The following is a 125,022-nucleotide window of genomic DNA, read 5'->3' on the forward strand; positions in this document are numbered from 1 at the left end:
ACTCTACCACAAAAGTGTATTTTGAACACTAAAATATCTGGGCACAGCAGAGCTTCAGAGTAGGTGACTACAGTGACTATCATACTCATGGGAAACTATACTGAACACAAATATAAATGCAACATGCAACAATTTCAACAATTTTACTGAGTTACAGTTCATATAAGGAAATCTGTCACTTTAAATACATTCATTAGGCCCTAATCTGTGGATTTCACATGAATTGGCAGGGGCGCATCCATGGGTGGGCCTGGGAGGGCATAGGCCCACCCACTTGGGGGCCAAGCCCACCCACTGGGGAGCCAGGCCCAGCCAGTCAGAATCAGTTTTTCCCCACAAAAGGGCTTTATTACAGACAGAAATACTCCTCAGTTTCATAAGCTGTCCGGGGGGCTGGTTTCAGATGATCCCGCATGTGAAGAAGCCGGATGTGGAGGTCCTGGGCTGGCATGGTTACACATGGCTTGTGGTTGTGAGGCCGGTGGGACGTACTGCCAAATTCTCTAAAACGACATTGGAGGTGGCTTATGGTAGAAATTAGCATTAAATTCTCTGGCAACAGCTCTGGTGGACATTCCTGCAGTCAGCATGCCAACTGCACACTCCCTTACAACTTGCGACATCTGTGGCATTGTGTTGTGTGACAAAACTGCACATTTTAGACTGGTCTTTTATTGTCCCCGGCACAAGGTGCACCTCTAATGATTATGCTGTTTAATCATCTTCTTGATATGCCACACCTTACAGATGTATGGATTATCTTGGCAAAGGAGAAATGCTCACTAACAGGGATGTAAACAAATTTGTGCTCAATTTGAGATAAGCTTAATGTGCGTATAGAGAATTTCTGGGATCTTTTATTTCAGCTCATGAAAACATGGGACCAACACTTTACATGTTGCGTTTATATTTTTGTTCAGTATTCATCCCAGACGAGCCCCCATTTTGTTACGTTCCCCAGCAAGAAAACCAAAAATGTCGCTCAAACAGAAGGAACTAATAAAGAGTCACTGACCAACAACCAAAACGAAACAGGTGGGGTTTTAGGAGGGGTTCTGAAAGACACTCATGGGGGTGTCCACTGAAAGTTGACTAGCAACAACAACTGGAACCTGAAGAGGCAAACAAAAGAAAAACCCACACCAAACTTAAAGACAGGAAGCAAACCAAAAAGGTGGAGCAAAACGAAATCAGGGAAATCCAATAAAGGATTGTTTGTCTAGAAATCAAACGAGGTGACACCAATCGGTGCAGCATACATGCTAATGAGCTATACGTGCTAACCTCAAAAAGTCCAACCTCAAAACATAAATGGAAAAACCAAAGCCTGTAACATCACCAATGTATACATGGTGTCTACTGTCTACTAACCCAGATGTAGAAAAGGCATAATGGTGAGGATAAAACAGCAATTGCTACGACAATTAGCCTACTTTTCTGAATGTATACCTACCAACTTTCAGGGAGAAAGTCTGATATTACTTCATTACTGATTCCCCCCACACTCTCTCTCATTCACACATTCCAGTCACTGAGCCCTATCCAGACCCTCTCAGGCCCCATGTAGCTCAGTTGGTAGAGCATGGCGATTTGCAACGCCAGGGTTGTGGGTTCGATTCCCACGGGGGGCCTGTCTGAAAAATGTATGCACTCACTAACTGTAAGTCGCTCTGGATAAGAGTGTCTGCTAAATGACTAAAATGTAAGGTCCTACACTACTCCCTCCTACAACACCCTGATGAGAAGCAAAAGTCCTGTCCCCATGACTGTAAGTTTGCATATCTCTCTAACCCTGCTGTACCCTACAGTGCTGAGACAATCTGACTCTAGAACAGTATTACAGTATTTTTTAATGGAATGTTCAACAGTGATTATTGTTCTCTCTCTCTCTCTCTCTCTCTCTCTCTCTCTCTCTCTCTCGCTCTCGCTCTCGCTCTCGCTCTCGCTCTCGCTCTCGCTCTCGCTCTCGCTCTCTCTGTCTCTCTCTCTCTGCCATCCTCACAGGTCACTCACTCAGATGGTATGTAGGGTGGTTGATGGCACCTACAGGTCTGTTTGAGGGACAACTGGACAGAACATATCAGAATTCTCGGACCTCAGCTGAGACCCTCGTCTCCTTCCCTGTCTTTCAAAGAAAGCCCTTTTTTACACTTCCTGTTAGGCATGATGCTCTAAAGGTGTGTCTCTTTCATGTTGTGTGGTATTACCTATAGATGACTCCTACACACTTTCACATAGTTTGCCTCTGAATTGGTGTCCACATCAGGCTATTTACTTGTTACCTGTTTGTTAGAATACTGCGTCCCTTTCAAATAATTTCAATGTTCCCTCCACTGCCACATGCGCTCTCTCTTTCTCTCCAGAATACATTAGGGGAAGTTGCACCAATCCGCTGCCAGGCAACATCAACGACTTTATCCCCCTCATCCTAAACTTTGCTAACTCTTGTTCAACTGCTCTTTTGATTAAATCGGTTTAATTAAAGGTTTAAATTAGCTTCAAGTGTGATTTTTTTACTGAAAGTTGACAGATGACACTTGTATAGAGTTTGACATTTCAAAGGGTAACTTGAAGCATAAAGCCCATTTTCCAGTTGGTTTTTGCTCAGTAAAACAAAGTAAAACACACCAATCTCTGTCCTAATTTCAACAATGTGTACCAATATATTATTTTTTGTAGTAAATCTTGCTAATTTGTGCCCCTTGTCTGGAAACACAGTCATATTTTTTGTCATAACTTCAGTATCCAAAATGTTCTGGCTGCTCCCATAGGATATAATTTAGTCATTACAAAAGTGTACAACGCTGAAAGTAGGGCTTAGGTATAAAAGCTCTTGTATGGTGTTTGTCATTAGAACTTTGGTGGGCACTATGCTGGCCCAAGGGTTCCAAGGCCACAATAAAGCTAGATTATGAATCAGAATGTAACGGAAATATTGTACCACAATTAATTTCACCAGGATAACAGAGGACTTACTGCCTGATGCCTCTGGATCTGCAGATAGATACAGAGAAGATATTGGCTAAACACTCACCTTCCAATCGGTGTTGGCAACTTGATAGCATTGGAAATGACACCCTTCAAGTACTGAGCAAATGTCCAAATTAATGAAATGCCCTTCATTTGCATTGGGAATGTTGTTTTGATGGTTGTGATCAACAGTACGAATGTAAGAGTGGTAATGAAATGATTTACAGCTGCAGTATTTTTATGATCCAGCAGATGTCTGGATCATATACTGAGCAGCCCAAATGAGTATGGGCAGAGAGCAGGGTGCATCAGGTTTAGGCTTGAGATCCAAAGGCCTTGAATTTTCACAAAATGCCTATATTCCAGGGTTTCTCAAACTCTGTCCTCTGGACTACAAGGGATGCATGTTTTGGTTTTTGCCCTAGCACTACACAACTGATTAAAATGATCAACTAATCATCAAGCTTTGATAGTTTGAATCAGCTGTGTAGTGTTAGGGCAAAAACCAAAAACGTGCACCCCTTGGGGTCCCGAGGACCGAGTTCGGGAAACGCTGCTATAATCCAAATCGAGCAAATGAGTGCCATTACTAGGTGGTGAAGTCATTAAACCCACACTTCTGAAACGTTTTACCTGCTGTGCTCTGATCAAATAAAATGTATTTATAAAGCCCTTTTTACATCAGCAGATGTCACAAAGTGCTTGTACAGAAACCCAGCCTAAAACCCCAAACAGCAAACAATGCAGATGTAGAAGAACGGTGCCTAGGAAAAACTCCCTAGAAATGCAGGAACCTAGGAAGAAACCTAGAGAGGAACCAGACTTGGAGGGGTAGCCAGTCCTCTTCTGGCTGTGCCGGGTGGAGATTATAAGAGTACATGGCCATTAAGGCCAGATTGTTCTTCAAGATGTTCAAATGTTCATAGATGACCAGCAGGGTCAAATAATAATCACAGTGGTTGTAGACGGTGCAACAAGTCAGTACTTCAGGAGTAAATGTCAGTTGGCTTTTCATAGCCAAGCATTCAGAGGACAAGACAGCAGGTGCGGTAGAGAGATAGGGAGAGTCGGAAACAGCAGCTCTGGGACAAGGTAGCACGTCCGGTGAACAGGTCAGGGTTCCATAGCTGCAGGCAGAACAGTTGAAACTGGAGCAGGAGCACGACCAGGTGGACTGGGGACAGCCAGGAGTCATCAGGCTAGGTAGTCCTGAGGCATGGCCCTAGGGCTCAGGTCCTCCGGGAGGGGAGGGAGAGAGAGGACACCAGATATAACAGACTGACCCTAGCCCCCCAGCACATAGACTATTGCAGCATAGAGGCTGAGATGGGAGGGTCGGGGTACACTGTGGCCCCGTCCGATGATACCCCCAGACAGGGCCAACCAGGCAGGATATAACCCCACCCACTTTGCCAATGCACAGCCCCCACACCACTAGAGGGATATCAACAGACCACCAACTTACTACCCTGAGACAAGGCTGAGTATAGCCCACGAAGATCTCCACCGCATGAGCCCGAGGGGGCACAAAACCGGACAGGAAGATCATGTCAGTGGCTCAACCCACTCAAGTGACGCACCCCTCCTAGGGACTGGCATGGAAGAGCACGAGTAAGCCAGTGACTCAGCCCCCGTAATAGGGTCAGAGGTAGAGAATCCCAGTGGTGAGAGGGGATCTACTGAAGAGATGAGTCTTCAGTAAAGACTTAAAGGTATGAGACAGAGTCTGCGTCTCTCACAAGGATAGGCAGACCATTCCATATAAATTGAGCGCTATAGGAGAAAGCCCTGCCTCCAGCTGTTTGCTTAGAAATTCTAGGGACAATAAGGATGCCTGCGTCTTGTGACCATAGCATACGTGTAGGTATGTACGGCAGGACCAAATCGGAGAGATAGTTAGGAGCAAGTCCATGTAGTGCTTTGTAGGTTAGCAGTAAAACCTTGAAATCAGCCCTAGCCTTAACAGGAAGCACTGGAGTAATATAATCACATTTCTGGGTTCTAGTCATGATTCTAGCAGCTGTGTTTAACACTAACTTAAGTTAATTTAGTGCTTTATCTGGGTAGCTGCAAAGTAGAGAATTGCAGTAGTCTAATCTAGAAGTGACAAAAGCATGGATTAGCTTTTCTGCATAATTTGTCGACAAAAGGTTTCTGATTTTTGCAATGTTACATAGATGGAAAAAAGCTGCTCTTGAAATATTCTTGATATGTTCGTCATCAGGGTCCAGAGTAACGCTGAGGTCCTTCACAGTTTTATTTGAGACGACTGTACAACCATCAAGATGAATTGTCAGATCCAACAGCAGATCTCTTTGTTTTTTGGGACCTAGAACTAGCATCTCCTTTGTCTGAGTTAAAAAGTAAAACTTTGCTGCCATCCACTTCCTTATGTGTGAAACACAGGCTTCCAGGGTAGGACATTTTGGGGCATCACCATGTTTCATCGAAATGTACAGATGTGTGTCGTCCGCATAAGTGTGGAAGTTGACATTGTGTTTCCGAATGACATCAAGAGGTAGAGTATATAGTGAAAACAATAGTGGTCCTAAAAACTTGGTGAACACAGAAACGTACAATTTGTTTGTCAGAGTACAAACCATCCACAGAGAAAAACTGATATCTTTCCAACAAATAAGATCTACAGTGCCTTCGGAAAGTATTCAGACCCCTTGACTTTTTCCACATTTTGTTAGGTTACAGCCTTATTCTAAAATGGATTTGTTTTTTTCCCTCATCAATCTACACACAATACCCCATAATGACAACGCAAAAACAGGTTATATATTTTTTGCTAATTTTAAAAGAATAATAAACTGAAATATCACATTTACATAAGTATTCAGACCCTTTACTCAGTATTTTTGGCAGCGATTACAGCCTCAAGTCTTCTTGGGTATGACGATACAAGTTTGGCACACCTGAATTTGGGGAGTTTCTCCCATTCCTCTCTGCAGATCCTCTCAAGCTCTGTCAGGTTGGATGGGGAGCGTTGCTGCACAGCTATTTTCAGGTCTCTCCAGAGATGTTAGATCGGGTTCAAGTCCGGGCTCTGGCTGGGCCACTCAAGGACATTGAGACTTGTCCTGAAGCCACTCCTGCGTTGTCTTGGCTGTGTGCTTAGGGTCATTGTCCTGTTGGAAGGTTAACCTTCACCGCAGTCTTGAGGTCCTGAGCACTCTGGAGCAGGTTTTCATCAAGGATCTCTCTGTACTTTGCTCCGTTGAACTTTGCCTCAACCCGGACTAGTCTCCCAGTCCTTGCTGTTGAAAAACATCCCCACAGCATGCTTCCACCACCATGCTTCACCGTAGGGATGGTGCCAGGTTTCTTCAAGACGTGATGCTTGGCATTCAGGCCAGAGTTCAATCTTGGTTTCATCAGATTAGAGAATCAGGTTTCTCATGGTCTGAGTCCTTTAGGTGTCTTATGGCAAACTCCAAGCGGGCTGTCTTGTGCCTTTTACTGAGGAGTGGCTTCCGTCTGGCCACTATCATAAAGACCTGATTGGTGGTGCTGCAGAGATGGTTGTCCTTCTGGAAGGTTCTCCCATCTCCACAGAGGAACTCTGGAGCTCTGTCAGAGTGACAATCGGGTTCTTGGTCACTTCCCTGACCAAGGCCCTTCTCCCTAATTGCTCAGTTTGGCCGGGCAGCCAGCTCTAGGAAGAGTCTTAGTGGTTCCAAACTTCTTCCATTTAAGAATTATAGAGACCAATGTGTTCTTGGGGACCTTCAATGCTGCAGAAATGTTTTGTTAAATTTCCCCAGATCTGTGCCTCGACACAATCCTGTCTCGGAGCTCTACGGACAATCCTGTCTCGGAGCTCTACGGACAATTCCTTCGACCTCATGGCTTGGTTTTTGCTCTGACATGCACTGTCAACTGTGGGACCTTATATAGAAAGGTGTGTGCCTTTCCAAATCATGTCTAATCAACTGAATTTACCACAGGTGGACTCCAATCAAGTTGTAGAAACATCTGAAGGATGATAAATAGAAACAGGATGCACCTGATCTCAATTTCAAGTCTCATAGCAAAGGGTCTGAATACTTACAATGAGGGAAAAAAGTATTTGATCCCCTGCTGATTTTGTACGTTTGCCCACTGACAAAGAAATCATCAGTCTATAATTTTAATGGTAGGTTTATTTGAACAGTGAGAGACAGAATACCAACAAAGAAATCCAGAAAAACACACGTCAAAAATGTTATAAATTGATTTGCATTTTAATGAGGGAAATAAGTATTTGACCCCCTCTCAATCAGAAAGATTTCTGGCTCCCAGGTGTCTTTTATACAGGTAACGAGCTGAGATTAGGAGCACACTCTTAAAGGGAGTGCTCCTAATCTCAGTTTGTTACCTGTATAAAAGACACCTGTCCACTGAAGCAATCAATCAGATTCCAAACTCTCCACCATGGCCAAGACCAAAGAGCTCTCCAAGGATGTCAGGGACAAGTTTGTAGACCTACACAAGGCTGGAATGGGCTACAAGACCATCGCCAAGCAGCTTGGTGAGAAGGTGACAACATTTGGTGCGATTATTCGCAAATGGAAGAAACACAAAAGAACTGTCAATCTCCCTCAGCCTGGGGCTCTATGCAAGATCTCACCTCGTGGAGTTCCAATGATCATGAGAACGGTGAGGAATCAGCCCAGAACTACACGGGAGGATCTTGTCAATGATCTCAAGGCAGCTGGGACCATAGTCACCAAGAAAACAATTGGTAACACACTACGCCGTGAAGGACTGAAATCCTGCAGCGCCCGCAAGGTCCCCCTGCTCAAGAAAGCACATATACAGGCCCGTCTTAAGTTTGCCAATGAACATCTGAATGATTCAGAGACTGATCATGTCTTTGTCAGTGGGCAAACGTACAAAATCAGCAGGGGATCAAATACTTTTATCCCTCACTGTAGACTTCATTGCAAGTTCACACGATGTTGAAGAGGCTTACTTTGTGACAACAACTACAAGGTGAATGCTGTCGACTGCAGGCATGGACCTCTGCAAGTGGATGACCAACTCTCCTGAACGGAAAACAAAATGGGAGGAGAGTACGACACCTGCCAACACGTTGGCGCTAGAAACACAAGGAGTAGTGCTGAATGTTTTAGGTTTAGTGTGGAGACCAGCAACAGATGACTGTGTTTGACCTCAGGCCGCTACTTACCATTCTAAAGCAAAAGGAAAACATGAAGAGAAGAGTTCTGCAGTCGTCTGCACACATCTTCGACCCTCTTGGCTTTCTGACAAAGAGGTACCACCTGATCTGACACGAATACGGCAACAGTGGTGCTCAGAACTACCCCAGCTACACCAGCTCGCCATATCAAGGTGGTAGAGAACAGACATGCAGCCGCAGAACAGCCACATACTGAAACTACATGTGTTCTGTGATGCAAGTGAAAGGTCCTACAGTGCAGTAGCTTACGTGCAAGGTGAAACACAAGACGGGGAAACAACGACAAGTCTAGTCGCCTCCAAGTCCAGGGTAGCCCCACTCAAGAAAATGGCGCTGCCACGCCAGGATCTCATGGGAGCTGTGAAGGGAGCGAGCTGTTTAAAACTTGACAAAGAGCAAGCTATGGTGGAGCGGACCCAGCATTCTGACATCACACAGTCAGTCGGAGGAGACTGATGAAGACAAGGTTCCAGAAGAAGTGAATACAGAACTCAAATCCAGTCGCCAGGTCACTGTACAGCTCACAGCAAACAGCACAGACATCACTGTACCCGTGTTGGAGCTTGAAAGGTACAGCAAACTGAAAAGGGTGTTCAGAGTGACCGCATGGATAAAGAGATTCATAGCCAATGCTCGCACAAACATAAAGATGCAAGGTGAACTGACTGCTGACGAACTGTTCGAGGCAGAAAAGTACTGGTTCAAGGTAACACAACAACAGAGTTTCAGTCAGGAGATCAAACTACCAAAGGCAGGAAAAAGCCTAAACAATGACTGTAAAATCAGATAACTGAAAACGTTCCTGGACGAACACGAACTACTCAGTGTAGAAGGAAGACTGCAACAGTCTTCACATTCAGAGAGCCAGCACCCATGGGTTCTGCCCAACAAGCACAGATACTCAGAAATGCTGATACAGTACCATCATGAGAAGGTGATGCATTCTGGAGTTCAAATCAGAGAGAGATACTGGATCTTACGTGCTAGTCAAGAGCACAGTGGCAAGATGTATAGTCTGCAAGAGATTCAAGTCAAGGACCGGACAGAATAACAGAATAACTGAATCCCCACCATCACAAAATAACTGAATCCCCACCATTCGAAGTCACAGGTGTGGATTTCGCAGGACCGCTCTACGTGAAAGAAAATAGTTCTGTGAAGAAGTCATAAGTTGCGCTGTTCACTTGTGCTGTTACCAGAGTAGTGCATTTGGAACTGGTTTCAAATCAGTCAGAGATATTCCTGTTAGTTCTGAAGAGATTCATCTCAAGGAGAGGATTATGCAAGGTAATGTATTCGGACAATGCAAAAACATTCAAGAGAGCTGATCAGGAAGGAAGGCTGTGGAAGGCAATCAAAGAGAAAACTCTTGGCATTCTTCTCAGAAAAGGGCATCACCTGCAGGTTCATCGCCGAGCGAGCAGCCTGGTGGGTCGGATTCTGGGAAAGACTCGTCAGGTCAATAAAAACATTCCTGAGAAAGGTTCTCGGGAGAGCTTCGCTCAACTTTGAAGAGATGTGCACAGTCCTGACAGAGGTTGAAGCTATCCTAAATTATAGGCCTCTGACCTTCATGCACAATGAAGTGGATGAACCCCAACCCCTGACACCAGCACACTTCCTGGTGGGTAAAACACTAACCTCTTTGCCACCAAAGCCATTTCCAGCTGACACTCAGCACCCAACGCTCAACAAGGAGGAAATGACAAGCAGATGGAAGTACAGGCAGAGCCTTGTGACCAGCTTCTGGAACAGCTGGGGAAGAGACTACTTGCTGGATCTAAAGTCAGCAAACCGCTGTGACACACCACAGCCCACCCCACTTCAAGTGGGTGACGTTGCACTCATCGGACAAGATAACACACCCAGACAAACCTGGAAACTAAGGAAGATTGAGGAACTGTTTCCAGGCTGAGATGGCCTAGTTAGGTCATGTTCAGTTTGTACTACCTCAGGGACTTTGTTGAGGAGACCTGGTCAGTTGATTCACTGTTTAGAGATTTAGATGAACACAGTTGTTCATCAGGGGGAGGATGTTGTAACTTGAATGGGTTAAAGAGTTAATGTTTACAGTTCATTCATTGAGATGTATCTAAAGATATTTTTCTTTTACAGTTATTTACATATGTACAAGAGTAATTGTATTATAATTCATGTGATGGAGATTGAGAGAACTATGTACATATTTCTGTTGTATTGGTTAGTATTGGATTACGCTATTGACTGCAGTATCAGAATGCCTTGCGACAGGAAGTAAGAAAAAACTGTGCCTTGCAAAAGTATTCATCCCCCTTGCAGTTTTCCCTATTTTATTGCATTACAACCTGTAATTTAAATGGACTTTTATTTGGATTTCATGTAATGGACATACACAAAATAGTCCAAATTGGTGAAGTGAAATAAATTCTAAAAAATAAATAACGGAAAAGTGGTGCGTGCATATGTATTCACCCCCTTTGCTATGAAGCCCCTAAATAAGATCTGGTGCAACCAATTACCTTCAGAAGTAACATAATTAGTTAAATAAAGTCCACCTGTGTGCAATCTAAGTGTCACATGATCTGTCACATGATCTCAGTACATATATACACCTGTTCTGAAAGGACCCAGAGTCTGCAACACCACTAACCAAGGGGCACCACCAAGCAAGCGGCACCATGAAGATCAAGGAGCTCTCCAAACAGGTCAGGGACAAAGTTGTGGAGAAGTACAGATCAGGGTTGGGTTATACAAAAATATCCTAAACTTTGAACATCCCACGGAGCACCATTAAATCCAATATTTAAAAAAATGAAAGAATATGGCACCACAACAAACCTGCCAAGAGAGGGCCGCCCACCAGAACTCACGGACCAGGCAAGGAGGGCATTAATCAGAGAGGCAACAAAGAGACCAAAGATAACCCTGAAGGAGCTGCAAAGCTCCACAGCGGAGATTGGAGTATCTGTCCATAGGACCACTTTAAGCCGTACACTCCACAGAGCTGGGCTTTACGGAAGAGTGGCCAGAAAAAAGCCATTGCTTAAAGAAAAAAATAGCTCAAGTTTTGTCTTATTTCTTGTTTGTTTCACAATAAAAAATATTTGCATCCTCAAAGTGGTAGGCATGTTGTGTAAATCAAATGATATAACCCCCCAAAAATCAATTTTCCATTCCAGGTTGTAAGGCAACAAAATAGGAAAAATGCCAAGGGGGGTGAATACTTTCTCAAGCCACTGTACAAGTGATTATCCTGGCTTTCGCTAGCAACTTTTAAAAATTGTTTTGTAGAATCTAAAGTGGCCAAATGTAACGTGAATAAGTATTATTACTAAAAATATGCTTTCATCTTATAACCCACGTCCCTAGTCATTACTGTTCAATATAATTATTCTATATTCAGTAAGCAGTAAAGGAGGTTTGTGAATTATGCCCACACCAATAAAAATGCTGATTTTAACTTACTGTGTTGGCTGATGTAACTGGATGAAGTTCATGATCATATGCTCAGATGCCATACTGCGGGCGCATTCTGAACCCACACACACAATATCAGCATTGACTGTCGCTTAACTGGATATTGTTGTATGGAATGTGTAAGAAATAGCTACGCAAAGGGACAGGTAGGTAACCATTTTCAGTAACATTATTAGCCTACTCAGTCAATAAACACAAACCAGACAGAAGATCTAGCTAAATTAGCTACAGAAAGTACTGTTGAAATCTCACATTTCTGCAGCAGGTACCTCTGGCCGGGCCACTTCATTTTGTAACAGTTTGAGGGACTAACGTTAACTTACTTCCACTAGCTAGCTACTACAAGCTAGCATGAGGGACTAATTTACTTCCACTAGCTAGTATGACTATAGCCAGTAGCCAGGTAGGGCTAGCTAGCCAGCCTGCTAGCTAGTCAGCAGTAACATTAGCCGGCTAATGCTAACTAGCCAGGTAGTGCAAGCCAACTTTGTTCAGTTGTTTTTGAGTTCGTACTATTGGCATACTACCTTCATGATAAGTAAAGCATCTTAGCTAACATTACTATTTTTATCTTCCTGTCACACAAATGTCTAATCCGTTCTCCGTGCTGCCGACACTGCAGCTAAACCCAAACTGTAAACACACCCACTATGCACCGGGAATATTAAATCAGGGTGTTTGTACTTCCAGGTATGAACAAAAAGAAAAATTGCATACATTTGTCGTTATTTGTTTTCTGTTACTCAATGCCCAATTTGGAAACCATAAACGAGAAAACTAGTTGATATGCAATTTTCTTTTTGTTTTCAACAAGGAAAATGATAAAACGATTAATTTCCTCATGTTTCGCCTTGCCGAGATGAAAGTGTGGGGTTCTATTTTCTTATAACTAGATGTGATGCCTAGTTTAGAAAGAAAGCATTAATGATTCAACATAAAAGGTTTGTGCTGTACTGATATAAATTGTTTAACATAACAAGCTGTGATTCATGTGAGGAATGTTAGGGAGTAGGGTGAGACAGACTTGTATTTCCCACAGACACATACACACTGCCTCTTTGTTAAACCGCGCTCAAGGACATGTGTTCTGCTACAGTGGAGAGGAACAGACTATGTCTGAAGTTGCAAAACAACTAAACACCTGGCAACAGTGAAGCGCCAAGGGGCTGGGACCAGCCTGTGCGCCAACGATAGGCTGAGTAAGTCTAAACCACGCTCAGTCTCTACTCTGATTGGCCAGCAGGGAGCGGGAACTATCTCTGTCAGAGTATTTGGAGAAGAACTTCGATCAGTTCTTTGAGTGCCCTGCGTGGTATTTCAGTGGACCTGTATATACGAACATCACATTTACCATTGAAGTGGTTTGCATTAATTAAAATACTAGTCTATTTTAGAAGACGTGTATTGACCTCTTTTGTTCCCAATACCAGATTTGAATTGACGCAACTTAACAAAAGGAAATACGAATTATCCTCAAGAACACGGACCCTTGTCCATACTCTGCGTGGTTTGATTTGCTGTCAAAATTAAAATGATCAATCAAATTCGATAAATCAATCGCAATGCTTCATTTTGCTATTTCCTTTTCATTATGTGTTAGACCTGTCAATCAAGGTAACATAAGGCGGAAGAGGTTGCCTGGGCTCGCTGGCTATGCTCAGACAGAAACACCCGTAACTTCATTTCTGGATCGGAGAGAAAGGCGAAACTACGATATACTGAATAACTGAGATAGATCATATTTGCTTGCTACTAGCAATGATGGCTACCCATCACATTGGCTACTGTCAAAGATTTGTATAACTAAACCAAGATAGACCACAGCCTGTCATTTCAAATATGAACAAATGAGTAATAGGCAGAACAAACAAGGAGGTGGGCAGAGCCAAGCTCGAGCTAGCGAGATCCTATTGGCGCGTTCTATTACATCTGCATATTTCCTTTAGGGAACGCCTCCTTTGAAGTGCGCGTGTGCAGTAACTAAACACTCCTTTCAAAACATCGCGATTTAAAATTTTTTTTTGCAAAGGGTACAGTCTACAAAATTTAGCCCACTCTGTTCATAACAGATTATAGTTTTGGGAACACACAACTGTATTGAGATCAAATGTTTCATCGATGAGAACATTTGCAGAATGTTAGCCAAAATCCATCTCGTTCCATCTTCTCCCACAGCCGGCCAGTGGGCTTCCTCTTACTACCATATTTGATAGTGAGTGGGTGACATACGTCTCATTGTTCCATCTGTGCTACTGGTCTGCTTCTTCTTCTGTGGGTGTCATACTGGCAGTTGTTACCGGGACAGTTTAAAAACACGCCACATCGATACAGCTACTACCGAACGAGACTTGCTGCCATCCGTTCCTATACCTCAGTGTTGCCAGTACACCAGGCAACCTCTTCTGCGTCACGTTACCCCCAGCTGAATGCTTCCATAGGGCTGTAAAGTATGTTCTTAACTAAATGAGCCACTGTGTTAGATTTTATTTTTCCAAACCAATGTTTTTATTAACAATTACAGTGAGACTAAATTAAGGAATACTCTCAGCCATTGATATTACTGTTAAAACATTTGGAGTCATATAAAAAATAATATAGTAAAGATATTGTTCCATGCAGTTGATTTTCAAAAAAAATATTCAGTTACATTGTCACGATCGCCTATGAAATACGACCAAAGCGCAGCGTTGGGAGTGAACATGATGACTTTAATGTAGAAACACGACAAAACAAAACACGATCCGTGAAGTTCTTAGTACACCGACTGAACATAGAACAAAAACCCACAACCACAAGGTGAACACAGACAGTTTAAATATGGCTCCCAATCAGAGATAACGAGCCGACAGCTGACACTCGTTACCTCCGATTGGGAGTCACTTGACCAAACATAGAACGAGAACACCTAGACACTAAACACAGTACAAAACACACGGAAATCTACACACCCTGACTCAACATAAACAGTCCCGGAGCCAGAGTGTGACATACATAAAAAAAGAACCTACAGTCATTCAGTTTCTTCATAAGAACATCCAAATCCATTCCCACACCTTGCATATATTGTACTTAGTTTACTAAGACAAAAACATTGATATTGGCTCTTAACTGCTGTTCCACTGTTGGAGATCAAGACTGTATCATATTTGTCATCTTAGTTATATTCATAATCATCTTCTTCGTCTTCAGAATTATCTTCGGGTTCTGAATATTCATCTTCTTCGTCCTCAGATTCATCAGAGTCCTCATGACTATCATTGTATAAATCATAGTCACTATAAAGACCATAGTTGGTGTTCACTGTTAAGCCTCCGACACTTGTGTCCTGTAAAAAGGTCTCATTGTGCTTTTCCACTGTCACACAGGCCTTCACTGGTAAGATCCTCACAGGGTGGAGTTTACAGCCATTAAGGCAAAAAGGAAAGACTTTCTCAGTGAAAGTGTGTGTGAATGTGTATAGAACTGTCTTATTATCAGGGTCAGAGAATGACAGCTTACCTCCATCCCAGTCCAGCTGCACTCTGATCTTCAGAGGGTTCTGTCTCACAGCATGGAGAGATTCTGACCCTGATGGAGAATGTGTATCATATTTACCACCAGTGAATCGGAATTGCCAGTATCCATTCTGTACTTCTCCTTTCCTCTGGACAGACTCTGTCATCACACCCAGTGACCAGTGAGTATTGTTCCCAACCTCAATGTCCCAGTTGTGTGTCCCTGAGTTAAAGCCCTCGGAGCCCAGGACCATTCTAAAGGTATCAAACCTCTCTGCGTTGTCAGGAAGCTGCAGTGTTTCATCACTGTCATCAATGCTGTCTTCATCACTGTGTCTCACACTGGTCAAATCATCAGACAGGATGAGATGTGGTTGGGAAGTATTGGGGTTCAGAATGACAGGAGTGTATTGCACAATCTCATGCATCTTCTCCCAGACTCTAAATTGCAGGTTGCCCAAGTATTTGGCCACGTCAATCAGCACTCCTGAGACCAGCATTGGATCTTTCCATTGTGGACTCATAGTTCTGCTGAAATGAGATGTCTTCAGCTTTCAGCTCCTCCTCTAGGGCTGTGATTGTGTTCGCAAGTGATGATATCTCTCTGCTCACCTCTTCAATCTTCTCTTTCATCACTCAACTCTTCTGCTCTTCTTCCTCCTTTAGTTCAGCTATCATGGCTGCCTCTTTCTCTCGTAGAAACAGGTGACGCTTTTCAAACTCACCCTTAATTTGACCCTCTGTGTGCTGGGCCTGGCTCAAGATGTGTTCAGCACAGGTTTGGTTAATTTTTACTAACGACCCCAAGCTTCTCCTTTAAGGAATTCAGTGCAGTCTGGAGTTCTTCCTTCTGATCCTGTGCAGCTTCATCTATGGGGCTACAGTTATGTTTTTTAGTGTTTTTTAGAAGTCTGACATACCACACAGATTAGCTTTTTATCCTCCAGGCAGAAGAGTTTGTATTTCTCACTGTGCAGACTGCAGAGCACCTCAGACCTTGCTGTATCCATTGAGAAACTCTTCTTGCACACGGGGCATTCCAGAGAACCTTTCTGGTTCCAGCATTCATGTATACAGGCTGTGCAGACTGTGTGACGGCATGACAGTATAAGAGGATCCCTGAGGATGTCATGGCACATAGGACAGGATGTTTGGCTGTCTCTCTGTAGTTTCTCAGCAAGATTGTTGTGGTTCATCTTCCTCAGGATCTCTAGTGACACCTTCACAGCTCCCTGATGGCTGGAGGTCTTGATCATCTTATCCACAGTGGCTTGCCTGTCCGTGTTCTCCAGCTTGCTCTTAGGGAAGGGAGGAAAAGCATCCAGTACGTCCTGAGTCAGGTACCACTGAAATATCTTAAGGTCTTCATTGATTAGGTCTTCCAAAATGGCCCGCAGCAGCTCAGGAACGGGAATGGGTGTCGCCATCATCGAGCTGCAGATACAGGACTACAGAATGATTTACGTGCCTTTTTAATAACCTTCCCTTCTAACAGTCCGTTATTGGTGTTTACAATTTTCTATCTGTTATTACTAAAAATTTAAATCGCAGTCTTGTGTTGTGTGTCAGATGGAGTGAGAGAGTAAACCCCGGAAATGAAACCTGACGCTTGAGAGAGATGAGCTTGTCTTCCTGTATTCTGATATCAAGTCAAGGGGTGGAGCTTAGAGAAACTAGGTCACATAAAAGTGGTGTACAGTTTCCCTCCCCATTCTGAATGACAGATAAATAAGGGGTGGGGCATTGGCATGCCAGGGCTGCAATCAGCAGGGCACACATTGGTGAATGTTGACAAATAAATAATTGTGTAGTATTCAGACCCCTTGACTTTTTCCACATTTTGTTAGGTTACAGACAGATTCTAAAATTGATTGAATTGTTTTTTCCCTCATCAATCTACACACAATACCCAATAATGACAAAGCAAAAACAGGTTGCAGAATTTTTTTCAAATTAATAAAAAATTAAAACGGAAAAATCACATTTACATACAGTACAAGTCAAAAGTTTGGACCCACCTACTCATTCAAGGGTTATTCTTTAGTTTGACTATTTTGTACATTGTAGAATAATAGTGAATACATCAAACTATGAAATAACACATATGGAATCATGTACAGTGGCTTGCGAAAGTATTCACCCTCCTTGGAATTTTTCCTATTTTGTTGCGTTACAACCTGGAATTAAAGTGGATTTTTGGGGGGTTTGTATCATTTGATTTACACAACATTCCTACCACTTTGAAGATGCAAAATATTTTTTATTGTGAAACAAACAAGAAATAAGACAAAAAAACTGAGAACTTGAGCGTGCATAACTATTCACCCCCAACGTCAATACTTTGTAGAGCCACCTTTTGCAGCAATTACAGCTGCAAGTCTCTTGGGGTATGTCTCTATAAGCTTGGCACATCTAGCCACTGGGATTTTTGACCATTCTTCAAGGCAAAACTGCTCCAGCTCCTTCAAGTTGAATGGGTTCCGCTGGTGTACAGCAATCTTTAAGTCATACCACAGATTCTCAATTGGATTGAGGTCTGGGCTTTGACTAGGCCATTCCAAGACATTTAAATGTTTCCCCTTAAACCACTCAAGTGTTGCTTTAGCAGTATGCTTAGGGTCATTGTCCTGCAGGATGGTGAACCTACGACCCAGTCTCAAATCTCTGTAAGACTGAAACAGGTTTCCCTCAAGAATTTCCCTGTATTTAGTACCTTCTTCCATATGTTTGGGGAGTCTCCCACATGCCTTTTGGCGAACACCAAACGAGTTTGCTTATTTTTTCTTTAAGCAATGGCTTTTTTCTGGCCACTCTTCCGTAAAGCCCAGCTCTGTGGAGTGTACGGCTTAAAGTGGTCCTATGGACAGATACTCCAATCTCCGCTGTGGAGCTTTTCAGCTCCTTCATGGTTACAGTTGAAGTCAGAAGTTTACATACACTTAGGTTGGAGTCATTAAAACTCGTTTTTCAACCCCTCCACACATTTCTTGTTAACAAACTATAGTTTTGGTAAGTCGGTTAGGACATCTACTTTGTGCATGACACAAGTAATTTTTCCAACAATTGTTTACAGACAGATTATTTCACTTATAATTCACTGTATCACAATTCCAGTGGGTCAGAAGTTTACATACACTATGTTGACTGTGCCTTTAATCAGCTTGGAAAATTCCAGACAATGATGTCATGGCTTTAGAAGCATCTGATAGGCTATTTGACATCATTTGAGTGAATTGGAGGTGTACCTGTGGATGTATTTCAAGGCTTACTTTCAAACTCAGTGCCTCTTTGCTTGACATCATGGGAAAATCAAAAGAAATAGCCAAGACCTCAGAAATAAAATGGTAGACCTCCACAAGTCTGGTTCATCCTTGGGAGCAATTTCCAAATGCCTGAAGGTACCACGTTCATCTGTACAAACAATAGTACGCAAGTATAAACACCATGGGACCATGCAGCCGTCATACCACTGAGGAAGGAGACGCGTTCTGTCACCTAGAGATGAACGTACTTTGGTGCGAAAAGTGCAAATCAATCCCAGAACAACAGCAAAGGACCTTGTGAAGATGCTGGAGGAAACAGGTACAAAAGTATCTATATCCACAGTAAAACGAGTCCTATATCGACATAACCTGAAAGGCTGCTCAGCAAGGACGAAGCCACTGCTCAAAAACTGCCATAAAAAAGCCAGAGTACGGTTTGCAACTGCACATGGGGACAAAGATCGTACTTTTTGGAGAAATGTCCTCTGGTCTGATGAAACAAAAATAGAACTGTTTGGCCATAATGACCATCGTTATGTTTGGAGGAAAAAGGGTGCTGCTTGCAAGCCGAAGAACACAATCCCAACCGTGAAACACGGGGGTGGCAGCATCATGCTGTGGGGGTGCTTTGCTGCACGAGGGACTGGTGCACTTCACAAAATAGATGGCATCATGAGGAAGGTAAATTATGTGGATATATTGAAGCAACATCTCAAGACATCAGTCAGGAAGTTAAAGCTTGGTCGCAAATGGGTCTTCCAAATGGACAATGACCCCAAGCATACTTCCAAAGTTGTGGCAAAATGGCTTAAGGACAACAAAGTCAAGGTATTGGAGTGGCCATCACAAAGCCCTGACCTCAATCCTATAGAACATTTGTGGGCAGAACTGAGAAAGCGTGTGCGAGCAAGGAGGCCTACAAACCTGACTCAGTTACACCAGCTCTGTCATGAGGAATGGGCCAAAATTCACCCAACTTATTGTGGGAAGCTTGTGGAAGGCTATCCGAAACGTTTGACCCAAGTTAAACAATTTAAAGGCAATGCTACCAAATACTAATTGAGTGTATGTAAACTTCTGACCCACTGGGAATGTGATGAAATAAATAAAAGCTTAAATAAATAATTATCCCTACTATTATTCTGACATTTCACATTCTTAAAATAAAGTGGTGATCCTAACTGACCTAAGACAGGGAATTTTTACTAGGATTAAATGTCAGGAATTGTGAAAAACGTAGTTTAAATGTATTTCGCTAAGGTATATGTAAACTTCCAACTGTATCTTTGGTCTCTTTGTTGCCTCTCTGATTAATGCCCTTCTTGCTTGGTCCGTGAGTTTAAGTGGGCGGCCCTCTCTTGGCAGGTTTGTTGTGGTGCCATATTCTTTCAATTTTTTAATAATGGATTTAATGGTGCTCTGTGGGATGTTCAAAGTTTCAGATATTTTTTCATATCCCAACTGATCTGTACTTCTCCACAACTTTGTCCCTGACCTGTTTGGAGAGCTCCTTGGTCTTCATGGTGCCACTTGCTTGGTTGTGCCCCTTGCTTAGTGGTGTTGCAGACTTGCTTGGTCCAAGAAACACGAACAATTGACATTAGACCGTTGAAAATCTGTCCTTTGTTCTGGAGTCCAAATTTGAGATTTTTCGTTCCAACCGCCGTGGCTTTGTGACACACAGTGTGGGTGAATGGATGATCTCCGCATGTGTATTTCCCACCGTAAAGCATGGAGGAGGAGGTGTTATGGTGTGGGGATGCCATATCTCAGACTGCCCATCTTAACCTTTAGCAGCGATTACAGATACAAGCTTGGCACACCTGTATTTGGGGAGTTTCTCCCATTCTTCTCTGTAGATCTTCTCAAGCTCTGTCAGGTTGGATGGGGAGTGTTGCTACGCAGCTATTTTCAAATCTCTACAGAGATGTTCGATCGGGTTCAAGTCTGGGCTCCGATTGGGCCACTCAAGGACATTCAGAGACTTGTCCCGAAGCCACTCCTGCGTTGTCTTGGCTGTGTGCTTAGGGTCGTTGTCCTGTTGGAAGGTGAATCTTTGCTCCCAGTCTGAGGTCCTGAGTGCTCTGGAGTAGGTTTTCATCAAGGATCTCTCTGTACTTTGCTCCGTTCATCTTTGCCTCAATCCTGACTAGTCTCCTAGTCCCTGCCGCTGAAAAACATCCCCACAGCATGATGCTGCCACCACCACCATGCTTCACCGTAGGGATGGTGCCAGGTTTCCTCCAGACGTGACGATTGGCATTCAGGCCAAACAGTTCAATCTTGATTACATCAGACCAGAGAATGTTTCTCATGGTCTGATAGTCTTTAGGTGTCTTTTGGCAACTCCAAGAGGGCGGTCATGTGCCTTTTACTGAGGAGTGGCTTCCGTCTGGCCACTCTACCATAAAGGCCTGATTGGTGGAGTTCTGCAGAGATGGTTGTCCTTCTGGAAGGTTCTCCCATCTCCACAGAGGAACTCTAGAGCTCTGTCAGAGAGACCATCGTGGTCTTGGTCAGCTCCCTGACCAAGACCCTTCCCCCCCTCTAGGAAGAGTCTTGGTGGTTCCAAACTTCTTCCATTTAAGAATGATGGAGGTCACTGTGTTCTTGGGGACCTTCAATACTGCAGAAATGTTTTGGTACCCTTCCCCAGATCTGTGCCTCGACACAATCCTGTCTCGGAGCTCTACGGTCAATTCCTTCGACCTCATAGCTTGGTTTTTACTCTGACATGCACTGTCAACTGCGGGACCTTATATAGACGGGTGTGTGCCTTTCCAAATCATGTCCAATCAATTGAATTTACCACAGGTGGACTCCAATCAAGTTGTAGAAACATCTCAAGGATGATCAATGGAAACAGGATGCACCTGACCTCAATTGTATGTCTCATAGCAAAGGGTCTGAATACTTATGTAAATAAGGTATTTCTGTTTAATATTTTTTATACATTTGCAAACATTTCTAAAACCTGTTTTCGCTTTGTCATTATTTTGATTCTGAGCCTGTTGTTTCAGTAGAGCAGAATATAAGACCCAACATTTGTAGATGTTTATTCCTTAAATCTGCACTGCGTACAGTTTAATGTTTCATATATGTTCTAAATAAACCGCTGTGTTTACTTTGTATGTTTTTTGTATTTATTACCATGTATATTTAAATTCAATTAAGTTATCCATGTATCCATTTATATTACTGCTAAAACATATACTGAGCGATTTTAGAAAACGTACAGTAAATATATGATTTTCTCAAGTTGTTTTTCAAGACAATGTTCCATTACATAAAAAAATAACCCACTGGGCACAAACTGGTTGGATCAACGATGTATTCAACCAAAAAATATATATTTTTGATGACATTGAACCAATGTTGAATCAACATACTGATTTGGATTTGAAAGTCATCAACGTAAACATTTTTCTGGATTTTTTGTATTTGATTCATCCAACTTTTAAGCTAAATCCAATGAGATCGGTCAAAAGAAATTGGTTTATTTTTGAATTCATGTTAGTTGACAACTAATTCAAATGTAAATCAAAACTAGACATTGAACTGACGTCTGTGCCCAGTGGACTCAATAGGAAATGTCAGCAAATCAACAGCGAATCTATCTCCATGTTTAGTTTTCTGTCATCTTACTAGAGAGTTTTACCAGCTCAAAGCCAAAATTGTTTATTAAGCATGCACAACACACATCCATACATATTTCCCAAAAGCCACAATACTGAAATACAGTATGTTTGTGGGTTGTGCAAGAAGCATCGATGTATAAACGTATTCAAGTGATAGTTAGCATTTTCTTCTGATGCATTCTTTATGCATAAAGCCCATCTTATTGGACAGACTCAATAAGGGTAGTGTGTGTGTGAAAAAGAAGCTTGCTCTGGCGGTCTATCAGCTGTGGCCTTGTCCTCTCTGCCTTGGTGTGGATGATTTCTCTGTAGTCCAGGATTACCCCAGGGATTAGAAGCCCTGCCGGGCGGCACACTGGCAGCTCCTATTGATGGGTGATATGACAGTCCCCATCATCATGTAGTCCCAACTCCAAACCCTCGGTACACTGCAGCTTAAAATGGAGCAACAGCAGATTATGTGGGCAGGACGGCAGGGGGAGAAGCAGTGCAGATTAAGAAGTTGAACAAGCTCTCTCCTCAGCTCTCAGGGTGTGTACAACCAGACTAGAGGATGGGGACTTGCTTCTTATGGCACAGTTTGGGATAGTTCATATAGGCATATCTATAAGAAAACTTCATCTCCACAGCCACAATCACCCTCAACAGCTAATGGACTATATCCCACTGTTTATGTACTGTTTTAGTCTTCTGTCTGTTTTATCTGCTGTCTTGGGCGTAGGGAAGTTTGGTTTGGTATTGTAACTGTTATGACTGGATGTGTGGGATTGTTGGTGGTCTCTATGTCTGTACGAGCATGTGGAAATGAATTTCCCCCTTGAAGGACCATAAAATCTAATCTAAACACCTACTGCAAGAGTAAAGGGGCTGCACAAATGAACAACATGCCAGAGTAAATGTTTAAGATGCATGATCGTCTTCATATTCTGTATCTATGGACATACTCAGTATTTTATATACAGTACTAGTCAAAAGTTTGGACACACTTACTCACTCAAGGGTTTTTCTTTATTTTTACTATTTTCTACATTGTAAAATAATAGTGAAGACATCACAACTATGAAATAACACATATGGAATCATGTAGTAAACAAAAAAGTGTTAAACAAATCAAAATATATTTTATGACATTCTTCAAAGTAGCCACCCTTTGTCTTGATGAAAGCTTTGCACACTCTTGGTTTTCTCTCAACCAGCTTCACCTGGAATGCTTTTCCAACAGTCTTGAAGGAGTTCCCACACATGCTGAGCACTTGTTGGCTGCTTTTCCTTCACTCTGCGGTCCAACTCATCCCAAACCATCTCAATTGGGTTAAGGTCAGGGGATTGTGGAGGCCAGGTCATCTGATGCAGCACTCCATCACTCTCCTTCTTGGTAAAATAGCCCTTACACAGCCTGGAGGTGTGTTGGGTCATTGTCCTGTTGAAAAACAAATTATAGTCCCATTAAGCCCAAACCAGATGGGATGGCGTATCGCTGCAGAATGCTGTGGTAGCCATGCTGGTTAAGTGTGCCTTGAATTCTAAATACAGTGGGGGAAAAAAGTATTTAGTCAGCCACCAATTGTGCAAGTTCTCCCACTTAAAAAGATGAGAGAGGCCTGTAATTTTCATCATAGGTACACGTCAACTATGACAGACAAAATGAGATTTTTTTTCCCAGAAAATCATATTGTAGGATTTTTAATGAATTTATTTGCAAATTATGGTGGAAAATAAGTATTTGGTCACCTACAAACAAGCAAGATTTCTGGCTCTCACAGACCTGTAACTTCTTATTTAAGAGGTTCCTCTGTCCTCCACTCGTTACCTGTATTAATGGCACCTGTTTGAACTTGTTATCAGTATAAAAGACACCTGTCCACAACCTCAAACAGTCACACTCCAAACTCCATTATGGCCAAGACCAAAGAGCTGTCAAAGGACACCATAAACAAAATTGTAGACCTGCACCAGGCTGGGAAGACTGAATCTGCAATAGGTAAGCAGCTTGGTTTGAAGAAATCAACTGTGGGAGCAATTATTAGGAAATGGAAGACATACAAGACCACTGATAATCTCCCTCGATCTGGGGCTCCACGCAAGATCTCACCCCTAGGGGTCAAAATGATCACAAGAACGGTGAGCAAAAATCCCAGAACCACACGGGGGGACCTAGTGAATGACCTGCAGAGAGCTGGGACCAAGGTAACAAAGCCTACCATCAGTAACACACTACGCCGCCAGGGACTCAAATCCTGCAGTGCCAGACGTGTCCCCCTGCTTAAGCCAGTACATGTCCAGGCCCGTCTGAAGTTTGCTAGAGTGCATTTGGATGATCCAGAAGAGGATTGGGAGAATGTCATATGGTCAGATGAAACCAAAATATAACTTTTTGGTAAAAACTCAACTTGTCGTGTTTGGAGGACAAAGAATGCTGAGTTGCATCCAAAGAACACCATACCTACTGTGAAGCATGGGGGTGGAAACATCATGCTTTGGGGCTATTTTTCTGCAAAGGGACCAGGACGACTGATCCGTGTAAAGGAAAGAATGAATGGGGCCATGTATCGTGAGATTTTGAGTGAAAACCTCCTTCCATCAGCAAGGGCATTGAAGATGAAACGTGGCTGGGTCTTTCAGCATAACAATGATCCCAAACACACCGCCCGGGCAACGAAGGAGTGGCTTCGTAAGAAGCATTTCAAGGTCCTGGAGTGGCCTAGCCAGTCTCCAGATCTCAACCCCATAGAAAATCTTTGGAGGGAGTTGAAAGTCCGTGTTGCCCAGCGACAGCCCCAAAACATCACTGCTCTAGAGGAGATCTGCATGGAGGAATGGGCCAAAATACCAGCAACAGTGTGTGAAAACCTTGTGAAGACTTACAGAAAATGTTTGACCTGTGTCATTGCCAACAAAGGGTATATAATAAAGTATTGAGAAACTTTTGTTATTGACCAAATACTTATTTTCCACCATAATTTGCAAATAAATTCATTAAAAATCCTACAATATGATTTTCTGGGAAAAAAAATCTCATTTTGTCTGTCATAGTTGACGTGTACCTATGATGAAAATTACAGGCCTCTCTCATCTTTTTAAGTGGGAGAACTTGCACAATTGGTGGCTGACTAAATAATTTTTTTCCCCACTGTAAATCACAGACAGTGTCACCAGCAAAGCACCCCCCACCCCCACACCCCCACACCATAACACCTCCTCCTCCATGCTTTACGGTGGGAAATACACATGCAGAGATCATCCGTTCACCCACACCGCGTGTCACAAAGCCACGGTGGTTGGAACGAAAAATCTCAAATTTGGACTCTAGACCAAAGGACAGATTTTCACCGGTCTAATGTCAATTGTTCGTGTTTCTTGGCAGCACTCGGCTTCAGCAGCCAAGCCTGGGCCCCATCATACCACCACACAGCTCATCACAGAGCTGCAACGAGTGGAAAGGTGTAGCATCTTCCGCCTGACTCTGTATCCTGTGAAGTCTGGTACACAAGTCATTGAAGGTCCCACACAGTCATCCTATTTCCCAAGTAAAAAATAAAATTTGAATGACCTAAACATCACCCATAATATTTGTACGCTATTAGAATGCTCAGAATTCAAGAAATCTTACCTTTACTCCCATCTCTAACTATCAGGAAGCCTGAAGAACAGGCTGAGTGGGCAGGGAGCTTATATTCATGAGTTCGCCTTAATTGACAGCTCTTTGATACACCCTTGTGGTCGTTGCCAGCTAACAAGATAAACAATGGGCCACATATCATTGATGACAAGAATGGGCCACGTCATTCTGAGCCTAAATAGTATGCCTCAACCCATTTTCTCTGCTAAATGCTCTCATGGTCAAAAGAGATGATCATGGACTGTTGGATATCAGACAAACAGAAGCAATACACAATTGCACTTTAGCCGGTGGTAACTTGTGCAATAGTCACTGGCTGGAATGCGGTTTTAACCAATCAGCATTCAGGATTAGACACACCCGTTGTATAATATAGATTACACAACGGGTGCGTCTAATCCTGAATGCTGATTGATTAAAACCGCATTCCAGCCGGTGTCTATTCCAGAAGTTACCACCGGCTAAATCTATGACGTTAAAATGCCTATTTACTCTGTGTCACGCCCTGACCTTAGAGATCCCTTTTATTTCTCTATTTGGTTAGGTCAGGGTGTGATTTGGGTGGGCATTCTAGTTTGTCTATTTCTTTGTTGGCCGGGTATGGTTCCCAATCAGAGGCAGCTGTCTATCGTTGTCTCTGATTGGGGATCATACTTAGGCAGCCTTTTTCCAACCTTAGTTTGTGGGATCTTGTTTTTGAATAGGTGCTGTGTAGCCTGCAGAACTTTACGGTCGTTTGTATTTTGTTGTTTTGTCTGTGTTCATTTAATAAATTAATATGTTCGCCTACCACGCTGCACCTTGGTCCGATCCTTCTATCAACGAGCGTGACACTCAGTTACATCTGACTGCGCAATCCATTGTCTCATCAGCACAGCCAAGCAATTTATAAACTTGATCTCCACTATAAAAAGCATCTAGAGATTATCTCACATTTCTTTTAGACTAACATTTCGTTTTCAACAGCGGAGATTTGTATAAACCTTGCTGTCTGTCTCTCTGACATTTAAAACATTGTTTCAATATTCAAATTCGATCTCCAGCTGTCCCGTAGTAATGAACGTGTCGGGACGAGACAGACAGGCAGGCAGTGTTTCTCAACCAGTCGAAATCATGAATCAGATGGCATCATTTTTATGCATATATACAAAGAAATGTCAATTGAAAAAAGGTAAAACCAAACGAAGTGGCCCCCATGGGGGGCCAGTATGAAAAAAATCAAATGTATGCACTCACTAACTGTAAGTCGCTCTGGATAAGAGCGTCTGCTAAATGACAAAACATTAAAAAATGTAGTTTGCAGTCTTTCCAGCTTCAGTTTGAATGATTGTGTTAACTGTGTTGGCTAGCTCCTCTGAACAACAGTGTCCTGACGAGTGAGCACATTTCTATGCCAGGCGAAATCGCGCCTCATTAGCTCATTGTTATGGATGTATCCAAATAAATTTCTCTAGAAAGCAGCTTAAACAAATGCAAAAGAAGCTACTTTGCTGTTATTATGGCTGCACTTTTGACGTGACTGTAAGTTAGCCGTAGTTGGCTAGCTCAAATAAAATTGTATTTGTCACATGCGCCGAATACAACAGGTGTAGACCTTACAGTGAAATGCTTACTTACAAGCCCTTAACCAACAATGCAAATAAATTCAGCAAAAAAAGAAACGTCCTCTCACTGCCAACTGTGTTTATTTTCAGCAAACTTAACATGTGTAAATATTTATATGAACATAACAAGATTCAACAACTGAGACATAAACTGAACAAGTTCCACAGACATGTGACTAACAGATATTGAATAATGTGTCCCTGAACAAAGGGGGGTTCAAAATCATAAGTAACAGCTGCATTAAGTACTGCAGTGCATCTCATCCTCATGGACTGCACCAGATTTGCCAGTTCTTGCTGTGAGATGTTACCCCACTCTTCCACCAAGGCATCTGCAAGTTCCCGGACATTTCTGGGGGGAATGGCCTAAGCCCTCACCCTCCGATCCAACAGGTCCCAGACGTGCTCAATGGGATTGAGATCCGGGCTCTTAGCTGGCCATGGCAGACCACTGACATTCCGGTCTTGCAGGAAATCACGCAGAGAACGAGCAGTATGGCTGGTGGCATTGTCATGCTGGAGGGTCATGTCAGGATGAGCCTGCAGGAAGGGTACCACATGAGGGAGGAGGATGTCTTCCCTGTAAAGCACAGCATTGAGATTGCCTGCAATGACAACAAGCTCAGTCCAATGATGCTGTGACACACCTCCACCTCTAAATCGATCCCGCTCCAGAGTACAGGCGTCGGTGTAACGCTCATTCCTTCGACGATAAACACGAATCCGACCATCACCCCTGGTGAGACAAAACCGCTACTCATCAGTGAAGAGCACTTTTTGCCAGTCCTGTTTGGTCCAGCGACGGTGGGTTTGTGCCCATAGGCGACATTGTTGCCGGTGATGTCTGGTGAGGACCTGCCTTACAACAGGCCTACATGCCGTCAGTCCAGCCTATCTCAGCCTATTGCGGACAGTCTGAGCACTGATGGAGGGATTGTGCGTTCCAGGTGTAACTTGGACAGTTGTTGTTGCCATCCTGTACCTGTCCCGCAGGTGTGATATTCGGATGTACCGATCCTGTTTAGGTGCTATTACACGTCGTCTGCCACTGCGAGGACGATCGGCTGTCCGTCCTGTCTCCCTGTAGCACTGTCTTAGGCGTCTCACAGTACGGACATTGCAATTTATTGCCCTGGCCACATGTGCAGTCCTCATGCCTCCTTGCAGCATGCCTAAGGCACATTCACGTAGATGAGCAGGGACTCTGGGCATCTTTCTTTTGGTGTTTTTCCAGAGTCAGTAGAAAGGCCTCTTTAGTGTCCTAATTATCTTTGAAAGACAGGGTCCTGAAAAAGGGAGTTTTAGTACGGGTAGCCATTTGATTAGCTGCTCAGGAGTCCCACGTCTTGGGGGTAGAAGCTGTTAAGAAGCCCCTTGGACCTAGACTTGGCGCTCCGATACCGCTTGCCGTGTGGCAGCAGAGAAAACAGTCCACGACTAGGGTGGCTGGAGTCTTTGACAATTGATAGGGCCTTCCTCTGACCGCCTGGTATAGAGGTCCTGGATGGCAGGAAGCTTGGCACCAGTGATGTACTGGGCCGTACGCAGTACCCTCTGTAGTGCCTTGCGGTCGGAGGCCGAGCAGTTGCCATACCAGGCGGTGATGCAACCAGTCAGGATGCTCTCGATGGCACAGCTGTATAACTTTTTGAGGATCTGAGGACCCATGCCAAATCTTTTCAGTCTCCTGTAAGCAAGGGATAAGAACATTGCCAGCCAGTCTGGCAATCAAACATTTAGAATGAACAACTGGACGCGAGTCCATAGATACAGAACAAAAAGACTGAACGACTGGGTCTTGCCTCTGGCAACCGAACCGATACAACGAACGACCAGCTTGCTTGGGTAGCAACCATAGATTTGCTTCGGGACTATATCTTGTGGAAGGATGAAAGTATGAATGAATTCATAAAAATAACGTTTTTAATGAAAGTAGCTGGTGTTTGGAGGATATATTGGCATGGTTTGCCTCAACATCGTCTTGGCCTAACAACACCCGTGCCAATATATCCTCCAAACACCGGCTTCTCAGGCATTATCACTTAAATGTTGCGTGTGCTGAACTTGCACATGCAAGCCAAGCGCCACCACTTTGATCAGTAGCACTGTCAAAGCTGTAAAAAATCTGCAAACAAGCACACACACCGGCCACAATTTTTACAGTACAGCATTATTTGTTCGACCGAAAGGGAAATTGTCTGTGTGAGCATTTAAAATAAGATCAGGATCAAATGAGCAGGATCAATGCAACCAGCCTGAAAGCAATGACCAGCAGAAACTGCAGTCATTTTCAATATTCTTAGCAATGATTTAGGAATTCATGTGACTAAGTATTAGCTAGGAAGCCACTTGTTCTCCTATTGAAAATCGAACTTCAGTTCATGAAAATAACAAACGAAACAAGCTAGCCAGCTACTTAACCCTGTTGCCCCAAGCTAACATTATAAGCAGCTAGCTAGCTTCAGCTGACGAGTGTGGCTTGACCGGACCAGGTTATGTGTTGTGAAGCTAAACACAATAAGGATTAGCCTCAATAGTGACATGTGCGGTTCGGCTTCAGAATAAAAGTCCCTCTTTGAAAGTGACGCAAATGAATACAAATAGTGGAATCATGCCATATTTAGACTTGATAATGCTAAACAAGGTTGGAGTGTTGGAATTGCTTTAGCAATGAAATGGGGTATCAGTCTTCTCAGTGACACCCATAGAACACAACTGTGAAGAGTAGACTGATAATTTAATACATTTGCAAACATTTCTTAAACTGTTTTCGCTTTGTCATTATGTGGTACTGTGTGTAGATTAATGAGGAAAACATTGTATTTAATCAATTTTAGAATAAGGCTGTACTTCTGGGCCACTACTCCGGGCCTGCGTTGGTCCCTTTGGCTCAGGACTCATCTCACCCTATGTCAGGTTTCCGCAGTGGGGGTGGTCAGAAGAACTTGGTACGGCCCTCTCCAATGGGGGTCCTTCCAACTCTTTCTCCTGAAGTCTTTGACCACCACAAAATCACCTGGGTTCAAATAGTGCTCAGCTCCACCTGCCAGGTTCAGCAAAAACGCCTTCACCCGGGGGAAAAGAGTCTTAAGAACACTATTAAGGGTGACAATACTCAACCATGTCTTCCTCCATTCCTTGCAGGGACAACCTGTTCTGGGGAAAAGGTATATTAGTCATCCTCATGGGACGGCCAGTCAGCACCTCGTGTGGAGAAAGACCAGTGACTGTGTGGGCTCTGCCTCTCATACTCATCAGTGCCAATGGAAGCAACTTTACCCATGTCAGGCTTGTTTCACCAATTAGTTTAATTTTAAGTTTAAGTTTGGTTCAACTTTGTTAGTCATACAAATCAAACATTGTACCAACCCACCAACAGAGAAAGGTTCTGCAAACACAGTAAAGCCTACTGTACACCAATAATGATTTACAAGATCCACCATCCCTCCTTTTGACACGTGACAATTTGGCAAGGAATTGGAAAGTACAACGGGGCATGGCTGGTCTGCTCTACTCATCCAGCCATACACCTGAGGCGTCCTGCTCTGATGCATCAGCCGTTGCCTGCAAAGCAACGATGTCATTAACAGAGAAAGGGTTAGTGGAAGCAGGAACTGCTGCCATCTGTAGGGGGGGGGGGGGGGATAGAAGATGAAGCAGCCAATTTAGCTTAGCATTCCCCAGAGAAATGTTATCTTCAGAGGACGTACAGTGCCTTGCGAAAGCATTCACCCCCCTTGGCATTTTTCCTATTTTGTTGCCTTACAACCTGGATTTCAAATTGATTTTGTATCATTTAATTTACACAACATGCCTACCACTTTGAAGATGCAAAATAATTTTTGGGGTGAAACACAAGAAATAAGACAAAAAAAACAGAAAACTTGAGCATGCATAACTTTTCACACCTCCAAAGTCAGTACTTTGTAGAGCCACCTTTTGCAGCAATTACAGCTGCAAGTCTCTTGGAGTATGTCTCTATAAGCTTGGCACATCTAGCCACTGGGATTTCTGCCCATTCTTCAAGGCAAAACTGCTCCAGCTCCTTCAAGTTGGATGGGTTCCGCTGGTGTACAGCAATCTTTAAGTCATACCACAGATTCTCAATTGGATTGAGGTCTGGACTTTGACTAGGCCATTAAAAAACATTTAAATGTTTCTCCTTAAACCACTCGAGTGTTGCTTTAGCAGTATGATTAGGGTCATTGTCCTGCTGGAAGGTGAACCTCCGTCCCAGTCTCAAATCTCTGGAAGACTGAAACAGGTTTCCCTCAAGAATTTCCCTGTATTTAGCGCCATCCATAATTCCTTCAATTCTGACCAGATCCCAGTCCTGCCGATGAAAAACATCCCCACAGCATGATGCTGCCACCACCATGCTTCACTGTGGGGACTGTGTTCTCGGGGTGATGAGAGGTGTTGGGTTTGCGCCAGACATAGCATTTTCTTTGATGGCCAAAATGCTCAATTTATGTCTCATCTGACCAGAGTACCTTCTTCCATATTTTTGGGGAGTCTCCCACATGTTTGCTTATTAAAAGCAATGGTTTTTTTCTGGCCCAGCTCTATGGAGTGTACGCCTTAAAGTTGTCCCATGGACAGATACTCCAATCTCCGCTGTGGAGCTTTGCAGCTCCTTCAGGGTTATCGTTGGTATCTTTGTTGCCTCTCTGATTAATGCCCTCCTTGCCTGGTCCGTGAGTTTTGGTGGGTGGGCCTCTCGAGGCAGGTTTGTTGTGGTGCCATATTCTTTCAAATTTTTTTATATTGGATTTAATGGTGCTCCGTGGGATGTTAAAAGTTTCTGATATTTTTTTATAACCCAACCCTGATCTGTACTTCTCCACAACTTTGTCCCTGACTTGTTTGGAGAGCTCCTTGGTCTTGATGTGGAAAATTGTCACTATACTTTATTAAAAATCTAAGTTCTTACAGAGTTTTTGTAGAATCGATAGACTTTATTACAATGGACAAAGCCGGGGTGATTTGCAAAGCATCCTCCCTTCTCTCTCTCTGCTCCCCTTCTATATAGTCTCATTCACACACATCCTAGCTTAAAAGCCCCTCCCTCTTGGGTTCTCCTACAATTGTCTTCAGTTTCCCGCTCTCTACCGCTCCACCCACTCCCTTCGTCTATGATAGCGGCTTAATTTAACTGTCATTCAGTTTAGAAACAATATTATTACAATCAATCACACCCTTATCGTGCAAAAACACTCATGTTTAGTATAAACTCCGTTCAACCACGGCTCACCCTAGCTTGACCTGAAGATTGATTGTTCAACATGACAGGTTCACACTTAATCTTTCAAACATACACAAACCCCACCTCATCGTGCTGTAATCAATCAAGAAGATAGCCAAGGAGAGACAAAGGTTTAGCCTGAACTCTGTTCAACCCTGGCTCATTCCAGGGATATGCCTAAGGAGAGCCACAGGGTCATAATCTGGTTACAGTCCCAGATAACATACGACAACTGTAGAATTTGACCCAATGACAGGGCAGATGCCCATTTTACACACACACAAACCTAGTGAGAGGAATTCACTAAGTTCTTGCCTAGCAACAGCAATGTACCAATGTTTAATTATGACTCCTTGTTTGTCATGTGTGTAATTAACTTTGTTTATCTAATAGTTTACAGAAAAATCACCATCATATCCCCCCATTGTGGGACCCCATTGTCCCATAACCCCACAAAAGTATATAATGATTAATTATGGTCATGATATCAAACACAATCCTGGCATTAAAGGTTATAGTTTTCAAACATTAAGATTCAAAAGTTTCTACTCAAACCAATTCCAATATGTGTTAGTATCCTAACACATTAAAATACATACAATTCATGCAACATTGTTTTAATCATGATCTCTATTTAAGACAGTTATTTTGATATTATCTAGAGTCATTATCATCACTAAAGTAATATGGAATAGGATACAAGTCAGAGAGATTATAATTTTCACTTCTAGATTTGTCCAAGTCTTGCTGGTCCTTGTAGTCATGACAAGCCCATCCTCCTCCTGCCACTACCCCATATACACATTCTGGGTTTCCATTAGGACAGTCAAGTGGGCCTCCTTTGATGTTGCAATGTTTCCTGTTAGAATTAATATAATGTCCAGGTTTCCCTGGAATAGGGATCACCTCTGTCAATTTCATGTCCCATTCCGTTTTGGTCCTTATAGCCATTTTCCTCACAGTCATTTATTTTAACGTTGTTTTGATCAAAAGGGATTTCAATAATGGCAACACACAGCAAAATACTATTCCCATTACTATCAGTGCTATACCTATCATCATTGCCATTTTAGTAAAAATTGCTCCCCATTTTCCAAATGTTAAGTCAAACCAATCCCAGGCACGTGCGTCCTGCCCAGCATTGTTCTTGACTTCCTGTCTCAATCCTTTAAGCTTGTTCATTGCCTCAGAAAATGTTCCTCCTGGGGCAGTATTATTAGGAATAAACGTACAACACTCGCTTCCAAACATAACACAGACTCCTCCTTTTTCTGCTAAGAGCCAATCTAAAGCTTGTCTATTTTGCCAAGTCATTCTACTTGTTGCCTGTACTTGTTCTCCCAGCGCAGATAATGCTGAATCAGTATAATGTATGTACCTTTGTTGATTGTAATATATGTAATTGAGCCATTCCACATTTTTATTAGGAGTTATCCAAAGGAGTATTGATTCAAATCCTGATTTAATTTCACTCCTAGCTTTAAATTCATTGGGAATTCCTCTAGGCTGGCCTATAACATCTATCTGTACATTCGGCTCGGCTATATATGCCCTTTTTGATCTTTGTATTTTAGTATCTTGTGTATCAACCTTTAAAGCATTCCAGTCAACTATTACAACTTTTTGCATTAACTGTACCCTGGCACAAACCCCTTTCCATCCTTTTGGTAATACTGTCCTTAGTTGCCCCTGACACACCCAGAAAAAATCTGCAATTGCTACTGACTGATCCTCATATGGATCGATAAGTGGCGATGCCAATGTCTGATTTTCGCATACTTCCGGGTAACTATTATTTCAGTACTTGACCCTGCTGCCTGATATATTTTTCTTTGAGGGGTGTCTGCATTCCAAAGACTATCTGTATCTAGGTGACATATCGTTTCACATTCTCCCTTGAATTATCCAAATTATATAACCCAATTGTTTTATTGTAACATTTATATTTTTGCTCTGATATTTCTCTGGTGTTTCCCTTTTCCTTGTTTCTATTCTAACGTCTAATTGCTTACACTTCTCTCCCCATCCTGGTTGATTATAACATTGTTTATATTTAGGATTTCCTAAATATGACAAACATTCTGCTGGGCAGTATGGCCTTTCCGAGTTCCTTAGATAACAGAAGTTGTGGTTGAACATAGCACAGTCCCAGTAACTGTGAGGATTTGGAACAACTGTTAATTCTTATAAAGAAGATGAAGTGCATATTAGACAGTTTTCTTTCTTTAATTTTTATGTAGTATATTGTGCCCATCTATACCAGTCATTGTTTAGCGCCTTCTTCCATTTCCTTTCTTCTGCATTTGGTATGGCTCTAACATGTAAAGGGTTTAGTGCACTTTCCCAAGGAATAACTACTTCAACAACCCTGCCCCCTGGAAATGTAGCACTTATAAGTACTACATCCAATTGTTTATCTTAGTCTTCGGCTGTTATCCTTATGTCTATGATCCATCTGTCTTTTTATTTTATTATCTTAAGGTCACAGTTACCCCATGTGATTACCCCATAATCCTTGTGTTGGTTCCTCCCACACCAATAACCAGTTGACCCTCGTACTTTAATAGCGATTCCTTTCTGTATTTTAGTTATGGTTCCTGCTGGTGCAGGAATATACATTTTAATCCTGTCTGTTTCTCTTCTCTGTCTTGTTCTTTTGCTCTTTACTATTGTCAGTACGCCATTCCCCTTATTCTTAGGGTGACTAGTCAAGGGCAGAGAAATCAATTACGGGGATATCTGGTGCATCTTGGATGTCTGGAATATCTTGGAGGTCTGGAATATGTTGGAGTTCTGGAAGATCTTGGAGGTCTGGCCCTCCCCCGAGGGAATCAGCAAGAGCACGTAGCTCATTATTATCATTCCCATTGCCATCCTCCTGCCTCTCCTGATTCTCGCCAACTCCAGCAACCTCATGTCCTTCATCTCTAGATCGTTGGTTTCCTCATGGTACCCTGGTACAGTGGTTCAGATGATACCAGGTCAAGCTCCCCTCTATCCGTACAGCCGTTGGTGTAGAGTGGGTGACGATGTAGGGTCCCTCATGTCTTGGTTCGTTCCACTTCCTTCTGAAGACCCTGACGTAGACCTTTTCCCCTGGGACTACCGGTCGTGGTAGATTCTCTTCTGGTTCTGGAACTCTGTTTTTCTCCTGTTGGTAGATAACTTTATGTATCGCAGTTAGTTGCCTAATATACTCTTCTAATTCTCTTTACAACTGTTCTAGAGGTGGACCTTTGTATGGTCCCCTTATCACTGACACTGGCATGGGTTGACCCGTAAGCATTTCATGCGGTGTTAGATGTGTTATTCTGTTAGCTTGCATGCGATAACTCATTAGTGCCAGAGGTAATGCATCTACCTAATTCAATCTCGTGCTTCTACAGATCTTTGCAATTCAGAGTCCCGTTAACTTTTTCTACCGTACCCTGAGATTGAGCGTGATACACACATCCCAATCTTTGTTTTATGCGCAACTGCTGCAGCACTAGCTTTACCGTTTTCTGTATAAATGCTGAACCATTATCTGTACTGATTTCTGTCGGGACTCTGAATCGTGGCATCACTTCTCTTGTTAAGAATTTCACTACTGTTGCTGCCCCTATAGTTTTAGATGGAACTGCTTCTACCCATCTGCTAAATCTGTCAATTACTACTAGCATATACCTTTTCCCATTCACTGGTTTTATCATGTCCACATAATCTATTACCAAGTGTTTGAAAGGTCCCTCTGGTACCGGTATATGTCCAATTGGTGTCGTTATTCCTTTTCTAATAATGTGCTCACATTCTTCCAACCTTGAATCTACTGTTGCCTGCATATATGGAGACCAAAAACCTTGTTTCTTAATCTTTCTCATTACCTCCCCTCTCCCACAATGGTCAAATCCATGTGCATTAGTAATAAGTAAATCCAGCAGTGTTGTAGGAGCCATTATTAGTCCCTCATGTGTTCTCCATAAATTATTCCAATCTTTTGTTGCACCTCTTTTTTCCCACATCGTATGCTCATTTATGTTGACTCTCTCTTGCATTCTTATTATATAATCTATTTCTGGGGCTGCTTCTATCAGAATCAGTGGAGTCTGTATGGCTACTTTACATTTGGATGCTATTTTTGCCGCCTCATCTGCGGCATTGTTTCCTCTAACGTATTCCTTTCCCTTTTTATGTGCTTGACATTTAACAATTGCTATTTGTTTTGGCCTCATTAACGCAATCATCAGTTATTGTATTTGTTCAAAATGCTAAATTGGGCTTTTCCTAAATCCTCTCTGTTTCCAAACTGCTCCAAACAGATTACATACTCCATGCGCATATGCTGAATCAGTGTACACATTTACACTTTGTCTCTTCCTTGGTTACATGCTGCTGTCAGTGCTCTCAGCTCTGCTAGTTGAGCAGAACATGGTTGGTCACAACTTTCACTCTCTATGGTGTAGAAGTTGTCGTCTAGCCCTTTCCTTAATACTGCATAACCAGCATGATTCCCTTCATAATCTCTAAAGCAAGACCCATCTACAAACAACGGTAGCTCCTAGGATTGGAATCGACAACAAATCAGGTCTCAATTTAGTGAACATCAAAGACTCTACTACACAGTCATGCGGGTCACCTTCAGTTTCTATTGGTATCCTCTCTGCTGGGTTAACTGTAGTACACCGTTTTATGGTTATGTCTGGATAGGTCAATAAAGTCAAATGCTCCAATATTCTAGCATTGGTCAGTACACATTTTCCTTTCTCAATCAACTCAGTTATCTTATGATGAGCATAGATCACCAATGGGTATCCCATTGTGATAGTGGATGCTTTGTCATATGCATACTGTACAGCTGCCAATCCCTGGTAACATGGTGGATGTCCTTGTGCTACTGAATCATCTAATTTAGAGCTATAGAACACTATGGGCTGCTTTCTCCTTCCTGCACAGGTTTCTTGCATCAATACTGCTGTTGCAAATCCCTGACAGCGGTTTGCTACATACAGTAGGAAAGGTTTCGTGTAGTCTGGAGTTCCTAGTGCTGGAGCTGTTTGCATATCCTGTTTATCGTTTCAAATGCTGCTGTTGCATTGCTATTCCAATTTAGCTTTGCCCTCAACTCTGTTACTTCTGCATTGTTCATTATTTCTCTCAACGGGGCTGTCTTTACTGCATACTCCTCTACCCAATCAGAACTGAATCCTGTAATTCCTAAAAATGTCAACATTTGTCCCACTGTTTGTGGCATCGGAGCCTTACTCAACCCTTCCAATTGCGAGGGAGCAATCACTTTAATCTGATGAGCTATAGTCCTTCCTAGGTACTCCAACTGTTCCTGACAATATTGAAGCTTTTTCTTTGACACTTTATGTCCTCCTTCTGCAAGCCTCTCCAATACTTTTACAGTGTCCTGATGACATTGTTCTATCGTGGTTGCACACACCAGTAAGTCATCTACATACTGTATCAGTGTTCCTCCCAATGTTAGGTATTCTAAGTCAGCTCTTAACACCTGATTAAATAAATGAGGAGAATGCTTAAATCCCTGAGGCATTCTTGTGTATGTAAATTGCTGACCTCTGTATGTAAATGCGAATAAGTGTCTACTCTCTTCCGCTAATGGTACACTGAAAAATGCTCCACATAAATCTATTACTGAGAACCATTTTGCATCTGGTGGAATGTTTGTTAGCAGTGTGTGTGGATTGGGCACCTCTGCTTGGTAATCTTGAACTATTTCATTCACTGGTCTCAGGTCCTGGACCAGTCTCCACTTCTGTTTGTTCGCTTTTAGCACTGGTAGCAGTGGTGTGTTACAGTCACTCTGAGTTGGAATCAGTACTCCTGCCTCTAACAATCCCTCTATTGTAGGTTGGATTCCTGCCTCTGCTTCAGGTTTCATTGGGTACTGCTGTTTCCATGGGGGTTTTGTATTCGCCTTTACTCTAACACAAACTGGATTAGCTGATTTTACCAAACCCACATCTGTATCATGTTTTGCCCATAGTTGTTCTGTGATCATACTTTCCATTTGTTTCCTTAACTTTTCCTGTTTTGTTTCTTCTTTAACTACTGGCATTTGTCTCTCCTCAGTCATTCCTGCCTGTGGTTCCCCACATCAATTCTGCAGAACATAGGACTTTAATCAGGTTCTTGTCAGCAGACTGGAAAATCAATGGATTCTCTGTATTTTCCCATTGTGTATTCTTAGCTTTTTTCATCATTGGCCCTAAGTCTTTTGCCTGATATCCCTCTGCCACTAAAAGTGTTATGTGAGGTTCTGTTCCTGGTATCTCAAACTAGGTTTGTATGATATCAAATCCTGGAGCATCTTGCGCTTCCATTGCTGCCCCTTGTTTCCCTATTACAAAATATTGCGATCTCATGGAGGCCGGTTTACCCCATGCCTTCCTTAACCATAGTTGTTCTAGCAAATGATTTTGAAATAGGTGATATTGTAGTGTACAATGATAGCCTAATTTTGGTAACTTCATTTCTGGAATTTGAGCCCTAATAAACTTTCCCCACTTCTTTAGTACCTCTTGTACTGGTGCTTCTATGTTCCCTATCCAATATGCATTTGCTGTTTTGTCCATAGCCATCATTATTTGTGGACGTACCCCTTCCTGATCTATTATCAGTCCCTCTGATATGCATTTGATTTGGATGCCCATTCTACACAGTGCATCTCTTCCTAATAGATTAACTGGAGTCTGTTCTGATACTAATATATGTATGCATGTAACTTTTCCTCCTGCTTCTAGTTTTACTGGAACTGTCATAGGTATTAGCTGTGTTTGTCCCGAAAATCCTACTGTCTTTGCATATTTGCCTGACATGGGGAGGTGAGAGGCATAATTTGGACTTACACATGAGCAAGTTTCTCCAGTATCTATCATCATTGGTGTGCCTCTATTATTCACCTGAACCTGCAGCATAGGTTCTTCATCAGCCTGCATAGTTACTGCCACTAGTTGACCCTCCCCTTTAGGATTCCCTGGGCGTCCCTAGTATCCATGATTTGGTCCTCCCCATGGGTTCACTGGGCCCTGTGGAGCCTGTGTCTGAGACTGCTGCCATGCATCCGAGCTGGGCCCATTTCTTTGCCAATTACCCTGTTGTGGTTGCCTAGGCAGCCATGGGTTTGTTGGACAATCCCTTCTCATATGTCCTGATTGATTGCACCCCCAGCAGACACCTGGCGGTCCTCTTGGTCCACCATCTTGGTATGTCTGCTGTTGTGATCGGTACCCTGGATTCTTTGGTCTGTTTCCATTTCCTTTGTTTTGCCACTGTCCAGGGGATTGTTGTGTATACACATTCACTACTGGTAAGGCAGGAGCTCTTTGGCCTTGCTGCTGAGGCGGTGGTTGTTGACCTCCCTGGACGACAGGTGCCATGATGCCCTCTTCAGGCGGCGCTGGAGTGATCACTGAGGCTTGTGTTTTCTTTTTTTCCTTTCTTGTCAGCTCTTTCAGCTGCATCTGTGTCAGTTTTCTTTGAATGTCTCTCCCTTGCTCTGTCAGTTTCTGTTCGTCCTTCCTGTATTTCTCCACTGCGTGGATAACATGGTCGCAGAACTCTTTGTGTGACTTTGACGTTAGTCCCATCACATCTTCTAGTCTGCTTCTGACAGGCGTTGGCATTGCTTCCATCAATGATGTCCTGAACAGTGTTGTCATCAGTGGATCCCCCTCTGGATCTCTTTCTGTTTCTTGTCGCAACCTCTTGAGCTGGTCCTCCAGGTAACCTGCCAGGTTTTCTTTATCCCCCAATGGCTCCCCTCTCAGTGCTTTAGGGTCTATTTTGGCTGGATACTCTATTCTCTGAGTGTGCCATAGTCCTGGCCTATAATTGTCAAAGGCCACTCCATCCAGTATCATTCTCCGCACTGCCGGTATGAGGCCATCTGCCTGCAACAAGTTCTCCATTTTGGCCACTCCCACCACCCTGGCCAGCAATGACTTCAAGTCTCCCACCGCCAGTAGCTTCCCCATTGTTTGTTCTTCAAATGTTCTAATCCATTTTCCTGCTCCTTCGTGCAGGATAGGCAGTCTAGTCACCAGGCCTTCCAGGTCCTGTGATCCCCAGGGCACATAGTGAACCTGTGTCCCCTTTACCAAAATGGGATATTGAGCTCCATACTTTTCTAACTTTTTTATTGTCCTTCTGCTTCTTAAATTTGATTTTTCCAGATGGGCTTGCCGTGTCTTACCTAATTTTTACTATAGGTTTGCCTCCCGTGGCTCCTTGCTCTGATAGTCGTCCCTCTGTCTCACTCTGTTTTTGATCAGAGTCAGCATACTGTCTAGGTTCTTCACCTTCCTCATCACTTGTATTCTCCCCATCTTTTTCCCATCCCACTCTTGTTCATCTATCCCATAATTTTCCAGTTCCGTTAACATGCCCCTCAGTCCTCCATAACAGTCTATATCTAAATGTGATGATTTTCCTCCTCTTTTTGGTGTGGAAACCTGTTGCTTCCCTTCTTCTTCTTCTTCTTCTTCTTCTTCATCTACATTCCCTGTTATTGAGACTAGACCTGTGACCTGAGAATACTGCCCCCCTTCTGTGTATGGTGGTGGTGTAGTTAAGACAGCCTTTTTCGGTTCACATTCCCTCATGATCCAGGACTCCTTATAACCAACTGCAGAGTACACACGCAGAGGGTGTAAGTCCGCCTAGATGCAGAGAACGTGTACCCCCAACACATTTCCCCTGCGGCACATATGAGTTGGACCGGGGCTGACTGGACCACCCAGGAAGTTAAGCACGCTCAGCTAGACACTGCCGACATGTTGGCCCAACTCCAAAGGTTCACAGTCACCCAGTCAGAACTAGCAGAGCCCAGGCGAGAAAAACGATTCCTTGGGGCGCTACTCTCAATGGGTGCAGCCGTAGGGTCACTATTTGCTCTAGGTACCACTGCCGTCAACGCAGTCAGTCTAGCTACGGTCAAAATAAATGTTAGGGAGATTACTGAAGAGATGCCAATTATCCAGCAACAGATGCAATCACAGGCACTCAGGTTTCAGCATGTGGGAAGGTCTCTCCAGGACACTATTCTGGTGGTAAACACACACGCTACTCTCCTGAACAAAACCCTCCTGTCGGTAGGCAAGCTAGTAGAGGTCATGAACCATGACTATGCCCATGTCCAATTTGTTTGATGATTGTTGGAGGATTTCCTCCGTGAAGTTAGCTCTTCTATGGACCACTTGGACATGAATAGAATCCCCTCATATCTAGTGCCCTCTCAAAGGTGCACAACATATTGACCTCAGCTACCACAACCATGATAAAGCCATTACTGTCACACCTGGCCTATAGTCTGGTGTCTGCAATTCCAATACACGTTGATGTTAATCGAAATGAAGTGGGATTTTTACTGATGCTGCCGGTTGTTGAACTGGAGAATATATATAGGTTGAAAACAGTTCTAAACATAGGATTTTGGTGCGACAACACCCATGAGAAAATCACCACACCTCCAGTCATAGCTTATCAGGAACACAATCCAGATTTCTATCTCACCCATAACTTGTTAATGTGTACTCTAACCAAAGACGTCCACTACTTGTGTCCTATCAAACCCTTCGTCAGGGATAACACTGAGCGCCTTTCTGGCCTTAAGCCTATCACCAGTGAAGAACGCTGTAGAGCCAAACTAACAGCAGGAGGTGGAGTCACCACCACGCAAGTGGAAGTGGTAGGGAATCAACGGCTGATGTCACGACTCTCCCTGGGTGAGGATCAAAGGCCTCACATCAGCTTGGCAAATGGCCGACAACAACCAGACCCTCTTACCCACAGGGAGGGGGGGCTGTGCCGGTCTTGACACCTTAATACTGCCATAAATTAGAGAGGAGTAGAATCTATCTCTGGCACTCTAGTATGGTGAAAGGAATGCCTTTGTTTCAGATACTTTTTGCCGCCCAAAAACTTCAACATCCAACAATGAACATTGGGACAACTCTCCTTGGCCTTCTCCTGCTCCAGGTGAGTTCTTGAGAAATGCCTTAACTTCCTATAGAACATGTGTGTGCAGAACTGAAAAAGTGTGTGCGCGCAAGGAGGCCTACAAACCTGACTCAGTTACACCAGCTCTGTCAGGAGGAATGGGCCAAAATTCACCCAACTTATTGTGGGAAGCTTGTGGAAGGCTACCCGAAACGTTTGACCCAAGTTAAACAATTTAAAGGCAATGCTACCAAATACTAATTGAGTGTATGTAAACTTCTGACCCACTGGGAATGTGATGAAAGAAATAAAAGCTGAAATAAATAATTATCTCTACTATTATTCGGACATTTCACATTCTTAAAATAAAGTGGTGATCCTAACTGATCTAAGACAGGGAATCTTTACTAGGATTAAATGTCCGGAATTGTGAAAAGCTGAGTTTAAATGTATTTGGCTAAGGTGTATGTAAACTTCCGACTTCAACTGTATACACTGTGATGTCACGAGAGGCTGTGTCCTGGAGGGACGGTACATCCCCCTGAGGTGGCTGCAAACCCAGACAGCTATGGCTCCATCTGCTGGTATGGTCGGGAACTCCACCCCTCTATGGCCAATCTTCCCACGCAGCTGAAACAAATGAGGAGCTGATGAGCTGAAGGTTTGGGAAGGGAAGAGACACACTGAGGGAGTGTGTGGGGGGTGAAGAGACACAGTCTCCAACCTGGGCTCTCTGGAGGACAAGAGTGCTGCACGTCCACTTCCATGAGGAATATAAGGATTTGGAGATACTTACCTTTGGGAAATACTCACCTTTGGATATATGCACCTGTGGAAATACGTGAGAGACATTTGGAAGGACTTTTTGCTGGGTTGGCCACTAGCTGCAACGTGGACTACAGTAAGGCTGGGGAAAAGTTATCTGAGCGAGTGAGAATTATGATTCTGGATGTGGAAGAGACATCCCTGAACGGTTAACCCTTAAAGAGCCACAAGAGAACAGAACTTTGTTATATTTTCGTTAATTTCCCAAGACCTATAATAAAATCCTTGTTTTGTTTGAACCTTGTCTCCTTGCACTACTTGAGCAATCCCGCTGAAAGCTGTGTAGCCTCTCGTGACGTCACAACACATACACACATATATAAACCAGTGGCCACTGCTAAATGCTTGCAGGGGAAAATCTGCTGAAATAACTGACCTTTCAGGCTCTTGGTTGAGTCAGACAGAGCAAAAAACACCCCAACATCACTGATCCATTTAGGCTCTGATGATGATCCCTCTTGAGCCTATAGGGAAGAAGAGTAATATTGTTTTTAGAATAAAATGGTGGAGTATAAGTATGTTTTTGACATCCCCACTAACTAGCTAGCTAATTTGAATTTTCAGTTTATATCCGTACTCTTTGCTAATGTAGCTAGCTACTTAGCTAGCCTGCTACGTCATGGCTGTGCTAGCTAACATTAACTAGAAAGTCCCACCTAGCATTTAACTAGCAAACTACTGTATCTAGCTAACATCCAAACAACATACTGGCTAATTGAACAAAGAGCAACATATCTGTATATTAAAATTAACGTGATGTAAAAATACATTCTTTATAAATAGTAATTAGCTAAGACTTACCTTGGCTACATCTGGTCTTCTCCTGATGTAGCCACCTGCTAGACTGAAGTGGTTCCTGCCACCTGACTGATTTCCTTTCACGTGCGTGATTGGTTTAGACTGGTGTAGCTGGATCGGACATGAGCGCGAGAAAGACCGGAGAGTGAGACAGGGAATGATCACATTTCTTCCAACAGGCACATTTTACACTAGCTAGCTATCCCAAGACGAGCTACATAGCTAGCTACAATCTCCAATCCTGACTCCTAAAATGGCCGGAAATTCAAGTAAGTAAATATGTTGGTTAATTAAACTGTAGGTATTTAGTCTGTCCTATTGAATAACTAGCCACCTATCCAACTAGCTAACATTAGCTAGCTACCTAGCTAGCCACTGTAAGTTAGCAAATAACGTTGGCTAACATTAGCCACGATTAGCTTACAACTAATGTTAAGGTTAGCTAATGTAGCTAACCTTAGCTGTCTATCTAACATAAACAACATAACTTTACAGTAGCTTAGTTGGAGGCCATGATTATCTAACGTTAGCTAACATTAGAGTAAAGCTAAAGGGGTTTACAAAGCTAGCTAAAACATTAACATATCTGCCTAGTCTAAGGCATATCCCTATTGAAAATGACCTCATTGTAATGATTTCTCCATGTTTAACCTACAGATAAGTGGGTGCTAATAGAGTGGCAGGAGGAGCCACCCAAATTTGATATTGTACCTCGCAAAAACATACTCAGAAGTTCCACCTGGGGGGAAATAGTGGATGTTGTGTGAGAGGATGAGAGTTCTCCTGCCAAAGTGATTGAAACAAGTGGTAGATTTCGTTCTGTCTGTAATTTATGTGAGATCAGTTCTCTCTCACATGTCTGTCTGGCTGGTTGTCCTTCTATGTCTGCCTCTAAAGTTTGCATGGATATGTTAAACTGGTGTCTCTTATATTATTGCCATCCTTGCGTAATGTTTGCCTAATTGTTGCTGTCTATCAACTCACATGTTTATAGAGCACAAAGACAAATTGATGAGGAAATTACTCAAACTAGAGGCACCTAAGAGTCAAAGGAAGGACGAGGATTCCAAAAGCAAAAGACAAACGCAGACCAAGCGCCCATACACTCCCACCAGCACTCCCCAGTCTGCCAGGACCAAAACCAATCCGGTAAAGAAGACGAGAATGGTAGGCCCAAGAGTTTTTATTATTGTGCAGATAGTTAAAGTGAATCATTCAATTGCTCTCTCAATTTCTAGGAGCCTCTATTTTCTCACATTAAACTTTTGACTGTTTAGGTTGCTGACTGGACAAAGGATATTATCCTTATGGAGAAGATCACAGAAAGGGAAAATAAGGCTAAGGAAGAGGAGGAAGAGGAGATTAAGGCTCTTAAAAAAGAGGTGAAACAGTTGAAGGTCCAAAACCAGGAGCTGACAACCCTGAACATGTCTCTGCAGAGAGGTCTGTATTGCTATAGGCATGTTTGTATTGTTATTAAGGTATCACCTGAATGTCTCTCTCTTCTGTTTGTGTCTCACTCTTTTCAAATGATTGAATTGAAAACAGGTTTATATTCAATCTCATGAATAGCCTTGCTTCTAAAACTTGAAGCTGTGCCCCAGCCTACAGCCTCTCGGGTCACTGCCCAACCACCAACCCCAAAGGTAAGTGCTTAATTAGCCATTGAAAAAGTTTATTTGTCATCTTTTAACGTTGGACAGTGCTAAGATATTAGTGTATGATTATGTTAACATTTAAACAGCCAGGACCGTCGGCAGAGGGGATTAGCCTTTTTTTGGCAGAAGTAATGCCACGCTGCAGGCCTGCGGTAGTGGTGGCTCCTCCAGCACAGCCATGGTTAAAGACCTGGCTGTGGCTGTGTTTGGGAGGGAGGGAGGTGATTGCTACCCATGGATTATCTGGAAAAATGTAAAATGCCAATAAAGGGACTTCAGCAAAGCCAGCCCTTGATGAGGGAAAAGTCAAACTGATAATTGGTAAGGGAAACATGTATATCCTAATGCAGCACTAAAAAGTTATTTACAGTGGCAAAACACATTTATTAACTCATAACATGTTTTACTTTGACCTGATTTGGATTTGTAGAAACTGTGCAAAACAAGTTTCCAGATATACCCCCCAAATTCATCAGAGCAGCACTGAGGGAGAAGATGAATGATGAGCATAAACTTCACATCAGGAATAGGTTTACATACTTTCCTGTCAATATATAGGTGTTTTGAGTTTTAACATACACATTTCTTTTGTGTTTTCAGACAAAAGAACACTTACATGGGCAACGTTTCCCTTAACCCTGTCACACCCTGATCTGTTTCACCTGTCTTTGTGCTTGTCTCCACCCCCCTCCAGGTGTCACCCATCTTCCCCATTATCCCCAGTGCATTTATACCTGTGTTCTCTGTTTGTCTGTTGCCAGTTCGTCTTGTCTCGTCAAGCCTACCAGTGGTTTTCCCGTACTCCTGTGTTTTCTCTAGTCCCTGTTTTCTAGTTTTACCGGTTTTTACCGTTTCTGCCTGCCCTGATCCTGCCTGCCTGCCATTCTGTACCTTGTGACACTGCCCTGGATTACTGACCTCTGCCTGTCCTGACCCTGAGCCTGCCTGCCGTTCTGTACCTTTCAGACTCTGCTCTGGATTACTGACCTCTGCCTGCCCTAGACCTGTTGTTTGCCTGCCCCCTGTTTTTGTAATAAACTTTTGTTACTTCGAACTGTCTACATCTGGGTCTTCTCCTGAGCCGTGAGAAACCCCAAATGACCCCTTTTTTGCTAAATGACTAAAATATAAATGTTATAGTATAATCCCTCAGGGGTTGTGGAGCCTGTGTGAAATGCTCCACAAAACCTGCGCTTTGTAGTGTTGTCACGTCAATGAGGCCATTTGCATGGTTCGGACCTATGAGATGCGCTTTTTTTATTTCAACATAGAGTGAAAAGATAATCAATATTTAATGAAAGGAAAAAGGAACGTATGTCTTCAGTGTTTTTTTGTAACATGTTTAATAGTATATCATTACATAGGACAATTCCTACAGGTAGTCCTTCAGGAAACAATCCTGCAGGATTTATTTGAGGACTATCTGCAGGATTCCTGCAGGATTGTTTTACTGAAAGACTACCTGCATGACTCCTACAGGAAAGTGGCCTTGAAAATCCTGTGGGATATGTAGGACTTTTTTGTAAGGGATTCCCCGTGGGAATTTAACTTGATCATAATAAACTAATTCTAGAGCCTAAAATGGGCGTCTATTGTATTTGGGTGGCTATTCTGGACATTTACATAAGCTTTCTAAGGCAGACCAGGGCTTTAGGCATCGCTAGGTTGTTACGCAGTAGCCGACCAGCAGAGCTTGTGAATTCACGTGCCAGACCGGACACTGGGGGCCTGATCCTAACATAATACCTGTACGCCCCCGAGCACACTGTTTTTTGGGTTCATTCTCAGGTTTAAAACTCTTGCCAAAGTGTTAGAAGGGGAATATCAACATTTACTGTTGTTAATACAAATGCTTAACTTACATGCATTATGACAAAGACCTGTCTTACTCTTGACAACTTTGCATTCTAATGACAACCCTTTTCACAGTGAGGTACAAACACTGATAACTTCTGATGTAACTGGCTGCAAGAAATACAGTGCCTTGCAAAACTATTCATCCCCCTTGGCGTTTTTCCTATTTTGTTGCATTACAACCTGTAATTTAAATTGATGTTTATTTGAATTTCATGTAATAGACATACACAAAATAGTCCAAATTGGTGAAGTGAAATGAAAACAATAACTTGTTTCAAAAAATTATACAAAATAAATAACGGAAAAGTGGTGCGTGCATATGTATTCACCCCCTTTGCAATGAAGCCCCTAAATAAGATCTGGTGCAACCAATTACCTTCAGAAGTAACATAATTAGTTAAATAAAGTCCACCTGTGTGCAATCTAAGTGTCACATGATCTGTCACATGATCTCAGTATATACAGTGAGGGAAAAAGTATTTGATCCCCTGCTGATTTTGTACGTTTGCCCACTGACAAAGAAATGATCAGTCTATAATTTTAATGGTAGGTTTATTTGAACAGTGAGAGACAGAATAACAAACAAAAAAATACAGAAAAATCCATGTCAAAAATGTTATAAATTGATTTGCATTTTAATGAGGGAAATAAGTATTAGACCCCCTCTCAATCAGAAAGATTTCTGGCTCCCAGGTGTATTTTATACAGGTAAGGAGCTGAGATTTGGAGCACACTCTTAAAAGGAATGCTCCTAATCTCAGCTTGTTACCTGTATAAAAGACACCTGTCCACAGAAACAATCAATCAATCAGATTCCAAACTCTCCACCATGGCCAAGACCAAAGAGCTCTCCAAGGATGTCAGGGTCCTGCAGCGCCCACAAGGTCCCCCTGCTCAAGAAAGCACATATACAGGCCCGTCTGAAGTTTGCCAATGAACATCTGAATGATTCAGAGGAGAACTGGGTGAAAGTGTTGTGGTCAGATGAGACCAAAATCGAGCTCTTTGGCATCAACTCAACTCGCCGTGTTTGGAGGAGGAGGAATGCTGCCTATGACCCCAAGAACACCATCCCCACCGTCAAACATGGAGGTGGAAACATTATGCTAAGGGTGTGTTTTTCTGCTAAGGGGACAGGACAACTTCACCGCATCAAAGGGACGATGGACGGGGTCATGTACCGTCAAATCTTGGGTGAGAACCTCCTTCCCTCAGCCAGGGCATTGAAAATGGGTCGTGGATGGCTATTCCAGCATGACACTGACCCAAAACACATGGCCAAGGCAACAAAGGAGTGGCTCAAGAAGAAGCACATTAAGGTCCTGGAGTGGCCTAGCCAGTCTCCAGACCTTAATCCCATATAAAATCTGTGGAGGGAGCTGAAGGTTCGAGTTGCCAAACGTCAGCCTCGAAACCTTAATGACTTGGAAAAGATCTGCAAAGAGGAGTGGGACAAAATCCCTCCTGAGATGTGTGCAAACCTGGTGGCCAACTACAAGAAACGGCTGAACTCTGTGATTGCCAACAAGGGTTTTGCCACCAAGTACTAAGTCATGTTTTGCAGAGGGGTCAAATACTTATTTCCCTCATTAAAATGCAAATCCTTTTATAACATTTTTGACATGCGTTCTTAATTTTTTTGTTGTTATTCTGTCTCTCACTGTTCAAATAAACCTACCATTAAAATTATAGACTGATCATGTCTTTGTCAGTGGGCAAACGTACAAAATCAGCAGGGGATCAAATACTTTTTTCCCTCACTGTATACAACTGTTCTGAAAGTCTGCAACACCACTAACCAAGGGGCACCACCAAGCAAGCGGCACCATGAAGACCAAGGAGCTCTCCAAACAGGTCAGGGACAAAGTTGTGGAGAAGTACAGATCAGGGTTGGGTTATTAAAAAACAATCAGAAACTTTGAACATCCCACGGAGCACCTTTAAATCCATTATTAAAAAATTGAAAGAATATGGCATCACAACAAACCTGCCAAGAGAGGGCCGCACACCAAAACTCACGGACCAGGCAAGGAGGGCATTAATCAGAGAGGCAACAAAGAGACCAAAGATAACCCTAAAGGAGCTGCAAAGCTCCACAGCGGAGATTGGAGTATCTGTCCATAGGACCACTTTAAGCTGTACACTCCACAGAGCTGGGCTTTATGGAAGAGTGGCCAGCAAAAAGCCTTTGCTTAAAGAATAAAATAAGCAAACATATTTGGTGTTCGCCAAAAGGCATGTGGGAGACTCCCCAAACAAATGGAAGAAGGTACTCTGGTCAGATGAGACTAAAATTGAGCTCTTTGTCCGTCTAGGAAAACGATATGTCTTGCGCAAACCCAACACCTCTCATCACCCCAAGAACACCATCCCCACAGTGAAGCATGGTGGTGGAAGCATCATGATGTGGGGATGTTTTTCATCGGCAGGGACTGGAAACTGGTCATAATTGAAGGAATAATGGATGGTGCTAAATATAGGGAAATGGTTGAGGGAAACCTGTTTCAGTCTTCCAGAGATTTGAGACTGGGACGGAGGTTCACCTTCCAGAAGGACAATGACCCTAAGCATACCGCTAAAGCAACACTTGAGTGGTTTAAGAGTAAACATTTAAATGTATTGGAATGGCCTAGTCAAAGCCCAGACCTCAATCCAATTGAGAATCTGTGGTATGACTTAAAGATTGCTGTACACCAGCGGAACCCATCCAATTTGAAGGAGCTGGAGCAGTTTTGCCTTGAAGAATGGCCAAAAATCCCAGTGGCTAGATGTGCCAAGCTTATAGAGACATACCCCAAGAGACTTGCAGCTGTAATTGCTGCAAAAATGTGGCTCTACAAAGTATTGACTTTGGGGGCGTGAATAGTTATGCACGCTCAAGTTTTCTGTTTTTATGTCTTCTTTCTTGTTTGTTTCACCCCAAAAAATATTTTGCATCTTCAAAGTGGTAGGCATGTTGTGTAAATCAAATGATACAAACCACCCAAAAATCGATTTTAATTCCAGGTTGTAAGGCAACAAAATAGGAAAAATGCCAAGGGGGGTGAATACTTTTAAAGCCACTGTAAAAAGACTCCAAATCCACCAAAACATACAGTAGACTAGTCTTACAATTCCGTATCTTTATCCATCAGGGGGCACTAGAATTCCACCCCTTCAGCTTCAGTCCTCTGTAGCTCAATTGGTAGAGCATGGCGCTTGTAACGCCAGAGTAGGTGGTTTGATCCCTGTGACCACCCATACGTAAAAATGTATGCACACATGACTGTAAGTCTCTTTGGATAAAAGCGTCTGCTAAATGGCATATTATATTATATTTAACAGTCGGTGTTCACTACAACATGTTTCAGCCTCATTTACCTAATGCAAATGTGTAGATGCGCCGATCAGAGATGGAGAGCATCATGTCCACCATGCCCATCACATTCTTATTGCAATTAAAATGTTATAATAGTTATGTTAATATTTTGTGTTGTATATCACATAAAAATAGAATGAATAGAATGTGTGTCCCCATTAACCATTAATAAACGGAATATTCCTCATTTAAGTTCATATGGGTTAAATGGTGTCAAAGAAAAAAAGTGTCAAAGAAAATATGATTTCTTTCTTTCAGCATCTCTTGAGAAAATGCAATGCTTGTGTAATGTGTTATCTTTTAGCAGACAGTATTTCAACCACATAAAATATGCACCCAAGACGAACTGAAGTCTTATTAGAAAAATGTTTAATCGTTTTCTCAACTTTTAATTTCCTTAAAACCGGTCAAACTGATGACATTTGGAAATTTTGCACATGACCAATCTTTCCACTGTTTTGGAATTATTGCTTTTTGTCCTAGGTCCCTAAAGGAAACCAACAACTTTACCGGTGTTAACTAGATTACTAATGCATTCATTCTATTGATGTAAGACATTATTCAGGTGAGCACTACTTTATTTAGTCTTCTGGGGCAACAAGTTATGACAGCAGAGAAGCTGCATGTATCAAACTATAGCTCACAAACAAATTGCCTACCAAAGATCGGAAATTATAATATGGCCTACCAAATGTCGTAAATTATAAGCAGAAACCTCATTTAAATTATATTAAATGAATTATATTAGGCTAAATTATTATGGAATTATTATGGTGGATTGAACTGTGTGGGTAGCCTACTTTTGAAGTGATTTATTTGACAATCAGATGAAAAAACATCATCACATAACACCCATGATATGTGAAACTGAGCTGCACAGACCGCAAAAACAACAGTAAATAAGATATGATGTTTACATGCAACAGTATCTCCATTAAGATCAGCATAACCCAGGCATCTTATTTGGGTTTCTCATAACCGGGTTACAAACTTTTTCGGGTTATTGTAAACTGAATATGATGTTTATATGCGTCAACTCAGAAACAGAATACTTGCATATCCCAAATAATAAGGGGATATTGGTGTGCATGTAAATGTGGTCAATGATGGCATAATGGGTGGACTGGCAGCCATTGCGAGTGTACCCATAGTAGCAAAGCAGGAAGTGTACCCATCAATATGTGCTGTGATTTTATTCAACTCAACTAACATTACAAAAAATACATGACATTGCATGAGCCACAATAATTGGAGAAAAGTTTAATTCTTGAAGAGCACCTTTAAATTAATGGGTAGGGTAGTAGGGGGCAACTAGCTCGGGTGCATCCTGTTTCCATTGATCATCCTTGAGATATTTCTACAACTTGATTGGCATCCACCTGTGGTAAATTCAATTGATTGGACATGATTTGGAAAGGTACACACCTGTCTATATAAGATCCCACAGTTGACAGTGCATGTCAGAGCAAAAATCAAGCCATGAGGTCGAAGCTCCGAGACAGGATTGTGTCGAGGCACAGATCTGGGGAAGGGTACTAAAAAAATCTGTAGCATTGAAAGTCCCCAAGAACACAATGGCCTCCATCATTCTTAAATGGGTGAAGCATTTAGACAATGACTAGCCCAGTTAAAGCTAGTTCATGCTAACTTACTAGCTACAAACTTCACTAGCAATAAATGCTAGCCAGCTAGCTAGTTAGCATAAGCTGCTAGGAGTACTAGCTAGCAACCTTACTACCAGATCGTCTGAGATAAAATACATAAAAAAAGATAATGTAACTTAATTTCAGTTGTAAATGTTTCCACTAGTGACTGATTGCTTTAGAGTTAATGCAACTTTATAGCCGTTTAGCTATTTTACCCAGCATTTTATGTCATATAGCTAGATAACAACATTTCATGAAATAACTAAATAAAGTGTAAACTGTAGCCATTTATTTCCCTTTATAGTTTATTTGCCTAAGTATGACCTTTATCTACATACCAATTTTTTTCCAAACAGTGATTTTTTTGTGTCAGCAATTAGACATTGCTCTTAGGGGGGGCTAGTTGCCCCCTAGTACCCTACACTACCCTAAACACTTTCTTTAAAATGCCCAATGGACTAAGCTATAGCCAACTAATCACTATAATTAGCAGCATGTACAGTAGTCAGGCTATTTGTTTACACCATCCTCTATCATCTCTTTCTTACGCTGGATTTAGAATCACATGAAATCGTCATGGTCTCCTGCTTAACTGGACGAGACGTGCTCTGACCGGATACAGTAGTGACAGATAATGACTTTAGTGTCCCAAGGGTTGCGCACAAGGCAATCGGTGATCTGTGAACATGCATTGAACATTTCAGCGCGGTCAATCCCAACGATGGTAAAAGTTGGGTAGATGTCGGGGAGCTTCAAAATGATTCAGATGGAGTTGCTGTATCAAATAATCGTATTCGGTATGGCGGTATAAGGGACAAAGTAAAAAAGAAAACCACATCGAAACTTGGCTGATCGCAATCTGATCAAGGACGGACGGGACGTCTCCAAGTTCGTTACGCAGAACCTTTCCACCATCGAGACAGTTTCTGATAGCTCAATGCATAGTTTATGTGACGCACGGAGTGCACACGACAAGGCTGTATTTTTACAGGTGCGATTTTGTAGCCTACACTAGTCAAGCTACTCTTCTTGGGTTGTTGAAACTCACGAAACTCCGAGACTGGGAAGTTACATGGAATAAAGTGACAGCCAAAATGAGTATTTACTCCCATATCTGGAGGTTTTTACAGCTATTCCTAGCGACGATTGTCACAGTTGTCACCCAAGGTATGTGCCTTTGATATAAGTGAAAACGAGCCTGAGTGATTTTCTGCATATACCTATATTATATTATTTTCTATTCTATTTTGCTCTATCCCATGGATGTTTTTGATTGGTATGGCCTACATTTAATTGTAGACTCTTTATGGTGTTGTTTGAATAGTCTAGAAGTGTATTCGGGTTTATTTCTTATTAAATCATAACAAACTAGTAGCCTCTAAATATTATTTGTGTTATCTCTTTATAATATAATTATGATCAAGGAGTTGATGACACAACATAGACATTTTTACCCTTGTGGTTCAAAATGTATTTAACTTGTTATAGTTTCCTCTGAAATTATATACCATACTTTTATGACTACAATTGGCATACACAATGACCAAGCCATCAGTCAAATGGCCGACCAAGGCCAAAGTAGGCCAAAGAGGTCCACTTTAGCCTAATTACTCCAAAGAGAATGGTAAGAGTAATCATACGTTTTTTTTAATTTAGGGTTGATCTTGTTTTTTGAAAACCTCATAAGATGAATCCATGGGCTCTATTTCCGGCTGGCTTGAAGGTGGCACCAAACGCATGCTCTGGCAATTTCGACTTGTAATAGCCAGCACTGTTGTTTTCCAACGGTGGCGCCAGGGTGGGTCATTTGCCTGTCTTATATAAGCACAATTGCGCTAGGGTGGAAGGGTTGGAAATATTTGAGGTGTGTCTTTAAAAACATGGGCCAATGTGCCAATTTCAAGCAGCACTAGCCTACTGGTGATATTTAAATTGGTTTTAGCGGTAACGCAATTGGTTATGCCATCTATTTTGCCAGAAGAGGAGCACAGTAGCCAAATCAGTAGCCTATAACCAATGTTTTATTAAAATATCATGAGCAGAAAAACAGTCAACAGACATTCCCGTTTTTCTTTATACTGGACATTATTCTTTGTCAATGCAGCTTCTGTGCAAATTTTGGACTCATTAGGCCTATCTGTGATGCCCATTGAATGAAAGGTGTCAGTGACTGTAGGAAGTCTGTTTAGGAACGTCAACTTATAACAATAGACTGCTTATTGTTTTTCCTTCATCATTTAAAAAAAATTGCATCTTCCATGTTCATCTGTTGGACCCAACTGTAAAATCGCGGGAATTCCGATCGCTGGCCTTGGTGCTGAATCCGCTTGTAGTCTAGGCTATTTGCCTGTTCATTTGTTTACCTTTCACGTGGCAAAGTCCAAAGTCAGGAACAGGCGATGGTACTGTGAGCTAATCTTATTATAATGTTTGGCCAATGTTCAATTGTCAATGGCTCTAACATGCAGTGCATTTTCGAAATGCGAATGCAATGTGTGTAGAATAATATTTTCATGTTGAAGCCGATTGCTTCAATGTTGAAGCCTGACACACCCCTGAACCTATACAACCAGCACAAAGATTGACCATTGCGTTAGGTAGTGCTAAGATTTACCATTGTGTTAGGTAGTGCTAAGATTTACCATTGTGTTAGGTTTGTTAAAATATAGCCCTATGTGTTGGATGTACTGTGTACCAGTACCTCTTTTGCATTGGAGAATCAGCAGTTTATGCACTTTAAATCAAATCAAATGTTATTTGTCACATGCTTGTGTCATAAAATGCTTACTTATGGCCCTTCCCAACAATGCAGAGAGAAAAATAGAAAAATGATAAAAAGATAATAACATGAGTAATAAATACACAATGAGTAAAGATAACTTGGCTATATACACAGGGTACCCGTACCGAGTCGATGTGCAGGGGTAGGAGGTAATTGAGGTGGATATGTACATATAGGTAGGGGTAAAGTGACTTGGCAACAGGATAGATAATAAGCAGTAGCAGCTTATATTTGGTTAACTATTTAGCAAGTTTCACTCATGAAATGGACACACATTTTAAATGAATGTTGCTTTCATTCCCTGAGTTTAGTCTCAGTGTGCAGCAGAGTTGAAAATAAGTTTCAATGCATATTACTATAAGGGTAGAACACATCATTGTGCTCATTCACATCACCTCAGTAAAGAAATGGACAGGACCCTGTGGACTTTAATTACAAACCCAGAAATAATCCACATCACAAAGGCATTTGCTGAAAATATTTTAACTGCCTCTAAGACTGCTATTTCCAGGCGATGTGGCCCTCCTGAATTATAATAAACAGACTGGATAAAGAGATAATAAAAAGGGAGAAATCCTGATAAAACAGATTTTTAAAAGCAGCTTTAAGAGTCTCATTGGATATAGCAATCTCTACCAATCCCCACACAGGCCTAAGCATCCCCCACCCTCCCTCCCTCCCTCCCTCCCTCCCTCCCTCCCTCCCTCCCTCCCTCCTCCCTCCCTCCCTCCCTCCCTCCTCATCCTCCCCTCCCCTCCCTTTCTGTACACATATGATCAGTGCTCTATCTCATTTGTATGTTTATGTAGCAGTTGCAGGGACTTAGGGTATTGTCAAGAGTAAACCACCATTTCTATTAGGAGAGCTTTGTCCCTGAAATGCTTAGGTTATGCCTGACCTTTCCCCTGGGGAGAGGACACAGCCAATATGGAAGTAAACAACATCTTGACCAAAAAACACAGTCTCTCTTCACCACTTCATGTGGAATAAGTGAGACATCTGTGTCATGTCTCTGTCATGTCATTGGAAATCATATATCTTACAGGCTGTTCTGCACATATGGAAATGGCAGGTTGCTTGTTCGAATCCCCGAATCTGTCTGTGCCCTTGCACAAGGCACTTAACCCTAATTGCTACTGTAAATCGCTCTGGAAAAGAGCGTCTGCTAAATTACTAAAGTGTATTTTAGCACATTAGAATGAATGGGGGTTGCACACACAATGTACTTAGTGACGGAGGAACAGACACTTACCTGCATACAAACATTATATATTGCAAAAGAAAAGGAATAGTCAAACTGTTACTGTTCATTCAAACACCATGCATCATAGGCCAGGTTTGTTTGGTGTGTGGTCAACCCAAATCAGTGGGTTCCATCAAGACAAACTCAAGATGAATTGCTTGTCAGAGCGTGATAGATACTTCTGTATTAAAAGAGACATTGTACTGTATACCAGTTGGTCTCAATATAATGCTGAAAATATCATACAATGTGAGCATGGGTAATGTTTTGTTTCCTAGTAACAACAAATAGCCTACTGTAATAGCACAATACTGTAAGTAAAGAGAGCTTATACTCTTGAGTGAGCAGTGCTGTGCTGTCCAGACATTGGTCAGCTGACAGCTTTACCACTACTGGGAACAATGCCAAGCAGACCTACAGACACTTGTAGCCATGTCATTAATTAGCTTTTGCCTGTGTCTCCTCACTTTTTTAGCAACCTTATATGTTTCACTGTGTCCAGTTATCCTAATGGTACTGAAGCCCTGTTGCTACATTAGAACATAGGGCCCTATGTAGTCCTGTCTCCCTGTTCCTAGTGTTCTAATGCCCTGATTATTGCTGTATCTATCAGGCTCACAAGTAGTGACTTATTCTGAGACCTGCACATTATGTTTAAAGGTTGCCTTAGTCTTATTTCATCAGTTCTGAAAATCTCTCTCTCTCTCTCTCTCTCTCTCTCTCTCTCTCTGCTTTTTCACATCCAATATATTATATTTAAATTGTTATTACTATAGCATAATGCAAGTGCAGTTGCTTATTCTCTAAATAAAGACTCCCACTGTACAAATCTAACCTATACAAAGATATTTTCATTTGGAATCAACTGGAGAATTTGGAAAATATATTTGATTAACAGCATATCATTTTGCGTTCGGTATATGGGTTCGGTTGTGCATTGTTTTTCCTTTTGCATTTGAAGAGCAAAGCAGTTGACCCTTGTAAGAATGAAAACAACAATGTCAATGGAGACATTAGAGAAGTGCATTTCTGTAGGCCAGAATATATATTGTTTAGGTGGACAGGGAAATAGAAAAGTGGAAGGTCTCAGTCTCCAAGTTGAGTGATTGGCGCGGCTCTGTGCTGAAACATCTGGTGGAGGGATTTGGCATTGTGTTTATCAGCTGGATGCAACACTTTCATTATGGGTAGTGAGTATATACAGTATAGGCACAGCCTATACACTATATGTACAAAAGTATGTGGACACCCTTCAAATTAGTGGATTTGTCTATTCGTCTATGCCACCTGTCCAACAAGTCTGTTTGTCAAATTCCTGCCCTGCTAGAGCTGTCCCTGTCAACTGTACGTGCTGTTATTGTGAAGTGAAAACGTCTAAGAGCAACAATGGTTCAGCCGCGAAGTGGTAGGCCACACAAGCTCACAGAACGGGACCGCCGAGTGCTGAAGAGCGTAACGCGTAGAAATCGTCTGTCCTCGGTTGAAACATTCACTACCGAGTTCCAAACTGCCTCTGGAAGCAACTTCAGCAAAATAACTGTTAGTCGGGAGCTTAATGAAATGGGTTTCCATGGCTGAGCAGCCGCACACAAGCCTAAGATCACCTAAGCTTGCCGCCATTGGACTCTGGAGCAGTGGAAACGCATTCTCTGGAGTGATGAATCACGCTTCACCATCTGGCAGTCCGACGGACAAATCTGGGTTTGGCGGATGCCAGGAGAACGCTACCTGCCCGAATGCATTGTGCCAACCGTAAAGTTTGGTGGAGGAGGAATAATGGTCTGGGGCTGTTTTTAATGGTTTGGGCTAGGCCCTTTAGTTCCAGTGAAGGGAAATCTTAACGCCACAGCATACAATGACATTCTAGACGATTCTGTGCTTCGAACTTTCTGGCAACAGTTTGTGGAAGGCCCTTTCCTGTTTCAGTGTGCAAAGTGATGTCCATACAGAAATGGTTTGTCGAGATTGGTGTGGAAGAACTTGACTGGCCTGCACAGTGCATGTGATGTTGCAGCACATCTCCCAGTTGCAGCACATTTCCCTCCTGCAGAAATGCAGAAGCAGAAAAGGCCCAGTGAGTGTTTAATCACAGCGATGGGAGATGCTGCCAGCTCTGGTATCAAACAGCACATATGTCAATGGCCACTGGTGGAGACAGCCCAAGCCCAGGCCCCAACCCCAGCCTCCTCCTACGGAAAATGATTGAGACATGTCTGTGTGAGAGAAAAAAAGAAGATCCATTTGTGTTTCTCTTTGGGGTGTCGCTACATAGACATGGCTCCGTTGTGTTTCCCTGACTGTGTAAAGCTTTCCAACCAGTCCACAGCCTTAGTCCCAGATGGCTGCTCAGCGATAAAAGCACGCGAAGGAGGGATGATGTAGAGACCTGTCAGACGCCACAGACCATGAGGGACAAGACTCTGTTAGATTTATAAAAAGCTCCAAGCCCTCCTCCTCCTCGGGAAAAACAACCATCAACAATCTAGTGACAGATGTGCTGTTCTCTCTGTCATTTTTTGTAATAATTTGACAAATGGAACTAAAACACATCTGTGTCACTAAGAATGCATATAATTCTGTCTGTAATCTTAGTCAACTCTGTGGTAAGCACACATTTATGACAGTTATGGGTTCAAGAGTAGTTGTCAAGAGGGACATTGTTGATGAAATCCACAAATAGTTGACTTGTCACTGGGGTATGTGATGCATGCATTGTGTATTCTTAGTTTGTCATAGTTCATGATGAATAGAATCACATTACATTGCAGGACTCATAGGCGAGTCTTTGGATGAGGTTGTCCTCTTGGCAGAACTGAAAGTGGCCATTTATCATGAACAAGCATCTGACTTTATTCTGGAATGCAAGCTATAGGCCTACCCTTAAGAGGATAATAGACTCGGTTTCATTATTTTTGAACAGACAGTTTATTAACTGACAGTTTGTGAGATAATCTCCGGTAATGAGCACATACCAGGCAGTTGGTGCTTTGCTCTCTCTCTCTCTCTCTCTATCTATCTCTCTCTCTCTCACCAAGTAGGCCAATTAGCCTCCCATTGACAGTGCAGCCTCAGGTCAGCTGCCATAATCGGTGTAATCTATCAAAATGGCCGCAAAATGAGAGTGGATGCTGGCCTGCGGACCTGTGCCCAGTTCACTTCCAGAGAGACAGACGTGCCGCAACCCTCATGCTTTTAGGCAGGATCAAAGGGCTCTCATGCTGTTGTCTCCCTCAACATCCTCACGCTACTCCAAACACACACACTGTCTGCACGCAAAATGACTATTCTGCCCTGTGTGGGAAACAAAGGCAATAACATACAGAAAACAAAGGCAATAACTATACTGAACAAAAATATAAACGCAACATGTAAAGTGTTGGCCCCATGTTTGATGATGTGAAATAAAATATCCCATAATTTTTCCGTACACACAAAAAGCTTATTTCTCTCAAATGATGTGCACAAATTTGTTTACATCCCTGTTAGTGAACATTTCTCCTTTGCCAAGATAACCCATCCACCTGACAGGTGTGGCATATCAAGAAGCTGATTAAACAGCATGATCATTACACAGGTGCACCTTGTGCTGAGGACAATAAAAGGCCACTCTAAAATGTGCAGTTTTGTCAGACAACATAATGCCACAGGTGTTTCAAGTTTTGAGGGAGCGTGCAATTGACATGCTGACTGCAGGAATGTCCACCAGAGCTGTTGCCAGAGATTTGAATGTTCATTTCTCTACCATAAGCCGCCTCCAATGTCGTTTTAGAGAATATGGCAGTACGTCCAACCGGCCTCACAACCGCAGACCACTTGTAACCACGCCAGCCCAGGACCCCCACCTCCGGCTTCTATACCCTGCCCAGTCATGTGAAATCCATAGATTAGGGCCTAATTAATTTATTTCAATTGACTGATTTCCTTATATGAACTGTAACTCAGGAAAATTGTTGAAGTTGTTACATGTTGCGTTTATATTTTTGTTCAGTATAATTTGTTCTGTTTTCACGTCATCAGATCGTGCAGATGTTATTGCTTGCTACTTTGCCATTTTGTTTTACGTTAATGTTTTGAGCTGAAATCACATTGGTAGTGGGATTGACTTGATCTAGATGATGGATGATATAATGGCAACGGAGTCTGTTCTGATGCTGTCCCACCAGCGCTCCGGGCCACTGCATCCACACAGTAATACACTTAAGCTGCTCCTGCTATAATTTGTAATATAAAGGCCCTATTGTGTACTGTGTCATGGGAATTCAAAGATTAAGTATATGGTCAGTGCTAGCCCTTTCACTTTAATGAAGAGGTCACATCCAGTTAATCAGCTTGCCTCAAGACTAGTTCCTGGACTTTTCTGGATGGTTTCTTTTTTTTTGGGGGGGGCTGTAGATCAGCTTAATATTGCAGATAGATTGAAACTTCCATCAATGTAATTGTCTGCATCACTTCCAATCCCCCATGATTTATATATACAGTGAGGGAAAAAAGTATTTGATCCCCTGCTGATTTTGTACGTTTGCCCACTGACAAAGAAATGATCAGTCTATCATTTTAATGGTAGGTTTATTTGAACAGTGAGAGACAGAATAACAACAAAAAAATCCAGAAAAACGCATGTCAAAAATGTTATAAATTGATTTGCATTTTAATGAGGGAAATAAGTATTTGACCCCCTCTCAATCAGAAAGATTTCTGGCTCCCAGGTGTCTTTTATACAGGTAACGAGCTGAGATTAGGAGCACACTCTTAAAGGGAGTGCTCCTAATCTCAGCTTGTTACCTGTATAAAAGACACCTGTCCACAGAAGCAATCAATCAGATTCCAAACTCTCCACCATGGCCAAGACCAAAGAGCTCTCCAAGGATGTCAGGGACAAGATTGTAGACCTACACAAGGCTGGAATGGGCTACAAGTCCATCGCCAAGCAGCTTGGTGAGAAGGTGACAACAGTTGGTGTGATTATTCGCAAATGGAAGAAACACAAAAGAACTGTCAATCTCCCTCGGCCTGGGGCTCCATGCAATATCTCACCTCGTGGGGTCAAAATGATCACAAGAACGGTGAGCAAAAATCCCAGAACCACACGGGGGGACCTAGTGAATGACCTGCAGAGAGCTGGGACCAAAGTGACAAAGCCTACCATCAGTAACACACTACGCCGCCAGGGACTAAAATCCTGCAGTGCCAGACGTGTCCCCCTGCTTAAGCCAGTACATGTCCAGGCCCGTCTGAAGTTTGATAGAGTGCATTTGGATGATCCAGAAGAGGATTGGGAGAATGTCATATGGTCAGATGAAACCAAAATAAAACTTTTTGGTAAAAACTCAACTCGTCGTGTTTGGAGGACAAAGAATGCTGAGTTGCATCCAAAGAACACCATACCTACTGTGAAGCATGGGGGTGGAAACATCATGCTTTGGGGCTGTTTTTCTGCAAAGGGACCAGGACGACTGATCCGTGTAAAGGAAAGAATGAATGGGGCCATGTATCGTGAGATTTTGAGTGAAAACCTCCTTCCATCAGCAAGGGCATTGAAGATGAAACGTGGCTGGGTCTTTCAGCATGACAATGATCCCAAACACACAACAAAGGAGTGGCTTCGTAAGAAGCATTTCAAGGTCCTGGAGTGGCCTAGCCAGTCTCCAGATCTCAACCCCATAGAAAATCTTTGGAGGGAGTTGAAAGTCCGTGTTACCCAGCTACAGCCCCAAAACATCACTGCTCTAGAGGAGATCTGCATGGAGGAATGGGCCAAAATACCAGCAACAGTGTGTGAAAACCTTGTGAAGACTCACAGAAAACGTTTGACCTGTGTCATTGCCAACAAAGGGTATATAACAAAGTATTGAGAAACTTTTGTAATTGACCAAATACTTATTTTCCACCATAATTTGCAAATAAATTCATAAAAAATCCTACATTGTGATTTTCTGGAATTTCTTTACTCATTTTGTCTGTCAAAGTTGATGTGTACCTATGATGAAAATTACAGGCCTCTCTCATCTTTTTAAGTGGGAGAACTTGCACAATTGGTGGCTGACTAAATCCTTTTTTCCCCACTGTATATATACACATACACATACAGTGAGGGAAAAAAGTATTTGATCCCCTGCTGATTTTGTACGTTTGCCCACTGACATAGAAATGATCAGTCTATCATTTTAATGGTATGTTTATTTGAACAGTGAGAGACAGAATAACAACAAAAAAATCCAGTAAAACGCATGTCAAAAATGTTATCAATTGATTTGCATTTTAATGAGGGAAATAAGTATTTGACCCCTCTGCAAAACATGACTTAGTACTTGGTGGCAAAACCCTTGTTGGCAATCACAGAGGTCAGACGTTTCTTGTAGTTGGCCACCAGGTTTGCACACATCTCAGGAGGGATATAGTCCCACTCCTCTTTGCAGATCTTCTCCAAGTCATTAAGGTTTCGAGGCTGACGTTTGGCAACTCGAACCTTCAGCTCCCTCCACAGATTTTCTATGGGATTAAGGTCTGGAGACTGGCTAGGCCACTCCAGGACCTTAATGTGCTTCTTCTTGAGCCACTCCTTTGTTGCCTTGGCCGTGTGTTTTGGGTCATTGTCATGCTGGAATACCCATCCACGACCCATTTTCAATGCCCTGGCTGAGGGAAGGAGGTTCTCACCCAAGATTTGACGGTACATGGCCCCGTCCATCGTCCCTTTGATGCGGTGAAGTTGTCCTGTCCCCTTAGCAAAAAAATAAGGTCTCTTGACTGTGCTTTCGGACCTGGCGGGCGCTGCAGGATTTCAGTCCTTCACAGGGTAGTGTGTTACCAATTGTTTTCATGGTGACTATGGTCCCAGCTGCCTTGAGATCATTGACCATGGTCTTGTAGCCCATTCCAGCCTTGTGTAGGTCTACAATCTTGTCCCTGATATCCTTGGAGAGCTCTTTGGTCTTGGCCATAGTGGAGAGTTTGGAATCTGATTGATTGATTGCTTCTGTGGACAGGTGTCTTTTATACAGGTAACAAGCTGAGATTAGGAGCACTCCCTTTAAGAGTGTGCTCCTAATCTGAGCTCGTTACCTGTATAAAAGACACCTGGGAGCCAGAAATCTTTCTGATTGAGAGGGGGTCAAATACTAATTTCCCTCATTAAAATGCAAATCAATTTATAACATTTTTGACATGCGTTTTTCTGGATTTTTTTGTTGTTATTCTGTCTCTCACTGTTCAAATAAACCTACCATTTAAATGATAGACTGATCATTTCTTTGTCAGGGGGCAAACGTACAAAATCAGCAGGGGATCAAATACTTTTATCCCTCACTGTACATACACATATACACACACACATACATACACACATACATACACATATCCTTTAAAAATATATATATATTCCCCTTTATTACTTTCCAACCCCACCACCCTTTCCCTACCTGGAGTAAACTAGTAAACAACAACGCTTAGGCCTCCACTTCCAGCTTATACCTACTATTTACATTTTATGGACACAGTCAATTTTGGATGGTTTCTTTTTAGTATTTCCTGTTGAACCAATATTTTATAGGATATTTTTGCATTCAGATTAATAATGATAAAGGCCAGGTATTATTCCTGACCACTTGATATTACCAGGAAACAACGGACCCTGTTATGGAACTCCTGACCCTGATCATGAGGGGATGGTAGATAGAGTTTAGAGAAGCGGGACAGTAGCCAGAAAGTTGTGAATTCCAAGGCATAGGCTATTAGGAGAGGCTAAGGGTCTATGATGAATGATGAACATGAATTTCCTCTACAACACTGTCTGTTAACCTGGGGTAATGTTTTGTCTCTTGCTTTCCCACAGAGTTGGACAGTCAGGAGATGTCAGACAACATCAAGAGCTATCTGCCATTCCCCGTGTTCCTTCCAGTCAACTACCAGGTGCGAGACGCAGATTGCTTCTTCCTGAAGGAGACCGGTCAAGACATCATGAGGAACTCCAGCCTGCAGACACAGACACAGCCATTTGTCATCATGAGAGCCAGCCGGCCGCCGGTTGTCAACGCCAGCTATGGACACCTGTCCAAAGAGCAGCCTGTCCCTCTAGACCTGATCCAGTCTGTGCAGCTGTTCCGGGCCCCGGGGGTATTCACCTATAACTGGAAGGTCCAGTCCTTTGTGCTGACCCCCCAGGTCTACTCCTCCATGCCCAAGGTGCGGGTGTTGTTCTATGTGGCTGGGAGGGACTGGGACAGGGGAGCAGAGGGGCTAAATGATGAGTTGCCCTGTGTGATGTTGTTTGCCTTCTGGCAGACCCAGGAGGTAAGGGGCTCCTGTGCCCTTGGAGGTCAGAGGGGCACCTGCATGGCTGAGCTGGAGCCTGTAGCCAGCTGGTTTAGCCCCGCAGCAGAGAGCTCTAGCCGGGAAAGGCTGGACCTAACAGAAGGCAACACAGTAGAGCTGTACTACCAGGCCCGGCCCAGTGCCTATGGGAAGTGCAGGGAGGGGGATGGGGGCCGCTGGGGTAGCTCAGAGCAGCAGCAGCAGGCTGAGTACATCCCTGTGACTCCCATGCAGAGGATCGGCAGAGTACGCCTCCTTCAGGTGCCCAAGGGAGCTGCATCTCTGTCTCAACTCAAGCTGGGAAAGGCCGTTGTCATTCAGACCTCCTCCAAACCCCTGAAGAAGACAGATATCGCCACTTTCTACATCCTCATGGCCAGCTCCTCCTCCCTGGAGAACTTCACTCTGCGGTGAGTCTCATATGACATGTTTGATGTTTTCACTCATACTTAACCTACTTGACTTTTTATTATGTCAACTCACGTATTATAAAACAATACATTCTCTTGAAAATTCATAATTTCAAATGCAAATGCAACTATTTCCCTATGACATATAGGAAAAAACTATAGTGAAGTGCTTATCAGACCAATAACTGTCCTGCTGTGCACTGTGGTAATAATTGGTTAATAACAGTTAACCCTATTTTCTGATGTACTTTTCTGATGTATCGCACAGCAGCCCTACTTATCTTCTAAATTTAGCCACACGTTCCCAAACTCTGTCCATTAGAAATAAGGGAATATTGGAGGAAATTAGATTTGACGTGGATTAAAGCATTTCTCCGAAAATATCATAGATGCTAGCAGTCTTACTGGGAATGTAGGCAGATTATTAATGTTCATTTGAAAAATACATGTCTTTGCTAGTGGAGAGTAATGATATTCAGAGCTATTTCAACTTCCCATACAGTCATCAAGCGACTATTGCTTTAAATTAGTATAAGGGTTGCATACTTTGGGAGTTTCAGTGTAAGCAAGAATTTGATACATGCCTTCAATTGTATTAGCTACTTTATTCCAATATGTTCATCATTCAGTTGATCATAACTAAGGTGAATTTTCCTCTCTGTTCGCTTTTTCTAGGCCCAATGGCTGTTTCCTCATCTCCTCACTCATTCTGGCTTTTTTTCGGGTTCGGGCTTATTTAATTTCTGTGATGTCAGACCAGGCCTGGGCTCGGGCTTCAGTTCACCAGGCTTGAGTCTGACCAGGATCGAATGTTCAATTCTGATGAGAACTCTAAACTACATTCGGGTCTCGTGTGCAGTCCGGCAGTATCAATTATGCGTGTGCTTTGAATTTATGGTGACTTTGTGTGAAGTAAATACGTTAGGACATCTGCTTCCATGCGACCACCTGTTTGGATAATGTGCTATTAAATTTTTTTGCCAATCTGCTGCTGCACATGTTGTGTATTTTGTGGAATTGTATTAGTGCGACATTGGAGAGAAATGTTGTAATTTCCCAGGTCTTGTCAATAAATTTTTTCGGGATATGTGAAGAGTGATCCCGGGACAGTCACGGGATCCCAGTTACTGCTGTTAATCCTTAATCGGGTAATATTGTATATATACAAATGTGTATATAGAGTTGAAGTCTGAAGTTTACATACACCTTAGCCAAATATATTTAAACTCAGTTTTTCACAATTCCTGACATTTAATCCTAGTAAAAATTCCCTGTTTTAGGTCAGTTAGGATCACCACTTTATTTTAAGAATATGAAATGTCAGAATAATAGTAGAGAGAATGATTAATTTCACCTTTTATTTCTTTCATCACATTCCCTATGGGTCAGAAGTTTACATACACTCAATTAGTATTTGGTAGCATTGCCTTTAAATTGTTTAACTTGGGTCAAACGTTTCGGGTAGCCTTCCACAAGCTTCCCAAAATAAGTTGGGTGGATTTTGGCCCATTCCTCCTAACTGAGTCAGGTTTGTAGGCCTCCTTGCTCACACACGCCTTTTCAGTTCTGTCCACAAATGTTCTATAGGATTGAGGTCAGGGTTTTGTGACGGCCACTCCAATACCTTGACTTTGTTGTCCTTAAGCCATTTTGCCACAACTTTGGAAGTATGCTTGGGGTCATTGTCCATTTGGAAGACCCATTTGCAACCAAGCTTTAACTTCCTGACTGATGTCTTGAGGTGTTGCTTCAATATATCCACATCATTTTCCTTCCTCATGATGCCATCTATTTTGTGAAGTGCACCAGTCCCTCCTGCAGCAAAGCACCCCCAGAGTTCTATTTTTGTTTCATCAGACCAGAGGACATTTCTCCAAAAAGTACGATCTTTGTCCCCATGTGCAGTTGCAAAACGTAGTCTTGCTTTTTTATGGCGGTTTTGGAGCAGTGGCTTCTTCCTTGCTGAGCAGCCTTTCAGGTTATGTCGATATAGAACTAATTTTACTGTGGATATAGATACTTTTGTACCTGTTTCCTCCAGCATCTTCACAAGGTCCTTTGCTGTTGTTCTGGGATTGATTTGCACTTTTTGCACCAAAGTACGTTCATGTCTAGGAGACAGAATGCGTCTCCTTCCTGAGCGGTATGACGGCTGCGTGGTCCCATGGTGTTTATACTTGCATATTATTGTTTGTACAGATGAACGTGGTACCTTCAGGTGTTTGGAAATTGCTCCCAAGGAAGAACCAGACTTGTGGAGGTCTACAATGTTTTTTTCTGAGGTCTTGGCTGAATTTTCCAAGCTGTTTAAAGGCACAGTCAACTTAGTGTATGTAAACTTCTGACTCACTGGAATTGTGATACAGTGAATTATGAGTGAAATAATCTGTCTGTAAACAATTGTTGGACAAATTACTTTTGTCATGCACAAAGTAGATGTCCTAACCGACTTGCCAAAACGATAGTTTGTTAACAAGAAATTTGTGGAGTGGTTGAAAAACTAGTTTTAATGACTCCAACCTAAGTGTATGTAAACTTCCGAATTCAACTGTATATATACCTCACCTGCAGTAGTGGTGCATGGGTAAAATCACTGGGGAAGCCAAGCCAAACCATCCCCCCGCATATTTGTTGTGATAATTGTGTTGTTTGCTGTTCATTCAAATGCCTTGCGACCGTGATATATAGGCCTAAAGGCAGAGACAGTGGCAGAATAAATTCAACCACACCTTGGTTTTATTGCAAAACCGGATAGCAACATCTGTCCGGTGAAGTCTACGACACATATTGCATATAACAGACAGTTACATGACCTACAGCATGGTCAAGCAAGTTAATGTTTCCGAAATTTTCGGACCACTAAACAACTATTGATTAAGAACCACAGACAGTTACCGCAAGTCGCAAAGATAACAGGAGCTGCCTCCACTACTCCAGCACCATTTCAACTTCAACATTTTAACATAATCAAATCACCTCTGCTTAGTCTAACACAGTGACAACTAAAAGATACCAAAAACAGTTTAGTCCAATCAACATAAGCTAAATATGATGTGGCTGTCCATGGTTGTTATTTCTGTTTACGCGTGTGTGTGTGCACGCGCGTTCGTACAAGTAGAAAAACATGTTGACTCACCCTACTTGCAAAAAATGCCAATGCCATCCTCCTCTCTTTAATGTTGACGAAACAGTCTATCACTCTGTCATACAGTACACGCTATTATTTTTTGTTGTCCTAGGCTACCTGGCTAAAATGCTTGCTCGCTAGCCTAACTTACATTCATGGGCAACATTAGCTAGTTAACATTAGCCTTCTACATCTAGTCACATATTGAACTTCCATCCTCTCAGGCCACGGGCACAATGTAGGAATTAATGGTTGGATCAGAATTGCCTTTATAATCATTGGCCAGTATGGAGAATTAAGTAAAACCGCAAGTCCAAATTCCTATCTCCATCCATGGCTAATTTAGGAAATTGCCAATAACGAGATGCAACAATTCAAGTTTCTTCTGTTTGGGTTACTAGATGTTCGCGACCAACCACCCTCCTTTCATTTTTGCCTTAAGTAACCTTCTATCTTATGTAACAATACCAAACGTAACACATCATACTAATTTGAGTGTCCTGGATTTATGTTTACTATGTTATGTCTAGTCTATGAGACCACTGGATTATACCAGATCTGACTTGTTTGTATTCTAAAACAATTTTGGACCAATCCACAAACCAAACCAAAGGTAGTAAAACTAAGATATCCAATCAGATCAAACCAGAAAACATCCTCTAGGAAGGGGGTCACATCTATGTGTGATGATGTTAGGGGGTGGGCTGGGTAGGACAATTGCATACAGTGTCGTCAGAGCTCACTCTGAACAACTACAAGTAACCACAGAGATCATATATCCATATAGATAGCGCCAGAGTTCTATTCAGAGGACAAGTTTTAGATAAATACCAAACGTGGCTGCAATAGTGTTATTCTATCACACATTTAATAGTCAGTCCTCTGGATACTGTAGAGAGAGAGATACAATTTGACCCCTTGAAGGGGGAAGGGCTGACTGGTCCTTGTGCATTGTCTTGGTCCATTTGTCATGCGGCCGGAGGTGACACATCAAGAGCACATCAAGAGCACATCAATTAGGGCTCAGCCAACAGGATTATATGGAGGTTAAAGGGTGTGTGTGTGTGTATGTGGGTTTGTGTGTGTGTGTGTCTCAGTCACCAGATCTCAACCCAATTTAACACTTATGGGAGATTCTAGAGCGGCGCCTGAGACGCCCCTTCAACAGAGTTCCAGACACTTGTAGAATCTATGCCAAGGCACATTGAAGCTGTTCTTGCAGCTCATGGTGGCCCAATGCCTTATAAAGAAACTTTATGTTGGCGTTTCCTTTATTTTGGCAGTTACAGTGGGGAGAACAAGGATTTGATACACTGCCGATTTTGCAGGTTTTCCTACTTACAAAGCATGTAGAGGTCTGTCATTTTTATCATAGGTACACTTCAACTGTGAGAGACGGAATCTAAAACAAAAATCCAGAAAATCACATTGTATGATTTTTTAAGTAATTTATTTGCATTGTATTGCATGACATAAGTATTTGATCACCTACCAACCTGTAAGAATTCCGGCTCTCACAGACCTGTTAGTTTTTCTTTAAGAAACCCTCCTATTCTCCACTCATTACCTGTATTAACTGCACCTGTTTGAACTCGTTACCTGTATAAAAGACACCTGTCCACACACTCAATCAAACAGACTCCAACCTCTCCACAATGGCCAAGACCAAAGAGCTGTGTAAGGACATCAGGGATAAAATTGTAGACCTGCACAAGGCTGGAATGGGCTACAGGACAATAGGCAAGCAGCTTGGTGAGAAGGCAACAACTGTTGGCGCAATTATTAGAAAATGGAAGAAGTTCAAGATGACGGTCAATCACCCTCGGCCTGGGGCTCCATGAAAGATCTCACCTCGTGGGGCATCAATGATCATGAGGAAGGTGAGGGATCAGCCCAGAACTACACGGCAGGACCTGGTCAATGACCTGAAGAGAGCTGGGACCACAGTCTTAAAGAAAACCATTAGTAACACACTACGCCGTCATGGATTAAAATCCTGCAGCGCACGCAAGGTCCCCCTGCTCAAGCCAGCGCACGTCCAGGCCCGTCTGAAGTTTGCCAATGACCATCTGGATGATCCAGAGGAGGAATGGGAGAAGGTAATGTGGTCTGATGAGACAAAAATAGAGCTTTTTGGTCTAAACTCCACTCGCCGTGTTTGGAGGAAGAAGAAGGATGAGTACAACCCCAAGAACACCATCCCAACCGTGAAGCATGGAGGTGGAAACATCATTCTTTGGGGATGCTTTTCTGCAAAGGGGACAGGACGACTGCACCGTATTGAGGGGAGGATGGATGGGGACATGTATCGCGAGATCTTGGCCAACAACCTCCTTCCCTCAGTAAGAGCATTGAAGATGGGTCGTCACTGGGTCTTCCAGCATGACAACGACCCGAAACACACAGCCAGGGCAACTAAGGAGTGGCTCCGTAAGAAGCATCTCAAGGTCCTGGAGTGGCCTAGCCAGTCTCCAGACCTGAACCCAATAGAAAATCTTTGGAGGGAGCTGAAAGTCCGTATTGCCCAGCGACAGCCCCGAAACCTGAAGGATCTGGAGAAGGTCTGTATGGAGGAGTGGGCCAAAATCCCTGCTGCCGTGTGTGCAAACCTGGTCAAGACCTACAGGAAACGTATGATCTCTGTAATTGCAAACAAAGGTTTCTGTACCAAATATTAAGTTCTTCTTTTCTGATATATCAAATACTTATGTCATGCAATAAAAGGCAAATTAATTACTTAAAAATCATACAATGTGATTTTCTGGATTTTTGTTTTAGATTCCGTCTCTCACAGTTGAAGTGTACCTATGATAAAAATTACAGAACTCTACATGCTTTGTAAGTAGGAAAACCTGCAAAATCGGCAGTGTATCAAATACTTGTTCTCCCCACTGTAGCTGTATCTTCTTCAAGGGTTGCCGTCAACATAGACAGGTAGAGATAATACTTTTTCTACTGCTACTATATTTCCTACAAACTACTGTATGTGGTGAATGACGGCCCTGTCTGGGCTTCCAGAATCCATTTTCTCTATATGCCACAATTATTTATTTGGCATGCATGTATTCTGTCATCCATTTGATGGTATCAGGAAGAAATGTATCGCATATTGCCACTTTTTTTTACTGTACATCTCTTCCCTAGAGATCTTATTCCCCCGAAGTTGAAAGGTAAACTCTGCACAAACAGGTGCCACAGTCACAGGGGCTTTGTCTGTTCTGTCGGTGGGATTCATTAGGCTGAAAAGGGGATGGCCCAAAAAGCAGGACAACCGGAATGCATTATTCAACATAACCTTCGTTCAGCCATTCGTATACCCAAATGGGAATGGTACCTGGAGGAGACCAATATTAAGTCAGTCAGTGGTGAGCGTTGCATGGATGCACCTCACCTCCTCTTTTGAGAATATCAAATTAAGTGGAGATGGAAGGTGTAGCTGGAGGAGCTGATCTCTCCCTCAGCCTCAATAGGTCCCAGAGCACACTGGCAGGAACATGCACTGTTCTGATTTAATGCTTTAGCTGAGATTTCTCACTGCCAACAAGCTATACAGTAGCTTCTCATCCCATAGTTATTGCTGTGTGTCTTAGTAATGTAAATGTTTTCATGTTTTTAAGTTATTTCGATAAAGTACTAGAATCTGTCTCTACTACGTCTAGCTATTTCTTTCTCTTTTCTTTTTCCATGTCCAATGCATGTGTTCTCACTCCTGGTCTGTGGCAACTTATGTGAATGCGATTGATTTAAATCAAGTTAACAGCCACCTCTCTCTTCCTGTTCCACCCATGTGTTGGAATCTAAGCCTTTTCCCTGGGCTCTCTTTCTTTGTCACCCCAGTGCCCATGTATCTTAATCACTGTTTCTTTAAATCCATTTGAAATTGCCTCTCACTCACAGTCTCTCCTCAGTCGCTCTGCATCATGGTGTCAATGGCGATAAAATAATAACAAGGAGAGCAAAGGAAGAGGATCGATGGCAGGATCTCCTCTCCTCAAGAAGTCTTATTACCTTGCCTCTCATAACAGAGGAGTACATCTGTGTGTATGTACAGTATCTGTGTACTGTTCACCTCCCTGCCCACACACACAGCCGGTGTTCTAGCCCTCGTCTTCACCAACATGCAGCCAGTTAATTAAGGGGTCCTGTGTGTCTCTTCTGGTCTGGGCTTCAGCAGCTGTCTGGCTGTTTTATCACTGTTCAAGTGTCCCATTAAGTCAGGCTTAACGCTCAGTCGTCAACATAATGAGCCCAGTGGTGGTGATCGCTAGTGACAAGGGGACCAGAGATCCAGTCAGAGTGTGATAACATGGTTAAACCACACCTGATAGTTTCATTAGATTTCCATTAGATAGTTTTTGCAGGTTTCATTCCCTATTACAGATTTATTACTGCTCATATTGACAATGTAGTGCCATCACCTCCATTTGCTGCATGGTAAATTACATGAGGGGGAATCATATTGCTGTAGAAAATGTGTTTAGTCTGTGCACCATTAGTTGGCTAGTGTAAAGATTGAGTTAGCAAAACCCCAGATCACAGCCTCAGTTTTTAGGCAACGATTAAATTATTAAATTGTGATGATATCTGATCAAACACCATTTGTAGTTAATTCAATTCTCTCTGATAACATTTGTTTAAATCACAGACAGCCTCAAGGATAAAACCAATAAGGTTTGCCATCCAAGTGACAAGCATGACTTTTTCATCCCATTTGCTGTGTATTTAGTCCTGCCCTGCAAACAATAATAATGAGTTGTAAGGACGTCCCCAGGACGTCACGAAATGGTCGCCTGAAGTCATCAGGACGTTGTGTCATGGTCCCCTGGAGGTTTTGTCTAGTTCCTGGTAGGTCCCGAAGATGTCCCCGAGGACGTTTTTAGGACTTTCTTGGGACGTTATGTTATGATCTCCTGGTGGCTTTGTCTAGTTCCCGATTTGTCCCGGGTACGTCCCCAAGGACTTTTTTAGGACTTTCTTGGGATGTTGTGTCATGCTTCCCTGGAGGTTTTTGTCTAGTTCCCGCTCTGTCCCGGGGACGTCACCTGATGGTCGCAAAAAAAAGGGATGTGCACCGTAGGTTCATTACACATCATCCTTTTTTACTGTTGCCAAGCCCATCAAGGCCCTGATTGGTGAAACACTGATCCAGTCACAGCTCTTTGTCTTTTGGCAATGCTAGGGACATCCACACACACACAAACAGTGTTTTTAACATAGTGTTTTCAACTTAAATATTTGACACTCTTTGACGTACAGGATTACATTGTGTATGTTTATTCATACAGTAATTATTATTCAACATGTCCTCACCTGAGATTTGAACTCAATCTTCCTGTTACACCACTATGTCTGAATCAATGACTGATTTCACCTGTAGGCATATCCTACACTTTGCACTTCAAAGTAAATCCCAGCTCTGTGAAAAATACACTGAAGAAAAACGATTAGATTTATTGTAGTGATTCAGGAGTAACATTAAAACAGAATAATATGCCCCACCAACATTAGACAACTATACTGAAAACCCAAACTCAAATTGCTGAAATAAGTACTTTAAATGAAATCAATAAGAGAATTGTCAGATTTACTACTAACTAAAATAGCAGTGCAGATGGCACTCTTTTGCTAAGTGCAGAGATTAATCATAGGTAATGAATGTCTGGAGACTTTGTGGCGCAGCAGAAAGATCAGCATACCCCAAATCCAGAGATTGTGAGTTCAAATCCCAGGTGGGGTCATATTGAAAAGTCAGTAGTAAGTGATCATGTCAACTGTAGTCATTGATTAATGATTTTTACACTATTTTAGTGAACCACTTACCTTAAAACCCCCATAACCCAGATAATTTACTTATAATGGTTTGGGACACTTGGGACCGTCACGTGACAAAACCCTCCAGGGGACCATGACACAACGTCCGAAGAACGTTCAGGGGACCTTCAGGGGACTATAATACAACATCCATCGCTAGAATGTCTAAAAACGTCCTCTGGGACATCCCAGGGACAAACCGGGAACTAGACAAATCCACCAGGGGACAATGACACAATGTCCCAAGAACGTCCTAAAAACATCCCGGGGTCAAAACGGGAAATGTAAAAAGGTCCCCCAGAGAACGTTCTCTTGGGACCATTATGAAATGTCCTAAGGACTAGTAAAATGAAAATCCTGAGAACGTCCTAAAAAGGACATGGGCCTCAGGGACGTCCTGGGAACTTACAGGGAACAACACAAAGGTCCCCCAGAGAACGTTACCTTGGGACCATCATGCAACGTCCTAAGGACTAGTCGAATGAAAGTCCTGAGAACGTCCTAAAAATGTCCTGACATGGTCCTCAGTGAAATCCTTGGAAATTACAGGGAACTAGACAAAGGTCCCCCAGATTTAATGACAAGACCATGGTCTGACATCACAGAAATTAAATGAGCCCTAACCTGAAAAAAATGCCTGATTTCTAGAAAACAGTAGGTTTGTCACCATCGTCGTAATAAGTAGACCAAGGCGCAGCGTGATATGCGTACATCTTTTAATGCGTACTTTGCACACTACAACAACAAAACAACAAAACGAAACGTGAAGTCCTCGGTCATAAAACACAAACCTACACGGAACAAGATCCCACAAATGACAAGTGCACAACAGGCTGCCTAAGTATGGTTCCCAATCAGAGACAACAAGACACAGCTGCCTCCGATTGGGAACCACCCCGGCCAACACAGAAACACACGATCTAGAAAAGAACACATAGAAAACGAAACATAGACACTATACATATAAACTAACACCCTGGCTCAACATATAAGAGTCCCCAGAGCCAGGGCGTGACAAGGTTATATTGATTGAAACTGGTGTTGAGAAGAACGTGGAGGAGTTGGTGGTAGCTGAGTAAGGAGAAGAGGAAACAGCCATTGGACCTAGAAAAAGCACAGAGAGAGGAAAACTCACCTTAGTTATGATCAACTGAATGATGAAAATATTGGAATATAGTAGGCTAATGCAATTCAAATCAAATAAAATTGTATTTGTTACATGCGCCGAATACAACAGGTGTAGACCTTACCGTGAAATGCTTACTTACAAGCCCTTAACCAACAATGCAGTTTTAAGAAAATTAAATATTTACTACATAAAATAAAAGTAAAAAATATAAAAGTAACACAATAGAATAACAATAACGAGGCTATATACAGGGGGTACCGGTACCGAGTCAATGTGCGGGGGTACAGGTTAGTCGAGGTAGGGGTAAAGTGACTATGCATAGATAATAAACAGTGAGTAGCAGCAGTGTAAAAACAAAGGGGGGTTAGGGGGTCAATGCAAATAGTCCGGGTGGCCATTTCATTAATTGTTCAGCAGTCTTATGGCTTGGGGGTAGAAGCTGTTAAGGAGCCTTTTGGAACTAGACTTGGCACTCCAGTATCGCTTGTAGGCTGTCTCGTTGTTGTTGTTCGTCTGCAAACTTGATGATTGAGTTGGAGATGTACGTGGCCACGCAGTCATGGGTGAACAGGGAGTGCAGGAGGGGGCTGAGCACGCACCCTTGTGGGGCCCCCCTGTTGAGGATCAGCGTAGCGGAGGTATTGTTGCCTATTTTCACCACCTGGTGTCGGCCCGTCAGGAAGTCCGGACCCAGTTGAACAGGGTGTGGTCCAGACCCAGGGCCCCGAGCTTAGAAATAATCTTGGAGGGCACTATGGTGTTGAAGGCTGAGCCGTAGTTGATGAAGGGAAGGGAAATGTATCTTCTGCATTTAACCCCTCTGAATCAGAGAGGTGCGGGGGCCTGCCTTAATAGACGTCCACGTCATCGGCACCCGGTAGCAGTTGTTGTTGAACAGCATTCTTACATAGGTATTCCTCTTGTCCAGATGGGATAGGGCAGTGTGCAGGGTGATGGCAATTGCGTCATCCATGGATATGTTGGGGCAGTATGCAAATTGTAATGGGTCTAGGGTGCCGGGTAAGGTGGCGGTGATATGGTCCTTAACCAGCCTCTCAAAGCACTTCATGATGACAAAAGTGAATGTCACGGGGCGATAGTCATTTAGTTCAGTGTCCTTCGTATTCTTGGGTACAGGAACAATTGTGGACATCTTGAAGCAAGGGGGAACAACAGACTGGGATAGGGAGAGATTGAATATGTCCGTAAACGCTCCAGCCAGCTGGTCTGCACATGCTCTGCGAGGGTTAACACGTTTAAATGTCTTACTCATGTCGGCCACGGAGAATGAGAGCTCAGTCCTCATGAGCGGCGGTGGCCTGCATCTGCGGCACTATGCTTTCTAAGAAGCTGACGAAGAAGGTGTTTAGCTTGTCCGGGAGCAAGGCTTTGGTGTCCGAGATGTGGCTGGTTTTCGCTTTATAATCTGGGCCCATGACTTGGCTGGTTTTCCCTTTATTATCAGTGGAAATATTTTTCATCTTCATACAATCATCCATACAATCATTCACTTTACATTGAATGATTGTTTTATTGGAATTTTAACAACAAGAGTGGTACTTGTCCACAAATGGTATTTTAATATAACAGCAAATACACTAATATGGTGATTTAAAGTCAGGCTAATCTACATTTAAGACTGTTTGCTTGATTTTTAGGGTCTGCCATTATTCACTTGCTCAGTTATGCCTAAAATAAATAAGGCTTAGAGAGAAGAGCAAACAAGCACAAGGGATGGGGTTGCTGACTGGAGCGGGCCAGGGGCTGCCATGAGTGTGTGTGACAGAAGTGAGAGAGGCCATGGCTTCCTGTGGCAGTGTGGGGAGGGGGTGGTCAGGTGGTGGGGCATCGGTATGCAAAATACACAGCGTTAGTCCGCCACTCTAACCTCGCCTGGAGAGAAGTGAGATGGGTGGCAGGTGCAGCACCTGAGAGCTGCTTTTCTCACACACTGTCAGCTCCAGTCTCTGGGCCAATCCATCTTCCCTGCCCTGGTGCCTCGATACCTCCTCCTCCTCCTCCTCCTCCTCCTCCTGCCTCTACAGTCAGCGGTGCCTAAGCACAGCCACTGACTGCTATGGTTCCTGCTCTGAACCACTGTTAAGAAAAATCCCTCCTCCCCCTCATCCCCATGGGTTTCCCCCTTAGATCCCAGAGGGCTTGGGGGAGAAAAGGCAGATAGGTCCTCTTGTAACAGTTAGTTTTGATTAGGTAAACCCTACACCACCAGGAGCAGCACTAGCATGAGTTGGTATATTTAGAATGCCATTACCAGATGAACTGTTCTCAGATATTTTCTCATTACTTATTACAAGAAGCGTGTCATCAGGGTTACATCTTTTTTCATTATAGATGCCAATTCATTGATGGCAAATAATAGCATTGTTCTGCCCTACCACTATGACCCCAGCAAATCCTTATGAGTCAGAATTAGGATTATGCCGTGACCTGCCCCTATAGTAACTGCTAAACTAATGGAAGTTCATGTGGAGGCAGGATGTTATAGCTTTTATAACATCTCCTGGTACTGTTAGTGTATTACTATACCTTTATCCGAGAGGTTGTAGAGCCCTCAAGGTTACCAGTCATTCTGGCTCCAGGAGTGTTGTTGTGGTCAGGAGAGATGAATGGGGACAGGCATGTCCCCTTCTACCCAGTCACCTCCACCCCCACTCACAGTCCCTGTCCCCCTGTTAATCAGAGGCTGCAGCTTCACTCCCCTTCTCCCCTTTCCCCTCAGAGCCTGTCAGTCTCCTGTGTATTTGCTCCTGCTTCCCCCTGGGAACCTGCTGCTTGTAGCGAAAAATAAAGTGAGGGCCCCTCCCTGTCCCCTCTGTGCCACTTACTCTAATGGATGGACAGTACAGAGAGAGGCAGGTCACCTTCACACACACACACACACACACACACACACACACACACACACACACACACACACACACACACACACACACACACACACACACACACACACACACACACACTTCACAGGGCATTGAGCACTGTGTTGGTTACTCCACCTTCAGCCTGTACTACTGTACTGCCCGGAATTGACATTTCTGCTGCTTGCAACTCTTTTTAGATTATCCAAAGATATTTCCTGATTTGCATCCATCCAGCCCCTTTGGGGATGTGTAATTCTCCTGTGATTGTCAAACTTTCCTTTGCCAGTCTAGTAAGTATTGTTAGCACTTTGTCGGATAGAGATTGTAGCAGTAACATGGCAGGATCAGTGAAATCTTGCCGAAATGTCTGAGTCCCTGTCTCACACGTGCCACAAGTATGTCCCCTCATGTTGACAGAGAGAGGGAGAGAGAGAGGGAGAAGGAGACAGAGGAAGAGCCAAAGGCATTGGGTCATTTCAGTGTGCCATGTGGCAGCATCACAGGACGATTTCAGCAACCTCCATGCCAAGATTAGTGCTCCCTTGAGCCTTCAAACCAGTACTCCTGATTACATCTTGGAAGAGCTGTATGTGCAGATGTTCTAACACACTTACAAAACACCCACAACCACACACATAGGCAAATAACAGTAACTCAAACAAATGCGTTTTTAAATGGGATGAGTACATACGCATGGCAGTACCATGAGTGTAGCATCTGTCTATATGACCTTGAATGTCCCACAGGAGGGGAAGTAGAGAGGATCAGATGGATGCTCATATCGTAGGTTACCTCCCCCCAGAGACACATAATGTGCTCACCGTTGTTTTACTGCCAGAATCTATATCTGAAAGAGTCTGGGATAAACCATTAAGCAGCATTAGGCTACACATGACATGCATGCACATGACAATACTACACAGATGTTGTTCCGCACTATTGGGAATATTTTTATGAAGAAACAACTTGGTGGTGCTCCATTTTTATAGAACATTAAGCTGGAAGAAATGTATTTGAAAAATGCTTTGAGTGGCTCTAAAGAGAGACAAGAGATATATGAGTGCAGTGTTGTTATCATGTACAGTGGCAGAGGATGGAAAGTGGGATGCCTCTCCTGTGCAACACTATGGATGTTTTCATGTATATATCTGACCTCCCTCCACTCATACGCTACCCTAACTCCCCGGTAGGACCTTTAACACTAGCCATTAATTGCAGGGTGATGTTTTCAATTAGCATTCAGCTCCCTGGTGTTGTACTCTGTGTTCAGCTGCATTAGATAAAGCTTATCATTTACAATTGAGAGGCCAGCAGGCCAACAAGCCATTAGTACACTATGAATAATTTGTGTACGTGACAGGACCAAAGATGCCCATAGTATATGAGGAATACTAAACACTCAAAATGCATTTTTCCTCCGGCTATTGAAACCTATCCTCTGGGGTTTGCTCAAGCCTCTTAAATTATAAGGATTTGCTATGAGCAAAGTGGACTTTGATTGACCGAAGGGCTTAGGAATGAATAAGTTCATGGCCACAAGCTATGGGAGGCCAACATCATACTAGCTAGGTCCAGTGGAGATGGACTTACTGCTAGGTGTACAATTTAGAGTCTACTGTATTTGTCTTATACATTTTTCTTGTCTTCATTCACAGAGCGATTGTAAAGAAAGGAGTGTCGTTTCGCACAGCAACACATAGTAACTCGTGGCTGTGGGATATCACTCTGGACACTGGAGCAGATGGCACCATCGCTGTTGTTTGTCATAGGAAATCTTCCATACCGGGAAAAAGGCAAGTCTGCTGAAAATACATGACAATCCCCCCAATATGCTGTCAGTGAACTCGATTAAACTCCTCATGTATTCAACCACTGGACCATGGATGGACCATTCAAGTCTGGGTTTGGCTGCTCAAAGACAGCTTTAAACACACTTCTGAATGACCATTACTGTTTAAAAAGTTATGTTATGTCATGGGTTGTTAGATCACGTATTGTAATAATAGTGTACATGCTACTGGGGCTTAATGATTTCAATTTTGCCTGAGGGAGTGAAAAATAGTCTGCAAAGTAGTATGAGTAGGATGCCATTTTGACCAAGGCTTCGCCTATCTGACCTGACAAGACACCGTATGCTATCCAAGCACAGGACTGCTGCTGGGAAAAGCTTAAGCAAATCTGCTTTTAAAGAGGCCACCGTCCTCACACCTCATTAAGTAGCGCTACGTCTTAACGTTTTACTGCAGTGGGCTAAATCAGGGTCACACAGAGTGTTTCTTGGTAGACTTAAACAAATCTACTTTGAAACAAAAGTATACACCTCACATACATGGTTATGGGCTTAAAAAAATAAGACACCAGTACCATGTCAGATATAGAGTTGAAATCTATTCCATTTTGAGTTTGCATCTCAATATGAGACTTTATATAAATCACAGAAGACTGAAATATAACAAAACCATTTGACATAGAAACACCAGCGTTAAAAAATAAAGAATGTTTATTAATTATGAAATTATGAAAAATATTAATAACATTCCACCCATGAGGCCACCAGAGGGGCAATTTGGTCATTTGACTGCAGGAAAGGGCTATGCCAAAGTTTCTAATTGCTTATCTATAGTTCACATGAAATCGGTGAAAAGTATTTCTGTCCCCCATTTAGAATAATACAGTTTTTTTGTCTCATTTAGAGTATGTTGTTAGCGCTTTTGGAAAACAATTAAACAATGATTAACATTAAACAGTCAATGTGAAAATGTGGCTATGTTTATAATACCCCTTCCGTTCCTAGAAGCTAAATTTGAATGTCCTAATAAGTCTGTGGGATATTTTTCTGGTACCATTGCTGCTGTCACAATTACATATAGAGTCATAGTGCTCTTTCTGAAGTGTAACCTTTTCCTTGCTTGAGGACAATACACCAGATGTAGGAACCTGTCCATGCTGGAACCTTCAATTGACATTCCATGTAACTGACCAACTCTGTGGCTTGGATGACCTTTAGATGATCTGGTGTGGCTCCGGTATTTATAGTCTATGAGAAGTTCCCGTGAAATCAAAAGTGGCACTTCATTTGCAGTTTGTAATTTTAATTGGAGCATTGTGGTGTCCATGACTGAATTGAGCTGGGTTGACCTCATTTTCTTGTTTTCCCCATGTGATGGGATTAGTCCATTGTTTATCGAACCCATTTTGGGGAACATATTTGTGGATGCAAAATCGTTTGTTAGGGTTAATCCATTTTAAAATGTAATAATTTACTAGACCCCCTGTAGGGCTGTCTAATGTCACACCACTTTGTGGATTTCATGGACTTTGTCTCTCAGCTTCCTATAGTGTCAGTAAGTAATGTGAGTGTTTATGCAGCTATCTGGATATTAAGGATTTGCCTCTGTTTGACAATAGATTGCAATGGATCTTCTGAGTTAAAACGGCCACTTAGTGAGAGTGCTGTCTCTTTAATAATCTGGGGGTTGGAGTACTTCACTGCTTCAACCACAAGAATGGCAGAAGGCTATAATGGTGTCCCCCATTTCAATGTAATGCCAGATTAAAGCGGCAAAATCTGTTTTAATGTGGGATAGATACCCTCTTTTAAATCATGCACATCTTGTTTTGATACTTCCCTAAAACATTGTTATGGTTTGTTTGTGTTTCAGTGTTTTTGTGCAATATGCTAAGATAATTTGATTAAAATAAATCTCTATTTTTTGTGCTTTTACATATGGTGTTCAGAATTAAAAAAGCTCTTAGAGAAGAAATGATAGAGAACTCATCAGATTAGCTTTGTGCTTGCATTTGACTTTGTGTGCTTAGTCCCCTCCTGTACTCCCTGTTCACCCAAGACTACGTGGCCACGCGCGACTCCAACACCATCATCAAGTTTGCTGACGACACGACAGTGGTAGGCCGGATCACCAACGGCGATGACTCAGCCTACAGGCAGGAGGTCATAGACTTAGCAGTGTGGTGCCAGGACAACAACCTCTCCCTCAACGTCAGTAAGACCAAGGAGCTGATCGTGGACTACAGGAGAAAGAGGGGAGAGCACGCCCCCATTCACATCGACAGGGTTGTTGTGGAGCAGATCGAGACCTTCAAGTTCCTTGGCGTCCACATCACTAAGGACTTAACATGGTCCACACACACCCACACAATCGTGAAGTGGGCACGGTAGCGTCTCTTCCCCCTCAGGAGGCTGAAAAGATTTGGCATGGGCCCTCGGATCCTCAAAAGGTTCTGCAACTACACCATCAAGAGCATTTTGACTGGCTGCATCACTGCTTGGTATGGCAAATGCACCGTCCTTGACCGCAAAACGCTACAGGGGGTAGTGCGGACAGCCCAGTGCATCACTGTGGCCAAGCTCCCTGCCATCCAGGACCTCTATATCAGGCGGTGTCAGAGGAAGGCCCGAAAAATTGCCAAAGACTCCAGCTACCCAAGCCATAGACTGTTCTCTTTGCTACCGTCCGGCAAACTTTTGGAACCCTTTTTTCTATGAGTGTACCCAAACTCTCTGCACTGACTTATCTTGTACTGACCCTACGCACACTCACTAGACTATATACAAACCATATACAGTGCCTTCAGAAAGTATTCATACCCCTGGACTTATTCCACATGTTTTTGTGATTTTTTGCAAAATTATTGACAATGAAATACAGAAAGATCTCATTTACATAAGTATTCACACCACTAAGTCAATACATGTTAGAATCACCTATGGCAGCAATTACAGCTGTGAGTCTTTCTGGGTAAGTCTTTAAGCGCTTTGCACACCTGGATTGTACAATATTTGCACATTATTATTTCTACAATTCTTTAAGCTCTGTCAAGTTGGTTGTTGAACATGGCTAGACAGCCATTTTCAAGTCTTGCCATAGATTTTCAAGCCGATTTAAGTCAAAACTGTAACTAGGCCATTCAGGAACATTCAATGTCATCTTGGTAAGCAACTCCAGTGTATATTGGGTCTTGTGTTTTATGTTATTGTCCTGGTGAAAGGTGAATTTGTCTCCCAGTGTCTGTTGGAAAGCAGACTAAAGGAAGTTTTCCTCTAGGATTTTGCCTGTGCTTAGCTCTATTCCGTTTATTTTTATCCTAAAAGACTCCCTAGCATACCTATAACATGATGCAGCCACCTGCTTAAAAATATGAAGAGTGGTACTCAGTGATCTATTGTGTTGGATTTGCCCCAGGCATAACGCTTTGTAATCAGGACATAAAGTTAATTATTGTGGAGTATTTGTATTTATTAAGGAGCCCCATTAGATGCTGCCAAGGCAGCAGCTACTCTTCCTGGAGTCCAGCAACATTAAGGCAGTTATATACAATTTAAAATATTACATGACATTACATTTCATAATACTTTTCACAACACATTAAATGTGTGCATTCAGGCCACTACTCTGCTACCACATACAGTTGAAGTCGGAAGAGTCATTAAAACATGTTTTTCAACCACTCCACAAATTTCTTGTTAACAAAGTATAGTTTTGGCAAGTCGGTTAGGACATCTACTTTGTGCATGACACAAGTAATTTTTCCAACAATTGTTTACAGACAGATTATATCACTTTTAATTCACTGTATCACAATTCCAGTGGGTCAGAAGTTTACAGACACTAAATTGACAGTGCCTTTAAACAGCTTGGAAAATTCCAGACAATGATGTCATGGCTTTAGAAGCTTCTGATAGGCTAATTGACATCATTTGAGTCAATTGGAGGTGTACCTGTGGATGTATTTCAAGGCCTACCTTCAAACTCAGTGCCTCTTTGCTTGACATCATGGGAAAAGCTAAAGAAATCAGCCAAGACCTCAGAAAGAAAATTGTTGACCTCCACAAGTCTGGTTCATCCTTGGGAGCAATTTCCAAACGCCTAAAGGTACCACGTTCATCTGTACAAACAATAGTACGCATGTATAAACACCATGGGACCACGCAGCCATCATACCGCTCAGGAAGGAGACACGTTCTGTCTCCGAGAGATGAACGTACTTTGGTGCGAAAAGTATCTATATCCACAGTAAAACAAGTCCTATATCGACATAACCTGAAAAGCCACTCAGCAAGGAAGAAGCCACTGCTCCAAAACCGCTATAAAAAAGCCAGACTACGGTTTGCAACTGCACATGGGGACAAAGATCGTACTTTTTGGAGAAATGTCCTCTGGTCTGATGAAACAAAAATAGAACTGTTTGGCCATAATGACCATCGTTATGTTTGGAGGAAAAAGGGGGTGCTTGCAAGCCGAAGAACACCATCCCAACCGTGAAGCACGGGGGTGGCAGCATCATGCTGTGGGGGTGCTTTGCTGCAGGAGGGACTGGTGCACTTCACAAAATAGATGGCATCATGAGGAAGGTAAATGATGTGGATATATTGAAATTATGTATGGAAAATGTATGCACTCACTAACTGTAAGTCACTCTGGATAAGAGCGTCTGCTAAATGACTAAAATGTAAATGTAATTGAAGCAACATCTCAAGACATCAGTCAGGAAGTTAAAGCTTGGTCGCAAATGGGTCTTCCAAATGGACAATCACGCCAAGCATACTTCCAAAGTTGTGGCAAAATGGCTTAAGGACAACAAAGTCAAGGTATTGGAGTGGCCATCACAAAGCCATGACCTCAATACTACAGAACATTTGTGGGCAGAACTGAGAAAGCGTGTGCGAGCAAGGAGGCCTACAAACCAGACTCAGTTACACCAGCTCTGTCAGGAGGAATGGGCCAAAATTCACCCAACTTATTGTGGGAAGCTTGTGGAAGGCTACCCAAAACATTTGACCCAAGTTAAACAATTTAAAGGCAACGCTACCAAATACTAATTGAGTGTATGTAAACTTCTGACCCACTGGGAATGTGATGAAATAAATAAAAGCTGAAATAAATCATTTTCTCTACTATTATTCTGACATTTCACATTCTTAAAATAAAGTGTTGATCCTAACTGACCTAAGACAGGGAATTTTTACTAGGATTAAATGTCAGGAATTGTGAAAAACTGAGTTTAAATGTATTTGGTTAAGGTGTATGTAAACTGCCTTCTTCAACTGTATCTATAAAATCCATGTGTACGTGTGTGTAGTGTGCATGTGTCTGTGCCTGTGTGGTGTATTTTTATCTATCAGTTACCTGATGTGGAATAGAGTTCCATGTAGCCATGGCTCTATGCAGTACTATACGCCACCCATAGTCTGTTCTGGACTTTGGGATTGTGAAGAGACCTCTGGTGGCATGTCTTGTGGGGTATGCATGGGTGTCCGAGCTGTGTTAGTAGTTTAAACAGACAACTCGGTGCATTCAGCATGTCAATACTTCTTACAAAAACAAGTAATGATGAAGTCAATCTCTCCTCTACTTTGAGCCAGGAGAGATTGACATGCATATTATTAATGTTAGCTCTCCGTGTACATTTAAGGGCCAGCTGTGCTGCCCTTTTCTGAGCCAATTGTAATTTTCCTAAGTCCCTCTTTGTGGCACCTGACCTTACAACTGGACAGTAGTCCAAGTGCAACAAAACTATTGCCTGTAGGACGTGCCTTGTTGATAGTGTTGTTAATAATATGCCATTTAGCAGACGCTTTTATCCAAAGCGACTTACAGTCATGTGCGCATACATTTTTAGGTATGGGTGGTCCCAGGGATCGAACCCACTACCCTGGCGTTACAAGCGCCATGCTCTACCAATTGAGCTACAGAGGACCACCTAAGGTTAAGGAGGCAGAGCAACGCTTTATTATGGACAGACCTCTCCCCATCTTAGCTACTGTTTTATCAACATGTTATGACCATGACAGTTTACAATCCAGGGTTACTCCAAGCAGTTTAGTGTCCTCAACTTGCTCAATTTCCACATTATTCATTACAATATTTAGTTGAGGTTTAGGGTTTAGTGAATAGTTTGTCCCAGAACTAACTTATTTCTTGCCACCCATTCTGAAACTGACTGCAGCTCATTGTTAAGTGTTGCAGTGATTTCCCTCACTGTAGTAGCTGACGTGTATAGTGTTGAGTCATCCGCATACAAGTAAGGGGCCTAGACAGCTGCCCTGGGGAATTCCTGATTCTACCTCGATTATGTTGGAGAGGCTTCCATTAAAGAACACCCTCTGTGTTCTGTTAGACATGTAACTCTTTATCCAAAATATAGCAGGGGGTGTAAAGCCATAACACAAACGTTTTTCCAGCAGCAGACTATGATCGATAATGTCAAAAGCCGCACTGAAGTCTAACAAAACAGGTCCCACAATCTTTTTATCACCAATTTCAAAGCTCTTAAAGACTTACCCAGAAAGACTCACAGCTGTAATTGCTGCCAAAGATTATTACATTTTAGTAATTTAGCAGATGCTCTTATCCAGAGCGACTTACAGTTAGTGAGTGCATACATTTGTTCATACTGGCCCCCCGTGGGAAACGAACCCACAACCCTGGCGTTGCAAGCGCCATGCTCTACCAACTGAGCTACACGGGGCCAATCATCATCATTAAGTTTGCCGACGGCACAACAGTGGTAGGCCTGATCACCGACAACGATGAGACAGCCTATAGGGAGGAGGTCAGAGACCTGGCCGTGTGGTGCCAGGATAACAACCTCTCCCTCAACGTGATCAAGACAAAGGAGATGATTGTGGACTACAGGAAAAGGAGGACCGAGCACGCCCTCATTCTCATCGACAGGGCTGTAGTGGAGCAGGTCGAGAGCTTCAAGTTCCTTGGTGTCCACATCACCAACAAACTATCATGGTCTAAACACACCAAGACAGTTGTGAAGAGGGCACGACAAAGCCTATTCCCCCTCAGGAGACTGAAAATATTTGGAATGGGTCCTCAGATCCTCAAAAGGTTCTACAGGTACACCACCGAGAGCATCCTGACTGGTTTCATCACAGCCTGGTATGGCAACTGCTCGACCTCAGACCGCAAGGCACTACAGAGGGTAGTGCGCATGGCCCAGTACATCACTGGGGCCAAGCTTCCTGCCATCCAGGACCTCTATACCAGGCGGTGTCAGACGAAGGCCCTAAAAATTGACTGTTCTCTCTGCTACCGCACGGCAAGCAGTACCGGAGCGCGAAGTCTAGGTCCAAAAGGCTTCTTAACAGCTTCTACCCCCAAGCCATAAGACTCCTGAACAGCTAATCAAATGGCTACCCGGACTATTTGCATTGTCCCCCTCCCCCCCAACCCCCTCTTTTACGCTGCTTCTACTCTCTGTTTATTATCTATGCGTAGTCACTTTACCTCTACCTACATGTACATATTACCTCAATTACCTTGACTAACCTGTGCCCCCGCACATTGACTCTGTACCCTGTATATAGCCTTGCTACTGTTATTTTACTACTCTTTAATAATTTTTCTATTTTTCTTGATAAATTGTTTAAAAAAAATACTTATCTATTATTTACTTAACACTTATTTTTCTTAAAACTGCATTGTTAGTTAAGGGCTTGTAAGTAAGCATTTCACTGTAAGGTCTACACCTGTTGTATTCGGCACATGTGACAAATAAGATTTGATTTGATTTGACAACCATATTATTCAGTGTCACTGATCTCCACGTACCACTGGTGAGGGGCTGGAAAGACAGCCTGGCCCTGATGAAGAGAGCTATGCCATTCAGGTGCTCGCCTTGTGCTTCAGGTGGGTCTTCAAGTCAGACAGAGGAATGAAGTCCTTCAACATCCTCTCAAACTGGCCATCAACCTGGCAGTCAAACATGAAACAAGCCAGGAGAGCACTAGTACGGTTTAATTGGATTGTGATAAAAAAAGACTGTTACATATCAGTGATGTATCTTGATCTCAAGCCATTTGGAACACAAACAAATGTAAACATGAAACCGTTCATACCATACTCCATTTGGGGTTGTCTGCCTTGCTGGAGGTGTCATAATGCACATCTTTCTTGTCAAACTGTGTGGTCCACATAGGACTCCTTTACAGTCTTCATAACTCCAGAATTATCCTAACATGTATTGACTGAGGGTGTTATATATTACAGTATCTAATCAAGATATATTAGTGTTTTATTTTTCATGAATTTTTAACAAATGTTAGAATTTTTCTTCCACTTTGACGTTACAGAGTATTTTGTGTAGATCGTAGACAGAAAATGACAATTAAATGAATTTGAATCCCACTTTGTCACACAACAAAATGTGGAAAAATTCAAGGGGTGTGAATACTTTCTGAAGGCACTGTAAGTTATTGATGTGGGGAACGGAGGGTGTGTGCCAGATACATATGTCAGATCTTAATTTGACCCCTTTTGTCGCAGGAGGAAAATAATCCTGCAACAGGAGGATTTGAATGAATATTTAATATTTAGAATCACCGCCAGGGGGCAGCTGGAAGCGGTGTTTGTAGGCTATACAATAACTTAGACTGCAGGTCCACTGGGTGTCAGTTCAAGTAGCCTATGTAGGCTACGTGCAGGCTATGGCGCGTCTCATGTGAATTCTTATATTTGTAGGGGTTAGGCATATTTTATGTTAGGGAAAATCAGTGTTTTAGATAAATTGTTGTATTAAATGTTCAAGGCAGGGATAAATAATTGGTTGTCTCAGTGCCTGTGTAGTCCAGCAGTTACAGCTGCTGACCCCGGAACACATATGCCAGATTTGGCAGGGGTTCAAATCTAGCCCACTGCCCTTTGAACTTGTACTTTTTGAGTTACTCTCGGTGGGCTGTACTTGTACGCTTACTCAAGTAATTTCGAAAGGAACTTACTTTTTACTTGGTTACATTTGACCAAATCACTTCAGTTACTTAGATGTATATTATTATATCATCGCTGTCGGATGAAAACCTTGTAACTCCAAATTTTGAGATTGTTTTGTTGTTGTACATGAATCAATACTATTGGTTCCCCTTTACGTCTCTATGAATGTTTCATGGCCCCTTGACCAATGAAATGTATTCAAAATAGCTTGTCATCAAAATCTTAAGTCCATTGGGTCTCAAAGTTTTCCGTCAAACCCTGTATCTCCACCACGGCTCTTGAAGTAAAGCGCACGTCTTCACTCCTGAGGATAATTTTGTTTGTGTGTTCGTAGTCAGATGCGATCAGAGGTAAGTTACACTTTAATTGCTGTCTGCCTTTGTAATAGTATATATTTCTGGAGTATGATAAGTATTTCTTTGATATAATTCTGCTGTTGAAATTGTGTTTTGAGGGCGAGCGCAAATCAAATGCCTAGGTAGCTAACTAGCAAAGTTCAATCTCCTGTTTTTAGCTCCCCATGTGATCTCTGCCTGTTGGATAGCTAGCCACCTTGTCATTGGCATAAATAGTGAACAGATTAATCAGATGTGTGTGGCAATAGCTAACTAGCTAGCTATCACATTAGGTTGCCACTAGATAAGCTGGCTAAGCTAGCTAGCTAGCTAACTAGCTGCAGTATCAACCATGTAGCTAGCTAACGTTAGCCAGATCATCCGGTCAGTTCAGCGCATCATCCTCCTACTCCATTGCTCTCTCTCACTCTGTGTGTGTCTAAATGTCATTCTGTTTTTATGACAAGGCCTATAAACACATCTGTCATACAGTCAGTGTATCATCTCAGTGAGCTTTTTGTGTCATACAGTATACTTGAAATAAATGTTTATTGTGTGTCTTTTTATTTACAGCTTGTAGCAGCACAACCGAGGGGGAGGAGAATGGGCCAGTCAAGCAAAGAAAATACCCTTCAAAGAGGAAAGGAGAGGTTCAGAAGCGAAGACGGATGGAGGTAGAGGTCTTTACGGGTCCAAAAAGTTGGACCCATTCCGAAATCTGGGGCTTTCCCACCCGGACCCGATATGCATAAATAAATAAAAAATATATAGAGACCTGTTCCTAACGGACCCGAGGACAACTAGACCCATTCCGTATAGGCCTGGTCGGATCCAGACCCGATCCGAGTGAGGGAAGCAGCAGAAAATATTATTTTTAAGCTACTTTATTAACCGGAGCTGATAAAGCGCGAGAGGGAGGGGAGAGAGAGGTCCCGCTCTAGCAGGTGGGGAAGGGGCAATACTGTATGCGAGTGACACAGGGAGCAGGGAGGGAGAGATGAGAGACAGCAACCAACCAAGCCAACAAGCGCTATAGTAGGCTAAAAGCTGCCATAGCTAGGTTATTTATCATCAACAATTATTACGTAGTACCTGTCTTGACTGCATCAAAGAGAGAAGCTAGTTAAACTAGCTAACATTAACTAGCTAGGCTAATTGAGGCTGCAGTGCATGCACTTCCTCATTCTACAGTTACAATTCACAACTCCATTCAGAATATTAAGTAGCAGCCTACCTGTTGGCTCTTGGTCGTTGTAGCCTATCCTTCTCCTTTAACTTTTAATTCCGTCATTTTAATTCCATCTGCCATTGATGAGATATCTCCTAACTTTTGCCACACACGGAGGCTCTATGATTGTAGCCTATTGCCGCTTTGATGACTTATGATTGGCCAACAACAACAAGCTTCACGCGCCACGCTCTACTCTCTTGAAAAGCAAGAGCAGCAGCATAAAGTATAACATTTCTCTCTCTCTACTGAAGCAGTCGCATTCGGATCTGTATGGGCCCTTCAGGACAAGTCAGTTTAATGTACACATACCCGAGCCCCATGACAATCATATCAGATCCGACCCAGACCCGTGACATTATTTAGAATTCTGGATCGGTCCCGGATTGGGTCTCTGGTATTTCGGGTAAATTGGTATCTGCACTGTATGATTATTTATTACTTACATGATTCTTACCTGCATACCTACCTTTATGTTTAATTCCATGCTAAAATGTGTCTGATTTGCACACTAGTAACATGACCGATAGTGACATTTCAATATTGATTGTTGTTTGACTGTTGTAACACTTACCTGATACTCCTTGATATTTCATTCTGAGTGAAAAATGAAAAATCATTTTTGGTACGCATTCACCATCACATGTATTGAAATTATATTGTGAAAAGAACTTTCATTAATGCTATTGAAATTGTAAAATTCCAATGCCTCAAGTACCATTGACCTTTTTATGAAATTGAGCACATTGATAGATATTAAGTTTGTTTGATGTCAGTCTTCATTGGAGAATACCTGTGCTGGAAGACATCTGCAAGATGGTGCTGGCACGCTTAAATCATTTGCACTAAGTTGTTGTCCTTTTTGTTTGCTGTCACAGTTTACCATAAGGTAGAAAGAATTACTGAACTAAATGTGTAACTAGTACTTTTACTCGAATAAATTACAATCAACGTAACAGTACTTTTACTTAAGTACAGATTTTCAGTACTCTACACACCTCTGAAAATTATACATAGCCTATAAAACATGGGCGAGCATCCACACTGGAGGAAAGTTTATCGTTCTACAGTAGGCCTACATCTGTCAATCAACTGATGGCCCAAATCAGCTCATCAACTCAGCCAGGGAAACACAAACAGTAGACTATTATCAGTTTTCACACCTTTCATTATGTGACAATGGATAGGCTAACGGGAAGTCTACAAAATATAGCCTATTGGAATGTAATCAAATAACAAGGGGCCTATTGCAACCATCGATGGCACTAGATTATCACCAGCTGATGTCTCGTTAAACCATCAATATGCGTTAAATTTACCTGCACAGCTGATTTCAATTGCAACCATTATTGGTCACCTCATTACCGCTCCCAAAAAGATGACGTCGGTGTTACCTTAGTCAGAGATCTGTATATAATGACGAGATGCTCATGTCTCCGCCCTAACAATGGGAGTTGTTGTCTTAAAGGTAGGAAGGCAGGCGACAATCTTAGGTCTGCATATTAACCCCATAGAAATGCATTGGGCTTATTCTGGACAGATTTTGTCGAGAGTGAGCCCTCTCGCTTCGCCTCTTTCTCTCTGTCTTAGTTCTGCTTGCAACCAACGTTTTTCAAGATGTATGTTCGCGCTCTGGTTGGTATTGTCATTGGAATAACTAGTCCTTTTTAACAGAGAAGCATTCTGTACAATATAAATAATGTTTTACCTAATTTTTTTATGGCAAATCTACTGTGGCAATTTACCCGACAGTGTATGAATGGAAACTAATGTTGGTGTAGCCTACTGTTATTCTTTAATTTTCTATTTTCTATTCAATTTGATGTTATCCAAAAGTGACTGGTATGATCTTTTCTTATCAAGATCGGGGGTAAATTATCCCCGGACTGTCCATATTTGAAATGTGTAATTAAATCAAGTCAATCAGGGGGATGATTGAGTTTTTGGTATGGGCCAGAATCGAACCCACGCTGACACAGTAGGCCTATATGTGCACACTGAAGGCAGCGGCCCTAACCACTAGACCACCCCAGGCCATGATTGGACAAAATGTAGTATACACTCCATACTTGTATGTTGTAGCCTAGTGGAGACCAATATATATCTTGTGTTATTAAGCTATATAAAACGATGGTTGTTGATGTGTATGGCTGCATTTCAGATACATGTTTGTGCATTTGAATGTTGCCGTTATAGGACCTAGGCCTAGCGTTTGAGCGAGTGAGAGAGAATATTATTTTGGTAGCAGTCCTGATCACAATGACTCGACTGCCCCTGCATGGAGAGAAAGAGAACTGCTCATTTTCAAGGAATCATGAGGCTCATTTCAATTTCCTGATGCAACAGGAAAATTCTCTGTGACAAAAGAGTGATCAAGTCAAGATCCAACATCTGTACAGGACTGCCTTACCTGAGAGTGAGTGGACATGTTCGTATTCAGTAGTGTGTTTCACAGGGAGTTGCAATGACAAATAATAAAATGGAGACTTTCTATTGTTTAAGGTCGAGCTGCACAATATTCCAGCTGGGCAATATAATGAGTTAAGGGAGATCTCATGAGTTCATGACAGCTCGCTTGACCCTGAGTTCAAAGTCCATAGTGAAAAGCTATCTTAACACCATCACTGCACTTACTCATTCTTGTCAATTCTCATGTTTATGATGATGATATAACATACTTTCAGTTAAAACAGGCATAACACTCTCTGTAAAGCTTTAAAGATGTTTCACTTTAGAGACTTTGGACAGATTCATCAGATTAGAGGGGATCCTATCCAAGTCCTATTCAAGGCATTACAGTGTACATTGAGAGGCTATCAGATAAATGTACTGCTATGATCTATCTATCCAATTTAGCCCATGCGTGCATCCTCCCTTAGCCTTGCGCCTCCAGTGGCAGGTGAGTCTGTTTAGAGTTAATAGGTGTCTCTGTTTAGAGTTAATAGGGTTCAGTGGAGGGAGATTGTTCATCTCATTAATCTGTTGTCTCACAATCAAATCCCTGATGCTCATTTGCCATGCTCAGCTCGTCATACCTTACATGTGCACAAACAAAGTGATTGCTTTACAGTAACAGGACATTTATGTGTGAAATAACATTAATTGACACACTGTGTGGATAATCTTGTTTCATGCTATCGATGGCTTTGGAAGGATAATACCATCTTTTGTTGCTATTTGGTTGAAGGACAAAAGACCAAGGAAAATAGGGCGGCAGGTAGCTTAGTGGTTAAGAGCGTTTAGCCAGTAACCGAAAGGTCGCTGGTTCTAATCCCCGAGCCGACTAGATGAAAAATCTGTCGATGTGCCCTTGAGCAAGGCACTTCACCCTAATTGCTCATGTAAGTCGCTCTGGATAAGAGCATCGACTAAAATGTAAATGTGTAATGTAAATGAATTAAGTCATTATTATTATTATTGCATGACGAAAGAGACAACAATTAAATTAGTGTTATGCATATTGCATATTGTTATGGAATAGGTAGTTAAGACAGCACACTACAGCTCACTACCACTTCCACACTCCATTCCCCTAGGCGCAACAGCAACCTTGTCCAGGTACTGAGCCTGGTTGATAAGCATATTAGGTGCTGCCAAATAGGTGATCGTCAGTCAGTGCCCCAGCTTGCAAACCGTGAGGCTGCTAGTTTGTTCGGTGACCATGAGGCCTTTTGTTTGTTTTTTAGTTTGGGCATGCCTTTGATATTTCCATTTTTGTACATACAGTATTTATGTTTTGTCACCATCTGAACAAATAATAATCCGCTTGGACTGGCTGACCAAGAGATCAAGAGAGGCAGGGCTGGCCCTGGACCAATATAAGGTTGCTGTCTCCCTGGGCACATGTACATTCAACACCTATGCACATACGCTGATTTCTCCCATAGCTGCACATCTTAAATCAGGTTACAGAGCAGTTAACTAGTCCTAAGACCCCTAGACTTAGCGAGTGCAACAATATTAGCAGGCTAGTTATTGGTTTCGTAACAGTATGAAAATACTTTGATAATGCTGATATTTTTTCTGTAATCGGTATAATTATTGTACTGTGTAATGTGTACAATTCACTGTAATCTGTTTTAATGTATACTTTAGGGCAGGTTTCCCCAACTGGCGGTCCACGCACCGAATTTGGCCCGCAGGTGATTTTATTTGGCCACCCAAGTTATACTTTTCTTGGGGGGGACATAAAGTGCCTTCAGAGTGTATTCATACCTCTTGACTTATTCCGCATTTTGTTGTGTTACAGCCCTAATTCAAAATGGATTAAACACAATACCCCATGATGACAAAGTAAAAATATGTTTTTAGAAATTGTAGCAAATGTATTGAAAATGAAATAAAGAAATATCTAATTTACATAAGTATTCACACCCCTGAGTCAATACTTTGTGGAATTACCTTTGGCAGTGATTACAGCTGTGAGTCTTTTTGGGTAAGTCTCTAAGAGCTTTCCACACCTGAATTGTGCAACATTTGCCCATTATTATTACCAAAATTCTTCGAGCTCTGTCAACCATTTTCAGGTCTTGCCATAGATTTTCAAGAAGATTTAAGTCAAACCTGTAACTCGGCCACTCAGGAACATTCACTGTTTTCTTGGTAAGCAACTCCAGTGCAGATTTGGCCTTGTGTTTTAGATTATTGTCTTGCTGAAAGGTGAATTCATCGCCCAGTGTCTGGTGGAAAGCAGACTGAACCAGGTATCCTCTAGAATTTTGCCGGTGCTTAGCTCCATTCCGCTATTTTTTTATCCTGAAAAACTCCCCATTCCTTAACAATTAGAAACATACCCACAACTTGATCCAGCCACCACTATGCTTGAAAATATGGAGAGTGGTACTCAGTAATGTGCTTTATTGGATTTGCCCCATAATAGAGAGATACTGCATATGTGATTGCATACAAATGTAAGCAAGATTTAAAATAATTGTATTTTAGTCAAATATTATATCTGTTTGGGCTTCTTGCGTTCGATTTACAGTCTACAAATGATATGTAATTATGTTCAGGCCTCATGACCATCCGCTCAAGAAACTGTTGACCCGCGGCTGAATCAAGTTGATGATCCCTTCTTTAGGGGATAGAAACCCCCTTTTAAATCATGCACATCTTGTTTTGATACTTGACTAAAATACTGTTATAGTTTGTTTGTGTCTCTGTTTTTGTGTAATATGCAAAGATTATTCTATTACAGTAAATCTATAACTCCTTAGAAGGTGCTTTGTGCTTTCATTTCACTTTGAAGGCGACACACGGTACATTTGAAAAGATTTGACAGTTGGTTGTGGAAAAATATAAGTGCTTGATGTGGGGAAGGAGGGGGTGTGCCGGATACAGGACTGCCTTACTTGAGAGTGAGTGGAGCAGGTTCTATTCAGTAGTGTGTTTCATAGGGAGTTGCAATGACAAAGGAATAGGAAGGATACTTTGTATTATCGAAGTTCCAGCTGCGTAATATTCCAGCTGTGCAATATTATGAGTCAAGTGAGATCTCATGAGTTCATGACGCCTCACTTGACTCGGTGTTCAAAGTCCATAGTTAAAAGCTGTCTAAACCCATTCACTGCACTTACCCATTAATGTCACTCCCCATGTATATGATGATCTATCATTCTTTCAGTTAAAACAGGCCTAACACTCTCTGTAATGCTTTACAGATGTTTCACTTAAATTAATAAAATAAATTGGTCATTTAGCAGACACTCTTATCCAGAGCGACTTACAGGAGCAATTAGGGTTAAGTGTCTTGCTCAAGGGCACATCGACAGATTTTTCACCTAGTCGGCTTGGGGATTAGAACCAGCGACCTTTCGGTTACTGGTACAACGCTCTTAACCACTAAGCTACCTGCCGACCCCGGTATCTTGAGAGACTGGACAGATTCATCAGATTAGAGGGGGTCCTATCCAAGTCCTATTCAAGGCATTATAGTGTACATTGCGAGGCTATCAGAAAAATGTACTGCTATGATCTATCTATCCTATTTAGCCCATGCGTGCATCCTCCCTCTGCCTGGCGCCTGCAGTGGCACGCGTGTCTTTTTTAGATGTAATAGGTTTCAAGGGAGGTGGATTGTTCATCTCATTCATCTGGTGTCTCACACACAATCAAATCCCTGATACTTATTTGCCATGCTCGGCTGGTCATGCCCTACAGGAAATTAATGTGGGAAAGAACATTAAATGACCCCCTTGTGTGTATAATCTTGTTTTATGCTTCTGACGACTTTGGAAGGAAGATACGTTTTTGTTGTTATTTGGATGAAGGACAAAAGACCAAGGAATAAATCATTATTATTGCATGATGAAACAGACAGTAATGAAATTAGTATTTTCTTATTTCTCTTGGGTGTAAACAATGCTATCCATACACTAATGATAACAGCCTCCTAGTGTCCCAGGGCATATTTGACTGAGGAACCCAGATCCTCCCACCCTCTTTCAATTATTTATTGCTTTGCTTGTCTCTGTTTACACTGTGGCTGCTGTGTCAGGATCACTGCTGTGCCATCTTGATTACTTTAGGCTTCGCTGTCCTACCTTGATTGTTTATGGTAGCACCATTCTTCTCCTTTCTTTTAAAAATGTTTACTTCCCATCCCTCAATAATGTTTATCTCCGGGGCCTCCTGAGTGGCACTGCAGTCTAAGGCACTGCATCGCAGTGCTTGAGGCGTCACTACAGATCCGGGTTAGATCCCGGGCTGTCTCGCAGCCGGCCGCGACTGGGAGACCCATGAGGGGGCGCACAATTGGCCCAGCGTAGTCCGGGTTAGGGGAGGGTTTGGCCGGCCGGGATGTTCTTGACCCATCGTGCTCTCGCGACTCCTGTGGTGGCCCTGGCGTATGCACGCTGACATGGTCGCCAGTTGTATGGTGTTTCCTCCGACATATTGATGCGGTTTGCTTCTGGGTTAAGCGAGTGGTGTGTCAAGAAGCTGTGAGGCTTGGCAGGGTCGTGTTTCGGAGGACGCATGGCTCTCAACCTTCGCCTTTCCCGAATCCGAATGGGAGTTGCAGCGATGGGACAAGACTGTAACTACCAATTGGATATCGCGCTGAATGTGTTCTTCTGGCAGTCCCAGTCTGATCCTGTCTCTTATATCTTCTCTCTCAGGCTGGACAACAGTCTTCTGGAAGTCCTACAGATGGACTTTGAGGTGGAGGAGCAGAGCAGCCAATCAGACAGCCAGGTGATCACATGGCGCCTGGAGTTGCCCGCAGACACCAGGGACGGGGGGAAGGAGGGCTCCATGAGGATCTACACCACCCAGAGAGACTATGTGGGCCTGGCCACGCTCGTCATGGTGAGCACCGATTGACAACTCATCTCTAGCATCTACAGTCAGGCCCAAAATTATTGGCACCATTGATAAAGATGAGCAAAAAATACTATAAAATAAATAATTCAACTACTGAGGTATACTGTATGCAAAAAAAAGGAAATTATATTATTTAATACTAATACAATTGCTGAGAGAAAGAGATTTTGTTTAACAAGTAACACAAATCAAAAAAAAGATAGGGCTCAGAATTATTGGCACCTCTGTTTCCAGTACTCTGCCACCCTCCCTTCAAGGTTTTGAGTCCGGAGACTGATATGGCCATTGCAAAACATTTTGGAACCCCATTGAGTAAGGATGTAAAAGAGTTGAAGGCGAGTCTTGAAATGAGTGACGAAAAAGCTGCAATTATGGAGAAAGATACAAAAAAGCTAAAAGGGATAGTCACTAAAATAGAAACAGACGTTAAGGAACTTAAAAGGGAGAACAAGTTTCTGAGAGCTGAGAGAAGCCTCACTAGACATACAGACTAGATCGATGAGAGAAAATGTAGTACTTACGGGTATCCAAGAAAAAGAAGGAGAGGTTAACGAAAAATGTGTTAAGGACTTCTAATTTACAGCTCTTCAAATCCCACTCGATGCTGTCGATAAAATCCAACTTGAACGTGTACACTGTTTTGGACAAAGAGGACAGAGATATGAGTGTCCAATCGTTGCCAAATTTGCTTTCTTTAAGGATAAAGTAATGGTTAAAAGCCTAGGTAAAAGACTTGCTGGCACAAAAATAGGCATGAATGACCAGTTCCCGAGGAGGATTGCAGAACGGTGCAAAGTTCTGTACCCAATCTTCAAGGAAAGTAGATTAAAAGGGAAGCGTGTTGCTCTCGTAGTTGATAAACTGTATATTGACAACCAAATGTTCCGCGACACAAAGACTACTCCATGGCTATTCTGAAAGTTCAAATAGAGGAGTCGAATAATGGAACACCCAATACTAGCCATGGTAGGGATTGTAATAATAAAACACATTTATAGTATTTATAGTGTTTTATAAAGGGATAAGATGGTATTACAAGAAAGGATAACAAGCGAAATAATACATCTTCAAATATAGCTAATAAGAACACAAGTACTCAATCAACATAGTGGAGATAAAAACATAGCAAACAGAAGACATAGAAGGCACAGTATGTGGGTATGTGTGGATGTATTGTGATGGAAGGTGTGGTGTGCGTTTTTGTGTTTGGAAAAGTGTGGCGTTAAGTGAGTGAGAAAGGAAATGGTTGCATATCCCAGAACCAACGTGTGTCTGTGAAAAGGGGTTGTGAGAGAGAGCTTTCAATTTTGTGCAGATAAGGGATATACATTTTAATAAAATAATATATTATTTTATTGTCCTATCATGATGGAACGGTCCCCAACCCTATATCCTAGACACCCACCTGAGCAACCCATACACCAAAGAGAAGTCCCCATCTGTTTTATGGCCCTGCTGTAAGTTACCTATATGCAGCCAAAACAGAAAGATAAATGCGGTCAGAGACCTACTAGAGCAACACCGCCCCCTGAAGATTCTGAGCCTGCCTGGCAGGGTTGGTCCAACAAAGCCAGAGCCCCCTGATGGGAGAGCATAATATACAAGGAAATCCTCAAAGCTGCTAATGAGAACCTTGACGACCTTGTACCTAGCCGGTGGGGATTCCGGTGGGGTACCCCCACCCAGGTAGTGGCAGTGCTGGCAACACTGGCTGCAGTAACCCATGGGGAGGGGGTCACACTCGGACAATCAGAGAGGGGGCATATTATTGTGGCCCTGGTGACACAAAATAATCAAAGGTCTGACTGCTCTGAGATGCTTGGGGAAAATGGTTACAACGGGGACCAGAGTGTTTGTGTCTCAGGGGAAGAGGGTGGATCTGATCTCCATCACCTAGGACTTGACATAGGTTAATCAAATCTCAAAATGTTGTCAATTTTTGCTCAATCTTGCATGCTTTCTCAAACAGCTGTAACTGTATATGCATTCGTAAATCAGGTCCTTTCTTAAGTTGGGCTCTGGGATGTAACAACCGTTGAGCATCTGAGCTTATGGTTGATTGTGGAGGAAAGGTGTTGAGTGTGTTAGAGTATGTGCGTGTGTGTGGTTGTGTGTATCCCACATCTGTTGCAAGGGGGTAAGGATGTTAGGGAGAATATAGGATGAACCAGAATAATTGTTTGCTAAAATAAAAATTAATTAAGATATGCAAGATATTTGAATAAAATGCATTTTTAATAGCTATATATATATTGAGGTGAGAGCATTGGAAATGCTTTTGGCGGTTGACCTGCGTCTGTTTTGTGAGTGGCACTGTGTGCCGTTTTCAAAGGATGGGTCCTGGCCTCTTGGGGGGCCTAGGGATCCGGGGGGACGGGGGTGGTATGCCGATCACTGGGATGACAACCCAACTTGTGATGGGGAGGGGCTTTAGCAGGGGGAATAGTGGAGAACAACTGGAGGGTTACTTAGTAGCAATGCAAATATCATGGTACAGCTATATGGACACTCAATCACTATGGTGTTTTTTATTGGTAAATTTACAAACATATATTATGATAAATAGATTTGAAACCTGTATCTCATTATGGTCAGTGGTGAAATAAGTATAGCCAGTTATAATTGTAATGGCTTAGCAGATAATAACAAAAGAAGAACAATATTTACATGGCTCAAAGAGAAGGAATATAATTTACATTGTTTACAGGAAACTCATTCAACAATGTAAGCACCAGTGACTCAGGTTAATAAAAAAGTGGTCAGATGACGCAGATGCTAAGCTACAGGACTGTTTTGCTAGTACAGACTGGAACATGTTCCGGGACTCTTCAGATAGCATTGAGGAGTACACCACATCAGTCACTGGCTTCATCAATAAGTGCATCGATGATGTTATCCCCACAGTGACCGTACGTACGTACATACCCCAACCAGAAGCCATGGATTACAGGAAACATCTGCACTGAGCTAAAGGGTAGAGCTGCCGCTTTCAAGGAGCGGGACTCTAACCCGGACGCTTATAAGAAATCCAGCTATGCCCTCCGACGAACCATCAAACAGGCAAAGAGTCAATACAGGACTAAGATTGAATCGTACTACACCGGCTCTGACGCTCGTCGGATGTGGCAGGGCTTGAAAACTATTGCAGACTACAAAGGGAAGCACAGCCGCGAGCTGCCCAGTGACACAAGACTTCCAGACGAGCTAAACCACTTCTATGCTCGCTTCGAGGCAAGCAACACTGAAGCATGCATGAGAGCACCAGCTGTTCCGGATGACTATGTGATCACGCTCTCCGTAGCCGATGTGAGTAAGACTTTTAAGCAGGTCAACATTGACAAGGCCGCAGGGCCAGACAGATTACCAGGACGTGTACTCCGAGCATGTGCTGACCAACTGGCAAGTGTCTTCACTGACATTTTCTACATGTCCCTGACTGAGTCTGTAATACCAACATGTTTCAAGCAGACCACCATAGTCCCCATGCCCAAGGACACTAAGATAACCTGCCTAAATGCAAATAATGATGATCCACACTTCTTTGAGAATATATATATATATAAAATTATCAACCCTCCAAGCAATACAAGACTCTATTATGGGGGGAGATTATAATACTGTTTTAAATAGCTCAATGGACCATAAAGGAATTCACACTACAAACTATCACCCTCATGCTCTTAAGGAAATCATGAATGTCATGGATACATTAGAATTAGTAGATATATGGAGGCTTAAATATCCTGACCTAGTGAGATATACAGTGGGGAGAACAAGTATTTGATACACTGCCGATTTTGCAGGTTTTCCTACTTACAAAGCATGTAGAGGTCTGTAATTTTTATCATAGGTACACTTCAACTGTGAGAGATGGAATCTAAAACAAAAATCCAGAAAATCACATTGTATGATTTTTAAGTAATTCATTTGCATTTTATTGCATGACATAGGTATTTGATACATCAGAAAAGCAGAACTTAATATTTGGTACAGAAACCTTTGTTTGCAATTACAGAGATCATACGTTTCCTGTAGGTCTTGACCAGTTTTGCACACACTGCAGCAGGGATTTTGGCCCACTCCTCCTTACAGACCTTCTCCAGATCCTTCAGGTTTCGGGGCTGTTGCTGGACAATACGGACTTTCAGCTCCCTCCAAAGATTTTCTATTGGGTTCAGGTCTGGAGACTGGCTAGGCCACTCCAGGACCTTGAGATGCTTCTTACGGAGCCACTCCTTAGTTGCCCTGGCTGTGTGTTTCGGGTCGTTGTCATGCTGGAAGACCCAGCCACGACCCATCTTCAATGCTCTGGCTGAGGGAAGGAGGTTGTTGACCAAGATCTCGCGATACATGGCCCCATCCATCCTCCCCTCAATATGGTGCAGTCCTCCTGTCCCCTTTGCAGAAAAGCATCCCCAAAGAATGATGTTTCCACCCCCATGCTTCACGGTTGGGATGGTGTTCTTGGGGTTGTACTCATCCTTCTTCTTCCTCCAAACACGGCGAGTGGAGTTTAGACCAAAAAGCTCTATTTTTGTCTCATCAGATCACATGACCTTCTCCCATTCCTCCTCTGGATCATCCAGATGGTCATTGGCAAACTTCAGATGGGCCTGTACATGCACTGGCTTGAGCAGGGGGACCTTGCGTGCGCTGCAGGATTTTAATCCATGACGGCGTAGTGTGTTACTAATGGTTTTCTTTGAGACTGTGGTCCCAGCTCTCTTCGGGTCATTGACCAGGTCCTGCCGTGTAGTTCTGGGCTGATCCCTCACCTTCCTCATGATCATTGATGCCCCACGAGGTGAGATCTTGCATGGAGCCCCAGACCGAGGCTGATTGACCGTCATCTTGAACTTCTTCCATTTTCTAATAATTGCGCCAACAGTTGTTGCCGTCTCACCAAGCTGCTTGCCTATGGTCCTGTAGCCCATCACAGCCTTGTGCAGGTCTACAATTTTATCCCTGATGTCCTTACTCAGCTCTCTGGTCTTGGCCATTGTGGAGAGGTTGGAGTCTGTTTGATTGAGTGTGTGGACAGGTGTCTTTTATACAGGTAACGAGTTCAAACAGGTGCAGTTAATACAGGTAATGAGTGGAGAACAGGAGGGCTTCTTAAAGAAAAACTAACAGGTCTGTGAGAGCCGGAATTCTTACTGGTTGGTAGGTGATCAAATACTTATGTCATGCAATACAATGCAAATAAATTACTTAAAAATCATACAATGTCATTTTCTGGATTTTTGTTTTAGATTCCGTCTCTCACAGTTGAAGTGTACCTATGATAAAAATGACAGACCTCTACATGCTTTGTAAGTAGGAAAACCTGCAAAATCGGCAGGGTATCAAATACTTATTCTCCCCACTGTACATGGCGGAGACTCAATCAAGCTAGACATCTTGAGTTCTTTCTTATGTAATTCTCGTTGGCACCAAAAGTTTAAAAAGTGTTGATAGGGGACAGAATGCGGTCGGACCATCATTTAATTGGCATATACGTTACTCTTACTGAATTTCCATGTGGGTGAGGATATTGGACATTTAATCAAAGCCTATTGGATGATAACTAAAATTGTGAAGTGGTTATCCCACTGGCTATAGGGTGAATGCACCAATTTGTAAGTCGCTCTGGATAAGAGCGTCTGCTAAATGACGTAAATGTAAATGTAAATAACTTGTTTTTAACTAGGACAGAGGAATTGATAACTCATTTTTTCCGACATAACATAGGTACAGCAAATGCCCTTATTGTATGGGACACTTTTAAATGTGCCTTTAGAGGCCTTCCAATTCAGTACTAATCTCGAAAACAAAAAGCAATTTAGGTCAAAAGAGTCCATACTAACAAAGGAAATAGAAGGTCTAACAGAACAGAGAGATAGCAATAAAAACTGTAACAGAGGCTCAGAATAAATTAAAGGAAAAACTAAAAGAAATGGAGAAACTTATTCAAGAAAGATCAAGTGAAATTATTATAAACATAAAGCAAACTGGATGGAATATGTGGGAAAAAGCAACAAATTATTTTTTTATCTTCAACATAGAAATTCTACCAAAAAGAATTGACTGAAACTGGTTACAAATGATGGAGTCACCCATGATTCACCAAATTATATTTTGAAGGAGGAAGCAAAGTACTTTAAGCAAATGTTTTAGTTTCAATCGCCTCCATCTCCTCTAACTAAAGCTAATTGTAGGGATTTTTTTTTTCTATTGATAATGTAAAATTAACAGCCATACAGAAAGACAAATGTAAAGGTGAAATTACAGAGGAGGAACTTCTGGAATTAAAGACTTTAAGTCTGGGAAAACTCCAGGGTTGGATGGCATACCAGTCGAGGTATTTCAAATCTTTTTTGATATACAGGTGCAGCTCAATAAATTAGAATATTGTGGAAAAGTTAAGTAATTTCAATAATTCAATTGACAAAGTGAAACTCATATACAGTGGGGAGAACAAGTATTTGATACACTGCCGATTTTGCAGGTTTTCCTACTTACAAAGCATGTAGAGGTCTGTAATTTTTATCATAGGTACACTTCAACTGTGAGAGACGGCATCTAAAACAAAAATCCAGAAAATCACATTGTATGATTTTTAAGTAATTAATTTGCATTTTATTGCATCCAGTGTGAAGTTTCCACAGTCAGTGATGATTTGGGGAGCCATGTCATCTTCTGGTGTTGGTCCACTGTGTTTCATCAAGTCCAAAGTCAACTCAGCCGTCTACCAGGAAATGTTAGAGCACTTCATGCTTCCTTCTGCTGACAAGCTTTAAGGAGATGCTGATTTCATTTTCTAGCAGGACTTGGCACCTGCCCACACTGCCAAAGATACCAATACCTGGTTCATTGACCATGGAATTACTGTGCTTGATTGGCCAGCAAACTCGCCTGATCTGAACCCCATAGACAATTTATGGAGTATTGTCAAGAGGAAGATGAGAGACACGAGACCCAACAATGCAGACGAGCTGAAGGCCGCTATCGAAGCAACCTCAGCAGTGCCACAGGCTGATCGACTCCATGCCACGCCGCATAGATGCAGTGATTCATGCAAAAGGAGCCCCAACCAAGTATTGACTGCATGTACAAGAACATACTTTTCAGAAGGCCGACATGTCTGTATTAAATTTCCTTTTTTTCACTGGTCTTATGTCATATTCTAATTTTCTGAGATACTGAATTTTGGGTTTTCATGAGCTGTAAGCTGTAATCATCAAGATTAAAACAAATACAGGCTTGAACTATTTCACTTTTTGTGTAATTAATCCACGATATGTATGAGTTTCACTTTGTCAATTGATTTATTGAAATTTGTCACGTTCGTTGTGTAAAGGATTGGACCAAGGTTCAGCTTGGTATGCTACATGTTTAATGTTAATAATAAACACTCGACAAAATAACAAAGCAACTGAATGTGAAGTTCTAACGGCTTCAAACAAGCCAAACAAACAGAAACAAGATCCCACAACTAAAGGTAGGCAAAATGGCTACCTAAGTATAATCCCCAATCAGAGACAACGATCGACAGCTGCCTCTGAATGGGAACCACACCCGGCCAACATAGAAATAGATAACATAGAATCTATCAACATTCACACCCTGACCAAACTAACTAGAGACTAACAGGATTCTCAAGGCCAGGGCGTGACAAAATTACTTAACTTTTCCACAATATTCTAATTTATTGAGCTGCACCTGTCCTCAGAGGACCGTTATTAGCATGTTTTAACCACTCCTATGTAAATGGTAGATTATCAGACACTCAAGAAGAAGGTCTGATTTCATTATTACTGAAACAGGATACAAGTGGGAAATATAAAGATCCAGTCCATTAAAAAAATTGGAAAAATTGGAGGCCCCTTACACTTCAGTGTTGTGATGCAAAAATTCTAGCAAAATGTATAGCGCATATAATTAAATAGGTATTGTCAGACATTATTCATTCTAATCAGACAGGTTTTTTACATGGACGATACATTGGAGATAATATAAGGCAAGTACTGGAAACAATAGAACACTATGAAAAATCTGGGAAACCAGGCTTGCTATTCATAGCAGACTTTGAACAGGCATTTGATAAAGTACGACTGGAGTTTATATTTAAATGCCTGGAGCATTTTAATTTTGGAGATTCTCTTATAAAATGGGTTAAAATCATGTATGGTAACCCTAGGTGTAAAATAGTAAATAATGGCTATTTCTCAGAAAGTTTGAAAGTGTTAAGAGGAGTGAAACAAGGTTGTCCACTATCGGCATATCTATTTATTATGGCTATTGAAATGTTAGCTATTAAAATCAGATCCAACAATAATATCAAGGGATTAGAAATCCAGGGCTTAAAAACAAAGGTGTCATTGTACGCTGATGATTCATGTTTTCTTTTAAATCCACAACTTGAATCCCTCCCCAGCCTCATAGAGGATCTAGATACATTGTCGAAACTCTCTGGTTTATAACCAAATTATTATAAAAGTACTATATTACGTATTGGATCACAAAAAAATAAAATTTTTACATGACCATGTAGTTTACCAATAAAATTGTCTGATGGTGATGTGGATATACTCGGAATACATATCCCAAATGAAATAAATGATCTCACTTCAAAACATTTTAATAGAAAGTTAGCAAAAACAGATAAGATCTTGCTACCATGGAAAGGTAAATACCTGTCTATTTGTGGAAAAATCACCCTGATTAACTCTTTAGTATTATCCCAGTTTACCTATTTGCTTATGGTCTTGCCTGCGCCTAGCGAACATTTTTTTTAATTATATGAGAAAATAATATTAAATGTTATTTGGAACGGAAAGCCAGACAAAAGTAAACGAGCCTATTTATATAATGAATAATGAACATTTTTAAATATTAAAGCATTAGACCTATCACTAAACGCTTCAGTCATACAAAAGTTATACTTAAATCCGAACTGTTCTCTAGCAAATTAGTAAGATTGTCTTACCCCATGTTCAAGAATGGCCTTTTTCCCTTTATTCAGATTACAACCTCTCACTTTCAGTTATTTGAAAAGGAAATCATCTCCCAAATATCACTATTTCTAAAACAAGCCATAGAAAGTTGGTTGCAATTTCAATTTAATCCTCCAGAAATGACAGAACAAATAATGCAACAAATATTGTGGTTAAACTCAAATATACTAATTGATCAAAAGTTTTAAAAAGGTATAATCTTCGTAAATGATATCATAGGTAGGACTGGTGTAGGACATGCAGCTAACAAAAACATATGGAAATGTCTGCTCTACCCAAAATTACAACCAAATAATTGCAGCATTACCACAAAAATGGAAGAGGAAAGTGGAAGAGGTAAAAAGTAAGGAACTTGTCTGTCGGCCCTGCATTAAAGAACATAATTGGTTAAATAAAATTGTGATAAATAAAAAAAAGTATACCAGTTTCATTTAAGGACCAAAGGATTGACAGCCGTCCCATATAGATTGCAAAATAGTTGGGAAGAGATTTTTGACGTACTGATTCCATGGCATAGTGTTTATGAACTGATACGCAAAATGACGCCGGATTCAAAACTTAGAATTTTTCAATTTAAATTAATTCACAAAATTCTTGTTACCAATAGAATGTTATTTATATGGGGGATACAATCTTCCCAGCTCTGCAGATTTTGCTGTGAAGAGACAGAATCATTAGATCATTTGATTTGGTACTGTCCATTTGTGGCTTGTTTTTGGTCACAGGTCCAGGAATGGCTGAAGGATTGCAATATTTACCTGGAGCTAACCCTGCAGATAGCACTACTGGGTGATCTGAAAAGTCATAGTCAATCGATCAATAATATAATAATAATTTTAACAAAAAAAATTATTTTCAATTTACAACCTGTAGAAACAATGAGAATAGAAGGGTTCAGTGCAGTTGAACAAATAGTACCCACAAAACACTAGTCTCAACGTCAACAGTGAAGAGGCGACTCCGGGATGCTGACCTTCTAGGGAGAGTTGCAAAGAAAAAGCCATATCTCAGACTGCCCATCTTAATCTTTTCTTTTTATTGGCCAGTCTGAGATATGGCTTTTTCTTTGCAACTCTGCCTAGAAGGTCAGCATCCCGGAGTCGCCTCTTCACTGATGATGTTGAGACTGGTGTTTGGCGGGTACTATTTAATGAAGCTGCCAGTTGAGGACCTGTGAGGCGTCTGTTTCTCAAACTAGACACTCTAATGTATTTGTCCTCTTGCTCAGTTGTGCACCAGGGCCTCCCACTCCTCTTTCTATTCTGGTTAGAGCCAGTTTGCGCTGTACTGTGAAGGGACTAGTACACAGCACTGTACGAGATCTTCAGTTTCTTGGCAATTTCTCGCATGGTATAGCCTTCATTTCTCAGAACAAGAATAGACTGACGAGTTTCAGAAGAAAGTTATTTGTTTCTGGCCATTTTGAGCCTGTAATCGAACCCACAATTGCTGATGCTCCAGATACTCAACTAGTCTCAAGAAGGCCAGTTTTATTGCTTCTTTAAACAGCAAAACAGTTTTCAGCTGTGCTAACATAATTGCAAAAGGGTTTTCTAATGATCACTTAGCCTTTTAAAATGATAAACTTGGATTAGCAAACACAACGTGCCATTGGAACACAGGACTGATGTTTCCTGATAATGGGCCTCTGTACGCCTATGTAGATATTCCATTGAAAATCTGCCGTTTCCAGCTACAATAGCCATTTACAACATTAACAATGTCTACGCTGTATTTCTGATCAATTTGATGTTATTTTAATGTACAAAAAAATGGCTTTTCTTTCGAAAACAACGACATTTCTAAGTGACCCCAAACTTTTGAACGGTAGTGTATATATATATTTGGGGGATTGGAAGTGATGCAGACAATTACATTGATGGAAGTTACAATCTATCTGCAATATTAAAGCTGATCTACCCCACAAAAATAAAAAGATAGGGCTCAGAATTATTGGCACCTCTGTTTTCAATACTCTGCCACCCTCCCCTTGCGACTGAGTCTTTTTTCTAAAAGGTTTTATGAGATTGGAGAACACGTTGGGAGGGATCTTAGACCATTCCTTCATACATCTTTCCAGATCCTTGATATCCTTCGTCTGCGCTTATGGACTGCCTGCCCTCTTCAAGGTTTTCAAAGTCCGGAGACTGATATGACCATTGCAAAACATTTTGCAACCCCATTGAAAACCTGTGGATTCAATTGAAGAGGGCAGTCCATAAGCGCAGACGAAGGATATGTATGATTCTGTATGAAGGAATGGTCTAAGATCCCTCCCAATTCGTCTGGGCAGACTCTAGTGGGCTTTATGGATCTCCACTATCGTCTGGGCTTGATGTGGACCAGCTACCAGTTCGTACTTAAAACAGTCTCCATTCAGGCTGCAAAGGCTTTGATTTCCTCCTTAACTTTATTCAATAGCGAGAAGGCGGAAAAAACGGGGAAAATATGCGTACTTTCTTTATTAAACACCATTTTCCACCAAAATGCTAGTGGCTAAATGCTAATCCCGGATGCATTTAGCATTTAGCCACTCTAGCATGGTGGTAGAAAATTGTGTTTCATAAAAAAGGTACACATATTTTCCGCTTTCTCACCATTAAACAAGGTTAACGAGAAAATTGAAGCCTTAGCGTACAATAAAGTTCAGTATTTGCATTATTTTATACAGTTGTTTTTTTTGAGTGGGTGACAATAGTTTTGGACCTGACTGTATATGCATGTATTATTTTCACCTGTGAAATGTGACATTGTAAATTATGTTTGCCTTGAACGAGGCCTCCAACATTAAACCCTTTTTGAGTAACAACAATTGTATATATGAGATCTATTGTCGGTAATGGGACCTAATTCACGGTGTACTCATGACATTGATGCCTCTGTGTCATGATGATGTACAAGGAGGTTGCCAGTCTCTGACAGATGCTTCACTTTTGTTTATGTTGTTCAATTTTTGTGTTTTCTTTCTCTTAATATAGGATCTCTGCAATTAATACATCATATCATCTCTATACTGTAACTAAATAAGAAATGTTATGAATGCAGTGGGAGCAATTGTCATTACAATGTTCTATCTGCCCTTAGCCCTTTGTGCTACTGCAATCAAGAGGCCCCGCTGACCTCTTAAACCACAATTGTTTGTTGTCATGGGAGATTGAGCATTTCTGTGTAGTAATACTTTTTTCTAAACCATATCTTCCAATATTTTTCATCTTTTGTGATACATCTTTTGGGCATTTTGTTCATAAATGTATTTAACGGTTTTATGTAAATTCATGTTTGTGAACAGGAAAAACCTTGATTGTCTTTCAATCACTCTCTTCATATCATACAATAGATAGTATTAGAGAACATAATACAGTTGAAAGGCACTGGATTACAGGCAACATCCGCACTGAGCTAAAGACTAGAGCTGCCGCTTTCAAGGAGCGGGACACTAAAACAGAAATTCTGCTACGCCCTCCGACGAACCATCAAACAGGCAAATCATCAATAGAGGACTAAGATCGCATCTTACTATGCTGCTCGTCGTATGTGGCAGGGCTTGCAAACGATCATGGATTACAAAGGGAAACCCAGTGACGCGAGCCTACCAGACGAGCTAAATGCCTTCTATGCTCGCTTCGAGGCAAACAACACTGAACCATGTGTGAGAGCACCAGCTGTTCCGGATGACTGTGTGATCACGCTCTCCGTAGCCGATGTGAGTAAGACCTTTAAACAGGTTAACATTCACAAGGCCGCAGGGCCAGACGGATTACTAGGACGCGTACTCTGAGCATGCACTGACCAGCTGGCAAGTGTCTTCACTGACATTTTCAACCTCTCCCTGACCTAGTCTGTAATACCTACTGTACGTGTTTCAAGCAGACCACCATAGTCCCTGTCCCAAGAACGCTAAGGTAACCTGTCTAAATTACTATCACCCCATAGCACTCACATCTGTAGCTATCAAATGCTTTGAAAGGCTGGTCATGGCTCACATTAACAGCATCATCCAAGACACCCTGGACCCACTCCAATTCACATACCGCCCCAACAGATCCACAGATGACACAATCTCTATTGCACTCCACACTGCCCTTTCCCACTTGGACAAAAGGAACACCTACGTGAGAATGCTGTTCATTAACTACAGCTCAGCATTCAACACCATGGTGCCCTCCAAGCTTATCACTAAGCGAAGGACCCTGGGACTCAGCCCCTCAGGGGTACGTGCTTAGTCCCCTCCTGTACTCCCAACACCATCATTAAGTTTGCAGACGACACGACGGTGGTAGGCCTGATCACAGATGACAATAAGATAGCCTATAGGGAGGAGGTCAGAGACCTGGCAGTGTAGTGCCAGAACAACAAGACAAAGCAAGACAAAGGAGCTTATCGTGGACTACAGGAAACGGAGGGCAGAGCACGCCCCCATTCACATTGACGGGGCTGTAGTGTAGTGGGTTGAACGCTTTAAGTTCCTCGGTGTCCACATTTCTAAGGATCTATCATGGTCCAAACACACCAACACAGTCGCAAAGAGGGCACGCAACGCCTCTTCCCCCTCAGGAGGCTGAAAAGATTTGGCATGGGCCCTCAGATCCTCAAAGTTCTACAGCTGCACCATTGAGAGCATCTTGACTGGCTGCATCACCGCTTGGTATGGCAACTGCTTGGCATCCTACCGCAAGGCCCTACAGAGGGTAGTGTGGACAGCCCGGTACATCACTGGTGCCGAGCTCCCTCCCTCTATACCAGGCGGTGTCAGGGGAAGGCCCTAGAAATTGTCAGACTCCAGCCATCCAAGTCATAGACTGCTCTCTCTGCTACCGCACGGCAAGCGGTATTGATACACCAAGTCTGGAACCAACAGGACCCTGAAGAGTTTCTACCCCCAAGCCATAAGACTGCTAAATAGTTAGTTAAATAGTTAACAAAGTAGCTACCCGGACTATCTGCATTGACTCTTTTTGTGCAAACTTTTTTGTCTCATCACATATGCTGCTGCTACTGTTTACTATCAGTCACTTTATTCCTAGTTATATGTACATATGTACCTAAATTACCTCGTACCCCTGCACATCGACTCGGTACTGGTACCCCTTGTATATAGCCAAGTTATCGTTACTCATTGTGTATTTATTATTACTTTCATTATTACGTGTTTTACTTTTCTATTATTTCTCTATTTTCTTTCTCTCTGCATTGTTGGGAAGGGCCTGTTAGTCCACACCTGTTGTTTACAAAGCATGTGACTAATAACATTTAATTTGACAGTTTAATTAATAAAATATGTATTTGTACTAGCGATGGGAAATCACAACTTCAGGTCATGTTGTTTCCACTCACAATTTCTCCCCTGCTCCCCCTGCCTACAACAAGCTTATATCTTAACCATGAGTGATTACAGTAATAATAATAATATGCCATTTAGCAGACGCTTTTATCCAAAGCGACTTACAGTCATGTGTGCATACATTTTTACGTATGGGTGGTCCCGGGGATCAAACCCACTACCCTGGTGTTACAAGCGCCATGCTCTACCAATTGAGCTACAGAGGACCACACAGTAGGCTGATATCTCATTAAACCTATATCCAGACTGATGATATCTTCCCTTTAGGACACAGAGATCCTGAACACGGCGGTGCTGACTGGGAAGAAGGTGGTGATGCCTGTCAGGACTGTGGCTGTAGAGGAGGACGGGTCAATCACTGATATCTCAGACTTCACCAACTGCAGCTCCACTGATGAGGGCATCCTGAAGGTACAGTAGGCTGCCTGCCGCTTGATGCCACATTGGCCCCTGGAATTGACCCTAGTGTAGAGGATGTATGTGTGCTAAAACCCTGGCTTAGTGGTGGAGGTACTTAGCACTTTAACACACACAAATAAGGTGAGTGTGTTTCTCTAAGGTGTTGATATGAAGCTGTCAGATTAAGCTGCTAAACACAGAGAATTCCAACACTGAGGTTATGTGGCTACTCTAACATTCACCTTCAGTTCTTTCACTGAAAGCTTCCTTACTTTACACACAGGTGTCACTGCCATGGTACTTTGCAGATTAGTGGTGTGAATAAACATGTCCAACAACCAAAGAGATGATTTGAGGTCATGTGGTTACCAGTTACCTCTTTCGACTGTGGGGGGGGGGGTAAGAGTGCCGGATGTGTGTGTGTGTGTCCTGTCTGGCTGCCCCAAGGCTATGAGACAGGAGGGACATTTAGTGTGGGTGTAAGAGGGGGGGAGAGACATCTAAAGGCAAAGAAGTTGTACCAAAGTCACCTCTCCACTTGCTCTCTTCCACATCACAAAACAAACAGTGAGTGACGCTCCAGTGACATCCTCCATCATGCCCATCAGCTGCTGAACTGAAATGAACACATAACAGGACATGACAGGGAAACAAAGGAAGAACAAACATTTCATAGTGCGTGTTGTTGTTGCACAATATCCCTTTGTTATTACAGCCATTAATCTACATTCGGCCAATGCAAGTGTAATTATACAACATGCTCTGTGTACTAACATAAGTTTAACATAAACAAAGGCTTATCCACCCATTTGTCTGTTGTTGTTCTGTATTTTAAGAAATCCATTAGTACATGACCACAGGGAATAAGTGGTGTCTGTTTTGTAAAGTAATGGAATAGATATGAGAGCAGTGGGATTATGATAGTGACAACAAAATATAAATCACTATTCATGCATTTAAAATATGTATGACCCTTTATAGTTGGCCCAAGCTTAGACTTAAAGCTTATAGTGTTTGTTTGCTGATCAGATGTATAAGTAAGCTTCAGTCGCAAAAATTCTCCCTAAGCTTCTTAGTTTAGCGGCTCTACTCAGATGTCTTTGCTTTTTTGACGCATGTGAAAAAAGTATGAAATCTGCAGATGATAAATGGCAAGGCTTTATTCCATTTTATTTTCTCTGGTCTGAAATGCCAAAACAAAGTCATATCCGCGATGATAAAGAGGCTTTTCAGAAGTATTGAATCATTTGCTTTGTCAGTTGTGAGTAATGGACACTTGGGTACTTGTGTGAAAAGCCTTGAGATTAAGATTAATCTGGAACGTAAAATATCAAAACCAAGCACAATGACAAACAGTTATCTTTAAAATGGGTATTGATACAAGTCTATTCTCTGTCAATTTGTAGCTTCTTGTGTAATAAATATAGTATACTCACTGCAACCTTAAATCTTTTGGGGGGGAGATCACTTATCCATGAAGTTGGTATTCACTCTGTCAGCACAGTTACTGATACATGTTTGTGAGTCAAGCGAAAGATGCAAATGAAATTCATCTTGTTTACCTGAAAGAGAGATATTCTCACTCTGCCTTGATACTGCATGAAGTGATGAAAAGACAAATGCTATAGATCAAATGAAACGTAAATTTCAGACATGGTAGAACACTGAGTGATATTCTGTGCTCCATGCTGAGATTATGTCTTTGGAGACTTGCAAGAGACTTGGATCAGCACTTCAATACTCAACACCTTTTGAAGTAAATATCTTTGGAAAATGATTTGATTATGTTGCCATGTAAACATGGAAGAGTTTGTGGCTGTCAGTGAGAGTTAACTAATATGGAGTAGCTTGGAGATGGAAGGACGAGAACTGGGTGAACAGAAGCTCTTAGATTAGGGATGATTGTCTGACCTAGTCTACCGTCTCTGGATGAAAATTATTCATGAAAACTCTTCATGATCTCATTGAAAAAAGAACAGGGCATACTAGCACGGACAATTAAGTGATAATGCCCGAGAAGCCGGTGTTTGGAGGATATATTGGCACAGGTGTTGTTAGGCCAGAGACAAAGTTACCAACATATTCAAATAATGATTGACATATTTTCATTAAAAACTTTATTTTGATGAATTTATTCATACTATTTCATCCTTCCACAAGATATAGTCTCGACACAAATCTAGGGTTGCTACCCAAGCCGGCTGGTCGTTCGTTCTATCAGTTCGGTTGCCAGAGACGTGACCCAGTCGTTCAGTCTTTTTGTTCTGTATCTAGTCGTTCTAAATGTTCAACTGCCATACTGGCTGGCAACGTTCTTATCCCTTGCTTGCTAGCTAGCCAACAACAGCTAATTTACAGTCACATTAAACAGTGCAGCCAGAATAACAACAGTAGCTGCCTTTGCATTTGTTTAAGCTGTTTTCTAGTGACATTTATTTGGATACATCCATAACAATGAGTTAATGAGGCGCGATTTCGCCTGGCATAGAAAATGTGCTCTCGCGTCAGGACACTGTTGTTCAGAAGAGCTAGCCAACAACACAGCTAGAACAATCACTTCAAACTGAAACTGGAAAGACTGCAAACTAGCTGCACTTTGTTTCGTTTGACCCTTTTTCAATTGACATTTCTTTGTATATATCCATACAAATTATGCCAGCTGATTCTTGATTTCGACTGGCTGAGAAAAGCTGTCTACCTGTCTGTCTCGTCTCGACATGTTCATTACTATGGGACAGCTGGAGATAGAATTTGAATATTGAAACAATGTTGCAAATGCCGGAGAGACAGACAGCAAGGTTTATAAAAATCTCCGCTGTTGAAAACTAAATGGTAGTCTAAAAGAAATGTGAGATAATGTCTAGATGCTTTTTATAGTGGAGATCAAGTTGATAAATTGCATGGCTGGGCTGATGAGACAGTGGATTGCGCAGTCAGATGGAACAGTGTAAATAGGCATTTTAACGTCATAGATTTAGTCGGTGGTAACTTGTGAAATAGACACCAGCTGGAATGCGGTTTTAACCAATCAGAATTCAGGTGTCATGGTTCCACCCCTGTCACCAGAGGGCGGCAGAGACCGTCCTAGAGACAATAATGACACTCAGGTGTGTTCTATCACTAATTATGATTTCCCTTTTAAGAGAGGTGTGCTTTCTGTTTCCATTTGCAGAAGCTTGATTCGTGTGCCATGTGCGTTTGTCTCCTGAGTGAGTTTTCTAGCCCTAGTGTTTGTTGTTTTCCCAGTATTACTGTGATCCTTCTGTTACCAATTCTCAGTAAAGTATTTACATTTATCCTAAACCACCGATTCCTCGTCTGGTCTCTTCTCTGCTCCTGGGTCCAACCTCATTAAGTCACATCAGGATTAGAACCACCCATTGTATAATTGTTCATAACTTTGCATAACTCATTGTGGGCCCTAATGTTACATAAGTCTGCTTTGCTTGGATGAGAAGCTGCAGCCACACACCTTTACTCCCCTTCCAACTCAATTCTCCATGTGGAACTTCGATAGTCTTTTAACCAAACCAGCGTTTCAGTTAAAGTACAAGGTAATTGTTGTCAGCTACTTGCTGACCATGATATCACAGGATCCCCCACAACAAACAGGACATTACTCTGACAATGCATCTTCTAACTGGTAAGTTAATGGATAGGTGGAGTAGGAATCTCTGCCATTTGCATTCCTCCCTTGAGTCTGTCAAAGTCATGGCCATTTTCCTTTACTCCCCTGAGCACTTACGGGAGCCAATGATAACTGAATTTCAATGCTATGTAAATTATCCAATTCATTCAAGCAAGGAACGTTGATAGAACCAGGCCGAACCTGCAGTATGTTTTTCATGGTTTCAAAAAACGCATGAGATTTCTCAATGGGCTGACAGAAACTGCTCGCCAAGGTTAGATAAGAAATTAAAATGTAATGAATGTGTACTTGGATAAGGTTGTGAAGGATTTATGTCCAATATAGCACAGTGTGTTATTGGATTAACATACATTTCAATGTTAGATTTTATTACGGCCTTCGCCTTGTCTTCAGTGTAGCTGTTTGACTATTACCATAGTGGGGCATGCATTGCTAAGATACGGCAAATCCATTTGTTGAGTTCATTAAAGCTCTGGGAACTATTTGTCCTCGGTTAAGGATAACTTAATGCCTGGTTTCATTATCTCTCCTTTTCATTGGTGTAACTTAGCATCATATAAGATCTCTCTATCATTTAAAGACCAAGACAGTCCCACTTTCACACCATTGATTTACAAATAAATGCTATATTTCAGTAGTTTAATTTAGAAGATTGGTCACATGCTTAATCTGAATATATAGTATAACATATTTACCCACAAATAGCATAAATGACAGGAAATGTATGTTTTGGTTAGGCCTGTTCTGATGTTTAACTATTGCTGTTATTTATGCTCCTCCTGTGTCCAGGTGTCAGACAGGTGTGACTACGTGTTTGTGAACGGGAAGGAGATGAAGGGCAAGATGAGGATGATGGTGAACTTCACCTACAGTTACCTGAGTGCCCAGCTGGAGATGAACGTGTGGATCCCACGGCTGCCCCTCCAGATCGAGGTGTCTGACACAGAGCTCAGCCAGATCAAGGGATGGAGGGTGCCCATCATGACCAGCAAGAGGTACAGTAGAGCCCACCCACCAGCCACCCCCATTACTGGCACACAGTTAAATCTAGTGGCTTAAAAGGAAGCACTAACTCTAAAATTAGTGTATGTTTTTATCACAAAAAATAGTTATCAGAGATCAGGCTTGTGTTTTAATACCATTACATAATGTATTAAAATACCTCAATGTGATCCAATCTACAGAGTGAGAGAATTAAAATAGGAAACAGTGATTAGGGACAAGGCACAGAATATGTGTGTGTGCATGCTTGCGTGTGTGTTTTGTGACAGGTGTGACCTGTGCTGTAGCCTAATTCAGAGTGTTTCTATTAATTCCCTTGGCTCAGCTGGAATAGTGATGAGGAGGAGGATAAGAAGGGTAAAGGCTGCATGTTGCAGTTCCAGCATGCCCTGGTGCGTGTGATCACACACTTCATAGCCGAGCAGTCGGACCCCCGGGAGCCCCAGGCCTACTTTCTGGGCTCAGACTGGCAGGTGGACGTCACCAAGCTTGTGCGCCATTTCCTCAAGGTGAAGGACCCTCTCATCGCCAGACTGCAGGCAGGCAGGGTGCTGTCAGGACAAGACATGGGGACCACCTCCATCCAGGTAACCATCAGGCCTGGTGGGATGCTTGACTGACTGCATGTTTAAACGGGCCTTTATCTATAGAGGTGACATTGGATATTATCATGACGTGATATTGACATTGTAATATTTAATGCTCTCTGTGTTTTGTGCCTGCACAGGTGTTCTCCCCCCTCTCTGACTCCATCCTGGCAGAGAAGACCGTGATGGTGGTGAATGACAAAGTGACCATCACAGAGCTGGTGGTGCAGCTGGTCACCGGCCTGGCTCTGTCCCTGCAGCTCAGCCCAGGAGGCAACAGGGCCATCCTCGCCACGGCAACGATACAGGAAGTGCTGCAGAGCCCCAAACAGGTGCCTTTTACGATCTTCTTGAATGACAATCAGATCAGACACAGGTATATTGTAGATTGAGTTTAATAATATTAAATATTGTTTGTTATTTGGTCTCCTCAGGAGGCTGCGGTTAGTTCCTGGGTCCAGTTCAGCGATGGCTCCCTGACCCCTCTGGACATTTATGACCCTGCCTACTACCGTGTGACACTGACCTCTCTAGACCAGGGCGTGGTGTCGGTGCAGGGCTCCCCGCCTGCAGTGGTGGCGGAGGGCGAGGGACAGGGTGTGCTGGTCAGGGTGGAGATGGCCATCTGCGAGGCTTGCCAGAAGTCCAAACGGAAGAGCTCCCTGGCCATGGGCAGCGGCAGCCTCAAGGTCAAGTTCCAGGTCAACAGCCAGCGCTTTGCCAGCAACAGTAGCAGCAGTAGTGGAGGTGGGGCTGGCAGTGGCAGCAGTAAGGACAGCAGCAGTGACTACGGGAATGATGGGGAGGAGGTGGACAGTGAGAGGAAGCAGCAGCAGCCCCAGCAGCCCTTGCCCAGCAGCTCAGCCTCAGAGCGGGAGGAGAGCGTCATGCGCAAGGTCACCACCACAGCCAAATCCAGCGAGCGAGATGCCGCTAAGGGGAGCATGTCCAGCGGTGGCAGCAGCCAGGGCGGAATGGGCAGGGCCAGTGAATCAGGAAGTTTCTTAAATGCTGCAACCGTCAACAGTCCTGCCATCACCATCAACGACAGTAATGTTAGCAGCCCTAGTGACTATGGGACAGCTGAGGGGACAGACAATGGGCTAGTTGGAGATATAGGTAGTGTTGCAGTCAGTTGCACTGTGAAGACACCTGGTAACCTGGTCAACTACAATAACTTCCCCTCTCAGGTGGAGTTGCCTGACCAGGAGCGAGTGGAGGTGGACATGGGCAATGAGGACATGCTGTCTAACCGGCCTCTCTCAGACCTGGAGATCGGCATGTACGCTCTGCTGGGGGTCTTCTGCCTGGCCATCCTGGTCTTCTTGGTGAACTGCATCTCTTACGTAGTAAAGTTCAGGCACAAACAGCCCTCCTCTCACGGCCAGGAGCCCACGGGGCACAGGCACGACTGGGTGTGGCTGGGCACTGATGCAGAGCTGGTGATGAACGTGCCTGGCACTCCCCTCCAGCAAGACGACCACAGCACCACCACAGTCATAGACATTGGGCCTGATAAGACGGCCTCTCTGCCCAGGCAGCTTAGCTGCCTAGCCTCCTCCAGACCCTCCTCTCCTTTGGGCTGTGGGGGCTCCCTCGGGGCCAAGCCCTTGAACCGCACTGAGTCCCTCCACTCCCCCACAAGCAAAAGGAAGAGGGTCCAGTTCACCACCTTTGCCTCTCTGGACCGTCAGCACTCCCCAAACCTCCCCAGAGAGAACGGCCATGGCATTCACTGGGTGGGGAAGGAGAACTGTGTTGAACCCCAAGTGCCCATCACAGAACCTGTGGACCATTTATAATACATATAGGGACCGTTTCACCCCAACTGTGGGTGTGTATGTGGCTTTGATTGCCTCAATGCCTTTATTTATGGATAAAAGCAAGACACAACATTAGGAGCATCACCACAAGTGGTTATACTTATTCATTATCTTTGATTACACAAAGATCCCTTCTTAGTTTCAATATCTGTCAAGGCGTCTTACATGTAAATATCTCAAATACCTTGTGAGAGACATTTTTTATATTAGATATTGGAGAAGTTATTTTGAATAAGTGTGAGGATGCTTCTCACCAACCGACTGATGGCACTTTGTGTGGTGGAGAGAGGATAAAAAGTTTGACTCAGGCCAGTTGAAATGTCTTTTTTTGCTAAAAAAAACAGAGGGTCTTGTTGCATGTGAAAAATGTTGGTGATCCCCCTAAAGCAGGGATCACCAACTAGATTCAGCCGCTAGCCAATGTCTTCTTTGTAGACTGCAAATTGACCGCAAGAAGCCAAAACAGATATAATATTTGACTATAACATAAACCTTCCTTACATCTGTACACGATCACATATACACTACATGCCCAAAAGTATGTGGACACCTGCTCGTCGAACATCTCATTCCAAAATCATGGGCATTAATATGGAGTTGGTCCCCCCTTTGCTGCTATAACAACCTCCACTCTCATGGGAAGGCTTTCCACTTGATGTTGGAACATTGCTGCGGGGTCTTGCTTCCATTCAGCCACAAGAGCATTAGTAAGGTCGGGCACTGATGTTGGGCGATTAGGCCCGCAGTCGGCGTTCCAATTCATTGTCATTCTGAAACAGGAAAGGGCCTTCCCCAAACTGTAGCCACAAAGTTGGAGGAAGCACCGAATCGTCTAGAATGTCATTGTATGCTTTAGTGTTAAGATTTCCCTTCACTGGAACTAAGAGGCCTAGCCTGAACCATGAAAAGCAGCCCCAGATCATTATTCCTCCTCCACCAAACTTTATAGTTGGCACTATGCATTGGGGCAGGTAGCGTTCTCCTGGCATCCGCCAAACCCAGATTAATCCGTCAGACTGTCAGATGGTGAAGCGTGATTCAGCACTCCAGAGAACGCGTTTCCACTGCTCCAGAGTCCAATGGCGGTGAGCTTTACACCACTCCAGCCTTGGTGATCTTAGGCTTGTGTGCGGCTGCTCAGCCATGGAAACCCATTACATGAAGATCCCAACAAACAGTTATTGTGCTGACGTTGCTTCCAGAGGCAGTTTGGAACTCAGTAGTGTGTGTTGCAACCGAGGACAGACGATTTTTACTCGCTTCAGCAATCGGTGGTCCCGTTCTGTGAGCTTGTGTGGCCTACCACTTCGCGGCTGAGCCGTTGTTGCTCCTAGACATTTCCACTTCACAATAACAGCACTTACAGTTAAACCGGGGCAGCTCTAGCAGGGCAGAAATTTCACGAACTGACTTGCTGGAAAGGTGTTATCCTATGACAGTGCCACGTTGAAAGTCACTGAGCTCTTCAATAAGGCCATTCTACTGCCAATGTTTGTCTATGGAGATTGCATGGCTGTGTGCTCGATTTTATACACCTGTCAGCAACGGGTGTGGCTGAAATAGCCGAATCCACTCATTTGAAGGGGTGTCCACATACTTCTGTACATATAGTGTATCTCTCTGTTATGCGTGGGAGTGCTTTGGAACAGATTTACTCAACAAAAATCACTTCTTTTTTTTTCTGCTCAGAAAACTTGGGGAAGAGCAAATAAAAATCACCTGCGGGCCACCAGTTGGGGAACCCTGCACTAAAGGTAACAAACATAACATCCCTGTCTGATGAAAACCTCATAACTCCAATTTTTTGTTTTACATGTATTGAAAGCAGTAACTGCCTTCAATGTATTCAGAAGATTTCATCACTCTAGGACCAAAATGTATTCAAAGTAGCCTCTGTAATTTCATAATTGTATGTTCCTTAATGGGACAATATGGCAGTTTTTTCCATTTACTGAAAGGTTTCTGTTGGATATGAGAGATTTTCATCCGACAGCTACGCAACTTAACGGGATTTTTCTATATGCACTGTTTGTCTTCTTATTGTGTACATTTCTGTTTGATTTGATTTTTGATTGTGTCTGATATGATTTTTCATTAAACATATCTGAATGATGTTTGTATTCAATAGTTCCACTGTTGCATATATAGTTCTATGGTACTGATCATGTGAAATGTTTGATTGTAGACTAGACATTGCATTTGACTAATCTGTTACACAGCTCTGCTACCCGACCGGAGCCCGACGAGCCCCAACCTTATACATCGGGTGAGGGACGGGTAGGGCCTATTTTTTTAATCAATAACTAGGGTACGGGCAGGGCTCCGTTATTACTAAATTGATTTACATTTTGATTCACTACATTTTGAAGCTGAGCCATTTGCGCGTGCTCTGCTGCGCAGTACAGTCATATGACTATGATTATAACATGGTGTCAGAAGTGTTCCTTGTTTTGTCGAGTTTAGAGTTACAAATAGTTATCTAACTGCTCTCATGTCTCTTGAGTAGAGCAGCCCAAGCGGAGCCGTTGCTATGGATACTCAGACTCAGAGCACCATGAGCGGAGCGCATGCAGAGCGAGCTGCGCTCAGGGATATTTTTTCCACTAAATTGGTATTTTGACCAATCACATCAGATCTTTTCACATAAGCTCTTTTTCAGAGCTGATCTGATTGGTCAGAATTGGGCTGCCTGTCTAAAAGCAGGCTCAGTCACCAGATCTCAACCCAATTGAACACTTATGGGAGATTCTGGAGCGGTGCCTGAGACAGCGTTTTCCACCACCTTCAACAAAACACCAAATTATGGAATTTATCGTGGAAGAATGGTGTCGCATCCCTTCAGTAGAGTTCCAGACACTATGCCAAGGTGCATTGAAGCTGTTCTGGCGGCTCAACGCCCTATTCAAGAGATTCTCCGGTACTTTTGTATACTTTTTGAGGATTCATTTTGAAGGATGGACACCTTAACAGCAAAACACCATTTAACCATATTTTATTTGAAAATGATACATAAATAAGAAACAGCATATTCATATTTTTCATGAACTTTCATTACAAAATGAAATAAATCAATAAAATAAGTTCAAAAAGTATTTCTGTAGGATTTTGGAAAATATCAAGTAGAGAAAACATGAGTAACAGCACAGCACCTACTTCTTTCATTGGACACCAATTCACCCATTCATTCAATAAGACTACTGCTGTGCTTTGAATGAAAGTAACCTCCACCTCCAGCACTTAGAACATTTCGCCAATCAAGTTTGATTGTGCTGCATAGATTGGTCCGCATTGAATTAAAGGTAGACTCAGCGATATGACGAAGATGCAGAAAGTTACAGCATAGTGGGTCAATTTCTGCAACAACTAAGAGCGTTGAAGCGTGAGGCTCAACTTCTCCGCTGTTTTGGTGACCTGGCTCCCACGCTGTAACAGTGTGAAGCGCACCCATGCACATATACTGTGTCCCACTGGGCACAGACGTCAATTCAACGTCTATTCCACATTTGTTCAACGTAATTTAATTGAGATGTGTTGAACCCAGTGGGGTGTGACTGTGTGAGAGCGAAGTCTTGCATCTCGCTCATCTCAATATCTGCAGTGCTGCTCGTGGCAACGTCATTTCGCTGAGTCTGCCTTTAAAGCTTGAGAGCTAGAAAATACTTATACACACAAGCGATACCTGATCATTAAAGCTATTTATCCCTTTATGCATGCAAGCACCTCTTTAGGCCTTTCCCACTGGGCACAAACTGGCTGAATCAATGTTGTTTCAAGGTAATGTGTCAGCGTATTGTGACATGGAATCTTTGTGGAAAATACATGGATTTGAAAAAAGTAATATACGTAAACTGTTGTTTTGAGGGTGGAATTTCAACCACAGGATTATGTCATCATTGTAACCAATTTTCAACATACACAGACCGTGTATAAAATATGTTGAATTTGTACCTTTGAAACAATGTCAGACCTTTAACATTATATCCACTATCAGAAAAAAACAACTATAGGCTGGGCAGCACCTCCTACTGGAGAGTTGATCGATCTACAGCTATTAATTTGGTCTCCCATCCAGGGTTTTAACCAAACCAAGCCCAGCTTAGCTTTAATATTTGTCACTGACTATTACCAATATGCTATCGTGAGAATGATTGTTGAGATCTCTTAACTAAATATATTCACTGTTATCAAAGTCATTCCAAAGGGTAGGTTTAACAAAGCAAATGAAACCATACTTTATAAGTCAAATAGCATCATTGATACTATTTGGGCCTATACGTATAGCAGTCATCAACAGCTTTTGTTTCAATTTAACCCAGGGTTTAACAAAAAATTACAATAAATATACAGTGCATTCGGAAAGTATTCAGACCCCTTCCCTTTTTCCACATTGTTACATTACAGCCTTATTCTAAAATTGATTCAATTATGTTTTTACTCATCAATCTACACTCAACACCCCATAATGACAAAGTGAAAACAGAAATACCTTATTTATATAAATATTCAGACCCTTTGCTATGAGACTCGAAATTGAGCTCAGGTCCATCCTGTTTCCATTTATCATCCTTGAGATGTTTCTACAACTTGATTGGAGTCCACCTGTGGTAAATTCAATTGATTGGACATGATTTGGAAAGGCACACACCTGTCTATTTAAGGTCCCATAGTTGACAGTGCATGTCAGAGCAAAAACCAAGCCATGACGTCGAAGGAATTGTCCGTAGAGCTCTGAGACAGGAAACTATAATACATTTTGAATAAGGCTGTGATGTAACAAAATGTGGAAGAAGTCAAGGGGTGTGAATACTTTCCGTATGCAGTGTAGGCCTAGGGTTTCAAGCTTTGGTTGATTTCAAATGTTATCATTAATATGTTCGATTCACGTCTCCATCTCAACCTTAATTCTAAAAAGTTAGAATTTTTTCTAGTAGCACTTACTTTGCTGATAGCTACTTTATTGAGGAAAAATCTGGACTAACTGTATGTCGCTCTGGATAAAAGCATCTGCTAAATAACTAAAATGTCAATGTAAAGAATAGGACTAAATCAAATAAAACTTTGTTTAAAGTGCATTTCAAGTTTGATAAAATTTAGTCCTATTCTTTAACTTAAGATTTTTGGTTGAGATGTAGATGTGAAGCCAACATATCAATTATTAATTTGTAGACAAACTGGATGGTCCTTGCTATCCAGAATCGTTGGAACGTCCCAACCCCATTGAAGTTGAAATGTAAAATGGTTAAAGAGCGACTGCCTTTAAAAAGCAACGAATCTCTTTGAAAACGGCCTATGTGGCATTGATATGAGTCAGAAACAGTTATTCTAGTGTCAAAATAAAT

General features: G+C 42.4%; 1 protein-coding gene and 1 pseudogene across 1 annotated transcript; one reads left to right on the top strand and one right to left on the bottom strand.

Annotated features, from left to right (window-relative positions):
• Nucleotides 1-14,622: 14,622 nt before the first annotated feature.
• LOC121551169 lies at nt 14,623-16,709 on the bottom strand (annotated as a pseudogene).
• A 36,512-nt stretch (nt 16,710-53,221) lies between these two features.
• LOC121551262 (transmembrane protein 132D-like) lies at nt 53,222-120,289 on the top strand. Its single transcript, XM_041863831.2, has 9 exons — nt 53,222-53,728; nt 64,418-65,306; nt 79,914-80,051; nt 97,682-97,871; nt 112,491-112,634; nt 117,061-117,266; nt 117,599-117,860; nt 118,001-118,192; nt 118,295-120,289. The coding sequence occupies exons 1-9, from the start codon at nt 53,656-53,658 to the stop codon at nt 119,660-119,662; spliced, it is 3,462 nt and encodes a 1,153-aa protein (XP_041719765.1). The 5' UTR covers nt 53,222-53,655; the 3' UTR covers nt 119,663-120,289.
• The last annotated feature ends 4,733 nt before the right edge of the window (nt 120,290-125,022 follow it).

The sequence above is a fragment of the Coregonus clupeaformis genome, chromosome 18 (genome assembly GCF_020615455.1).
Source record: "Coregonus clupeaformis isolate EN_2021a chromosome 18, ASM2061545v1, whole genome shotgun sequence".
Taxonomy (NCBI): Eukaryota; Metazoa; Chordata; class Actinopteri; order Salmoniformes; family Salmonidae; genus Coregonus; species Coregonus clupeaformis.

What these genes read in the sequence shown, in the direction of transcription:
- LOC121551262 (XM_041863831.2), top strand. Translation starts at nt 53,656, where the DNA reads ATGAGTATTTACTCCCATATCTGGAGGTTTTTACAGCTATTCCTAGCG. An exon ending in CTGATGAGGGCATCCTGAAG is followed by an intron (nt 112,635 to 117,060) that starts GTACAGTAGGCT and finishes TCCTGTGTCCAG; the next exon opens with GTGTCAGACAGGTGTGACTA. An exon ending in TGCTGCAGAGCCCCAAACAG is followed by an intron (nt 118,193 to 118,294) that starts GTGCCTTTTACG and finishes TGGTCTCCTCAG; the next exon opens with GAGGCTGCGGTTAGTTCCTG.